Below are 137,095 nucleotides of genomic sequence, written 5' to 3' on the forward strand. Positions count from 1 at the left end.
GTGATTCTGTTTATTTACAGTAAGCTTAGATTTCCAGATTTACACTAAGGCTGGGTGCAGCAGCATTAGCATTAGCGAAAGAGCCAGCCCTTAGCAAGGTTAGCTCCAGCAGTGCTAGCTGAGGTTATCAACAGGCTACAGGCTGGTAATACTCCCCTCTGAACGGCGAAAGAGCTAGTGCTTAGCGGCTAATGCTAATACTGCTCCAGTCTGGGTGCTGGAGAACTAAACTGAAACTCCTGTATAACTCTGTACTTCAGCAGAGTGACTTTACTGCTCCTTAATACCTGACTGATAGAATTCATACATAAGGAGCACCGGATTATAAAGCCACTGTCGATATTAGTTTTCTTTTCAGTGCGTTACAGACAGAAAACAGGTGAAATAATATCTTCTCATGGATTCTCATACCACTGCTATGCTGATGACACTCAACTAATCCTTTCTTTTCCTCCTTCCGACACTCAGGTTTCATCCCGCATCTCAGCATGTCTCAATGATGTCTCGATGTGGATGAGTTCTCATCACCTAAAACTCAACCCCAGCAAGACTGACCTTCTGTTCATCCCAGGAACTACAAGCCCTCACAACAATCTCTCCATCTCTTTCGAGAACTCACTGGTCACTCCATCGGCAGAAGCAAGAAGCCTCGGTGTAGTAATGGATGACCAGTTATCGTTCTCGAGCCATATTGCAAATCTGACTCGGTCATGCAGATTTCTCCTGTACAACATCCGAAGAATCCGACCGTTTCTGTCTCAGGATGCCACTCAGGTGCTTGTGCAGTCTCTTGTCATCTCAAGACTTGACTACTGCAACTCTCTACTGGCTGGTCTTCCACTGCGAGCCATCAAACCACTACAGTTAATTCAGAACGCGGCAGCACGACTCGTCTTCAATCTTCCGAAGTTCAGTCATGTGACTCCTTTGATGCGTTCCCTCCACTGGCTTCCTGTTGCCGCCCGCATCCGATTCAAAACCCTGACGCTGGCCTACAAGGCAAAAAACGGACCAGCACCTTCATACCTGATGGCGATGGTCAAAGCCAGATCTGCACCAAGAGCTCTTAGAGCTTCCAGTACGGCTCGGCTCAAACCTCCATCACTAAAAACACACAGAAAACAGACATCCAGACTCTTCTCTGTGCTGGCACCAAGGTGGTGGAATGAACTTCCACTGGATGTCAGAACAGCAGAGTCACTCACGGTCTTCAAACGTCGACTGAAAACACATCTTTTCAAAGAGTTCCTAAACTAAAAAAAAAAAAAAAAAAAAAAAAAAAAAAAAAGGTTCCTAGGGTTCTTAACATGATTAAGTTCTATGTATCTCTTGATCCTAGTCTACAAACTAGCTTTGGATATCTTAAGTAACTTTGAAGCACTGTTGTAAGTCGCTCTGGATAAGGGCGTCTGCTAAATACCAAAAATGTAAATGTAAATGTAAAACAGCATTCTTACATTTTTTTCCCATTATTTGAGGTAAGTCATGTCTCTGAAAATGGCTTCTTTAAATAAAGTAAATTCAATTTATCCAGGCTTACAGTGCACAGTGTTCTCCTGTTTGAAAACCAAAATATAATCCCTCTAGATTATATCATTGTCTGTTCACGTTCCGCCGGAAGTTCTGTACATGATCTATGTGAAGCATCCAGGCAGCCTGACATTCCAGAGTCAATCCAGGAGAATTACCACCATCAGACCGGCGTATTACGACTCACACTAATAGTGACTCTCTCACACTGAGAGTGTAAACTCTGTTTAATCCAAAACCAGCCCCCTGTTCCCATTAAATCCCCCCTTTTCCACCGGCCTGCTGCTCCCACTGTCCTTCACTGAACACACCCATCCCTGGGTCATCTCTGACAGAGGGTCTGTGTGTGTGTGTGTGTGTGTGTCTATATTTACCACCCTGTGGTGGCTGGCGTGTGCTTTGTTCATGGGCTGCATTCTCCCTGAAGGACAATGTGTTGTCCAGGGGGTCATCTCACCCCCCCAATACCCCTCCCCCCCACCACCACCACACACACACATTCAGAAACACACACACATACTCAGAAACACACACTCACACACAGTGTGTGGTGGGACAGTGAGAGACAGACTAAGAGGCAGGCAGAAAGGTTTTGGTGAGAAAGAGAGAGAGAGAGAGGCAGAGGAAGTGATAGAGTGATAGAGTGATACAGAGTAAGGTCACTGAGGATAGAGTGAGGTAGAGAAGGTAGAGAGTCATAGAGAAATAGTGGGAGAGAGAGAGAGAGAGAGAGAAAGGGAGGCCCATTGTGGATCTAATAATCCGGTGAAGGTGCTCATCCCTGAAGACGAACGTGAGTGGCTTCCTAACTTCTTTCTCTGACCTTCCTCCAGAGCTCTACACAAACCTCTACAACTCTTCTATCTATCTGTCTATCTGTCTTTTTTCTATATGTATCCATCTGCTTGTCTCTTAAAGTTCATCTTGGCATCATGTTCTCCTCCAACAGTCTTACACCCTGCTTTTGGATAACTTTATGCTTTACACTCCTGGAGCAAAAAAAAAATGAAGCAGTTTAATTTTTTTTTTTAGTCTTCCTCTTGATTATATTCCAGAGGCTGGAATATCTGTCTATCTATCTATCTATCTATCTATCTATCTATCTATCTATCTATCTATCTATCTATCTATCTATCTATCTATCTATCTATGCTTTTCAACATCCAACTGTTCATCTGTCTTTCTGCCTATTTGTCTGTCTTTCTTTCCATCCATCTGTAATTTTGCCCATCTATCTATCTATCTATCTATCTATCTATCTATCTATCTATCTATCTATCTATCTATCTATCTATCTATATATCTATCTATCTATCTATCTATCTATCTATCTATCTATCTATCTAAGTTTTCATCCAACTGTTATGTCCACTTGTCTACCTCTCTGTCTGTCTGTCTTTCTGCCTATTTGTCTTTCTTTCCATCTATCTGTAATTTTGCCCACCCAGCTTTCAATCCATTTCTCTGTCTCTCTATTTGTGTATTTGTCTTTCTGTTTCTATCTATCTATCTATCTATCTATCTATCTATCTATCTATCTATCTATCTATCTATCTATCTATCTATCTATCTATCTATCTATCTATCTATTTCCCTGTCTATTTGTCTACTTGTCTACCTCTCTATGTAGCTTTCAGTCTATCTATCTGTCTCTATCTATGTGTGTGCCATTTTATTTGTCAAATCTATCTATCTGTCTGTCTGTCTGTATGTCTGCCTGTCTGCCTGCTGCCTGTCTGTCTGTCTGTCTGTCTGTCTAAAGTAGAGACAGTTACTTCAAAGCAGGAGAAACTCTTTTTAATACCCTTAATTTCAGAAGATGCACTTTTTTTTCTGACTATAGGACTAAGGAATGCTTTTACAAAATGTTACAAAAAAAGCAAAATTCAGCTAAAAATTATTATTTGTGTCCATGTAGTGCATCTCAAATTAATAAAACACTGTTTGTCCCCAAATTTACCGAGACATTCTTCACAGCTCTGGTCGTCTGTCCCCAAAACCCTGCAGCAGAAATGGTGTTTATTTTATTGAGCTTGTTTTGTGTCGTCGGTTTTACTGATGAAAGACGTTGAATTTGTGGCCCCAAAACACACCCTATCTCTCTCACACACACACACACACACACACACACACACAGCGTTTTGTAATGGATGTAATAGAACAGGTGTAATATATAGGTGTGCTCTGTGTTGATGATGTCATACAGGTGTTTTCTGCAGGTTGACCGTAAGTGAAGTAATCCTTCACCAGTGTCCCACTTCTGCTGGCCCACTCTGCCAGGGTGTGTTTATTTGTGTGTGTGTGTGTGTGTGTGTGTGTGTGTGTGTGTGTGTGTGTGTGTGTGTGTGTGTGTGTGTGATTAATGATCATGTGAGTGTACTGGGCAGCACTGTAGACCCTGCACTAAGGTCTCTTATCCTACTGTATTACATTATATTGGCCTGATAAATATGTACTGAATAATTCATAGTAGATGCTCATTGCTATCTTACACCCCGCCAACAGTCTATTTTCACACCTTCTCCCTGCATCGTTTAAATAGCAGCAGTGTTTCTGAATACATCTAAACGAGCAGATCAGTTTCCTCTGCTAACAAGGTAGCTGCGCCATTAAAATAGCAATCTGCCAAAGTCAGAGCTCACCTGGCTCTTAACAGGAATGATGAGCAAGTGATGCCCTGATTGGTTTATTCCACATTTTTTACGCCCAAAAGTAATCACACCCATGATTAATTAAGAGAATTAGTACATTACTTTTGCACATTTCGAGTCACGCAAGGTGTACTTTTCCCGTCGTTATGATAGCAAAGTGAATAGTCACAGCATATACCTTATAATTAATCTTTAATGAATAATTAACCATAAATACTAAATATTTATTGTGAATTCTGACTGAAGTATATCCCCTGTCTATCTCCGTTCTGACACATAGAGCACAGTTACAGCAGTTAAGCTGAAGTTATACTATAGAGTCAGCAGAGTTACAGCATTTACACTACTGTTAACACACAGTTATCCAACAGATACAGCACAGTTACAGCAATTAAGCTGAAGTTATACTATAGAGTCTGCAGAGTTACAGCAATTACACTACTGTTAACACACAGTTATCCCACAGATACAGCACAGTTAAAGAAGTAACGCCACACTTAAACCACTGTTATACTACAGATACAGCACAGTTACAGCAGTTCTGCCACAGTTAAGCCAGAGTTATACTTCAGATTCAGCCCAGTTACAGCTGTTTTGCCACAGTTAAGCCACAGTTATAATACAGATAAGGTACAGTTACAGTAACTACAGCACAGTTACAGGAGTTATGAAACTGTTATACTACAGATACAGCACAGTTGTAGCACAGTCACAGCACAGTTACAGCAATTACAGCACAGTTACATCAGTTATACCACACTTAAACCACTGTTATACTACAGATACAGCACAGTTACAGCAGTTCTGCCACAGTTAAGCCACAGTTATACTACAGATACGGCACAGTTACAGCAGTTCTGTTACAGTTAAGCCACAGTTATACTTCAGATAAGACACAGTTACAGCAATTCTGCTACAGTTAAGCCACAGTTATACTACAGATACGGCACAGTTACAGCAGTTCTGTTACAGTTAAGCCACAGTTATACTACAGATAAGGTACAGTTACAGCAGTTCTGTTACAGTTAAGCCACAGTTATACTTCAGATAAGACACAGTTACAGTAAGTACAGCACAGTTACAGGAGTTATGAAACTGTTATACTACAGATACAGCACAGTTGTAGCACAGTCACAGCACAGTTACAGCAATTACAGCACAGTTACATCAGTTATACCACACTTAAACCACTGTTATACTACAGATACAGCACAGTTACAGCAGTTCTGCCACAGTTAAGCCACAGTTATACTACAGATACGGCACAGTTACAGCAGTTCTGTTACAGTTAAGCCACAGTTATACTTCAGATAAGACACAGTTACAGCAATTCTGCTACAGTTAAGCCACAGTTATACTACAGATAAGGCACAGTTACAGTAAGTACAGCACAGTTACAGGAGTTATGAAACAGTTATACTGCAGATACAGCACAGCTGTAGCACAGTTACAGCACAGTTACAGCGATTACAGCACAGTTACATCAGTTATGCCACACTTAAACCACTGTTATACTACAGATGCAGCACAGTTACAGCAGTTCTGCTACAGTTAAGCCACAGTTATACTACAGATACGGCACAGTTACAGCAGTTCTGTTACAGTTAAGCCACAGTTATACTTCAGATAAGACACAGTTACAGCAATTCTGCTACAGTTAAGCCACAGTTATACTACAGATAAGGCACAGTTACAGTAAGTACAGCACAGATACAGGAGTTATGAAACAGTTATACTGCAGATACAGCACAGCTGTAGCACAGTTACAGCACAGTTACAGCGATTACAGCACAGTTACATCAGTTATGCCACACTTAAACCACTGTTATACTACAGATGCAGCACAGTTACAGCAGTTCTGCTACAGTTAAGCCACAGTTATACTACAGATACGGCACAGTTACAGCAGTTCTGTTACAGTTAAGCCACAGTTATACTTCAGATAAGACACAGTTACAGCAATTCTGCTACAGTTAAGCCACAGTTATAATACAGATAAGGCACAGTTACAGTAAGTACAGCACAGTTACAGGAGTTATGAAACAGTTATACTGCAGATACAGCACAGCTGTAGCACAGTTACAGCACAGTTACAGTGATTACAGCACAGTTACATCAGTTATGCCACACTTAAACCACTGTTATACTACAAATGCAGCACAGTTACAGCAGTTCTGCTACAGTTAAGCCACAGTTATACTACAGATACGGCACAGTTACAGCAGTTCTGTTACAGTTAAGCCACAGTTATACTTCAGATAAGACACAGTTACAGCAATTCTGCTACAGTTAAGCCACAGTTATACTACAGATAAGGCACAGTTACAGTAAGTACAGCACAGTTACAGGAGTTATGAAACAGTTATACTGCAGATACAGCACAGCTGTAGCACAGTTACAGCACAGTTACATCAGTTATGCCACACATAAACCACTGTTATACTACAGATGCAGCACAGTTACAGCTGTTTTGCCACAGTTAAGATACAATTATACTACAGATACAGCACAGTTATAGCACAGTAACAGCAAAGTTACAGCAATTACAGCACAGTTTCAGAGGACTATTTTCACACCTTCTCCCTGCATCGTTTAAATAGCAACAGTGCTTCTGAATACATCTGAACGAGCAGATCAGTTTCCTCTGCTGAAAAGCATTTTTTGGACATGTTCAGGTAGCTGCGCCATTAAAATAGCAATCCTCCAAAGTCAGAGCTCACCTGACTCTTAAAGGGAATGATGAGCAAAAGACACACTAATTGGAATAAAAATACTGAATATTTTATTGTGGATTCTGACTGAATTAAATGAATAATTCATTAGGAATAATTAATTGCAGACTATGTTTTCTATCTATCTATCTATCTATCTATCTATCTATCTATCTATCTATCTATCTATCTATCTATCTATCTATCTATCTATCTATCTATCTGTCTGTCCAGCTGTACCCCTGTGTTTTTGTACTGTATTTGTTCTCTCTATCTGTGTGTGTGTCGCTCTCTCTCTCTCTCTCTCTCTCTCTCTCTCTCTCTCTCTCTCTCTCTCCGTTCTGACAGCTGTGCTGTTCTGCTGTGCCGCAGGTGCTGGTCAGAAGTTCACCATGGCAACCAAAATAGTAAGATACCGGGTTCAGGAGGAGGAGGAGCATCAGCTGTCTCACAGCATGGCCCTGTCCTCTCAGATCAAGAAGAAGAAGTTCAAATCCAGGTACTCACACACACACACACACACACACATCCCAGACATATTCACACCCTGCGTCCCAGACACATCACACACACACTCTCACACACACTTATACTACAGATACAACACAGTTATAGCAGTTATGACACAGTTAGGCAACAGTTATACTACAGATACAGCACAGTTACAATAGTTATGACACAGTTAGACAACATTTATACTACAGATACGGCACAGTTACATGAGATATTACACACTTGTACTACAGACACAGCACAGTCATAGCAGTTATGACACAGTTATGCAACAGTTAAGCCACAGTTATACTACACCTAAGGTAAAGTAACAACAATTACAGCACAGTTACAGCACTTAAGCCACAGTTATACTTCAGATAAGGTACAGCAATTACAGGCAATAAAAGCACAGTTACAAAAGCTATGCCACAGTTATAGCACAGTTACAGCAATTACAACACAGTTACAGCATTTACAACACAGTGACAGCAATTGCAACACAGTTACAGGACTTAAGCCACAGTTATACAACAGATACAGCATAGTTACATCAATTACAGCAAAGTTACAACAATTACAACACAGTTACAGCAGTTAAGCCACAGTTATACTTCAGATAAGGTACAGCAATTACAGGCAATTAAAGCACAGTTACAAAAGCTATGCCACAGTTATAGCCCAGTTACAGCAATTAAAACACAGTTACAGCATTTACAACACAGTGACAGCAATTGCAACACAGTTACAGCAAATAAGCCACAGTTATACTTCAGATACATCGTAGTTACAGCAATTACAACACAGTTACATCAATTGCAACACAGTTACAGCACTTGAGCCACAGTTATACTACAGATACAGCACAGTTACATCAATTGCAGCATAGTTACAGCAATTACAACCCAGTTACAGTGATTAAAACACAGTTACATAACTTAAGCCACAGTTATACTACAGATACAACACAGTTACAGCAGTTATGCCGCAGTTATACTACAGATAAGGCATAGTTACAGCAATTACAGCATAGTTACAGGAGTTATGCAACACTTATATTACAGATAAAGCATTGTTGTATTACAGTTACAGCAATTACAGCACAGTTACAGCAGTTATGCTACAGTTAGCCACAGTTATACTACAGATACAGCACAGTTCCAGCTGTTTTGTCAGAGTTAAGCCATAGTTATACTATAGATACAGCACAGTATCAGCTGTTTTGTCACACCTAAGCCACAGTTATAAAACAGATGCAGCACAGCTACAGCAGTTATGCCACAGTTAAGCCATAGTTATACAACAGATACAGCACAGTTACATCAATTATGCCTCAGTTAAGCTTCAGTTTTACTACAGATACAGCACTGTTATAGCAATTATGCCACAGTTATAATACACATAAAGCACAGTTATAGCAATTACAGCACAGTTACAGTAGTTCTGCCGCAGTTAAGCCACAGTGAATGGAAGGTGTGTTTATACGTTTGACTGGTACTGTATATTTTGTATATTTTCATCCTTTTCATTGGTTTCTCTTATTCATTATTATAAACGCTATATAAACACTGTGAAAAGAAGTAACTGTGTTTGTTATTAATCCCATTTGAAGAGAAAGTAATATTCATTCGTTTTATATTCCTGAACTGGACGTCTTTAGGGAAATATTTAGAGATAAATAAGATAAATCAGAATTTTAAAAGTGAAGAAGTGATTGGGCTGTAGTTAAGCATGAGCTTTCATCATGTGAGGGATGGTCTGAAGATGTCCTGCGGGGTGGATGTTGCCCTCAGGCCAGTAGTTTGATGCTGTCTTGCTGCTTTAATTTAAATAAATATGAAATGAATCACAGCGCTGCTACTGTTTACAGACTGGAGACGTGTAAACAGAGTGCTGGTCTGTTTAGAATGTCCACCAGCAGTATATATATATATATATATATATATATATATATATATATATATATATATATATACACTCACCAACCACTTTATTAGGTACACCTGTCCAACTGCTCATTAATGCTAATGTCGAATCAGCCAATCACATGGCAGCAACTCAATGCATTTAGGCATGTAGACATGACCAAGACGATCTGCTTAGAGCTTAGATTGGGCCCAAAAAAATCCGACCCGACCCAGCCCGAGCCTGTGCACGTTCTGCCCGAGCCCGAGCCCAACCCGACCCATGAACTGTCATTATGAGCCCGAGCCCGACCCGGATGGGATTAGTATCTCAGGGGGGCGTCTGTGAAAAATATTTCACACTTCTACTCAGTAATAAACCTCCTGCATCCGGACTGCAATTGTAAAAACAGGAGGATCAGTACGTTTTTAGTCTTTTTTCTCGGTTAAATGACATCCAGTTCAGTAGCTCCTCCATTTCCACTCACTGTTGTGTTTTTAACGTGGATCTCCATGGAAACACGTGCCCGAAGTGTAATTACGGTGCGCGGCAGTGGACAAATAGCTTTTTTTTTTAAACATGAGTAGACGTGAGGAGATGTGGAACCGGACAGGACTAAAATTACTGGAGGACCACGGAGTTCAGAGAAAAACAGGAGATAATTCAGCCTGTAATTTTCTCAGAGGACGTCTGAGAAAGTCAGTCCTGATTTTCTTAGTGTAGATTTAGTAAACTAATCGTTCACTTCTCAGTGCTCACACCTCAAAACAAAGCTCCTCTAACTTCCCTTTTCCCTGTGATTTGCCCGCTGTCCTGTTCTCCACGTTCCTGTATTCAGCAGCAGGACTTCTCCTTTCCTGCCAGCCTGGTCACCCTGTTCCTCTGTGTTTATCAGGTCAGGGTGTGGATCCATTACTTCAGGCTAAACCAGCCTTTGTGTGAAACTGTTCCACTGTAACTAAACTCTATTGTTAAAGAGAAGGTGTTCCCCTGTCAGTGTGCTGAGAGCTGTTTACCTCTGAGGAACAAAGAGCCGCTATTGTTTCATTGCTCTTATTACCTGTTATTACTTTCATTTTTAATATAAGCACAAATATGTACTGTATGTAGTAGTAGTGCATCTCGAAAATCTTTAATCATTAATAGAATATCATTGAAAAGCTACTTTATTTATATATATATATATACATATATATATATATATATATATGTATATATATATATATATATATATATGTATATATATATATATATATTATATACATGTATTAAAACAAAGAGTGATCTATTTTAAGCGTTTATATATTTTATTGTTGATGATTATGGCTTACAGCCAATAAAAAAATAAATTTAAAAAATCTCAGAAAATCTTAATATTATAAAAGTTTTGGGCATAACGTAAAATAAACCAATCAGAGCGTGACTTGCTCTTCATTCCCTTTAAGAGTCAGGTGAGCTCTGACTATGGCAGATTGCTATTTTAACGGCGCAGCTACCTGGACCAAAGTGTCCAACGCAGCTCATTTACAGGAACAGTAATGTTATTTTATTTAGCATTCTGTTTATTGTTGATATAAACAGTTGGGTTTGTGCACTGCTACCAAGATAGCAATGAACGTCTGACTGTTGGCGTCTGTCTAGGTTTTATTCAGTCAGTGGAGCACCTGTGTTTTCTGTTGGAATAGCAAAACTCCAGAAATGTATCTGAACACACCTCACTTCCAGACCAACACACCCATCAGTGTAGATTTATTCAGAAACACTGTTGCTATTTAAACAATGCAGGAGGAAAGTGTGAAAATAGACTGTTGGTAGGGTGTAAGATAACAATGAGCAACATGACACACCTTGAGCAGAGGTAAGATAGGGCCCACTTAGCAACCACTTACCAACACCTTAGCAACACTTTTTCAACCACCTAGCAACATCCTAGCAACCACTTAGCATCACCGTACCAACCACCATGGAAACCATAGCAACCCAACCATAGCATAGGCAATCACCTAGCATCTGCTTAGCAATACCTTAGCAACTACCTAGGAACTGCTTAGCAACACCATAGCAACCCCCACAGATACCATGTCAACCACCTAGCAGCACCTTAGCAACCACTTCGCATCACCATAGCAACCACCACAGAATCTATAGATCTTTTTAACCACCTAGCAAGAACTTAGCAACCACCAAGCAACACCTTAGCAACCACCTAGCAACCACTTAGCAACACCATAGCAACTACCACGGATACCCTAGCAACATCATGTCAAAAACCTATTAACACCTTAGCAACCACCTAAAAACCACTTAGCATCACCATAGCAACCACCATGGATACCATAGCAACAGGTTTTGTAATGTTCATTGAGCTGTTGACACTGTTTTGTTTTTGGTATTTTTTAACAAGAACCTGCCTGTGGACTACATATAAAAACTCTGGTGTTTTTACATTGATGTAGAAACTGAAATGTTGATCAATGTGCATTGCCCATGTTGAATAAATTAATAATTAAATAAATAAACATTGTTAACCACCTAGCAGCACCTTAGCAACCACCTAGCAACCACTTAGCAACACCACAGCAACCACCACGGAAACCATAGTAACACCTTACTAACACCTTAGCAACACCTTTAGCAATACCTTAGCAACCGCTTAGCAACCAGCCATGAATCAGCATTGCAATCACACTCAGTTTCTGCAGGAAAAAATTATATTGTTATTGAATTGATATTAAACAATTGTTCCAATTTACTTACTTAATCAGAGCATTTACTGAATAAGGTTTAGTGGTTGTGATTACTGGAAAATAATACATCATAATTTCAACATAATAATAATAATAATAATAATAATAATAATAATAATAATACATAATAATCTGTAGTAGATACTAAATAATTCATATTGTTTCATATAGTAAATAATATATATATATACGTATATATATTTATATTTTTTTCAGTAAGTGAATAACACGCAGCTGTTACGTGCAGTAGTAGAGAGTGTGTTCTCCTGCAGGTGTGTTGTTGCGTGAGGAGCTGTGCTGGGCGTGGGACAGTGTAATCGGAGAGGTACAATAACCTGAGTGCTGTTAAAAGGTGTGGTCTGACAAGCGCACGTATAGAAATGACCTTTAATACCGTCACATGTACCTGCATGTGTATGACTGCCTGAGAATGAGTGGCTATATATATATATATATATATATATATATATATAAACTACATTTCTCCATAGTTTCTAATAAAAATATTGTCATTTAGAGCTTTATTTAGCTTTATTGCAGATTTATTTGCAGAAAATGAGAAATGGCTGAAATAAGAAAAAAGATGCAGACCTTTCAGACCTCAAATAATGCAAAGAAAACAAGTTTATATTCATAAAGTTCAGAAATCCATATTTGGTGGAATAATCCTGGCTTTTAATTACAGTTTTTATGCATCTTGGCATCATGTTCTCCTCCACCAGTCTTACACACTGCTTTTGTATAACTTTATGTTTTACACTCCTGGTGCAAAAATTTAAGCAGTTCAGTTTGATTTGTTGGTTTGTGATCATCCATCTTCTTCTTAATTTTATTCCAGAGGTTTTTAATTTGGTAAAATTTAAGAAACCCATCAATTTTAATTGTTCTTTTATTTTTTTCCATAGTTGTATATTATATAATAGTCTATATACTGTTAGTGCCTGGTCACAGTGTTGTAGGCTGTCAGAACAAGTTACCAGTGTCTGTATTGCCTGAAAAAGGTTAAAGTTATAGTATTTCAGAAAGTAGATGCAGTATTGTGAAGAAACGTAAGTTTAGTACAGAGGAGTTTTTGTTCTTATTTAACTTTTAATATGGTCTTGTTATAAATTCTGGTATACAGAAGGAATATATAATACTCAAGCAAACAGAGCGTTTCAGCCGAAGCCCCAAGTCCGACATTCAATCTCCCAGATTCTCCTCCCTCGGGCCAAATTGGGCCGGTTTCCTGTTTTTCCGTTACTGTTTAGCTTCCTGATTTACTAACGAAATTCAGAGAAAAGAGGGAACTGCTCCTCTGAGTGCGAGACACAAATTTAAATAGAGACAATGAGTCCAAGCAGCACTGATCCCTTTTAAATCCTCCCGGCTTCTGCTGGCCTACAGAAAGAGAGAGAGAGAAAGAGAGAGAGAAAAAAAAAGAGAGAGAGAGAGAGAGTGGTGGATCTCCGCCAGGCCGAGCCCCTAAATCACCTCAGGCTCTCACTCTAACCCCCCCTTCACTGCTACAACTCAGTATAACTAGAGCTGAATTACTGTGTTTCTGGTGTTGAAACTCGGGTGTGAATACAGAAGTCATAACTTAATATAGTGCATTATAGTGCTTTATATCAATACGTCATTAAAGTCGTCATTAAAAGCTGTGTAAAGTTCCTTACAGCAATTTTCCTGTTCTCAGTACTGGCTTAGTGGTAGCACGTCGCATCCCAGCACTGGGGTCTTGGGTTCAAGTCCCTATCTGGGTGGAGTTTCCATGTTCTCCCTGTGTCTGTGTGGGTTTCCTCCCACAGTCCAAAAACATGGAGATCAGGTAAATTGGATACTCTAAATTGATCTGGTTAATTGGATACTCTAAATTGATCTGGTTAATTGGATACTCTAAATTGATCTGGTTAATTGGATACTCTAAATTGATCTGGTTAATTGGATACTCTAAATTGATCCGGTGTGTATGTGTGAAGTGTGTGTATGACTGTGAGCCCAGATATGGATAGGCATTCTGTCCTGGGTAAATGCTGTAGTGCCGATGCAGTTCTTCATGTGGACGGTGGTTGTTTCTGGTTGAGAGTACGCTGTGCGCTATTGGCTGCCGTGTAATGTGCTTGTGTGTAAACCGTGTAAATTGTAAAGTGTTCTTGGGTTTCTAGAAAGGCGCTATATAAGTTGAACTTCATTCATAAATTGAACTTCATAAGTAACATAAACAGCTCTAGGAAAAAAATAAGAGAGCACTTAAAAATGATGAGTTTCTTTGATTTTACCAAATTGAAAACCTCTGGAATATAATCAAGAGGAAGATGGATGATCACAAGCCATTAAACCAAACTGAACTGCTTAAATTTCTGCACCAGGAGTGTAAAGCATAAAGTTATCCAAAAGCAGTGTGTAAGACTGGTGGAGGAGAACATGATGCCAAGATGCATGAAAACTGTGATTAAAAACCAGGGTTATTCCACCAAATATTGATTTCTGAACTCTTAAAACTCTTTATGAATATAAACTTGTTTTCTCTTTATTTGAGGTCTGAAAGCTCTGCATCTTTTTTTTTTGTTTTCTTGTATTATACTTGGCAACCAGGGTGTTGGCACAAATTGTGAGGCCTAGTACTCAACCAGGGTTTTAGCAGAAATGGTGAGGGCAGGTTCCTGTATTATACTTGGCAACCAGGGTTTCGGCAGAAATGGCAAGGGCAGTTCCCTGTATTATACTTGGCAACCAGGGTTTTTCGCAGAAAAGGCGAGGGCAGATTCCTGTATTATACTTGGCAACCAGGGTTTTGGCAGAAATGGCGAGGGCAGGTTCCTGTATTATACTTGGCAACCAGGGTTTTTCGCAGAAAAGGTGAGGATAGACTCCTGTATTATACTTGGAAACCAAAATGTTGGCACAAATGGTGAGGGCTAATACCCGTATTATACCTGGCAACCACAGTGTTGTCACAATAGTGAAGGCAGATTCCTGTATTATACCTGGCAACCATAGAAACAATAGTGAGGGCAGATTCCCATATTGTACTTGGCAACCGTGGGTCTTGGAACAATTTGTAAGGGCAGATTCCCATATTATACTTGGCAACCAGGGTTTTGGAACAAATTGTAAGGGCAGATTCCCATATTATACTTGGCAACCGGGGTCTTGGCACAAATTGTAAGGGCAGATTCCCATATTATACTTGGTGACTGGGGTGTTGGAACAAATTGTAAGGGCAGATTCCCATAGTATACTTGGCAACCAGGGTTTTGGAACAAATCATAAGGGCAGATTCCCATATTATACTTGACAACCGTGGTCTTGGTACAAATTGTAAGGGCAGATTTCCATATTATACTTGCCAACCAGGGTTTTGGAACAAATCGTAAGGGCAGATTCCCATATTATACTTGGCAACCGTGGTCTTGGCACAAATTGTAAGGGCAGATTCCCATATTATACTTGGTGACTGGGGTGTTGGAACAAATTGTAAGGGCAGATTCCCATAGTATACTTGGCAACCAGGGTTTTGGAACAAATCATAAGGGCAGATTCCCATATTATACTTGGCAACCGTGGTCTTGGTACAAATTGTAAGGGCAGATTTCCATATTATACTTGGCAACCAGGGTTTTGGAACAAATTGTAAGGGCAGATTCCCATATTATACTTGGCAACCGAGGTCTTGGTACAAATTGTAAGGGCAGATTTCCATATTATACTTGGCAACCAGGGTTTTGGAACAAATTGTAAGGGCAGATTCCCATATTATACTTGGCAACCGAGGTTTTGGAACAAATTGTAAGGGCAGATTCATATATTATACTTGGCAACCAGGGTTTTGGAACAAATTGTAAGGGCAGATTCATATATTATACTTGGCAACCAGGGTTTTGGAACAAATTGTAAGGGCAGATTACCATATTACCAGATTCCCATATTATACTTGGCAACCGGGGTCTTGGAACAAATTGTAAGGGCAGATTCCCATATTATACTTGGCAACCGTGGTCTTGGTACAAATTGTAAGGGCAGATTCCCATATTATACTTGGCAACCGAGGTTTTGGAACAAATTGTAAGGGCAGCTTCCCATATTGTACTTGACAACTGGGGTTTTGGAACAAATTGTAAGGGCAGATTCCCATAGTATTCTTGGCAACCAGGGTTTTGGAACAAATTGTAAGGGCAGATTCCCATATTATACTTGGTAACCAGGGTTTTGGAACAAATTGTAAGGGCAGATTCCCATATTATACTTGGCAACTGGGGTTTTGGAACAAATTGTAAGGGCAGATTCCCATAGTATTCTTGGCAACCAGGGTTTTGGAACAAATTGTAAGGGCAGATTCCCATATTATACTTGGCAACCAGGGTCTTGGAACAAATTGTAAGGCGTCCAGCCAGAGTAATTTTTGCTTTAAGAATAGTTAATCAGTTTCAGTTGCGACTCATTTAATAATGTTTAGACATTAAAAATCAATATCTATCGTTGATGAAACATGTTTGGAGTTAGTTCAAGTAAATCAAGTTGAGATAACTCAATCATGAACAAATTCACAGAGAATAGAGTAAAATAGAGTATTATAGTATTATGGGATGAAGTGTGTAGAGCGTGTGCATCTGCAGGATGAAGATGAATTACTGAATCAGTTACAGTAGCAGGAAAAGCCTCAGTGTTTCCAGAGCGAGTAACAGGTTTACACACCTTCACATTTCATTACAGAGCCAATGAGTCTCTCGCTCAACAGCACCATTTACACACAACATCTACTCCCCCCACTGACTCCAGACCAGCCCCAGACCACCAACCACAGATCACTAACACTGGATAATAAAGAGGCAGCACCCTCTACTGGTCAGTGACAGATTAGTGGATGACCAATACTCACAGAGAAATACAGCCTTTCTTACATTTTAGACATACTTCATGTTTTATCTACACAGCTTCATTTCATTTATTAACATAAACCCATTCCTGCTTTTTATGCAAGAATTTTAGCATAATTATCATAATATATAATCTACAAATTGTCCTTAAGGTAGACTAGGGCGACTGGGGGACACATCCACTATACAAATGGATTCCAAAAGCCAATAAATATATGCTTCCAATGGCAACAGACTAAAGTCATTTACAGTGGCGTGAAAAACTAGTTTTTGCTTTTTTGTTATACTGATATTTTCCTGATTATCTAACAAACTTTGATATTAGAAAAATAAAACCAAGATTTACAGATAACTGGTAACGAGTCTTTCTTATCTCTGTGGAGGAATTTAGTTCCAATCTTCTTTACAGAACAGTTTTAATTCAGAAACACTGGAGGATTTTCCAGCATAAAGATCATCTCAACCAATCAGACTCTAACTAGATCACTCCTCCAAAACCTTCATTTAGTTTATTTAATCCTTTCAGAGGTGAACATGTTTGTGTCCTCCTGGATGAGTTGTTCATGCCCTTTTGGAGTAATTTCTTTAGGTCGGTAAGCCGGTCACTCCTGGGAAGGTTCACCAGTGTTCCATTAGTGTTTTCTCCATTAGTGAATAATAATAGTGAATCACTGTGGTTCTCTGGAGTCCCAAAGCTTTAGAAATGACTTTATAACCTTTTCCAGACTGATAGATGATCAATAGCTTTGTTTTCCCATCTGTTGTTGAGTTTCTTCAGATTGGGGTATAATAATAATAATGTGCTGCTTTTTGAGATCTTTTATCTGCTTCATGTTGTCAGACAGGTTGTATTTAAGTGATTTCTTCATTCTACAGGTCTGATAGTAATCAGGTCTGGTTGTGGTTTGTAGTGAAATTAAACTGTTTGAGCTTTACTAAAAGTAAGACCAAAAACTTTTGATCAGTAGTGTATATAAAATGTATACTCTACACTCTGCCAAAGCTATCAGAGTAGAACATAAATGCAAGCAGAGGTGTTTAATAAGAGTGAGATTAGAGCTGATTAAAGTGCTGCAGGAGCATCAGGTTGTGTTGTGTTGTTGGTTCTGAGATTAGGATTCTGATACTGGTGTTTATTATTAAGGTGTGAACACAATAGATGAATTAAATATAACACAATACTGTATAATACAATGTATTTACTGATGACGAAAACGTGACGAATGTGAGCTCTGGCACAGACTGGATTTAGTTAATTATTAATCACAATATTCACATTATTTCTTCAGCTGCTTATAGTTACTACAATTGCTGACATTGACAATAAAAATCTAATATATTTACTGTATTTTTTGCACTATAAGGTGCATTAGATAAAGCTGATTATAAAGCGCATTAGAGATTAAGAGCTAGGGCTTAGTGCAGTTAGCGGATAATGCTAATAGTGCTCCAGCAGTGCTAGCCAGGGTTGGCAGCAGGCTACAGTCTGATATACTCACCTCTGAATGGCAAAAGAGGTAGCGCTTAGCACGGTTAGCGATAATGCTAACACTGCTCCAGCAGTGCTAGCCAGGGTTGGCAGCAGGCTACAGTCTGATATACTCACCACAGAATGGCAAAAGAGCTAGCGCTTAGCACGGTTAGCGATAATGCTAACACTGCTCCAGCAGTGCTAGCCAGGATTAGAAGCAAGCTACAGGCCAACAATACTCAATTCTGAACGGCAAAAGAGTTAGCGCTTAGCAAGGTTAGCGTCTATTGCCAATGGTGCTCCAGCAGTGCTTGCCAGGGTTAGCAGCAAGCTACAGGCCAACAATACTCAATTCTGAACGGCGAAAAAGCTAGCGCTTAGCGAGGTTAGCGTGTAATGCTAACAGTGCTCCAGCAGTGCTAGACAGGGTTAGCAGCAGGCTACAGTCAGACCTTCTGAAGTGCTCCAGCAGTGCTAGCAAGGGTTAGCATCAAGCTACAGGTCAATAATACTTAATTCTAAACGGTGAAAGAGCTAGCGCTTAGCGAGGTTAGCGTGTAATAGTAACAGTGCTCCAGCAGTGCTAGACAGGGTTAGCATCAAGCTACAGGTCAATAATACTTAATTCTAAACGGTGAAAGAGCTAGCGCTTAGCGAGGTTAGCGTGTAATGGTAACACTGCTCCAGCAGTGCTAGCCAGGGTTAGCAGCAGGCTACAGGCCAACAATACTCAATTCTTAACGGCGAAAAAGCTAGCGCTTAGCAAGGTTAGCGTGTAATGCTAACAATGCTCCAGCAGTGCTAGACAGGTTTAGCAGTAGGCTACAGTCAGACCTTCTGAAGTGCTCCAGCAGTGCTAGCAAGGGTTAGCAGCAAGCTACAGTCAGACCTTCTGAAGTGCTCCAGCAGTGCTAGCAAGGGTTAGCAGCAAGCTACAGGCCAATAATACTCAATTCTGAACGGTGAAAGAGCTAGCGCTTAGCACGGTTAGCGGTTAATGCTAATACTGCTCCAGCAGTGCTAGACAGGGTTAGCAGCAGGCTACAGTCAGACCTTCAACCAAGCCTCTAAAGGCTATTTGGTTTATGAAGGATTTAGTTTGTGATGTGTAATTTTTGTAAGTATTGTGAAATAAATTGTTAATCCCAAAAAGCAGAATAAACACTTTTTAATTTTTGTGTATTTGTGTGTTTTCTAGTGATGAAGAAGCCTCTCTCAGTGAGTACTATCCCATCATCCCCGGCGACGTGATGTCTGTGAAGGAACTTATGACCGACCCCAAGTTCCCACGCCATAGGACCTGGTAAAGTACCTCAAATATGATTTATTTTTCGATTTATTTATTTATTTATTTCCATTGGTTTATGCCTTAAAATCTAAAATCTCAATAAAATACATTTAAGTTTGTGGTTGGTAAGCAGGGTGACAATATACCAAAAAAACAACAAGGGGTATGAATACTTTTGCAAGCCACTGTACATAGAAGTGTAGAATATGTGTCTATAGTGTAAATTAAGCGAACCTTAATCAGATAGATAGATAGATAGATACTTTATTGATCCCCGGGGGGAAATTCTTGAAACGGAGCTACTGGAACAGGCAGCCACTCGCGTCGGCGCCGGAAGTAGAAAAAAAAAAAAAAGGTTAAGTAATGGGAAACTTTAGTTAGCTTAACTTTGAAACATCCAGTTATTACAACTAAAGGGAAAGTTGATTTAACTTTTATATATTCTTGTTATACTGTAAAACCGAGTAAGTTGAGTTTACTTCACTTTTTTAAGGCAGCCGGTTTGCTCTAATTTTTTTAAGTAATGGGGAATGAAAACTTGAGTTAGCATGAATTAAAACATCAATTTATTATAACTAAAAGGGAACTTGATTTAACTTTTTATTTTTGTTATATCAATTAATTAAGTAAAGTCTACTCAAATCATTTTAGGTAATTTGTCGCCTCAAATGAATCGAGGTTCATTTTTTTGTCATTTATAATACTGCATGGAGTTAACCAATCGTTCATTAAACCACAATAACTCGTAACTTTTTGAGTTAAAGTAACTGTTGCACAATCGCTCTATCTTACTTTTACTGTAGCAAAAAAATCCTAATTAAATGGGCACCGTTAATGCATTAGTTGACGTTACTACAAAATTGCATGGAAACCTGAAAACGAAGTATGTATTTTAATGTATTTTACATTTTAAATGTTAAAATCAAGTCAATACAATTTGTAGATTTGATTTCACTGTCTCTTTGATTTTATTTGAGCTTTTTTTAATACTCATAGTAGAGTAAAAGTAGATGAAAAAAGGAAATACTATAGAGTATATATACTAACAGTACTGAGAGCACAGCCAACCCAGAGTTCCTGCAGCTCAGAAAATGAAGCTTGTTCTTACAGCCTACAACAACATAGAGTTTACTTAAGGTAGCCCCAGGGGAAATACTGTACTACACACTGATGGTAAGTGTTAGTTAGAAACTGTTGGACACACCGAGTATGCAAATAGATTGTGACAGAAGCCAATGGAAAAGAAGCTGTTACACTGTAAGCCTGGATAAGTTAAATTTACTTAAAAATTTGAGGAAAACGATTACTTAAAAAAGGTTAAAAAACGGGGCATTGATGGTATAGTTACTTAAAAAAAAAGTAATCAGATTACTGATAACTCCTTTAAAAAGTAACTTAGTTACTTTATGGATTACTTGATTTTAAAAATAACTAATTTACTTTACAAGTTACTTTATTAGTTACTTTCAGCAGCTGCAGACACCACCTCCCGCCGCCTTAACATAAACATTATAACCAGTTTTACCAATACTCCCTTCATTGGAAAATACATTTTTAACAGCATCAATGTATCTCTAGACATTTAATATTGAACTATTTCCTGAAAAAATAAGGTTTTTTATAAAAAATAAAAAACTTACTCTTGATTTCACTTAACATAAATGCTTGTTTTTATAAAAATATATAAAATAAAGAAAGTCTTTCTTGACCTGAAATATTTAACTCTGTAAAACTGAACGTTGAACTTGTTGTTCTCTGCAGGGCAGCAAGGAGTGGTTTTATAAAACAGAACCGTGTATATGGTCTAGACCAGGGATCACATATATGCGGACTGCGGTCCGGGTCCGGACCCAGACGTTGTCCAATCCGGACCCATACCGGACCCAACTACTGAGAAGGATTTAATTCTGACAGTGTTTATTTAAAGCACCGGAACTTTTCTCATCTTTACGGTATTCGTGCTCTGCAGCACAGTAAACTCACAGACCAATCACGTGTGGTGTAAAATCTTCAAACGCTCTCCACGGCCAATCAGATCTGTGCAGGCCGCTGACCTGGCTTGTAAATTGGGACGCGGCCGGGAAAAAACGCCTTTATAAAGAGATAGGGAGCCCGAGAACTGGCGGAAAAACGAGAACGGGTGGAAACTAAAGACACGCCGAGCGCAAGAGAGAGAGAGTAACGCACAGTGACTTGGATAAGTAACTTTAATCTGATTACTGGATTGGAAATAGTAACGCGTTAGATTACTCGTTACTAAAAAAAGGGTCAGATTAGAATAACGCATTACTAAGTACTGCGTTACTGACATCACTGGTAATGGGTAATGAAAACTTATAATATCAAGTTATTACAACTAAAGGGGAAGTTGATTTAACTTTTTTTTATTTTTGTTTTACTGTAAGACCGGATAAGTTGAGTTTACTTAACGTTTTTAAGGCAGCCGGTTTGCTCATTTTTTTAAGTAATAAGAAATGAAAACTTGAGTTAGCATAAATTAAAACATCAAGTTATTACAACTAAAGGGAAAGTTGATTTATTTGTAAGGTAGCCCAGGGGGAATCACTACACACTGATGGTGAGTGTTAGTCAGAATCTGTTGGACACACCCAGTATGCAAATAGATTGTGACAGAAGCCAATGGAAAAGAAGCTGCTTATGGCAAAACAGACTAAACTCAGTTCTTATTTATAAGTTGGTTCAACTCAAAGATCTCAGTTTGAATAGTACAGTAGTATATGAGCTCACAAATGATCAACTAACTCAAAATAGTTGAGTATTGTTAAGAAATATCCAATTTTATGTAAAACAGACTTAAATCTTTTGAGTTTAAACAGCGTATGGGTTTACAGTGTGGCAGATCTGCTGAGGGACTCGCCTGGGTAACGCCTACAGAAACATCTGAGAGACGTCTGCTGTTGAATAGTTTATGTTCTGCTTTATCTCCGTCTTTTTAACCTTCTCAGGATGTTCTCCTGGCTTTACACCTGTCTGCCTGTGTAAGTCACCTGTTTATAAATACTTCAAAGCAGGGATGTCTGGGGCTTTTATCTCAGGGCACCTTGCCTTGGCTCTTGCGGTGCCCTCCTCATTTGCATATGTCTACGATTCTCACGCCCACGAGTCCAGACTCACCGTGACGGAGTTTCTGATACAACAGAGCAGAAAACAGAGCTGTGATTCAGCTGACAGATATATATCTGGCAGAATATCTGCTGACCAATTTATTAGAAACACCTTCTTATAGCTCGATCATGAGGGGAAGTGCAGAAAATATAATAGGCTAATGAATAGTGAAGTAGCATAGAATAGTGAAGAAGGGGCTAAGTTAGCTTAGCTAATGTTACTATCCTAGTCCTGTACAGCTCATATCATTCAGAGCTAGTAAATACTGAAAAACACTGTATGGTATATGAGTTGAACATAAAAATGAACTTAAACCTGCAGTTTATCGTCTCTCTGACATGCAGTCCAGTGTTTTTAACATACTATATGTGAGTAGAACTTGAAAATGAACTTAAACCTAACGTTTATAATCTCTCTGAAATACTGTCCAATGCATTTAACATACTATCTATGAGTAGAACTTAAAAATGAACTTAAACATGCTGTTTATCATCTCTCTCTGAAATACTGTTTAGGGCTCTTTATGCACTATATGCGAGTAGAACATAAAAATGAACTTAAACCTGCCGTTTATTATCTCTCTAAATTAAAGTCCTGGGCATTTTATGTACTATATGTGAGTCGAACTTAAAAATAAACTTAAACCTGCCGTTTATCATCTGTCTGAAATACAGTCCAGTGCACTTAATGTACTATATGTGAGTAGAAAATAAAAATGAACTTAAACCTGCAGTTTATCGTCACAGTAAAACACTGTTCAGTGCATTTACATTACATTACATTACATTACATTACATTTGGCAGACGCTTTTGTCCAAAGCGACTTACAATAGTCAAGTACAGAAGTAAAATAAGTTTAAAGGTAAAACATCTTTGGATAGGGATTAAAGGAGGTCAAAGGGAAATAATGGGATAGAGGAGTGAAAGAGGGGAAGAAGAAAATGAGGTTAGAAGTACTTAGTGTGTTAGAGGTGTTAAGGGAGTAAGAATAAGAGAGTAATGTACTATATGTGAGTCGAACTCAAAAATGAACTTAAACCTGCTGTTTATCGTCTGTCTGAAATACTGTCCAATATATTTAACATTCTATATATGAGTAGAACATAAAAATGAACTTAAACCTGCCGTTTATCATCTGTCTGAAATACAGTCCAGTGCATTTAACAAACTATCTATAAGTAAAACTTAAAAATGAACTTAAACCTGCCGTTTATCGTCTCTCTGAAACACTGTCCAGTATATTTAACATATTATCTATGAGTAGAACATAAAAACAAACTTAAACCTGCCGTTTATTGTCTTTCTCTGAAATACTGTCCAGTATATTTAACATTCTATATCTGAGTAGAACATAAAAATGAACTCAAACCTGCCGTTTATCGTCTCTCTAAAACACTGTCCAGTGAATTTAATGTACTATCTATGAGTAGAACTTAAAAATGAACTTAAACCTGCCGTTTATCGTCTCTCTGAAATACTGTCCAGTGCATTTAATGTACTATCTATGAGTAGAACATAAAAATGAACTTAAACCTGCCGTTTATCGTCTCTTTCTCTGAAATACTGTCCAGTGCATACAGTACAGAAGTGAATTTCAGACACCGTGCACGTCTCGGCTACAGTGTCGTCCTTTTGAAGGAGCCCCGCCTCTCCACGTCCTCCACCCTCTCCATCCTTCACACTTCAGGCTCTTATCCACAGCTCAGATCCACAGCTTTAGCTACTTCATTTAACTGGGCTGCTAATCCTCTTTAGGAAGGAAAACATTAGGAAGGTCGTCGTGCTGTGGACACTGTTTACCGCTGGGAGAATGAAGGGGGGGGGGGGGTATATGGAGTTGGTGAGCGTGATGAGGCACATCAAAGGCGGGAATAGATAGGGGTTCATCTTCACTCAGACACATCGACACTGTGGGATGATGAGGAGGATAATGTAAAGATGACCTCAAATTTTCACAGGCTTACCTTCATGGGATGTACAGTATAATAGCTTGGATAATACAGCTCTGGAAAAAATGAAGAGAGCGCTTCAGTTTCTGAATCAGTTTCTCTGATTTTGTTATTTATAGGTTTATGTTTGAGTAAAATGAACATTGTTGTTTGATTCTATAAACTACAGACATCATTTCTCCCAAATTCCAAATAAAAATATTGTTATTTAGAGCATTTATTTGCAGAAAATAATGAGAAATGGCTGAAATAACAAAAGAAAAAGATGCAGAGCTTTCAGACCTCAAATAATGCTAACAGAACAAGCTTACATTCATATTCAAATTTTAAGAGTTCATAAATCAATATTTGGTGGAATAACCCTGATTTTTAATCTTGGCATCATGTTCTCCTCCACCAGTCTTACACACTGCTTTTGGATAACTTTATGCTTTACACTCCTGGTGCAGAAATTTAAACAGTTCAGTTTGGTTTGATGGCTTGTGATCGTCCAATTTCTTCAAATCAAAGAAACCCATCATTTTTAAGTGCTCTCTTGTTGTTTTCTTCTAAGACACAAAGCTCACTCGGGTTGGCAAGTTGTGGAGGCTGAATCTACACAATCCATTGATATTTTTGACATACTAATCGCTGCCGAGGTATTAATCAGATGTGACAAGGCTACCCCTCCGTTTTTATTGATTGCAGTTCACTTTAGCATGTATAGCATGATTGTGTTAGCCAGCACAGTCCAAATCATTTTAGCTCACATTGCTAATCTATCTAGCATTAGCTCTCTCAGATACCCTCTGCCCTGTTATCCCAGCTGCACTCAGACCACTGATATAAATGTGAACACTCAATTTTTAAGTGAATTTAAACACCAGTCTCTAGTAAACTAATCTAGTGGATGTGATAAATGACCTGACTGAATTAGCTCTAGCCAGTTAGGTTACCTGTGCAGGAGCAAAGTAGCAGCTCTGGGTCGGTCTTGTAGTCTATTGAGCTTTTAGCAGCTGAGGTTTAACTGAACCAGCCCAGCTTTCTAGCTTCCATGCTGCAGCACCGCTTGTTCGCTTTACATGCTGATAATTTTATTATTTTGCATAGGATATATATTCCTTAATGGTCCTTTTAAGTATTTTTATTTACTTATTTACGTTGAGTAGTTGTTTCTTCTCATAACCTGGATTAGAACATTACCCAAATATTCACTATTCACTGTATACCTGTAACTCTACCTCTTCACTACTTTACTTTAACTGATGCTCTCAAACACTTTATTAAGAGACAAGAAATTCAAGCAATTAACTCTTGATGAGTTCAGCACAGCTGTTAACTGAAATTAGCCTGAGAGTTATTCACTCCTCGCTGGGTAGTGTTTTTGGTCAGTATATCCTATAGTTTTGTGTTTTTTGGCAATTTATCCACTGTAAAAATAGTTTAATTGGGGTAATTCCACCTAGTTTGTAGTTTTGGGGCAGTTTATACACTGTATAAATAGTTGAATTGGGTTATTTTTATCTAGCTTTGTAGTCTTGGGGCAGTTTATTTATTTTATAAATATTTTAATTGTGTTATTTTCACCTAGTTTGTAGTATTGGGGCAGTTTATTCACTGTAAAACATCATTTAATTGGGGTATTTCCACCTAGCTTGTATTTTTGGGGCAGTTTTTCTACTATAAATATAGTTTCATTAGGTTTTTTTCTTTATTTAGTTGAGTAGTTGTTGCTTCTCATAACCTGGATTAGAACATTACTCAAATATTCACTATTCACTGTATACCTGTAACTCTACCTCTTCACTACTTTACTTTAACTGATGCTCTCAAACACTTTATTAAGAGACAAGAAATTCAAGTAATTATCTCTTGATGAGTTCAGCACAGCTGTTAACTGAAATTAGCCTGAATTCCAGGTGACTCTACCTCATAAAGCTGACAGTTCAGTATAAATCTACAATGCAGAACATTTTAAAATAATGAAAAAACACAGAATTTAAGGTGTGTCCAAACTTTTGACTGGTACTGTATCGATGTGTGTGTGTGTGTGTGTGTGTGTGTGTGTGTGTGACACAGAGCGAGTGTACAGGTCTCTGCTGTGTGAGGATGAGGGAAGTATCAAAGTGAATATTCACTTAGATCAGCTTCAGCCTATCAGACACGGCCTGATCAAACGATTCCTCTCAGAGTCAAAGCCACACACACACACACACACACACACACACACACACACCTTCATCTCTACAGCCTTCACTTCCTTTCAAACGCACAACAACAACCTTGTAAATATCAAGAGTCTCCATCAAATTTGTAAAAAAAAACAGCAGGTTAATGATATATATATATATATATATATATATGCAGATATATATAGATATGCAGGACTTGTGCAAATCTCTCCATGCATTATGTTAAGGCAGGTACAGTATTTATTGAGGATCCCATTTTAGTGATCTGTTGTTCATTGGTAAATTGCGCTTTCCTCAGCTGGATTTAGGGCGTCTGTGTGTTTATGGTATCGTGAGGGCACAAAAAATACTCAAAACGAACAAAAGACATTTACCAATCCTCTTAATTAATCCTGGGTGTGGTTGATTTGCGATGTAATGTGCAATAAACCAATCAGTGTGTCACTTGCTCATCATTCCCTTTAAGAACCAAATGAGCTCTGACTTTGGCATGTTCATATTTTCCCAGTGCTACGCTTTCGTTTTTTTTGTTTTATTCTTTATTCTGTATACTTTGGATGTAGAAGCTAATATATGATGGGACAGCTGCTAATGACTGTTGTCAGGGTTTTAGTCAGTCAGTGGCGCATCTGTGTTTCCCACCGCCAAGTTAAAAACACTCCAGATATTTACCTGAACACACCTCACTTCCAGACCACCACACCTCATATTATCAGTGTAGATGTATTACTAAACTCCTAAAACACAGGGGTTGGACAATAAAAATGAAACGCCTGGTTTTAGAGCACAATGATTGATTGTGGTGACGGACAGTTCTGGTGGAAACAGGAGAGTTGAGGTGCACATTGAATTCTGTCGTGATTTGAGCAGCCGTGGTTTTATGTTTTTTTGGATACAATTCGGGTTAGCACCCGAGCATCCCTTTCAGACAGCTTCCTCTTACAGTGTCCACAGTTAATCCTGTTGGATGTGGATGGTCCTTCTTGGTGGTATGCTGACATTACCCTGGATACCGTGGCTCTTGATGCATCACAAAGACTTGCTGTCTTGGTCACAGATGCTCCAGCAAGACGTGCACCAACAATTTGTCCTCTTTTGAACTCTGGTATGTCACCCATAATGTTGTGTGCATTGCAATATTTAGAGCAGAACTGTGCTCTTACTCTGCTAATTGAACCTTCACACTCTGCTCTTACTGGTGCAATGTGCAATTAATGAAGATTGAACACCAGGCTGCTCCAATTTAGCCATGATGAAACCTCCCACACTAAAATGATGACAGGTGTTTCAGTTTCATTGTCCAACACCTGTAGACCCTATTTCAAAGGCATGGGGGCAAGACGTAAAATAGATTGTTATAAGCATCATGACATGCCTATTTTGTATTCAGACTAAAGGTAATTTTCACAACTTAAAACAAGTATACGTACATCGAATTTTAGCTTTTATACATTCAAACCAATTTAATTCAGTTTTTTTGTGTGCTAAAATAATGATATAAGTAATTTTATTTATATTTTTATATTAGAATTGAAGTTTATTTTAATACTACAGTCTGTGAGTCTGTGAGCTGCATCCACAGCACTTCCCACCTTGCTGCTACTAAAGACTCGAGGCTCGGTTTGGCCTTGTGTGAAATGTTTAGTGATGCAATGTTCATGCAAACCAAACAACCTGCTTTACACTCGGAGAGCTCAGACTGCCTTCACTTTCAGAGCCTCACACTGATACCAAACGCAGGGTCTATGTGAAGACGTGTCTCTTTCAACAGCACTTAATTCAACACTAATTCTGCGCTTATTAAAGTTCCTGATTCACTTATGTGTCTCACTTTGATGCTGCTGACAGGAAGGATGTCGAGCGTTCACTGAATCTCGCTGCTGGGTATTAGGCAAGTTTCAGTACAGTAGAGTAGTTTTATATAAAGACTAATTTATCACTGCACTCTAATATGTGGACTCCAACAACTTGGCATATGTTTTAAATAGATGTTATATTATACACCTGTTTATTTTCTTGTGTATGTATCGGAACAACCCAAAAAATAGAGGGAGAAAATGGGCAAATTTGACATAATTTCATGCAAAAACAAAATTGTGGGTAAATAACTTTGTTTCAAGCATGTGATGCTCATTTAACTCACCTGTATGATGTAACAGGTGTGTTCAAAGAGGAAGATGGATGATCACAAGCCATCAAACCTTCAAGCTGAACTGCTTGATTTTTTTGCACCAGGAGTGTAAAGCATAAAGTTATCCAAAAGCAGTGTGTAAGACTGGTGAAGGAGAACTAAATATCGATTTCTGAACTCTTTATTAAAACATTATGAATATTTTTCATGAATAATATTTCTTTGCATTATTTGAGGTCTGAAAGCTCTGCATCTTTTTTGTTATTTCAGCCATTTTTCATTATTTTCTGCAAATAAATGCTCTAAATGACTTTGAATTTTTTTTTGGGAGAAATGTTGTCTGTAGTTTATAGAATAAAACAACAATGTTCATTTTACTCAAACATAAACCTATAAATAGCAAAATCAGAGAAACTGATTCAGAAACTGATCTCTTCACTTCTTCCAGAGCTGTATATAAGTGTAACTTCATCATCATCATAATTTAAATCTCCCTAAATTCTAAATTCTGATTTTTCCCATTTTTCTCCCGATTTATATGGCCGATTGTCCCACCCATTCTGCTGCTACTCAGCTGTATATCTCGCCTATCACCAGTGATTCCCCTTAACACCAGGATGGTGAAGACTAGCACACGCCTCCTCCGATACATGTGAAGTCGTGAAGACTCGACCTCTTTTTAAACTAGCATCACAGCTGTTACAACCCGGTCTAGGGTCAGGCCGTAACAGAAAATGAGAGTGGGCTCTCTCCCCAGACCCTCTGCCAGAACAAACACCAGACACTGAAAATGGATTAAAACAGGATGACTGTATTGATAAAAATAAGGGAATGTGACTTCAGGAGTGAGCATAGGCTAAAATAACAAATAAACCAACTAACAAACAAAGAAAACTAACTGAACCTGCCAAAATAAAGAAACTAAATACATAAACTACCCTGACTCCCTGTCACCAAAACAGGAGAAAAAGGTAGCTAAAGAAAACGGCACTCTCCCCCTACTTTACCCAAAGACTAACGTATATTGAAGCAAAAACTAAAGCAACACGCAGAATACAAAATGGAGGTGCCGGGTTGGTCTGAGCAGGAAGTTGTTCCAGGTCAGGAAAGGGGAGGAGCCCTGAACGTCTCTCCCAGGTCAGGTTTCCTCCTGCCCTTTTATAGAGTGCACCCCCAGTGGCCAATCATGGTCCTACAACCAAAAACCAAACACAAACAGCACAGAGGGCACACAAAGATAGACCAATACGACCAGGGGTCGTAACACAGCGCTAACGCTCGGAGGAAAGCGCAGCAACTAGGTTCTGATACATCAGCTCACAGACGCAGCCTTGTGCTGATCCACATCACCCTAGGAGTGATGAGGGGAAAGAAAGAGCGCCATCTACTGTACCCTGTACCCACCCAGAGAGAGCAAGACCAACTGTGCTCTCTCATGAGCAAGCTGCGTGACTGGGATTCGAACCTGCGATCTCTTCCTGATCATAAACCATTTTTATGTTCTTAAAGAAGGAATACCAACCATCGCCACTTTGTAATTCAGTGTATATGGATTAATTCTGTACTGAACAGAAAACAAAGCGGTGCTGAAGATCCACCGGAGACAGATAACTAGCATTAGCACTAGCATAAGTGGAGATCAAGCACTTTGAACCGAGTGTGGTCGAGTGTTCCTCAGCTCCACTTCAGAGGGAAACATCCGAAGCCCTCTCCAGCAGGAGTGTTACTGCCATCCCTTCCCTCGTCCTCGTTTATTTATTTATTTATTTATTTGCTTCCTCTCGCTCTTTTTTATGTAAGACAGGCTCTGTCTGGGCGGTGAAGAGCGTATGCAGCCCCACGCGCCGGCTGACCTCCTCACAAGCACTTTAAAATGACGAGCAGTGAAATGTCACCGGGGATCTCCTCCACTCCCAGCACATTTCTGCAGACGCAAAAGTTCAAGCAGCTCAAATCAGCCCCCGGATGCTGTTAGTTTAAAACGTCCAGACAGGCAGTGGATGCTGGGCAGTACGGGCTCGAGCACGGGCTTGGGCTTCGTTTCTGAGAGTTTCTGTCTTTTCTCTGACTGCCTGAGTTGCCCCTTGACATCGTTTGCGTAATGCTTGAGAGTGATTTATTGTGGCAGATGATTAGAAAAAGGATTAATAATGTATTTGTATAAAAACGTCTTAAAAGGAACATATTGTGCCAAACTCCACTTGGGTCTCGACCAGTGATAGCATGGTTACTTTAAAAAAGTAATCTGATTACTGATTAACCCTTCCAAAAAAGTACAGTTTTCCCAAAACTAGCTTTATTTGAAGCTTTGCTCCCCCTTTGGCATCGTGTTTTTGAAGCACTAATTCTCCAGCACAGAGTGAACAACCAATCTTGATATTGATCATTATTAACTGATACAAACTCTGAGTAGTGTCTTTATTTCCAGCTAGAAAACACGTATCCCTCCTCGTTCCTCCAGTGTGTGTTCCGTTGCATGGTGTTACTTGCAGTGATGGTATAGTTACTTTGAAAAAGTAATCCGATTACTGATTACTGATTAATCCTTTAAAAAGTAACTTAGTTACTTTATGGATTAATTGTAATGTAACGTATGAATTAGAGTAATGCATTACTGACATCACATGTTTCGACTGCCCCTATAAATGATGTTATGTAATAACAAAAGTTTGGGAGAAGGACCACGCCCGAACCCTACGTTCTAACTCCACCCCGTATCAATCAACCGTCCTATAAATACCTCCCCTAACTAACTATCTCTCGTGACGAAAGTTTGCAACCCACCTCCTCCCCAACAACCCCCTTTTTCTACTCTTCCACTTCTCATTAAATAAAAAGGGGGGGATATAACTGCACGCTTCTTCAAGCACGCAGTTCAGAACTCCAGCCCAAATTTCCCTGAGTTCCCTCCCCTTTTTCCTTCTTCTTTCTCTACTTCTTTAGGCGTGGTCCGCACTTAGCAAAACACTCTATGCATTATATGCTTCTATATGTCATTTGGAAACTTCCTATAGTAGGCACAGTGTGTAAGCTACCTATAACCTATTATCAGCAGGAAAACTTTATGTCAGCATCAGCACAACACAAACACAACTGGCCAACGTCCAGTAAAACGGTGAGCAAAGTGGTGAGCAGACAGTACACAGCAGGATTAGCCAGCAGACTTCGTCTGAGAGAGGGATCTGTGACAAGTAAGAGTGGGTCCCTGGGTCATGGTGGAAAAGGTTACGTTGAACTTCAAACTAGCTCACCCAATCTTATATACTTTATAGAAAATGAGAAATTATTTTTCTTCTTTTTACTGGATTCATGTTTATCTGCATAGATTTGTAGTTTTTACTATATAAACTCTCTCATTCTCTCTCTCATCAGGGAGGTCCTGAAGGAAACCATGGCTGATGATGAGCTTCGTCAGAGGGATAAGTGGACTCTGTTTGGTAACGAGGCTGAAAAGGTGGAGATTGGTGTGATAAGGAATCAGCATGTGGTCCGTAAACGAGTGGACCGCATGGCTCTGCGTAGAGAGGTAAACCTTTATTATCTAAAACCCAAAATCTAGCAGTACTTTACATATGATATTTAGTATATTTTTTATATCATTTTTCTATTGTATTTTTCTATTATATTCTCCTTTCAATTCAAGTTAAGTGTCTTAAAAATAATTTGGAATTTAAAAAGTTGAAAGGTTTGTCCCCTTTTACATTACTCCTTTTTATGTTGGGAAGGAATTTGACCAATCAGAAAAGATTAGAAACTCCATACCCAGTTAACAGAGAAAGTTATAAGAATGTTTAGAAACCTTTTGAGAAGGTTGGAAGGTTAGCCTGTAACTTTACGGAAATAATATCCCAATGATCTTCTCGCATAACGTTCCCAAGTAGATGAACACTAACATTAGGGAAATGCTAAAAGTAGCTTTCCCAAAACAACCAAATTAAAACAATGAATTACCAGAATGTTTAAAATAAAAATAAATGTTAAATAAAAACGTTTTAAGAACATCCCGAAAACTTGAGAGATTTCCTATTTTGTGATCTGTAGGTCACTTGTGCATACTGCAGCTTGATTTAGGGCGTGTCAGTGTGTCTTTGCTATCATAACGATGGGAAAAGTACATCTTGCGCAGCTCGAAACAAGCAAAAGTCACGTACTAATTCTCTTAATTAATCATGGGTGTGCTTAATTTTGGGCGTAACGTGAAATAAACCAATCAGTGTGTCACTTGCTCATCATTCCCTTTAAGAGTCAGGTGAGCTCTGACTTTGGCGGATTGCTATTTTAACAGTGCAGCTACCTGGACGTGTTCAACCCTTCTTAAGGTATGCGTGCAGTACATTTACAGGAACAGCAATGTTACTTTATTCTGTATTCTGTTTATTGTTGATGTAAAAGTTGGGTTTGTGCACTGCTGCACCTGTGCTGCCAAGATAGCAATGAACGTCTGACTGTTGGCGTCTGTTTAGTTTGTATTCAGTCAGTGGAGCTCCTGTGTTTTCTGTTACCAAGATAAACAAGCAAAACTCCAGAAATGTAACTGAACACACTCCCATGAGTTTAGATACATTCAGAAGCACTGTTGCTATTTAAATGAGGCAGGTTAAAGCCATGAAAATAGATTGCTGGCAGGGTTTAAGATAGCAATGAGCATTGCAATGCAGTTTTGTTTAAAAATTGTTTTTAGCCAGGAATAAAGAAGTGAATAATACAGCTACAGCTGGGTTGACGGGATTAAAACAGCATTACGTTTCCTCAGAGCTGAGAGAATCTTCTCAGTCCGTCTGTCTGTCCATCAGCTGGACGTTCTGCTGGACTGTAGCTGAAGCTCTGTGATGAATTTTCCATGTGTTGCTGCAGGCGGAGAGGAAGTGCTCCCTGCAGCTGAAGTTTCTGGAGGATTTGAGCAGGAAGGAGCCGGACTTCCCCGTCCCCCTGCGTCCCCACACCGTGTGGGAGGGCATGGCCGTCAAGCTGTCCTGCACCGTGCAGGGCTGCCCCGCCCCACAGGTCACCTGGTGAGTCAGTTTTATCAGGTAGAGTCACCTGGAATTCAGGCTAATTTCAGTTAACAGCTGTGCTGAACTCATCAAGAGTTAATTACTTGAATTTCTTAATAAAGTGTTTGAGAGCATCAGTTAAAGTAAAGTAGTGAAGAGGTAGAGTTACAGGTATACAGTGAATAGAGAATATTTGAGTTATATTCCAATCCAGATTATGAGAAGCAAGAACTACTCAACTAAATAAAATGAAGGTCAGTCAATCTGAAATGAAGAATTTCAAGAACTTCCAAGAAAGTGTCCTCAAGTGTAGTCACAGCAAAGACCATCAAAAATTATATAATGATGGAAATGGCGCTCATCAGGAATGCCCAAGGCAAGGAGTAAGAGCAAGAGTTCCATTATCGCTGTTTATTGAAATATTTTGTGTTATAGAGGACGAGAAAATATGATCTGTTTGGTTAAAATAGTTCCATTGCTGCTCTGTTTTTAGCTGCACTGTTTGGCTTGTAAGCGCTGCATCGTTGCGTCGGAGTAGTACATGGAGAGCTTCGGTTATGGTGCATTACCGGCTGATAATGTCACTCATAGAACTCCTCTCAGCCAGTCACATTGCAAGGTTGAACTAACAGTGGTATAATTGATAATATATAGTAGGGGGTAAATCATTTATAATAGTTACTGAATAATCCATCAACGATGTGAATCAAAGATGACTCTTAAGACGTATTTTAGAAGATTAAAGTAGCATCACATAATACTTACATTCAAAGAAAATCTCATTCTAGATATTATTATAGGATTATTACATTATATGTAGTTATTTTAAATATTTGTGGCATTTTTTTTTTGTCATATTCAAGGTTAACATAAAAAAAGAAACACTATGGGCACTATATTAGCAATCTATAGCAAACAGGTTAATTGCGTAAATTGCAAATTGATTTAGGGGCGTGTCTCTGACTTTGGCAGATTCGTATCTTAACAGTGCGGCTCTCTTTTGTGCATCTCAGCAGAGACAGATACTGACCTGTGATTTCACATTGTGAAGATACACCAGCAGCTAATTTAAGGGAACAGCAGTGTTATTTTATTCTTTATTCTGTTTATTATTGATGTAAAAGATGTAATAGGAATAGGCGGCTGACTGTTGATTGTTGTCAGGGTTTTATTGAGTCAGTGGCACACCTGTATTTCCCGCCGCCAAGATAGAAACACAATTCCATACCACGACACCCATCAGTGTAGATTTATTCCTAAACACTGATGCTATTTTAACGGGGTCTAAGATAGCAGTGAGCATTCAAACAGCATCCAGGTCTTCACTAAAGTATTAAGGTGGTGTAGACTGGTAAACCTGTTTTTGAGCAGCCGAATTTCAGATTCCCCTGCAGATTCTGACTCCCCTTCATACTAACGAGACAAATGAACGCTAGATTACACCTTAAAAAGCTCCACTTTTCTTTCATCTCCTCACTCGTCCGCACGCTGTGTTGTTTTTCTCTGTCAGGTATAAGGACGGCGTTCCTCTGAGAGTTTCCTCACAGCCCTGGAATTACAAGCTGCTGCAGAAAATCGGCCTCAACACCCTGGAGATCAGAAGGTGATTAAACTCGGAAAATAAAGGCCTGGGTCAGATAAAAAGTTCAGCCTTCAGCTAATTGCATCTCCAACTTTTAAATCAAGTCAATAAAGATTGAGCCCCTCAGGTGCAGAACATTTTTAGGCGACTCTTCTTCACTGAACTCGATCATGAATCTAAAAACTCATTTTTTAGTTTAGAAGAGAAGCTACAGTCCTGTACTTTTTATCTGATTTAATATGAAAAAGCTGAGTAAGTTTAACACTAGAAGAAGCACAGCTGTTTCTAGTCTCAGTCTTAACATTACCGTAGTTTTCGCACTATAAAATTAACTTAAAATCCTTTTTAAAAAGAGTTTCAGTTTAGTTCTCCAGCACTGAGACTGAAGCAGTATTAGCATTAGATGCTAACTGCGCTAAGCGCTAGTCAGTGTTAATTTTGAAAGATGATTTTGATTTAAATGTATAATAGTTTTAGTCTTAGTCATTTTAATCTTTTGGTTAATATTAGTTTCAGTCTAAAAATAAACAACATTTTAGTCTAGTTTTAGTCTAATGAATTTTAGTTATATAAAAAGTATGTATTACATATTTTTTATTATTTTAGATTTTTTATTTGTGTTGCTGTTTTGAGATTATTTAGCTAATATCTAACTGGCTTTACCAGAACACTCAGGTTTCCTCAGTTTAGCACTGTCAGGCTACTGCTAGCGATTAGCTGCTAATGCTAATGCAGCTGCACCAAGCCTTAGTGGAAATCTGAAAATCTAAGCTTACTGTAAATAAACAAAAACGCTTTACTCACCAAAATACAAGAGAGATACAATAAAATAAAAGTTTTCAGGAGAGAAATCTGGAAATCTGTGTAGATTAACATCCAGCACTCGTCTTACTTTAAAATATATTATATAAAATATAAGAATTACAGTTTTGTTCATTTAACTTCACTCAACTGGAAATAAACATATACATTGCTGCAGAGGTTGAGCTTGATGAAGTTCTCATACCATATGCTGATACACTTGATACACTATATCAAATTGTTCTGAATGGCTGTTGTCCTTAAAGGCAGCCTCTTCTGAAGCTGATGCACAAAAAAGCCTGCAAACAGTTTGGACTTTTAGACAAGGACACTAAGAGCATTTGATTATTGGAACTGACTACAAACCATGTTTGTTATATATACCAAGAATGGAATAATTATGCTTTTAGTGGCATCTTTTAAAGTGGATTCCATGTCACTTAAAAGCTCTTTAACTCAAGGTTTAGATTTTTGAGTTATGACTAAATGACACTGGTGCTGAAACGCTGTGTACTGTGTGTATAAACGCTTCACTGTTACACAGATAGAGAAGCAGCAGTGAAGATCAGTGAGCGAAGGTGGTGATCTCTGTGTTTGATCTGCAGGTGTAGCGCCGCTGATGCTGGAGAATACAAAGCCGTGGCAAAAAGCTCCTTAGGCGAGGCGACCACCTTCGCCACCCTGGTGGTGAACTGTGAGTGACTTTCAGTTACTACTTTAACCCTGAAAGCATGCTGTCTTAGTTTGTTATATGATATTTGTTTCTATTAAATGTGTTTAGTGATACTTGGTATCTGTAGACCCATAAAACGTCTTAAGCTGATTATTTAACAGTAGAATGAACAAACTAGCAATTTATTTAAGGCAAAGGAAAAGACAGGCTGAAGCGCTACTAGGAGAATCTGAATTGTGAGTCTTTCCAACAGGTGCTCTATTGAACCCGAGCAAAAATTGAAATATCAAAAAGAATATAAGTCAAAGTTACTCTGTTAGAAAATGTGTCAATTAAAAAAAATGTATTAAGAAAAAAAGAAAGAAAAAATGTAATTTAAATAAAAATTTAAAATAAAATAAAGTAAAAATAAATACATTAATTAAAACAAATAAATAAATGAATTCAAAATAAATAAAAAAAAGTTAAGTATAAAATGGGTGAGTCACCATTACATGATTATCAAAAAAACAAAATAAAAATAATAATACATTTTGGAAAAAAAAACAAACAATAAAAAAAAATGGAAAAAAGGGAAAAATGTAATTTAAATAAAAAGAATTTAATGAAATAAAAAATAAATTAATGAATTAATTAAAACAAATAAATAAATAAATGAATTTAAAAGAAATAAAAAAAAATAAGTATAAAGTGGGTGGAGTCACCGTCACATGTCTGTAGTCAAATGATTATTAAAATAAAAGAAAAAAATAAAAGAAAATAAATAAGTGATTAAAAAAAATAAAAAAATAAATAAATAATGCATCAGCCTTTGTGTTTTAATATCTACTTGCCATGCCACATTAAGGCTTTTAGTCATTTTTCCTAACAGAGCGCCTTTGACTTATATTCTTTTTGATATTTAAATATAAGCATGAAGGTTATATAACCCCAGTTTTTGGACATTTTTTTTCTTCTTTTTTTTTCAAATCAAATCAAATTAAATGTATTTATATAGTGTTTTTTTTCAACTGTATTTGTCTCAAAGCAGCTATACAGAAATGTAATAGCTGGAAAGAGAATCAGACAAAACATTAAAAATACGATACAGAACCTCCAGTGAACGACAGATGCAAGAAAAAACTCCATCAGAGCTGGAGGAGGAAAACTTCCACTGGGAGGAACCAAGACTCACATATACCTTCTACTATCACATGTACTATTAAGGCTAACACTGTATAAAAGGGGGGACCGATCCTCCTTTGGTCAGACCATTCATAAATTAATATTAAAGTCATCTGGGCCATATATCAGGTCTCCAAAACATCCAGCAGGCTAAATGCTGCCACTATGATCCTGGGATCGCTGTTCGGTTTTCGAATCCCGGTCATGCAGCTTGCCGTCAGCTGCCGGAGCTCTGGGTGGGTACAGTAGATGACACTCTTTCTCCTCATGACATCAGGGTGATGAGGGGGATCAGCACAAGGCTGCGTCTGTGAGCTGATGTATCAGAACCGAGTCGCTGCGCTTTCCTCCGAGCGTTAGCGCTGTGATGCTACTCTGTAGCAGTTCAGAAAGAGGCGGAGTCTTCACGACTTCACATGTATCGGAGGAGGCATATGGTAGTCTTCACCCTTCTGGTGTTGGAGCATCACTAGTGATAGGCGGAGTCCTAATGAGCGAGTCTCTCTTTCTCTCTTTTTTCGTTTCAGCCTATCAAGGAGCTAAGGCGGGCCTGAAAATTACCAAGACTGTGGGTAAGTGTTTCTGCTCTCTTTCTCTCTCTCTCTCTTTCTCTCTCTCTCATCTCTGGTGAGACGGAGAGGTTGGGAACGCTTTGAAGAAAGATACGGCTTATTTTTTATCCACTCAGAATGACTGCAGGCAGGAAAGGAGGTCTTGGACATAATGGGTATATATATATATATATATATATATATATATATATATATATATATATATATATATATATATATATATATGTGTGTGTGTGTGTGTGTGTGAATGGATCACTGCAATTTCAGCCGTACGGTCATGTATATTTCATCACAGGACTGGGATTCATTTGCTCTTGCTGAAGGCTGTGCTCTCCTACATCTCTGTGCCACGTTCTCGCCCACAGAGAACCATCAGGAGAACGCCGTACCCTCCAACCGTGCTGCCCAGCACCAGTCACATGACCGTACACCCCCTACATCCCCTAACACTCCCCCCACACTGATTCAACAATTCAGCTTTAAACTCCCATCAGTAGCCTCTGGCTACAGCATTACAGCATGTGTTTTAAAGCAGCGGTCCTTAAAGAACTCTGGTGTAAAATGAACTTTTGTTGTAGTAAAACATGATCCAGAAATACAACATAGATATGTATATACATAGACTCCGCGTATTCTGCCTCCTGGCGTCGGCTGCTACGCTATGTGGAATCTATATATATAAATCTGTTGGACAATGAAACTGAAACACCTATCATCATTTCAGTGTGGGAGGTTTCATCATGGCTAAATTAGAGCAGCCTGGTGATCAATCTTCATTAATTGCACATTATTGCACCAGTAAGAGCAGTAAGAGTGTGAAGGTTCAATTAGCAGAGTAAGAGCACAGTTCTGCTCTAAATATTGCAATGCACACAACATTATGAGTGACATACCAGAGTTCAAAAGAGGACAAATTGTTGGTGCACGTCTTGCTGGAGCATCTGTGACCAAGACAGCAAGTCTTTGTGATGCATCAAGAGCCACAGTATCCAGGGTAATGTTAGCGAGATACCACCAAGAAGGACAAACCACATCCAACAGGATTAACTGTGGACGCTGTAAGAGGAAGCTGTCTGAAAGGGATGTTCGGGTTCTAACCCGGATTGTATCTAAAAAAAAACATAAAACCACGGCTGATCAAATCACGCAGAATTCAATGTGCACCTCAACTCTCCTGTTTCCACCAGAACTGTCCGTCACCACAATCAATTATTGTGCTCTAAAACCAGGTGTTTCAGTTTCATTGTCCAATCCCTATATATATCTACGTTATTATCAGCACAGTGATGGTGGCGCTCTGAGATGAAAGTTAGTGTTATAGGATGTAATTAGTGGTTTTAATAAGCTTCTTCTGCACTTTTTAAGTTATTAACGCCTCTTTTAAATGTCAGGGCTCTCCGGATTCTAGCAAGGAGGTGTGGAGCTACTTTGAGCTGGATAACAGTGTAAAAAGCGATTTTTCAGGGCAAGGTTTCGAGACGTGCAAGGTGTACTTTTCCTGTCGTTATGATAGCAAATATGCACTGACACTAGTGTTTCTTTGCTATCGATTTGCAAGTACTTCAGTATTTTACACCCTGTGCAAGGTGTGTTGTGATGTTTATTGCTATCTTACACCCTGCTAACAGTCTATTTTCATGCCTTCCACCTGCCTTGTTCAAATAGCAACAATGCTTCTGAAAATGGTGGTCTGGAAATGAGGTGTGTTCAGGTACATTTCTGATGAATTACTATCCTGACAACGAAAAAACACAGGTGCTCCACTGACTGAATAAAACCTAGACAGTAAATTACCTACTCAAACACCTTCACAGTGTGAATGAGCAGGTGAGTTTCCTCTACTGAGAAGCATTGGACACGCCCAGGTAGCTGCACCATTAAAATAGCAATCTGTCAAAGTCAGAGATCACCTGACTCGTAAAGGTAATGATAAGCAAGTGACACTCTTTCTTTCTTGATAATTAATGCATGCCTTTTGCATGTTTTGAGACGGTCAAGGTGTACTTTTCCCGTCATTACGATAGCAAAGACACACTGACACGCGCCCTTAAATCAAGCTGCATGGTGCACATGTAAGTCTTGGCTGTAAAGCAGCACCAGAAATAGGTTACGTTTGATAGCAGCCGTGCTTTTTGTAAAATGAGCAAACATCAGAATGAAGGCTTGAATTTCGTTCACCGTTATTTTTTTGTATCATGAAGCGTTTTTTCACTCGTCTGGTGCGCGATTGCCTTCTCTGTCAGTACAACAACAAATCTAACAAATCGCCTGTCAGGAATCGAGCGTTTCACCACCGCCGCCATCGCCGAGGCCCCGGTCCAGACGGCGTTCCATCTGCAGCGTTCCTCATTACCGTAATATTCCCTTGTTCTTTCCCTCCTCTATCTGTGAGAGGAGTGAAATTCCTCCGGAATGAAGGGAATGGTGTTTTTCCCGCTCCAGTGGGTTTAATGTTCCCAGGCTGCTCCTGCTAATTAAGCTCTTTCTGCCTTCCTTCATTTCCACACAGTGTGACGAGCAGAGTTCCTCCCTCTCACTTCAGATACATAATTACATCTCATTCTCATTCCTTTCTCTTCTCATCTCTTCTCTTTCATATTTTGTTCTTTCTTTGCTTCTCTCTTCTCTTTCCTTCTATCCTTTTCTGACCTTTCTTTTCTTCTCATCTCTTCAATGCTTTTCTTTTCTCTTCTCTTCTCTTATGTTCTATTCTATTCCCTTCTCATCTCATCTAGGCTCCTTTCTTCTCTTCTCTTCTGCTCTCCTTTCTTGCTTTTTATTCTCTTCCCTTCTCATATCATCTCATCTCTTTTATTTTATTTTCTTCTGTCCTCTTCTCCTCTCTTCTCTTCCTTTCTCATATCATCTCAACTCTTTCATTTTATTTTCTTCTATCCTCTACTTTTCTCTTCCCTTTTCTTATCTCATCTCATCTCATCCATGCTCTTCTCTTTTCATCCCTTCTATTCTCTTCTTTTCTCATCTCATCTATGCTCCTATTTTCTCTTCTTTGCCCTTCTCATCTCTTCTCTTCTATGCTCTTCTCCTCTTTTCTATTCTCTTTTCATTTAATCTCTTCTCTTCCATTCTCTTATATTCTCTTCTCCTATTCTTTATCTTCTCTTCTCTTCCCTTCTATGCTGTCCTCTTCTTTTATATTCTCTGTTTTTCTATCTCTTCTTTTCTCTTACATGCTCTTCTCTTCTCCACTCTTCTTTTCCATTCGTATCATTTCTATCCTATTTTTTTCTATTTTCTATTCTTCTCTTATCTTCCCTTCTCTTCTCATCTAATATTGTCTCTTTTCTTTTCCCCTCATTTCTCTTTTCTTGTATTTTCTTCTATCCTCCTCTTTTCTCTTTTTTTCTTCTATTCCCTTCACCTCTACTATCCTCTCTTCTTCTATCCTGTCTTCTCTTCTTTCTTTTCATTTCCTGTTTTCTTTCACATTTCTATTCTCCTCTTATCTATTCTCATCTTCTCTCTCCTCATTTCTCCTTTGCTCCTCTCATATCTTATTGTATCTTATTGTCTCATGTCTCTTTTCTCCTCTTTTCTCCTCTGCAGCTCCGCTGGTTGAGACGGAGGCGTTGTTTGACTCTACTTTTCCTCCGTCGTTTGTGAAAGAGGGAGAGACTCTGGTTCTGAGCTGTGGATTCACCTCTCCTCTGCTCCCATTTCAGCAGGACGTCTCCTGGTTCAGAGACGGTGAGACATAGAGACACAGTCCACCTTAAGAAGACCAGATCATAAACAGCTCATTTAATTTCTTTATTTCTTTCATTAGAATGTATTTTACATTATTATATTATACTTTAAGTATATGTATGTTTTTCACTACCCAGTATGAAAAAGTTCTGTTATAGATTATCTAATTATCCAATATTGACTATGCATTATTTAATATGCACTATGAAATATTTAGATTGCTTTGCAAAGTTCTGTAATTAATAAGTATACACTATCAATTACTTAGTATCTAGTATGCATCATTGAGCATCTACTATGTATTATTCACACTATAAATTTATGGTTATCTATTATGAAATGTTGATCATTGTGTTTCTTTGCTATAGATTTGCAAGTACTTCAGTATTTTACACCCTGTGCAAGGTGTGTTGTGATGTTTATTGCTATCTTACACCCTGCCAACAGTCTATTTTCATGCCTTCCACCTGCCTTGTTCAAATAGCAACAATGCTTCTGAAAATGGTGGTCTGGAAATGAGGTGTGTTCAGGTACATTTCTGGTGTATTACTATCTTGGCAACGGAAAACACAGGTGCTCCACTGACTGAATACAACCTAGACAGTAAATGACCTTTTCAAACATCTTCACAGTGTGAATGAGCATTTTATTTTATTTAATATACACTGTGAAATATTTAGATTGCTTTGCAAAGTTCTGTAATTAATAAGTATACACTATCAATTACTTAGTATCTAGTATGCATCATTGAGTATCTACTATGTATTATTCACACTATAAATTTATGGTCATCTATTATGAAATGTTGATCATTTACTTCAAATTTATCAATATCCATTGTGAATTATTCAGTATATGCTATATTGTATATTTATTAACTCCTCTCCTCGTATCTCTTCTATTAACATTTCCTTTCCTCTCCACTCTTCTCCTCTCCTCTCTAATCATCTTCTCTTCTTATCTCTTCACTTCCCTTCTCATCTACTCTCTTCTCTTCTCCTCTTTTCTCGTCTCGTCTCCTCTCCTGCCCTTGTCTCTTCTCTTAATTTCTCCTCTCTTCTATTCTATTTTCTTCTATTATCCTTTCCTTTTCTCTTTACTCATCTCATCTTCTCTCTTCCCTTCTCTTCTTTTTTCTTCTCTTCTCATCTCTTCTTTCCTTCTCTCCCCTTTTCTTTTCTTTTCCATACTGTCCTCACTTCTCTTCTCGTTTCTTCTCATCTTTTTTGTTCTCTTCTCTTCTTTTCTCCTCTCTTCTCTTCTTCTTTCTTTTCCTCTCCTGCTCTTTTCTCTTCTCTTCTCTTCTACTATGCTCTCCTTTTCTTTTCACTCTTTTCTTTTCATCTAATCTGTTTTCTTCGCTTTTCCTCTCTCCTCTTGTCCTCTCTTCTTTTTGCATCTGTTCAGTTATCTTCTCTTCTTTTCCTCTCCTCTCTTTTCATGTTCTCATTTCTTCTCTTCCCCTCTTTAATCTCCTCTCTTCTTGTTTCTGTATCCTCTGTGTATTATTGAGTGTATTCTGTGCTTTATTCAGTATCAACTGAAATTGATTAGTATCCACTATGTATTATTCAGTATTCTCAGTGAAGATCTGCAGTATTATTTATTATCTCTCAGTGCTGACGGTGTGTAATTTGATTGTATGTGTTTACCTGAGCAGGTGAGCCGCTCCGCCCGTCGGGTCGGGTGGAGGTGCAGACGGCGCTGCGCTCCAGTACCCTCACCCTAAGAGGAGCCCACAAGGAGCACGAGGGGTTTTACTCCACCCGCCTCCAAACCCGAGACGGTCCCCAGGAGCACTCCGCCTTCATCTACATCAGAGGTACAGCTGCTCCATCAGTGTGTAGGTGTTTCCAATAAAGTGGCCAGTGTGTAGGTGTTTCCAATAAAGTGGCCAGTGTGTAGGTGTTTCTAATAAAGTGGCCAGTGTGTAGGTGTTTCCAATAAAGTGGCCAGTGTGTTGGTGTTTCTAATAAAGTGGCCAGTGTGTAGGTGTTTCTAATAAAGTGGCCAGTGTGTAGGTGTTTCTAATAAAGTGGCCAGTGTGTAGGTGTTTCTAATAAAGTGGCCAGTGCGTAGGTGTTTCTAATAAAGTGGCCAGTGTGTAGGTGTTTCCAATAAAGTGGCCAGTGTGTTGGTGTTTCTAATAAAGTGGCCAGTGTGTAGGTGTTTCTAATAAAGTGGCCAGTGTGTAAGTGTTTCTAATAAAGTGGCCAGTGTGTAGGTGTTTCTAATAAAGTGGCCAGTGTGTAGGTGTTTCTAATAAAGTGGCCAGTGTTTAGGTGTATCTAATAAAGTGGCCAGTGTGTTGGTGTTTCTAATAAAGTGGCCAGTGTTTAGGTGTATCTAATAAAGTGGCCAGTGTGTTGGTGTTTCTAATAAAGTGGCCAGTGTGTTGGTGTTTCTAATAAAGTGGCCAGTGTTTAGGTGTATCTAATAAAGTGGCCAGTGTGTTGGTGTTTCTAATAAAGTGGCCAGTGTGTAGGTGTTTCTAATAAAGTGGCCAGTGTGTAGGTGTTTCTAATAAAGTGGCCAGTGTGTAGGTGTTTCTAATAAAGTGGCCAGTGTGTAGGTGTTCCTAATAAAGTGGCCAGTGTGTAGGTGTTTCTAATAAAGTGGCCAGTGTGTTGGTGTTTCTAATAAAGTGGCCAGTGTGTAGATGTTTCTAATAAAGTGACCAGTGTGTAGGTGTTTCTAATAAAGTGGCCAGTGTTGGCGGTATAAGGTGGGTGTTTCTAATAAAGTGGCCAGTGTTGGAGATATAAGGTGGGTGTTTCTAATATATTGGCCAGTGTTGGAGATATAAGGTGGGTGTTTCTAATATATTGGCCAGTGTTGGAGATATAAGGTGGGTGTTTCTAATAAAGTGGCCAATGTTGGAGATATAAGGTGGGTGTTTCTAAAAAAGTGGCCAGTGTTGGGGGAATGAGGTGGGTGTTTCCAGTATAGTGGCCAGTGTTAGAGCTATACGGTGGGTGTTTCTAATATATTGGCCAGTGTTGGCGGTATAAGGTGGGTGTTTCTAATAAAGTGGCCAGTGTTGGGGGAATGAGGTGGGTGTTTCCAGTATAATGGCCAGTGTTGGAGCTATACGGTGGGTGTTTCTAATATATTGGCCAGTGTTGGGGGAATGAGGTGGGTGTTTCCAGTATAGTGGCCAGTGTTGGAGGTAGTGGGTGTTTCTAATAAAGTGGCCAGTGTTGGAGGTATGAGGTGGGTGTTTCCAGTATAGTGGCCAGTGTTGGAGGTATGAGGTGGGTGTTTCCAGTATAGTGGCCAGTGTTGGAGGTATACGGTGGGTGTTTCTAATAAAGTGGCCAGTGTTGGAGATATAAGGTGGGCGTTTCTAATATTTTGGCCAGTGTTGGAGATATAAGGTGGGTGTTTCCAGTTTAGTGGCCAGTGTTGGAGAAATAAGGTGGGCGTTTCTAATATTTTGGCCATTGTTGGAGATATAAGGTGGGTGTTTCCAGTTTAGTGGCCACTGTTGAAGATACACGGTGGGTGTTTCTAATAAAGTGGCCAGTGTTGGAGCTATAAGGCAGGTGTTTCCAGTTTAGTGGCCGGTGTATAAGCGCGTGGATGGTTAGTGAATGCAGGCTGTTGGTGAGTTAGGGATCGGGGCTGTGTGATGTTGTGAGGTACAGATGGTACAGATGGCTGGTTTGTACAGGTATTATGGGAAAGGTACACAGTATTTGTTTTCCGGGGGAATTAATGTTCTCTGCAGGCTGTGAATTCTGTTTTGACGGTGCTGCTAATTGCGTGGCGAGGATGGAAGTTAGTTTTGAAAAAATGCCTCGAATCAATTGCGAAAAACTAACAGTGCAGAAAAGAGCTCAGTGTGAGATGCAAATGATCCTCTATAAGAGCTCATTCGGGAGTTGGTAAACCTATTTTCTGTTGCCGTGTGTTTGATTGCAGCTTCCCTGTGGCTTACTGCGCTAAACCCTATGGCTCAAGGAGTTAGCGCTAAATGCTAATTGATTTTTTTCAGCTAACAGTCTGTCTTTGTGAACAAAGAAACGCATTCAGAGAATAATAAAATATGGAAAGCATACAATTGATATACAATAGCATGCAAAGTCATTTAGTTTATGTTTTAACCCATAATGACATAAATTAGGCTGTTTCCTAACAACAGTCATTGCTAGGAAAAATTACAGGGTTTATCAGTTTATATCTAATACCAACAGGCTCCTTATCACTCTGAATGTTGTACGTTTTTACTTAGAGTCTGCACTTTATAGACCTTATTTTTTATGGTTAGATGACTTGGAAGTTTTTCAACCCACTTAACCATCAACAGCCAAGAGTTAGTCATGATCTGTTATTTTTAGCTTTAGAGTATCAAATAAAATAAAACACAATTATGTAGTCAGCTCACAGATGTAATGAGGGGAAAGAGCAAAAGAGCGCTATCTACTGTACACACCCAGAGAGAGCAAGGCCAATTGTGCTCTCTCAGGGCTCTGGCAGCTGACGGCAAGCTTCATGACCGGGATTCGAACCGAACAGCGATCTCCTGATCATTGTGGCAGTGCTTAGCCTGATGGACCACTCGGAGCCAAGGAACGCTATCTTTCTTAGCGTGCTGTTAAACATGGTGGTGGAAGGATTGTGCATTTTGTTCAGTTTGTATTATAGCCAGTTGCACAGGGAGAATTTCAATATAAAATAAGTTTAAATGAAGCCGGATGTGTGTAATGCTCAGTGCTCTCAGGTCCTCCTGATAAAGCCAGGTGATGTAGCAGCAGCAAGGTGACCTGTGGCTTGTCTGAGAGCCAGTTCTCATCATGGTCACCTCTGCTGATCAATACCTTGCTCTGCCGGCACTCTCAGATCCTCACGGTGATGATAGTGCAGACAGCATCGACGTTTCTGTCTGATTAGCCGTGCTAGCGCTGCCGCTCTGCTCCAGAGTAATTAGAGAGCTTCTCTCAGCCCCCTGAATCTGAAGCTCCAGCTGAATTAGTAGAATACAGTAATTATTTCACATTTTCACACAATTATCTGAACTTTCTACTGTTTACATTTTAATAAAAACAGCCTCGTTCCTCCTATTTCATTTCAGCTTCTCATCATTCAATAAAACCACTATCCAGATAAATCTCTCCATCCAGATAGAGTGAATCTGATTGTGATTGGATTTAGAGAAGTATAAACATATACCATTCCGACTCCCTATTGGTTTATACCAAAGACTGTAAAAAAGATGGACGCTGTGTCGCCGTTCCCATTCATTCAATGAAAATTAAGCCAAAATCTTCCTCCATGTTGGCGATCCTGAAACCCGAGTCTGTAGAGCGCAGTAGAGACCAGAGGAGGGAGAAAGACTGTGGAGAGACAGCCTACTCATTTAAATAACCCCGCCCCTAAGGGCTGCCTCGAGGTCACAGGCTGCAGAGCAGAGCGGAGCGGAGCTGACGGTCTGTTATTGGTCCCGCCCATAACCAGCCCTTTTACAATAACCACACATTTTTTGAATAGAGCTGAATAACATTTTAAGAAACAAATTCTGGGGAGATCTTAAAATTTAACAATATAAGCAGAGGTTACACTAGCTGCTGAATTTAAATAATGGAGGTAGAATTACAGTATATTAGAAAAAAAACGTGATTGAGAGTTGTCTGTTTTGCTATGGAAACCTATGGGGATGGGTGGGGTTACACAGCTTTCTGAAACAGAACAGCAGGGGGCGCCCGACCTGTGGTGGCTTCACTTTTGAGAGACGATGCTCTGTCCAGCTATACACAGTCTATGGTTTATACTGTGATCCATCACGAAGTAAAATTAAAATAATGGTCCAAATTACTTTTCAAATAAATGGATACGAATGTAAATCCCTCCAATAGAATTTAATAAAATTGTCCAAAACATGATGAATAAAATTTATTTTTTTCTTCTGCTGAAGCCATTCGGTTGTTGATTTATGTCTATGTTTTGGGTCGTTGTTCTGTTGCATCATCCATCCTCTGTTGAGCTTCAGTTGGAGGACAGATTGTCTTAAGTTTTTCTGCAAAATGTTTTAGTAAACTTGGGAATTCATTTTTCTGTTGATGATAGCAATCTGTCCAGATCCTGAGGCCTGAGCAAAGCAGCCCCAAACCATGATGCCCCCTCCACCATGTTTCACAGTTGGGATGAGGTTTTGATGATGGTGTGCTGTGCTTTTTTTTCTGCACACATAGCGTTAGTTATGTGTTCCTTCCAAACAACTCCACAGTATGTCCAAAGTATATTTAGCCAGTACTGCTGTGGAACATCCAGGTGCTCTTTTTTTTTTTGCAAACGTGCAGCCATGTGTTTTTTTTGGACAGCAGTGGCTTCCTCTGTGGTGTCCTCCCATTAACTCTCCCATTCATGTTTTCCCTATTGTAGATTGTAAAAAATATTAGCATGTGCCAAAGATTTCTGTAAGTCTTCAGCTGACACTCTAGGATTCTTCCTCACCTCATTGATCCTCATTCTGCGCTGTGCTCTTGCAGTCATGTTTACAGGACTTTAGCATGCCTAGAGAGAGTAGCAACAGTGCTGAACTTCTCTATTTGTAGAGCGTCTGTCTTACCGTGGATAAATTTACATCAAAGCTTTTGGAGATACTTTTGTAACCCTTTCCAGCTTCATGCAAGTCAACAATTCTTGAACGTAGGTCTTCTGAGAGCTTGATCTTTTATGCGAGGCATGATTCACATCAATCAATGCTTCTTAAGAACAGCAAACTCAAAACTGGTGTGTGTTTTTTTATAGGGCAGGGCAGCTCCAAAGTTTAAACTTACACATCCAATCTCATCACATCCGGACTCCAATTAGCTCTTTGAAAAGTCATTAGTCTAGATCAGGGGTGTCCAAACTTTTTTTGTTGGGGGCCAGAAGGAGAAATTTATTTGAAGTCACGGGCCACAGACTCTGTAATGAAACAAATAATGAAATATACCACTTTAAATAATACATTTTCCTGATTACTTCATTTACACGCCATTTTACTTGACTTACTATCTTTATCTTTGACAGTGTTGTGTAAACTAAGATTTTTCAAATTGATGTTTCATTTTATGATGTCTCATAATATTAAACTCCTTAATTACGGCAACTTTTAGACTCATTTGCCCTTTTTCTGCGCTAGAAATGCGCACTCTCTCCGCTTTAAGACTCTTTGGCCCATTTTCCTGCGCTATAAATGCGCTCTCTCTCCACTTTTAGACTCTTTGGCCCATTTTCCTGTGCTAGAAATGCGCACCCTCTCCGCTTTTAGACTCTTTCATCGTTTTTTTTGTGCTAGAAATGCGCACCCTCTTCGCTTTTAGACTCTTTCATCGTTTTTTTTGCGCTAGAAATGCGCACCCTCTCCGCTTTTAGACTCTTTGGCCCGTTTTTCTGCACTAGAAATGCGCACCCTCTCCGCTTTTAGACTCTTTGGTCCATTTTTCTGCGCTAGAAATGCGCAGAATCTCACATTATAAAATCCTGCTTAACAGCGGGCCAACTTTCATTCTATATCTAAAATACCTCGCGTGCCGCTCCAAAAAAGGAAAAGGGCTGCAAATGGCGCGCAGGCCATAGTTTGGACACCCCTGGTTTACGAGTTCACATACGTTTCCCCTGTGTTCAATAAAATCATGCAAACATGTAATGTTTTGTGTAAAATTAGGTTAAGCAGACTGTGTCTATTGTTGTGACGTAGATGAAGATCAGAACACATTTAATGACCAATTTATGCAGAAATCACACATTTTTTTGTGTTCATCTCTGTGTGTGTGTTTCAGACGGTGCTGCTGCGGTGGTGGGAGCGGCCGGGTCTCCTCTGCAGGTGGAGTGCTCTGATGTTAACAGGGATTACGTGTTCCTGAGCTGGAAGCCGCCCAGCGCGGACGGCGCGGCCCCGGTGCAGGGCTACTATATCGAGAGGTCAGTACAGGGGCAGCACTTCAGAGCGTAAACACACCTCTCACTCACAGCTCTGATAAACCAGATAAACCTGCTGGAAGCTTTACAGCAGAACCAGAGCCAGAGTGAGTCAGAACACCGGGTCAGAACCTCCCTCAACATTTACCCTGAACACACCGCCAGACTGGAGCTGTAGTTAAACCCCCTCACCACCGGGGGAGCCCTAACCCTCCCTCTATTACCACTCATTACTCTGTAGGTAGAGGTATAGATACTAGTGTTTATCAACTCAAGTATCAAGCTCTTTACTCTTTAAGTAAAAGTGTTTAAAAAAATACTTGTTTTAAAACTACTTAAAGTATAAAAGTAAAGTATTAAGCCAAAAGTATTAGCCATTAAGAACAAAAGCTTAGGCCACGCCCACAGAGTCCTACAGTGCACTACTCCCACCTCCCCAAAACACATTTTTCTAAAAGCCATATTGACTATAACGTTGGTTAATAGCAGGGGGGTTGCCTGGGTATGTAATGACCCGAGGCTCAGCCCAGGTAATTATATATATATGAAATAAGGCCAGTTACATATATACCCGGGCAACGCCCCTGCTATTCACCAACGTTATAGTCAATATGGCTTTTAGAAAAATGTGTTTTGGGGAGGTGGGAGTAGTGCACTGTAGGACTCTGTGGGCGTGGCCTAAGCTTTTGTTCTTAATGACTTTATTTTTTTCTCCTTACATTACTTTTACTTTTATACTGTAAAAGTATATATATATATATATATATATGTGTATATATGTCAGTAAGTATCCTGCTATATAATGTTTAGCACTATAATGTGTAGTTTATTAGCTGATCAGTTGAAGTTTATTAGCTGATCGGTGGAAAATATAAAATTTTAGGGCAGAGACCAGAGTTAATAAACTCATTTAAACGTAGTTTAAATGTATACTACTAAATGCTTCCCTATTAGCCGACCGCACTCCCAACCAGCAAGCTGATTGGCTGTTTCTCTTGAAAGGCGTAACTTTTTCCTTGAGCTGGCTCTGTGATTAGCGTTAAGAGGTGTTCCATTCACACAGTGGAGAGCGGCCTGTCTCCTCACTAATAATACAGCTGAGCCGAGTGAAACGATTCGGGGCTACTGAAAAATCATCCGGGGCTAAGCTCTGGAAGCCCAGGCCAGGAGAGAGAAACAGATAGAAACAGATAGAGAAAGAGATGGAGAGAGAGAGAGATAGGTGAGAGAGAAGGAAAGACGGAGAGAGAAGAAAAAAATAATATAGAGAGTAATAATAGGAGGGAGAATGCGAAGTAGAGGTAGTAATGAGAGGGAAAGAATGGTGGTAGAATGCCAGCTACCAGCAAGAGTTGGTCATGAGCTGTTACTTTTAGCAGAGTATCAAATAAAATAAAACACAATTATGGTAAGTAACTCATAAATATGTGACTAAGAACTCCTCTCCAACTGTTAAGCATGGTGGTGGAAGGATCATGCTTTGGGTTTGTGCTGCAGCCAGTGGCACAAACAAACTTTCATTGGATTCACCAAACTCTGGGAGCAAGATATCTCAACATTTATCGATGGACATTAAAGACATTATACTGAATGCTGGAACATTGCTGTGAGGAGGATTTGTTTGCAATAGTTTTGGATGATTAGTTTAATACAGTTCATTTTTATAATTTAATTTCTATTTTTTCCCATTTTCTCTCCAATTTACACAGCCAATTACCCAACCCACTAATTAAGACTGAGAGAGACAAAGGCAGAAAGAGATGGAGAGAGAGATAGATAGGTGAGAGAGAGGGAAAGAGGGAGAGAGAAGAAAAAAATAACATAGGGAGTAATATTAGGAGGGAGAATGTGAAGTAAAGAGATTAAGGAGAGAGAAAGAATGGTGGTAGAATGCAAAATGAGAGAGAGAATAACAGAAAATGACAAAATAAAGAAAGAGAGCATAATGTAAAGAGTCATTGGAAAGGGAGGTATGAAAACAGTGAAGAAGAGAAAAAGACTAAAGAGAGAAAGAGAGAGATGGGACAAAGGAAAGGGAGAAAAAAGAGAGAGCGTTTTATGGAATAAGAATGATGGAGAGAAGAGAAAAAAGGGAGAGAGTGGAACATTATTTTGAAATTTACATCTTAAATAGAGAGAATAATAGAGAGAGAGAGAGAGAGAGAGAGAGAGAGAGAGAAAGAATGAAAGAGAGATCAAGAACAAAGATGGAGGTGTACAAAGAGGGGAATGGAAAGGTGGGATGAGAAAGAGAAAGGGAAAGAAGAAATAGACAGAAAAACAGATATAAAAACAAACTGAAGTGGTGGAAAAGAGAAAGAGATAGAAAGAGAGAGAGAGAGATAGAGAGAGGAGGAAGTGTCGCTGGGAGACGGCGATCTTGTTTCCTAGCAACCGCTGTAAACCATGTGAGTTTGAGAGAGTATGGAGTTGTTTATCAGGTGATGCTGGAGCTCCGTTTCTCACTGACGTCTCACTCGTTTCTCTCTCTGATTCTCTGATATTAACTCTATACTAATAAACCTCCAGCTGAGAATAAATTATCCACCATTTAATTAATAATAATAATAATAATAATAGCTGATCTGTGGTGGTTTTATATCCTTGAGTTGAAGAACAGGGGGAGTAAGAAAGGAGGATAATGATAAAGTATACAGAGAAACAGATACAGAACTACATTATTATATATTGTATTATTATAGAATTATAAACTAATATAATTGTAATAAATGCTAAGGCTAAGTTAGCATAGCTAATGCTACTATGCTAACCCTTTAAAACTCTGTATATCTGTATCATACAGCTGGAAAACAAACTGTCAGTGAACTGATACATAACAGTGATGCTAAACACTTTATAGCATTGATGTGAGTGGAGTGTAAAAATGAACTTAAACTTGTCGTTTATACATAAACATACAATATACTTAAACATTTGGTACATAAACATACAATATACAGTATTGTGCAAATGTTTTAGGCACCTGTGGGAATTTTAGTAATGAAAAATCTTCTTATCTGGGCATTAAGTGTTTATTAGCTCAGTAAAACATTAGAATTACGATAAATACAAAGAGCAATTTTACAAAAAGCAACACTGTTTTCCATAAAACATCTCCTAATCTCTCCTCTTAATCTGAGTTTAATAGAGTTATTTCTAGTTCTCATCATAGTTCTCAACACCTGGTTTGGTAAATCATTGGTAAATGTGTTAAATCAGGTGGGCTGCTGACGGAACTGAACATAATATGCACATGCTGGCTGACAACAGGCAGCATTGTGAAAACAGTAATTCATTTTGTTTTTGCTTTTTTTTTTATCACACATACAATTTTCACATTAACAAACACATTTTAATATTAGACAGAGATAACCTGAGTAAATACAAAAAGCACTTTTTAAATTATAATGTTATTTATTAAAAGAAAAAAAAATATCCAAACCAATCTAGCCCTGTGTGAAACAGTGTTTACTCCCTAAATCTCTAAATCTAATAACTTGGTTGTGTCACTTTTGGCGGCAACAACTGCAATCAAGCTTTACTGATAACTGATAACGAGTCTTTCTCATCTCTGTGGAGAAATTTTGTTCCGCTCTTCTTTACAGAATTATTTTAATTCAGACTTTCCAGCATAAACGTCCTTGAAATCCTTTATTACGTTTTTTTTTTTTTTTAGCCATTTAGAGGTGAACTTGTTTGCGTGAACTGGGTCATTGTCCTGCTGCAGAACCCAAGTACACCTGAGCTTAAGCTCAAGAACTGATGGTCGGTTACTCTCCTTCAGTATTTTCTGGTAGAGGTAGCTTTTCCCCCTAATAAATGAAATAGAAATGAAAGGAGAAAGCGAGGATAAAAATGGATTGAAAAGGGATGGTAAGAAAACGAGAGGAAAGAGAAAGAGAATATAAGTGAGGGAGAAGAGTGAGCAGAAGAGAAAGAGAGAGATATATGGAGAGAGTGAAACATTTTTTTAAATATTGAATAACGAGAGGAAAAGAGAGAAAAAGAGAGAGAGAGTAATGAGGAAGAGAGGGCGAAAGAGACAGAAAGATAAAGAAAGAATTTAGAGAGTAACTTAGACAGAGTGACAAATATCGTCATGAAGGGAGAGAGGGGGAACGAAAAATAGAGTAATATAATACAGGAAATTGACAAATCCTGCACCTAACAGCTGGGGTTATGCATAGGGCTCAGCCCTAGGAGAATAAGAAATAGAGAGAGTAATGGGAAGAGAGAGAAATGGAGAGAGAGAGATGGAGAGGGGGAGAGAAAGAATGTTGAGAGTGATGGAGGAAGAGTACAAAATATTGAGAGTAATGAGTGTGTTATCGCTTTTTTATCATACTTACCATTTAAATATTAACAAACACATTTTAATATCAGACAAACATAACCTGTTTAAAACAAAAGCATTTATTAATTAATTATTTACTAATGGGAAAAAAAAATCTAAACCAATCTTGCCCTGTGTGAAAAAGTATTTGCCCCCTAAATCTAATAACGTGGATTTTCCAGCATAAACATCCTGTTTAAGATCATCCACAGCATCTCAATTAGACTTTAAGTAGATCCTCCAAAAGCTACATTTAGTTATATTAATCCATTCAGAGGTGAACTTGTTTGCATGAACTGGGTCATTGTCCTGCTGCAGAACCCAAGTACACCTGAGCAAAAGCTCAAGAACTGATGGTTGGTTACTCTTGTTTGGTATTTTCTGGTAGACGTAGCTTTTATTCCATTTATTAAATTATTTTTTTTTTAAAAAACTGCTTTTTATATTTGCTCAGGTTATATTTGTCTGATATAAAATGTGTAGTTTCATTTTCCTGTGATTTTCATCATTTTATCATTTCATCTCTCTCTCTCTCTCTCTCTCTCTCTCTCTCTCTGTGTGTAGGTGTGAGGTGGGCTTGTTGAAGTGGAGCCGCTGTAACGAGGTGGTACAGAAGGTGTGTTATTATCCAGTGATGGGTTTACAGGAGAACACCATGTACCAGTTCAGAGTGTGCGCCGTTAACCAGGCCGGTGTGGGGCGTCCATCCAAACCCACCGAGCCCATTCTCACCTCTGACCCCATGGAGCCCAGCAGGACTATGGGTAATGTAGTCATTTATAACATAACATAATAACATAACTAAATAAAATATTTATAGCATTAATATCCAGAATATACAGGTGTTGGACAATAAAACTGAAACACCTGTCATCATTTTTGTGTGGGAGGTTTCATCATGGCTAAACTGGAGCAGCCTGGTGTTCAATCTTCATTAATTTCACATTATTGCACCAGTAAGAGCAGTAAGAGTGTGAAGGTTCAATTAGCAGGGGAAGAGCACAGTTTTACTCTTCAAATATTGCAAATCACACAACATTATGGGAGACATACCAGAGTTCAAAAGAGGACAAATTGTTGGTGCACGTCTTGCTGGAGCATCTGTGACCAAGACAGCAAGTCTTTGTGATGCATCAAGAGCCACGGTATCCAGGGTAATGTCAGCATACCACCAAGAAGAACCAACCACATCCAACAGGATTAACTGTGGACGCTGTGAGAGGAAGCTGTCTGAAAGGGATGTTCGGGTGCTAACCCGGATTGTATCCAAAAAAACATAAAACCACGGCTTATCAAATCACGGCAGAATTCAATGTGCAACTCAACTCTCCTGTTTCCACCAGAACTGTCCGTCACCACAATCAATTATTGTGCTCTAAAACCAGGTGTTTCAGTTTCACTGTACAACCCCTGTAGAACATAATAGACTCCACTTATTTCAGTGCTGGTAACATTGAGTGTGATTATACGCAGTACACACTTACATAAACTTGGTTAAATAGATAATAGGACAACTCATGGTTTACTTGAGTCAGACAATAATCAGATTATTTTAAAAAATAGACAAAATTGAATGAATAAATTATGCTATTAAACATTTCAATTAGGTCGTCAACTTTAGGACATTAAAACATTAGATTGTTCTGGAATGCGGAATTTTTTTTTAATGCATTAATCACATTACGAAATTTGGCCCTAACTTCTTTCCATAGTTCACCATCTCTCTCTATTACACATACACAAACACATGTGGCTGCCTCTCATCTGTATTTGGTGGATTTCTTCGATGTGTTGTGTAAATCTGACCATTAGACACCCAGAAAATTACAGAAAAGGACACGCCCATCCTGTAAGAAACCCGTCAATAGTTTATAAGGAAAGCAGCAGTAGAGTCTGAGGGATTTTGATTAATTTGCATAATAAAGACTATATGAAAATAAAGGTTTAATTATACAATTATTACAGTTTACTTCCTTTCTTGGTCCTTCCTCTTCCTGTCTGTTTGTGTCTTTTTCCCAACCTGATTTTTTTTTATCTCCATACGCTTTTTAAGCACATGGCCCTGATTTGCTGCTGTCTGCGGTAGAACCAGAAAAACAAGGAATATCTGGGGAGGATAACAAGGGGGCGGGGTTACAAACTAAAGACCGGTGGGAACACTGAAGACAGGGCTGGGCTAGATCCATGTAAATTTATTATAAGATAAATATTTATATATTTGATTAGTTTATTATTTTTGTCTTTATTGTATTTTTCTATTTCTCTCTTGATGCAGCATTTTTGGCGAAGAACAGCGAAAATATTCCATTGTACAAGACAACAATAAAGTCTTTGAACTTGATCATTGTAACACTTTAGCTCTTTAGTCTTGTTTTCTTCCTTTCTTGGTCCTTTCCTGTTTTTATGCCTGTTGTTTCTGTTTTTTTTCCCCAGCCTGTTTTGTTTTAATCTCCATGTGCATCAGTGTTCCCTCCTGTGTTTAGTTATAGAACCAGAGAAACAAGAAACACCTGGGAAAGATAACAAGGGGGCGGGGTTACAAATGATCTGATCTGTATTTGTTGGATTTTGTCGATGCATCGTGTAAATCTGACCAATAGACATTTAGAAAATGACAGGAAAGGACACGCCCATCCTGTCAGAAACCCGTCAATAGTTTATAGCTGTTTGCTTTCGGAAAGCAACAGTAGAGCCTGAGGGTTTTTGATTAATTTTAATAAATAAAAATTAAGAAAATATGAAAATGAAGAATTAATTACACAATTGTTACTGTCGAAACCAGACAGGCATAAAACAAGACAGGAAGGAGGAAGAAAGGAAGGGAAAAAACGACAAAAGACAGATAGATAATGGTGTAACAGGGGAGTTCTGATGTAGTAGTGAGTAAAGCAGAGTGTTAGATATTAGAGAAACTCTTAAATCTCCTTTATTGGAGCCCCTCAGTCAGACGGGGGCTTATCTCAGAGACAGCACTCGTGATCACGTCCTGTTGCTGGACATCATATTTCAGAGCTGATGGTATCTCAGCTGGAGGAGAGGAATTCAGATGCGCTCCCCCCGCTGGGCTCTCTTGTTAAACGTCTGGCTGTTATTGCTGATATCTGCCTTTATCTCCTTCTGAATCCATTTCTTTTCTTCTGCCTGTCTTTCAGTGGTGAAGGTGGAGCGGGGGAGAGAGATAGTGATCACCAAGGACCAGCTGGAGAGTAAGAAATTCACCATAAACCACACTGCTGCTGTGATAACGGAATAACGGGAGAGGACTGGGTTTAGACACGTTTATTAACACATAAAATATATAAATATCAGTATCTCACTCTATACAGTATCATATCGCTTCAATCATATACATACTCTTGCTGATTTTGTAAGTTTGTCCACTGACAAAGGCATGAACAGTGTTTAAAAGCGGAGGAAATTGTTAATGATCTCAAGGTAGCTGGGATCACAGTCACCAAGTAAACCATTGGTAACACATTACGCCGAAATGGATTTAAATCCTGCAGTGGCTGGGTCTTCCAGCATGACAGTGACCCAAAAATGTACAGCGTGTCCTGTCTCCAGACTTTAATCCTATAGAAAACTTATGGAGGGAGCTAAAGCTCCGAGTTGCCAAGCAACAACCTCAAAATCTTAATGATTTTGAGAAGATCTGTAAAAAGAAGTGGACCCGAATTCCTTCAGACATGTGGGAAAACCTCATCATCCACTACAAAAAACCGTCTAACTGCTGTGCTTCCCAACAAGGGTTTTGCCACCAAGTGTTAAGTCTTGTTAAGGGATCATTAAGGGATCAAATACACATTTCTCTCTGCAAAATGCAAATATATATATATATATATATATATATATATATATAAACATTTAATGTGTTTTTTTTTCACTGTTAAAATTAACCTACCCTAAAATTAGAGACTGTTTATGTCTTTGTCAGTGGGTAAACTTACAAAATCAGCAAACAATATATTATATATTTTTTACTGTATAGGATAAAAAAGCAATATGATGCTGTATATTGTGGTGCTGATATATGGCATCAAGTATCGATATGCTTCCGAAGAATTATCCCTCAATCTGACTTACTAAAGTTACTGCTCCATTACTCCAAGTGGTGGCGCTATAAACAAATTAATCATCAGGGACCCTATTTTAGGAAACAATTAGTGGTGGTTCACATTGATTTAGTGCATATCAGTGTGTCTTTGCTATCGTAACAACGGGAAAAGTACACCCTGATTCAATACATCTTGATCTCTTAATTAATCATGGGTGTGGTTAATTTTGGGCGTAACGTGAAATAAACCAATCAGTGTGTCACTTGCTCATCATTCCCTTTAAGAGTCAGGTGAGCTCTGACTTTGGCAGATTGCTATTTTAACAGCGCTGCTACCTTGACGTTTCCAACCCTACTCAGCAGAGGAAACTGAAAGTTGATGTAAACGTTTGTATAGCTGCCAACAGGCCAATTCACTGCCAAGATAGCAATGAACGTCTGACTGTTGGCATCTGTCTAGGTTGTATTCAGTCAGTGGAGCTCCTGTGTTTTCTGTTGCCAAGATAAACAAGCAAAACTCCAGAAATTTACCTGGACACACCTCACTTCCAGACCACCACACCCATCAGTGTAGATATATTCAGAATCACTGCTGCTATTTAAACAATGCAGGAGGAAGATGTGCATATAGATCTGTTTACTGTCACTCTCATGCTCACTCTCTTCTTCTGACACTTTGATCTCTGACACTTTGATCTGTGTGTCTCTTTGATCTCTGGTGTTCCGCAGGTCAGATCCGTGTGCCGTTCCCGCCGACCGGTGTGAGTGTGTGTGAGCTGAGCGACTCCTACGCCGTCATCAGCTGGACTGAACCCGACCCACGCGGAAAAGAACCGCTCACGTACTTCGTAGAACGGGTGAGGGATGACCTGTGTGTGTATATATATATATATATATATATATATATATATATATATATATATATATATATATATGTAGCTCTGTAAAAAATAAGAGAGCACTTAAAAATAATGAGTTTCTTTGATTTTACCAAATTGAAAATATAATCAAGAGGAAGATGGATGATCACAAGCCATCAAACCACCAAACTGAACTGCTGCCTGAATATTTTGAACCAGGAGTGTAAAGGCATAAAGTTATCCAAGAGCAGTGTGTAAGACTGGTGGAGGAGAACATGATGCCAAGATGAAATGAAATGCATGAAAAAAACTGTGATTAAAAAACAGGATTATTCCACTAAATATTGATTTCTGAACTCTTAAAACTTTATGAATATGAACTGGTTTTTTTCTTTGCATTATTTGAGGTCTGAAAGCTCTGCATATTTTTTTTTAGGTTATATCAGACATTTCTCATTTTCTGTAAATAAATGCTATAACTGACTAAAAATGTTTTATTAGGAATTGGGGAGAAATGTTGTCTGTAGTTTATAGAATAAAACAACAATGTTCATTTTACTCAAACATAAACCTATAAATAGCAAAATCAGAGAAAATGATTCAGAAACTGAAGTGCTCTCTTAATTTTTTCCAGAGCTGAATATATAATGTCGCTGTCCAATGAAAAACAAGTATCTCCAAAAGAGCAACTTTACAGGAAAGAAAAAAAAAACGTCTAAACTTTCAATGGAAGTCGATGTAAAAAGAGTTTATTTCAGGTCATTTTGAAGAGTTTCTATTGGTCCATTCATCAAGAAATTTTGGCACAGTGTAAGGGACATGTAGAAAACTAAAAACTGACAAAAATGGAGATACTTGTTTTTCATTGGACGGCGACAAAATACAGTGGCGTGAAAAGTATTTGCAGATTTCTTTAGTTTACGCTTTTTTGTCATACTGATATATTTTCCGATTATCAAACAAACTTTAATATCAGACAAATGTAAGTAAATATAAAAGCACTTTCAAATAAAATAAATATTTTTATTTATTAAAGTAAAAAAACAAAAACTATCCAAACCAATCTTTTCCTGTATGAAATGTGTTTCCCACTAAATCTAATAACTTGGTTGTTAAATATAGTGAGAAGATTCTGTGTTCCAGTGTGTATATCTGTGCAGAGTGAATCTGCTTTTACACAGAACGCTAAAAAATTAGCCATTAAGCTTTTAAACACAGTGTTTTTTAATGGGATTTGCAGCACAGAAAAATAAAATGAAGTGTTTCAGCTGTGAGCAGTGAACACTGCACATACCGCGTGTTTAAACAGCATGGAGCAGCAAAGACAGCGTGTAACGAAGAGGAGGAGGCAGGATGCATAAAGTCTTCTTTATTATCCATATTTAAACAAAGAAAAGAACACTAGGGAACACCAGAGAATAAACTAAACAAAAAACAAACCTGGAACACTGAAGACAAAAAAACACAGCAGGTCTGAGACTAAACAAAACAGATAAACAAGTTCCAAAAAGAGGAACAGGACACAAACAAAAAGCACGACAGAGAACAAAGGAGCACATGGGGTATTTATACACAGGCACACACTAGGGACACCTGTGGAGGTAATGAGGGGGGCGGAGTTACAAATGAGACAGGAGGGGTTACAGATGACACGTTCTCACCACAAGCGAACTGCTCCCTGAAAAAAATATGTGCGCACTTATGATTCATGTTTATATATCGGTTGCGTTAACGCTTTAACCTTGACAGCCCTAATTTGTATGTATGTTTATGTCATTTTGCATTACTTTTACTGGCCAAAAGTAGAGGATTATCAATATTTTCAAGAATTTTACAGTTTGGAGCATATTCTTTTATTCTTTTACTTGGTTAAATAAATAAATAAATCATATTTTATTTAAACTTGTATTTTTAAGCTGGAATATTTGTACATTTTCTGAAGTTTTATTGAACTGCAGTATTTGTATTTGGCTTGTGTACGCCTGCCAGCTCTGAAGCTCTGTGAAAGTTCTCAGCGAGTTCTCAGCGAGCGCAGTGAACGCCGTTTCACCTCCAGCCGTGGAGGAAAAGCTGAAAGAATATCACCCCGTCTTCTGCTGTGGAAGTTCTGGTGGTCTTTCAGAGCCTCGCTCAGCTCTAAACTGCCAGCGGTGCTGCTTTTCATATCAGCAGCTTCCCAATATCATCCAGCAGGACCACGCCAGCAGCCTGCTGAGATCTTAATGAGCGAGGGAGAGCTGTGAAGTGCCACAGGACATGTGCTTTTATTGGAGTTTCTCTGTAATAAAACTGTCCGATCCATCAGGAGCCGGAGGAATGCAGAGTCTGTCCTCCTCCGCTCAGGACAATATAGAAAAGATTAACTTCCCTTTTTTATTTAAATGTAATTTATATTAAAAAACGAGACCAGGAACGTGATCAGAGAGGCAAGAGCGTACACTGATATTACTTCTCTTAATAATCATTTCTGCTGATTTATATTTCACACAGCTTTTCCAGGTTTAAATAGTCTAAATGAGAATAGAAACAGTATGTTTTGTCATTTTCAACGTTTTATGAATTTGGAAAACAATAAGAAGTTGGATGTATGGATGGATGAATGGATGGAAGGATGGATGGATGCGTAGCTAGGTAGGTATATAGGTAGGTAGATGGACAAGTGCATGGCTGGATAGATAGATGGATGGATGAGTAGGTAGGTAGGTATATAGGTAGGTAGATGGATAGGTGCATGGCTGGATGGCTGGATGGATGGATGTATAGATAGATAGATGGATGGATGGATGAGTAGGTCGGTAGGTACATAGGTAGGTAGGATAGATAGGTGGGTGAATTAGTGGAATGGATGAGTAGGTCGGTAGGTACATAGGTAGATAGGATGGATAGGTGGGTGGATGGATGGATGGATGGATGGATGAGTAGGTCGGTAGGTGGATAGGTGGGTGGATGGATGGATGGATGGATGGATGAGTAGGTCGGTAGGCACATAGGTAGATAGGATGGATAGGTGGGTGAATGGATGGATGGATGGATGGATGGATGGATGGATGGATGGATGAGTAGGTCGGTAGGTACATAGGTAGATAGGATAGATAGGTGGGTGGATGGATGGATGGCTGGATGGATGGATGGATGGATGGATGGATGGATGGGTAGGTAGATAGGTATATAGGTAGGTAGATGGACAGGTGCATGGCTGGATAGATAGATGGATGGATGAGTAGGTAGGCAGGTATATAGGTAGGTAGATGGATAGGTGCATGGCTGGATAGATGGATGGATGGATGGATGGATGGATGAGTAGGTAGGTAGGTATATAGGTCGGTAGGTGGATAGGTGGGTGGATGGATGGATGGATGGATGGATGGATGGATGGATGGATGGATGGATGAGTAGGTCGGTAGGCACATAGGTAGATAGGATGGATAGGTGGGTGAATGGATGGATGGATGGATGGATGGATGGATGGATGGATGGATGGATGGATGGATGAGTAGGTCGGTAGGTACATAGGTAGATAGGATAGATAGGTGGGTGGATGGATGGATGGCTGGATGGATGGATGGATGGATGGATGGATGGATGGATGGATGGGTAGGTAGATAGGTATATAGGTAGGTAGATGGACAGGTGCATGGCTGGATAGATAGATGGATGGATGAGTAGGTAGGCAGGTATATAGGTAGGTAGATGGATAGGTGCATGGCTGGATAGATGGATGGATGGATGGATGGATGGATGGATGAGTAGGTAGGTAGGTATATAGGTAGGTAGATGGATAGGTGCATGGCTGGATGGCTGGATGGATGGATGGATGTATAGATAGATAGATGGATGGATGGATGAGTAGGTTGGTAGGTACATAGGTAGGTAGGATAGATAGGTGGGTGAATGGATGGATGGATGAGTAGGTCGGTAGGTACATAGGTAGATAGGATGGATAGGTGGGTGGATGGATGGATGGATGGATGGATGAGTAGGTCGGTAGGTGGATAGGTGGGTGGATGGATGGATGGATGGATGGATGGGTAGGTAGATAGGTATATAGGTAGGTAGATGGACAGGTGCATGGCTGGATAGATAGATGGATGGATGAGTAGGTAGGCAGGTATATGGGTAGGTAGATGGATAGGTGCATGGCTGGATAGATGGATGGATGGATGAGTAGGTAGGTAGGTATATAGGTAGGTAGATGGATAGGTGCATGGCTGGATGGCTGGATGGATGGATGGATGTATAGATAGATAGATGGATGGATGGATGAGTAGGTTGGTAGGTACATAGGTAGGTAGGATAGATAGGTGGGTGAATGGATGGATGGATGAGTAGGTCGGTAGGTACATAGGTAGATAGGATGGATAGGTGGGTGGATGGATGGATGGATGGATGGATGAGTAGGTCGGTAGGTGGATAGGTGGGTGGATGGATGGATGGATGGATGGATGAGTAGGTCGGTAGGCACATAGGTAGATAGGATGGATAGGTGGGTGAATGGATGGATGGATGGATGGATGGATGGATGGATGGATGGATGAGTAGGTCGGTAGGTACATAGGTAGATAGGATAGATAGGTGGGTGGATGGATGGATGGCTGGATGGATGGATGGATGGATGGATGGGTAGGTAGATAGGTATATAGGTAGGTAGATGGACAGGTGCATGGCTGGATAGATAGATGGATGGATGAGTAGGTAGGCAGGTATATAGGTAGGTAGATGGATAGGTGCATGGCTGGATAGATGGATGGATGGATGGATGGATGGATGAGTAGGTAGGTAGGTATATAGGTCGGTAGGTGGATAGGTGGGTGGATGGATGGATGGATGGATGGATGGATGGATGGATGGATGGATGGATGGATGAGTAGGTCGGTAGGCACATAGGTAGATAGGATGGATAGGTGGGTGAATGGATGGATGGATGGATGGATGGATGGATGGATGGATGGATGGATGGATGAGTAGGTCGGTAGGTACATAGGTAGATAGGATAGATAGGTGGGTGGATGGATGGATGGCTGGATGGATGGATGGATGGATGGATGGATGGATGGATGGATGGATGGGTAGGTAGATAGGTATATAGGTAGGTAGATGGACAGGTGCATGGCTGGATAGATAGATGGATGGATGAGTAGGTAGGCAGGTATATAGGTAGGTAGATGGATAGGTGCATGGCTGGATAGATGGATGGATGGATGGATGGATGGATGGATGAGTAGGTAGGTAGGTATATAGGTAGGTAGATGGATAGGTGCATGGCTGGATGGCTGGATGGATGGATGGATGTATAGATAGATAGATGGATGGATGGATGAGTAGGTTGGTAGGTACATAGGTAGGTAGGATAGATAGGTGGGTGAATGGATGGATGGATGAGTAGGTCGGTAGGTACATAGGTAGATAGGATGGATAGGTGGGTGGATGGATGGATGGATGGATGGATGAGTAGGTCGGTAGGTGGATAGGTGGGTGGATGGATGGATGGATGGATGGATGGATGGGTAGGTAGATAGGTATATAGGTAGGTAGATGGACAGGTGCATGGCTGGATAGATAGATGGATGGATGAGTAGGTAGGCAGGTATATAGGTAGGTAGATGGATAGGTGCATGGCTGGATAGATGGATGGATGGATGAGTAGGTAGGTAGGTATATAGGTAGGTAGATGGATAGGTGCATGGCTGGATGGCTGGATGGATGGATGGATGTATAGATAGATAGATGGATGGATGGATGAGTAGGTTGGTAGGTACATAGGTAGGTAGGATAGATAGGTGGGTGAATGGATGGATGGATGAGTAGGTCGGTAGGTACATAGGTAGATAGGATGGATAGGTGGGTGGATGGATGGATGGATGGATGGATGAGTAGGTCGGTAGGTGGATAGGTGGGTGCATGGATGGATGGATGGATGGATGGATGAGTAGGTCGGTAGGCACATTGGTAGACAGGATAGATAGGTGGGTGAATGGATGGATGGATGAGTAGGTCGGTAGGTACATAGGTAGATAGGATGGATAGGTGGGTGAATGGATGGATGAATGGATGGATGGATGGATGAGTAGGTCGGTAGGTACATAGGTAGATAGGATAGATAGGTGGGTGGATGGATGGCTGGATGGATGGATGGATGGGTAGGTAGATAGGTATATAGGTAGGTAGATGGACAGGTGCATGGCTGGATAGATAGATGGATGGATGAGTAGGTAGGTAGGTATATAGGTAGGTAGATGGATAGGTGCATGGCTGGATAGATGGATGGATGGATGGATGGATGAGTAGGTAGGTAGGTATATAGGTAGGTAGATGGATAGGTGCATGGCTGGATGGCTGGATGGATGGATGTATAGATAGAAAGATGGATGGATGGATGAGTAGGTCGGTAGGTGGATAGGTGGGTGGATGGATGGATGGATGGATGGATGGATGGATGGATGAGTAGGTCGGTAGGCACATAGGTAGACAGGATAGATAGGTGGGTGAATGGATGGATGGATGAGTAGGTCGGTAGGTACATAGGATGGATAGGTGGGTGAATGGATGGATGAATGGATGGATTGATGAGTAGGTCGGTAGGTACATAGGTAGATAGGATAGATAGGTGGGTGGATGGATGGCTGGATGGATGGATGGATGGATGGATGGGTAGGTAGATAGGTATATAGGTAGGTAGATGGACAGGTGCATGGCTGGATAGATAGATGGATGGATGAGTAGGTAGGTAGGTATATAGGTAGGTAGATGGATAGGTGCATGGCTGGATAGATGGATGGATGGATGGATGGATGGATGGATGAGTAGGTAGGTAGGTATATAGGTAGGTAGATGGATAGGTGCATGGCTGGATGGATGGATGGATGGATGGATGGATGGATGGATGGATGGATGGGTAGGTAGATAGGTATATAGGTAGGTAGATGGACAGGTGCATGGCTGGATAGATAGATGGATGGATGAGTAGGTAGGCAGGTATATAGGTAGGTAGATGGATAGGTGCATGGCTGGATAGATGGATGGATGGATGGATGGATGGATGAGTAGGTAGGTAGGTATATAGGTCGGTAGGTGGATAGGTGGGTGGATGGATGGATGGATGGATGGATGGATGGATGGATGGATGAGTAGGTCGGTAGGCACATAGGTAGATAGGATGGATAGGTGGGTGAATGGATGGATGGATGGATGGATGGATGGATGGATGGATGGATGAGTAGGTCGGTAGGTACATAGGTAGATAGGATAGATAGGTGGGTGGATGGATGGATGGCTGGATGGATGGATGGATGGATGGATGGATGGATGGATGGATGGATGGGTAGGTAGATAGGTATATAGGTAGGTAGATGGACAGGTGCATGGCTGGATAGATAGATGGATGGATGAGTAGGTAGGCAGGTATATAGGTAGGTAGATGGATAGGTGCATGGCTGGATAGATGGATGGATGGATGGATGGATGGATGGATGGATGGATGGATGAGTAGGTAGGTAGGTATATAGGTAGGTAGATGGATAGGTGCATGGCTGGATGGCTGGATGGATGGATGGATGTATAGATAGATAGATGGATGGATGGATGAGTAGGTTGGTAGGTACATAGGTAGGTAGGATAGATAGGTGGGTGAATGGATGGATGGATGAGTAGGTCGGTAGGTACATAGGTAGATAGGATGGATAGGTGGGTGGATGGATGGATGGATGGATGGATGAGTAGGTCGGTAGGTGGATAGGTGGGTGGATGGATGGATGGATGGATGGATGAGTAGGTAGGTAGATAGGTATATAGGTAGGTAGATGGACAGGTGCATGGCTGGATAGATAGATGGATGGATGAGTAGGTAGGCAGGTATATAGGTAGGTAGATGGATAGGTGCATGGCTGGATAGATGGATGGATGGATGGATGGATGGATGGATGGATGGATGAGTAGGTAGGTAGGTATATAGGTAGGTAGATGGATAGGTGCATGGCTGGATGGCTGGATGGATGGATGTATAGATAGATAGATGGATGGATGGATGAGTAGGTTGGTAGGTACATAGGTAGGTAGGATAGATAGGTGGGTGAATGGATGGATGGATGAGTAGGTCGGTAGGTACATAGGTAGATAGGATGGATAGGTGGGTGGATGGATGGATGGATGGATGGATGAGTAGGTCGGTAGGTGGATAGGTGGGTGGATGGATGGATGGATGGATGGATGAGTAGGTCGGTAGGCACATTGGTAGACAGGATAGATAGGTGGGTGAATGGATGGATGGATGAGTAGGTCGGTAGGTACATAGGTAGATAGGATGGATAGGTGGGTGAATGGATGGATGAATGGATGGATGGATGGATGAGTAGTTCGGTAGGTACATAGGTAGATAGGATAGATAGGTGGGTGGATGGATGGCTGGATGGATGGATGGATGGGTAGGTAGATAGGTATATAGGTAGGTAGATGGACAGGTGCATGGCTGGATAGATAGATGGATGGATGAGTAGGTAGGTAGGTAGATGGATAGGTGCATGGCTGGATAGATGGATGGATGGATGGATGGATGAGTAGGTAGGTAGGTATATAGGTAGGTAGATGGATAGGTGCATGGCTGGATGGCTGGATGGATGGATGTATAGATAGAAAGATGGATGGATGGATGAGTAGGTCGGTAGGTGGATAGGTGGGTGGATGGATGGATGGATGGATGGATGGATGGATGGATGAGTAGGTCGGTAGGCACATAGGTAGACAGGATAGATAGGTGGGTGAATGGATGGATGGATGAGTAGGTCGGTAGGTACATAGGATGGATAGGTGGGTGAATGGATGGATGAATGGATGGATTGATGAGTAGGTCGGTAGGTACATAGGTAGATAGGATAGATAGGTGGGTGGATGGATGGCTGGATGGATGGATGGATGGGTAGGTAGATAGGTATATAGGTAGGTAGATGGACAGGTGCATGGCTGGATAGATAGATGGATGGATGAGTAGGTAGGTAGGTATATAGGTAGGTAGATGGATAGGTGCATGGCTGGATAGATGGATGGATGGATGGATGGATGGATGGATGGATGAGTAGGTAGGTAGGTATATAGGTAGGTAGATGGATAGGTGCATGGCTGGATGGATGGATGTATAGATAGATAGATGGATGGATGGATGAGTAGGTCGGTAGGTACATAGGTAGGTAGGATAGATAGGTGGGTGAATGGATGGATGGATGAGTAGGTCGGTAGGTACATAGGTAGATAGGATGGATAGGTGGGTGGATGGATGGATTCATGGATGAGTAGGTCGGTAGGTGGATAGGTGGGTGGATGGATGGATGGATGGATGGATGGATGAGTAGGTCGGTAGGCACATAGGTAGACAGGATAGATAGGTGGGTGAATGGATGGATGGATGAGTAGGTCGGTAGGTACATAGGTAGATAGGATGGATAGGTGGGTGAATGGATGGATGAATGGATGGATGGATGGATGAGTAGGTCGGTAGGTACATAGGTAGATAGGATAGATAGGTGGGTGGATGGATGGCTGGATGGATGGATGGATGGATGGATGGATGGATGGATGGGTAGGTAGATAGGTATATAGGTAGGTAGATGGATGGATGGATGGGTTGGTGGATAGGTATATAGGTAGGTAGGTAGATGGATAGAACGAGCAATGATTTATAAAAGGACAATCATGAAAATGATCATGGGTGCACAAAGGTTTTCATACCACTCTATGTGTGTGGTATTGCCAAGAACTTGCAACCAGCACTTAGACAGTTGTGCCACTTGGTAATCTCCATGTTTTTCACTATGCATGTTTAATTTCTCCTTTCTGTGCTTGTTTATTGGTTATCATGGGATGCATGGTGACTGTTTGTGATGTCCTGTTTTAAGTCCATAGCCGGGAAGAACAGTTGGCACCTTGCCAGCATGGACATGACAGTCCAATCCACGAGATTTGCCGCATTCGACCTGCAGAAGGGCAAGTCCTACTGCTTCCGGGTGAGATCCATCAACAAGTACGGCATCAGCGATCCCTCTGAGCCCAGCCAGCCAATCACACTGGGAGAACCACTGGGTGGGTGGAGTCAGAATTCTCTATGTATTCTTACCACAAGACACTTAGAGAACATTTGTCAGTCTTGAAGATCAGCAAAAAACGTTATGGTGAAACTGGCACTCATCAGGTCAAAGGCACCAGTTTAACATAAACGAATTATTTATTGTGTATCTTATTCGTAGGTGTACCTGCTGCCCCTCACTGTATTCAGGCCGTTGCAGACACAGATAGCTCTGCTGTTCTATTGTGGAAAGAGCCTAAGAACACAGAGGGCATTCTGGGATACTATCTGTACTGCAGCGAGGTGGGAACCTCCAATTGGAGAACCATAAACAACAAACCGGTCAACGGAACCAGGTCTGATACTCTTCAAACCCTACAGTCTTACAGAATGAGCGTGTGGATCATATGAACATTCTAGAGCATTATAGAGCGCCGCCTACACTTCCTGTAGTGTATTACAGTCTGTCAGAATGAGTGTGTGGATCATATTAACATTACAGAGCATTATAGAGCGCCCCCTAAACTTCCTGTAGTGTATTACAGTCTGTCAGAATGAGCGTGTGGATCATATGAACATTATAGAGCATTATAGAGCACCCCCTACACTTCCTGTAGTGTATTACAGTCGGTCAGAATGAGAGTGTGGATCATATGAACATTATAAAGCATTATAAAGCGCCCTCTATGCTTCCTGTAGTGTATTAAAGTCTGTCAGAATGAGTGTGTGGATCATATGAACATTATAGAGCACCCCTACACTTCCTGTAGTGTATTACAGTCTGTCAGAATGAGTGTGTGGATAATATGAACATTATAGAGCTTTATAGAGCGCCCCCTACATGACTTGTAGTGTATTACAGAATGTCAGAATGAGTGTGTGGATCATATGAACATTATAGAGCATTAAAGAGCGCCCCTACACTTCCTGTAGTGTATTACAGAATGTCAAAATGAGAGTGTGGATCATATGAACATTATAAAGCATTATAGAGCATCCCCTACACTTCCTGTAGTGTATTACAGTCTGTGAGAATGAGTGTGTATATCATATAAACATTATAAAGCATTATAGGACATTATACAGCACCCATATGCGTCCTGTAGTGTATTACAGTCTGTCAGAATGAGTGTGTGGATCATATAAACATTATAGAGCATTATAGAGCGCCCCTACACTTCCTGTAGTGTATTACAATCTGTCAGAATGAGAGTGTGGATCATTATAGATCATTATAGAGTGCCCCCTACGCTTCATGTAGTGTATTACAGTCTGTCAGAATGAGCATGTGGATCATATGAATGTTATAGACCATCATAGAGCATTATAGAAGGCCCCCTACACTTCATGTAGTGTATTACAGAATGTCAGAATAAGTGTGGGGATCATATGAACATTAAAAGGCATTATAGAGCGCCCCCTACGCTTCATGTACTATATTACAGTGTGTCAGAATGAGAGTGTGGATCATATGAACATTATAGAGCATTTTAGAGAGCGCCCCTACACTTCCTGTAGTGTATTACAGAATGTCAGAATGAGCATGTGTATCATATAAACATTATAGAGCATTATAGAGCGCCCCCTACTCTTCCTGTAGTGTATTACAGTCTGTCAGAATGAGTGTGTGGATCACATAAACATTACAGAGCATTATACAGCATTATAGAGAGCCCCTTAAACGTCCTGTAGTGTATTATTGTCTGTCAGAAAGAGTGTGTGGATCATATAAAAATTATAGAGCATTATAGACCACCCCCTATGCTTTCTTCTACTTTTAATATGTTTATGTTTGTTTATTTTGTTTCTAGTAAACATATAATATGACTCTGTGTTTTAGGTTCACAGTGCATGGACTGAATACCAACAAGGATTATGTTTTCCGGGTGAAATCTGTAGGCCGAGCAGGAAACAGCCACTATTCTGAAGAATCCCAGCCAGTTCGCATCAAAGCTGCCAAAGGTAAAACATCACTAAAGCAACACTATGCAGATAAACTACTTTTTAAATTATAATTTAATTTATTAAGGGGTAAAAATCAAGCTTTCATCTGCAATCAAGCTTTACTGATAACTGGTAACGAGTCTTTCTCATCTCTGTGGAGGAATTTAGTTCCGCTCTTCTTTACAGAATTGTTTTAATTCAGACACATTGGAGGATTTTCCAGCATAAACGTCCTGTTTAAGATCATCCACAGCATCTCAATCTCAAGACTTTAACTAGATCACTCCTCCAAAACCTTCATTTAGTTTTATTAATCCATTCAGAGGTGAACTTTGTGTTTGTGTGCTTTGGCTCATTGTCCTGCTGCAGAACCCAAGTGCTCCTGAGCTTGAGGTGATTAACAGATGCAAAGCAGCCCCAGACCGTCACACTACCACCACCATGTTTTACTACGTTCAGAATGATTTAGTTCTTTTGCTGAAATTATGTGTTTTATAGTTTTACTCTAGATGTAATGGGACACAAATTTTCCAAAAAGCTCCACTTTTGTCTTGTCAGTCCAAAGAATATTTACCCAAAGTTCTGAAGATCATCAAGATGTTAGTAGGTAAATGTGAGACGGGTGGTTGTGTTGTTTTTAGGTCGGCCGGTCACTCCTGGGAAGGTTCACCAGTGTTCTATTTGTGTTTTCTCCATTAGTGAATAATAATAGTGAATCAGTGTGGTTCTCTGGAGTCCCAAAGCTTTAGAAATGACTTTATAACCTTTTCCAGTCTGATAGATGATCAATGACTTTGATCTTTTATCTGCTTCATGTTGTCAGACAGGTTCTATTTAAGTGATTTCTTGATTCTACAGGTCTGGGAGTAATCAGGTCTGGTTGTGGTTAGTAGGGAAATGGTTAATTTAAAGGGGGGGGGGGACTTCTTTACACGGGGCTAGATTGGTTTGGATAGCTTTTTCCCCTTAATAAATGAAATTATAATTTAAAAAGTGCATTTTATATTTACTCAGGTTATCTTTGTCTGATTTTAAAGTTTGTTTGATAATCTAAAAATGTAAGTATGATAAAAATGACAAAAACAAGAAAAATCTGTAAAGGGGGCAAAATAATACTATAGATATACGTATTTAATATAGAGAGTTGGTGAGCCTGTTGGGAAAAAAAAGTCCTTTTTTTGGTCCCAGTCTGTCGCTGTCCAATGAATAACACTTATATATCCATTTTTGTGGATTTTTAGTTTACTGCATAATTTGAACAGACAAACTGTCCCTTACACTGTGCCAGAATTTCTTGATAAATGGACCAATAGAAACTGTTTAAAATGACCTGAAATAAACTATGTTTACATTGACTTCCATTGAAAGTTTACAAGGTTTTCTCTCTCTCCTGAAAAGTTGCTGTTTTGGATATGTGTTATTCATTGGACAGCGACGATATGCATTCATAAACGCTCAGATATTTAGGTATAAAGATATGAATTTTTGCTTTCAGGAGCACAAAAGAAATACCTGTACCTGTACACGGTCTGTTCCTCTCCTCCGGCAGTCCCGCTATAACAGCGGTGGATAAAGAGAGGCTTGTTGCTGCTGATTTCTGGGAATGGAACGGGCTGGTGTTTGGAACAGCTGTGACCTGTAATAGGCCGGTGGATAATGCGGCACCCTCGCCGCTACACGCTAATGGCTACTCATTTCTACTGTCACTCACGCTGATACGATTCACAAATACACCCGTGCTCGATCAGACAGAGATACGCCTGAAATTTCATCCCTCCATCCGGCGAATCTCTCAATCAATCGCTGGATAAATACTCAGCGGACGCTCTACATGCAGCTAGTGCTGTTTTTCCTTTATTCAGCTTCATTCAGAGTTATTTATCGTTTCATTTCCACCCCTCAGAGATTCATTAAAATACAGAACAGAGTGGAGGACCGAGGAGCGTTAGCCGTTTCGCTAACTCATCGCTAAGCTACGCTACTGACTCTGGCCTCATGATGCTCGTGTTAGCATAAGCATCACACACACACTCAATACACAGCATGCTTCATTACTCAGTGAATTCATTAGAGCTGGTATTTACATAAAAATGAAGATTTCACTGTAATACGTTCACCATTCTGACTAATTACACAGATTTACATTCGATTAAAGCAGTGTGTAAATCAAAGCACTGCTCATGATAAACTGACTGAAGCACGCTGGAGCTTTTATGAATGGCTAGCCAAGCTAGCATGATTATTAATTCTCGATTAATAGATTAATTGATTAATGAAGATTATTATTGAGTTCATCAAAACTATGAAGAATCTAATATGAAGTTATTAAGCAAACCAGAATATGTTTTACACTTAAGATTCTTCAACACAGCACTGATTCTCTCAGTCAGTCAATGAATGAATGAATGAATCAATAAATAAATCATTCAATTATTAAATCAATGAATCAATAAATCAATAAACGAATGATTCAATGAATCAATCAATAAATCAATAAATCAATAAATAATTAATGAATAAGTCAACCAGTAAATGAATAAATGAGTCATTTCATCAACTAATCAATCAATCTTTAGCTGACAGGGATTAAAACTGTATAGAAAGAGATGAATCATGTTAGATGTTAGAAAAAAACAACAGAGGAAAATAAGCATCTATTAAACATTTAATCTAGAAAAACATTTGAAATATTGAATAATAAATATTAAAATATTCCATAAAATATAGATAAACAAGAGGAAAAAACAGTACTGTTAAAAGTTACATGTTTGAAATAAATTAAAAAATAAAAGTAACAAAAAATGTAAGGTGAAATGACATCAGTGAATTGAGTTTTAGAGTTGTTAGAGTTAGAGTTGCAATGTTTTGGCTGATTGGTAAAAAGTTTGGACTTCTCATTTAATATTTTTTTCTTTATTTGTACACCGTTGTTGTCTGGAAATGAGGTGTGTTCAGGTACATTTCTAGCGTATTGCTATCTTGGCAACACAGACGAACCGCACACAGCAGTGCACAAACCCAACTTTAATATCAACAATAAACAGAATACTAAATAAAATAACATTACTGTTCCTGTATATGAGCTGCTGGAGCTCCTTCACAGTGTGAATGAACAGATTCACACAAGTCTCCTCTGCTGAGAAGCGTTTGTTTGTTGGACACGTGCAGGTAGCTGCAGCGTTAAAATAGCAATCCACCAAGGTCAGAGCTCACCTGAAGTTGTGCAAGGTGTACTTTTCCCATCGTTATGATAGCAAAGACACCCTAAATCAAGCTATAGATAGCTGAAATAGGGCCCCAAACCATTCTTGTTGTGAGATTTCCATTATATTCACTGACAAATGTCTGGCCAGGCTGTATTTCTACAGCAGAAATACTTTGCTCCAACCAAATTTCTCCAGCATCTCATTCCCTCCTGATATTCAGACAGCTACTGATCCAGCCAACAGCCGACTGGCACTAAACTGGCATCTCTTACCTGGATAAACAGCTCAGTGGGCTAAATGGCTTCATTGCTGTCAGCGGTGAGTCTGCAGGCATGGTTTCCAGCCCTGCTGCTTTATTCAGCTGTGGGTTTTACCTCACAAAATAAATCACACATTCAATTTATGAAGAGCCTATAAAAATATGCTGTTTTATAGTCAGTTTTAGAAATTAAAAAACAGTGAATTCTAAATTTTAAGAGTGAAAAAAGCCCTTAGTAGTTAAAGTAGCTTTTATGTTTAGTTTTTTTTGTCTGTAATTAAAGAACTACAAAGTGCTCCTACACAGTACAAGTGTGGACACAAAAAACTAGACACATCTTCTAATTTAGTGTTTTTATTTTTGTATTTTTTTTTTCCTACATAGAACAGTATTTTTTAGCTTATAAGGAGCACCGGATTATAAAGTGCATTATGAGACACTAGTAAGGAACAGGGGTATCGCCATGTTTTCCTTCTAATTCAGCAGATCTCACCACTGCGGGGTGGGAGGGTTGTTAATTAAGTTATGTAAAGCTAAGCTAAGTTAAGTAAACAAAATTGAAATTCTTAAAAAATTACTTTCTTTTAAAGTCAAACGAGTGCTGGATGTTAATCTACACAGATTTCTCTCCTGAAAACTGTTTATTTGGGTGAGTAAAGAGCTTAGATTCACACATTTCTCAAGCACTAAGGTTTGAGCATTAGCATAAGCGGCTAACTGCTAGCACTTAGCACAGATAGCCGCTAATGCTAATGCTGCTTCAGCAGTGCTAGCCAGGGTTTTCAGCAGGCTACAGTATGATATACTCACCACTGAATGGTGAAAGAGCTAGCGCTTAGCATGGTTAGCGGCTAATGCTAATACTGCTCTAGTCTGGGTGCTGGAGAACTAAACTGAAACTCCTGTATAACTCTGTACTTCAGCAGAGTGACTTTACTGCTCCTTAATACCTGACTGATAGAATTCATACATAAGGAGCACCAGATTATGAGGAGCACTGATGATTTTTGGGTAAATAAAAGGATTTTAAGTGCAGCTTATAGTGCAAAAAATACGGTAAATGAAAGTCATTCAAACTATGAAGGAACACATAAGGAATCATGTAGTAACTTAAAAGTCTTAAACAAACCAAAATACTCTGTTCTATAAGGCTGGTAACTCTGATTAACGTATCTTGCTTTTCCTTTCCTGGGGCAGTCCTGATGAGTGCCAGTTTCATCAGTATAATTGACTGACCTTTTTTTTTATTATTATTTTGTTTTCTCTACTTGGTTGAGTAGTTCTTGCTTCTCGAACATTATTAAAATAGTCACTATTCACTGTATACCTGTAACTCTACCTCTTCACTACTTTACTTTAACTGATGCTCTCAAACACTTTATTAAGAGACAAGAAATTCAAGTAATTAACTCTTGATGAGCTCAGCACAGCTGTTAACTGAAATTAGCCTGAATTCCAGGTCCAAAAATAAAAATCTTATAAAGCTATCGATGACTTTAGCAAAACATTATATAAACTATGTGATTCTCTTCTTATATATTACTGTAATATAAACTGACGCTGCCGCTCTCTTCCTCTACAGTTGTTCCGTCTCCTCCGTCTGGTGTCTGTCTGCTCCACTGCTCTGGCAGTGAGATGGTGATTGGCTGGAGAGCTCCGGCCAATCAGGGTGGAGAGGCGGTGAAGGGGTACTTCCTGGACCAGCGGGAGAAACCCCAGACTGTGTGGAGGGAGGTGGACCCCAAACCTGTTAAAGAGAGGGTTTATAAGGTGAGTTACCAGATTGTGGACAATAAAACTAAACATCGAAATACCAAATATACATGTATTTCTGTCACTCTGGTTGGTGATGAGGTCCATCTGCCTCTCCGCTGTGACTGGTAGCAGGTTGTAGCATTACTGCATTAACCAGCACTAGTCTGGATGACTTTACCTATCTCAAATATTTGCTGCCTCAATATCCAGTGATGGGAGTAATGGCGTTAAAATAAAAGGCATTACTAACCCCGTAACTTTTTTCAGTAAGGAGTAATATAACTACGGGGGCGAGTAACACAAAAGTAACGCAATAGTTACTTTTACTGGTAACTAATTACTTTTATAGTGGAGTAACTCAGTTAGTAACTCAGTTACTTTTTTGGAGAAGTAACTAGTAACTATAACTAAATACTTTTTCAAAGTCCTGTGCCCAACACTGCTAGTTATCCATCCTTAGCTGAAGCCTGCTGTTTTGTTCCATACCTGACAACCCGGGTGTGGAAATAAATCACAGAACAAAAACCTACTGGCTAAAGCTCTGCTATCAAGAGATGCCAGAGCTTAAACTTGTACCTAAATATGATTCACATAATTTTACTAATTAGTATTATAAACATGCTAAATATTGATTTATGACTGCATGAGTAGTGTTATCTACTGTATAAATGTAGACTGAAGTTCAGAAGTTCACGTTAGCATGTTGTAGCATGACTGCATTAGCTGGCAATAGTCTGGATGACTTTAACTTTAACTCAAACACTTGCTGCCTCAATAACCCACTTGCTAGTTATCCAACCTTAGCTGAAGCCCTCTGTGTTTGCCTGCTATTGTGTTTCATACCTGGCAACCCTCAGGTGAAAATAACAATTCACAGAAGAAACCTACTTGTAAAAACCCACAAGCAAAAAAAATACAAATAAATTACTGGTGCTTGGTAGATTGTTGATCAATTCATGGTCAAATTAATGTAAATATCAAAAATTGGTAACACTTCATAAAGGAACATGAGTTAACAGTACTTACGACGGAATTAGCTGAGACATTATTTTAGTGTGGGAGGTTTCATGGTTAAATTTGGAGCAGCCTGGTGTTCAATCTTCATTAATTGCACATTGCACCAGTAAGAGCAGAGTGTGAAGGTTCAATTAGTAGAATAAGAGCACAGTTCTGCTCTAAATATTGCAATGCACACAACATTATGGGTGACATACCAGAGTTCAAAAGAGGACGAATTGTTGGTGCACATCTTGCTGGAGCATCTGTGACCAAGACAGCAAGTCTTTGTGATGCATCAAGAGCCACGGTATCCAGGGTAATGTCAGCATACCACCAAGAAGGACCAACCACATCCAACAGGATTAACTGTGGACGCTGTAACGGTACGTGTCCACTGGCACTTTTCTTAAACGCAGGTCGCTGTGCCGGATCTCTTGGCTCGCCGCGTGTGGGCGTGTCCGTAACGTTTTTGAATTCAAATGAAGCAACAGATGTAGTCAATCATAAGTTTAATATTTTACCTTTTTAGTAAACTTCACTGTGATCTATAGTTGTATAAATCCATATTCCGCCATTTTAAGCCTCTCTTCTGTGTTTAAAAGGCGCCTGTTCTGTGTGTGTGAGGCTCGTCTGTGTGTGGTGTGGCAGCCTGCTGTTCCCTGATTGGCTGGACGCAGCGCGGCGGCCGGATTCATTTGAATAAAGTTGAGATCTGTTCAACTTTCCTGCCGGAGGGGGGGGCTGCGCTCAACGCAACGCAACCCAGTATGCACCGCGGCATGCGGCGGCTCTCTCCATTGAAATGAATGGGATGCGTCGGGGCTTAAGTGCCAGTGGACGCGTACCGTAAGAGGAAGCTGTCTGAAAGGGATGTTCGGGTGCTAACCCGGATTGTATCCAAAAAATATAAAATCACGGCAGATCAAATCACACAGAATTCAATGTGCACCTCAACTCTTCTGTTTCCACCACTACGAGACGTTCTGTATTTTACAGGACAGGTGGCAACCCTAATCACCACCCAGCGATGCCTCTTGCAGAATTACAAGGAAAACATGGCGACACCCCTGTTCCTTACTAGTTTAGCATAATGTGCCGTATAATCTGGTGCACCTTATAGTGCGAAAAATATTTATTATTACTGAAAAAATATATAAAGTACTTTAATCAGATCAGGAGAAGAAAATATTGGAATGAATTTGGTTGAAAACAGTTTAATTTGAGTTTTTTCCAAACGGCCTCTTCATGCCTGTCATCTGAAGCCAAGCAGCGTCTGCAGCGGCCTAATTAAAGCCTGAAATTAAAAGCCGCTTGTTTAATGGAGACTCTGTAATTAGAGTGAGGGTTGTGATGGTTCCCGTGGAGTTTGTCTGTTGGCGTTTTGACTGAGAGGCGTCTGGTTTCTGACAGTCGGGAGTCCTGAGCTCGGGGCGCCCTCTGCTGGCGGGAGGACGAGTGGCAGGACGCGGACGTGTCCTGTTATATTGACACATCCCGAGCCTAAAAAAACTTTCCGGGCTTTAATTTGCGGCGGCTGCTCATAGAGCCGCTCAGTGTGAATCAGGTTGATTAGGATACATCGATCCTGCCATGACTTAATACTGCAGCCACTCTGTTGTCACAGCTTGTGAAGGTGATGTTAACGATTTCCGCCAGGGATCGCCCCCTCATCAGGCAGTCAGGGCAGCATGCTGCCCATCCACTCTCGTTAAGCACTGTCTCTGACTTTGTGTGTGTGTGTGTGTGTTGGCAGAAAAAGCATTTTCCTGCAACATCCCTGTGTTCCCAATCATCTTCCAGATGGACTGTTGCCACCCAGTGGCTGTAAATTGGTCTAACAAAAGATCTGTGCAATACGGCTCTAAAATAATATCATATTTATATCATATGATATACAGTGCTGTGAAAAAGTATACAGGGTTTGGACAATGAAACTGAAACACCTGGTTTTAGAGCACAATAATTAATTTTAATTTTAATTCGGACAGTTCTGGTGGAAACAGGAGAGTTGAGGTGCACATTGAGTTTTATGTTTTTTGGATACAATCCGGGTTAGCACCCGAACATCCCTTTCAGACAGCTTCCTCTTACAGCGTCCACAGTTAATCCTGTTGGATGTGGTTGGTCCTTCTTGGTGGTATGCTGACATTACCCTGGATACCGTGACTCTTGATGCATTACAAAGACTTGCTGTCTTGGTCACAGATGCTCCAGCAAGACGTGCACCAACAATTTGTCCTCTTTTGAACTCTGGTATGTCACCCATAATGTTGTGTGCATTGCAATATTTAGAGCAAAACTGTGCTCTTACCCTGCTAATTGAACCTTCACACTCTGCTCTTACTGGTGCAATGTGCAATTAATGAAGATTGAACACCAGGCTGCTGCAATTTAACCATGAAACCTCCCACACTAAAATGACAGGTGTTTCAGTTTCATTGTCCAACCCCTGTAGATAACCTGAGTAAATATATTTTAAAAAATCACTTTTTAAATGATTGTCATTTATTAAGAGAAAAAAAAACAATCCCAACGAACGTGGCCCTGTGTAAAAAAAGTACAATTATTTTTACTACTAGCCACAACCAGGCCTGATACTGATTACTGCCAGACCTGTAGAATCAAAAAATCACTTAATAATAGAAACTGTCTGACAACACGAAGCAGATAAAAGATTTCAAAAACAACACATTATTATTATACCCCCATTTGAAGAATCATTTGAGTCATTGATCATCTATCAGTCTGGAAAAGGTTATAAAGTCAGACTCCAGAGAACCACAGTGATTCACTATTATTCACTAATGTAGAAAACACAAATGGAACACTGGTGAACCTTCCCAGGAGTGACCGGCTTACCGACCTAAAGAAATTACTCCAAAAGGGCATGAAGAACTCATCCAGGAGGTCCCAAAACAACCCAGAACAATATTTTAAAAACATGGTGGTGGTAGTGTGATTAGTGTGATTAGTGTGATAATCTGGAGCTGCTGGATAACTTGCTGTAATAGATGGAAGCAGGAATTCTGCTGTTTATCAGAAAATCCTGAAGGAAAATATCCGACCATCTGTTCCTTAGTGACCTCAAGCTCAGGAGTACTTGGGTTCTGCAGCAGGACAATGACCCAAAGCACACAAACAAGTTCACCTCTAAATGGATTAAGGTGCTGTGGATGAAACAGGTGGTACAGACTTTTATGTGTGTACTGCATTTTAATGCTAATCTTAGCCTCTTAGCTAAACCCTCTACATGCTGTTTATGATCCGTAATTGGCTTTTGTTTACTCCAGGCTTCTGTGGAGTGCTATAGATTGAGGCGTGTGCAGATGTGATCTGCTCTTTACAGGATAAGTGCTCCTCAACACAGCGATAAAGAGGAGAGATCAATGCTCTTAAACGCCCTTTAGATATTAGCGTCTCCGAGCGCCAGGGCTCTTCACTCGAGCGTTTTTATACAGAAGCCCAACAGTGAGATTCAGACTGATTAGGAGACATATAAATATAGACACAGTGGTTCCATTTCCAACCATTCTATAGAAAATAAAGCCAAAAATCTTGTCAAATTTGCAACCAGAATCCCCTGTTTCCTTTTTCTAGAACCAGTGTCTGAGACTGCCTTTATTGAATTTGTGGTTCAAACTAAACGACCAGAAGCGTTTTTATTACCAAACCATTTACTTTTCTATCAAATTACAGCTAATTACAGCTAATTACAGTAGCCTACCAGAGTTTAGCTCTGTTTACTCTGGGGGAAGCAGCTAAGTAAATAAAACTGTAATTCTTTAAAATATATATACATATATACATATAAGTCAAACAAGCACTAGAGGTTAATCTACAAAGAGAGTATAATGAAGTGAGTTAAGTACTTCTTTTTATAGCTTAGATTTTCTTTTTTTTGTCCAAGGGTGAGCGCTAGCCATGTTTAGCAGCACTAGCCAGCCTTAGTTAACAATGCTAGCCAGCCCTGGTTAGCAAAGCAAGCCAACTAAGGTTAGCAGCACTAGTCAGCCATGGTTAGCAGCGCTAGCTAGCCCTGGTTAGCACGCTAGCCAACCTCAGTTAGCAGCACTAGCCAGCTGAGGTAAGCAGCTCTACACAGCCCTGGTTAATTGTGCCTTAAAGTGTGAAAAATACGATAGACTTTAATATTAAATTTACAATGTAAAAAAATCTTAAAAAGAAAGAAAAGACATTGAATGAGAAAAGGGGGTCCAAACTTTTGACTTATACTGTATATTGAAAATACTTTTATAAAGGTAATTGTACAGTTGTTAAATATATATATTAAAATATGGAAAATACATGTATTTAAGAGCATATATTTTAATTTAATGGTCTATTGACGTGATTTGCTTGATTGTATACATTTGTGTGAACAGTGTAAATGTGTTTTTTTCTTTATGTTTTTACCTGTTTACAGGTATCTGCTCTACTGGAGGGTCACTATTACCAGTTCCGACTCTTTGCATCCAACATGATCGGCCTCAGCAAACCATCCCAACCCAGCGAAGCTTTCCTGTGTGAACCCTGGACCATGCCTGAACCTGGTGAGAAACAACACAGCATTCATCCTACAGCAGTTTAGCCCCACCTATTCATTCATCATACAGCAGTTTGCCCCACCTATCCATCATACAGCAGTTTAGCCCCACCTATTCATCATACAGCAGTTTAGCCCCACCTATTCATAATACAGCAGTTTAGCCCCACCCAATACTTCTACAGCAGTTTAGCCCCACCTATTCATCATACAGCAGTTTAGCCCCACCCATTCAGCCTACAGCAGTTTAGCCCCACCAATTCAGCCTACAGCAGTTTAAAACCATCCATTCATCATACAGCAGTTTAGCCCCACCTATTTATCATACAGCAGTTTAAAACCATACATTCATCATACAGAAGTTTAAAACCATCCATTCATCATACAGCAGTTTAAAACCATCCATTCATCATACAGCAGTTTAGCCCCACCTATTCATCTTACAGCAGTTTAGCTCCAACCTTTCCCAATATTTTAGATGTGAAAACCATCCATTCATCATACAGCAGTTTAGCCCCACCTATTTATGATACAGCAGTTTAAAACCATCCATTCACCATACAGCAGTTTAGCCCCACCTATTTATCATACAGCAGTTTAAAACCATCCATTCATCATACAGAAGTTTAAAACCATCCATTCATCATACAGAAGTTTAAAACCATCCATTCATCATACAGCAGTTTAAAACCATCCATTCATCATACAGCAGTTTAGCCCCACCTATTCATCTTACAGCAGTTTAGCTCCAACCTTTCCCAATATTTTAGATGTGAAAACCATCCATTCATCATAAAGCAGTTTAGCCCCACCTATTCATCATACAGCAGTTTAAAACCATCCATTCATCATACAGAAGTTTAAAACCATCCATTCATCATACAGAAGTTTAAAACCATCCATTCATCATACAGCAGTTTAGCCCCACCTATTTATCATACAGCAGTTTAAAACCATCCATTCATCATACAGAAGTTTAAAACCATCCATTCATCATACAGAAGTTTAAAACCATCCATTCATCATACTGCAGTTTAAAACCATCCATTCATCATACAGCAGTTTAGCCCCACCTATTCATCTTACAGCAGTTTAACTCCAACCTTTCCCAATATTTTAGATGTGAAAACCATCCATTCATCATAAAGCAGTTTAGCCCCACCTATTCATCATACAGCAGTTTAAAACCATCCATTCACTATAAAGAAGTTTAGCCTAAAGCAGTTTTGCCCCACTATTCATCCTGCAGCACTTTAGCCCCTCCCATTAATCCTATAGCAGTTTAACCCCACCTATTCATCATACAGCAGTTTAGCCCCGACTATTCATCATACAGCAGTTTAGCCACACCCATTCATCATACAGCAGTTCAGCCCCGCCCATTCATCATACAGCAGTTCAGCCCCACCCATTCATCATACAGCAGTTTAGCCCCACCTATTCATCATACAGCAGTTTAGCCACACCCATTCATCCTACAGCAGTTCAGCCCCACCTATTCATCATACAGCAGTTTAGCTCCAACCCTTCCCAATACTTTCGATGTGAAAATATGATTAAATGTATCAAAGAAACTAAACTAATAAAAGGATGGAACTTTCAATAGATCCACACTTTCTAATAGAGCTAAATAATAAAAATGATCTGTTTTATCCACATTCTGGGTGATTTCGGTGTACGCTTAACCGTTTGTTCCACATATTCGCATTTCAGCCTGAGTTCATTTTCTAACTCAATAAAAGGCAGCCAGTCAGAACAGAGTCCATTTACATATATATCAGCCTTAAAGGAACAGTAAATGTAACGGGCTGTTTAATTCTCGGGGATAAAGAGAGGCTGGAATACGAGGATGTAAAAATGAATTAGGACAGAAACATTACGAGGAGAATAGAGGAGTGGGGGAATAAAGTGGAGTAAAAATGTAGAATACGGCCCCTTTAAACCCCCATCTATAAACACAGAGGAGAACAGAGCCAATTAATGCAGTGTTACAGATTTATTTCCACCTTGGTGGGGAGAAGGACTCAGAAGGTTAGTGGTGTATATCGGGTTTTCTTAATGAAGGGACGGAGACAGGTGCAGGCTATTAATCCCGCAGAGCGGCCTCGGCCTCGGCCGTTAATAATATGAATGTGACTGGAGATTGTTAAGAGAATTAAGTGCAGGAAAAACAGGACGCTTGATTAGAGCAGAGTCCGAGCTTCACAGTACATAATTACTGTTTGTTATGGCGCGGCGGCCGCGGCGTCTGTATGAATGTTATTGTGAAAAGCCCCTGTAGGAAACAGATCGATACAGACTATTATTCTTCCTTTATTTCTCTGCGCTGACGCCGCACTGCCATTAAGAGGGTGTTTTTTTAAATCTGGCAGGTGATGAAGGTTCGTATACAACACACACCCGTCCACCGCCAGCGTACAGCACCGCCAAACACACGGCCAGCGATGCCCTGAATTATAATGTCTTTACCCTTTACTTTACTTTAACAACCAAGATATTTCAGCTGGATCAATGGATGGATGAGACAGATTGATAGATGGGCTAACTGACATGTGAATGGATGGATAAAATGGATAGAATAGAATGGATGGATAAAAACACTGATGGATAATTGAGATAAATGGAAGTGTTAACTGACACTCCGATGGATGGATGGATGGATGGATGGATGGATGGATGGATGGATGGAGGAGAGTTTGATAAAGTAGCATATTGATATAGAGATGAAAGTATTTATGGGTGGAATGATGAACGGATGATTGAGATGGATGGATGGGGTAACTGACACTTGAGTGGAGGAATCTGATCTATGTATATTTGGAGAGGTGAAACAGATGGATGGGCTAATATAGACTGACGGATGGATGGAAAGGTGGATGTGATTGGTTATTTAGGACTATCTGATTGGTCAGTGTTTTCTCCTGTGTTATGTACAGGCTGCCCGTATGACCTGGAGCTCAGAGAGGTGAGACGAGAGTCTCTGGTGGTGATGTGGGCGGAGCCTCTGTACCAGGGCCAATCACAGATCACTGGCTATGTGGTGGAGATCAGTCAGGGGGAGGAGTCAGAGGACTGGACAGAGGTGACTCAGGAATCAGTCACAGACAGACACCTGAAGGTGAGTGGGCCTTTACTTTTAAAAGTGAGGTCCAAATCATTTAATACAGAATTGTGGAGCTTCATGAAGGTTTTTGGAAATATATTAGAGCCCACAAATCAGCAGGAAAGAAGAAATGTTACAAAAAGCATAAAATAATGAAACTAATGAAGTTTCACGTCTTCCACCTGCATCGTTTAAATAGCAACAGTGATTCTAAATATATCTACACTGATAGAGGCTGTGGTGGTCTGGAAGTGAGTTTTGCTTGTTTATCTGGGCAACAGAAAACACAGATGCTCCACTGACTGAATACAACTTGGACTGACGCCAACAGTCAGACGATTATTGCTATCTTGGCAAAGCAGGCGTGACCCCAAGACATGTACACTCCCGCTTGTTACACATAGACACACAGCACTAGTGCTAACTGCATCTAGTGCTGCTGGTAACCACGGCTACTTCTGCTGCTGATCGGGGCTAGCGCTGCTGCTAACCCCGGCCAGCACCTCTGCTAATCACGGCTAGCGCTGCTGCTAACAGCATCTACTGCTGCTGTTAAGTGTGTCTAGCACTGCTGCTAACTGTGGCTAATTCTGCTGCACCCAGCCTTATTGGAAATCTGGAAATCTAAGCTTATGGTAAATAAAGAGAAGTGCTTTACTCACCCAAATAAACTGTTTTCAGGACAGAAATCTGTGTAGATTAACATCCAGCACTCTTTTGACTGTAAAAGAAAAGCTGTGAGACCTGATGAAATAAAAGGGAAAAATGGCGAAACCCCAGTTCCTTACTAGTGTCTCTTAAAATGCACCTTTTAATCCGATGCACCTTATAGTGTGAAAAATACAGTATATACCCAGTACATTAATATAGTACAGTTTGTTAGTTGTGCTGTTGTGACTTTGAAATTAAGAAAATAAATTATCACAATAAAATCATGTAAGAGAAATGGAGTTATATTTAGAATGTCTTGTGTTTGGAGTTAAAAACTGTGGATATTATTGGGTGTATTTATTTACTCCTGCAGCTGTGCTGTTTGGGGGAAATGCCAGGTCCTTATTATAATGAAAGCAGTACGAGCAGCAGAGCCACAAACAGCAGCAGAGCCAAACTCAACCCCGAAGATCCAAAACCTGTGCCATACAAACCCCGGAGAGATACCGCTCGCTGCCAGTGCAGAGAATACAGCACAGAGAATACTGCACAGAGAATACTGTGTTTGTAATGGAAATGAAGTGTCAGTACCATTTGTCTCAAATGGCTCCTGTTTATGTGCTGTTTTCTGTTCTGTTGTGTAACTGATAGGAAGCGTTTTTCTAAAAAATCCACAGTAAAAAAAAACATTGTGTGAATTATTTCTTAGTTTTTCCTTTAAATAAATGTATTTAGCCTATTTACAGGGATTATAATAATAACTAATAGACCTTTTTCATTATAAAAGAGCTGCCTGTAGCTGTTTGATCTTATTCCCCTCATTGAATAAAATGTGCAATACCATTTATATCCATAGGGTGTCAGTGTTATATAGTACCAGTCAAAAGTTTGATAAATGAATAGTGATAAATTAAAGTGATTCAGACTATGAAGAATCATATAAAGAATCATGTAGTAACTTAAAAGTGTTAAACAAACCAAAACCAACATACTGATGAACGTATCATGTGCAACAGAGCTGTCTCTCACGCTTTCTTTCCTGGGGAAACTCCTGATGAGTGCCAGTTTCACCATTTTTATCTTTTTGATGGTTTTTGCTGTGACTGCACTTAAGGATACTACCTCTTCACTACTTTACAACTAATGCTCTCAAACAAGAGCATTAAGAGACAAGAAATCTAAGAATTAACTCTTGACGAGTTCAGCACAGCTGTTAACTGAAAGCCTGAACTCCAGGAGACTCTACCTCATAAAACTGACTGAGAAAATGCAGCAAGAGATCTAAGCAAGACAAGCTACTTTGAAAAAAGTAAAATACAATATAAAACATATTCTGGTTTGTTTAACAGGTTTTTATTTAATAAATTATTCCAAATGTTTTTTCTTCATAGTTTGGATGAGTTTAGTATTAATCTACAATACATAAGATCTATATATAGATAAGATCTATATATATGTAGTTTATCCCATATTTAGTATTTCTTTTTCTAATTTTAAATTAATCGCCTGTAAATTTGTAGATTTTTTATTTATTTTGTTTAGATAACAGATGACACTTATCTTATCTTAAATAATGAAAAAACTCTAAATGTAAGGTGTGTCCAAACTTTTGACTGGTACTATATATACAGTGTGTTGTAATATTTGTTAGTTTATACCAAGAATTACCCAACTGTAAAAGTCAAACGGCTGGTAGAATTGTGTATCCGCTTCCTGAATGAATGAATACATTTTAAGCTAAATGCTAAATGAAGATCCAGGTGCATCATTTTACTATTAAATATGATTGTAAGTGGATTTCTTGGTGTGAATGAATGGTTTAAGGTGTTTGGGGAATTGTGGGTAATTTAATCTGATTGTGTTGTTGTTAGATATCCGGGCTGCGGGCCGGTCAGACGTATCGTCTACGTGTTTCTGCAGTGAACAGCGCTGGAGTGGGAAGACCATCACTGCCAACTGAACCAATCACAGCCCAGACCAAGCCAGGTTCGTTATTTTAAAGACATACCCTATATTTCGCACTATAAGGAGCACCAGATTATAAGGTGCATTAGGCGACACTAGTAAGGAACAGTGGTGTGGCCATGTTTCATTTCTAATACAACAGGTCTTAATGCTGGGTGGCGAGACCGGTAAAGCTATGCTAAGCTAAATAAACAAAACTGTAATTCTTAAGAAAAAAAACAACAATTTCTTTTAAAGTCAAACGAGTGCTGGATGTTAATCTACACAGATTCCTCTCCTTATTTGGGTGAGTAAAGCGCTTCTGTTTATTTACAGTGAGCTTAGATTTCCAGATTTTCACTAAGGCTAGGTGCAGCAGCATTAGCATTAGCAGCTAACTGCTAATGCAAATGCCGCCCGGTAGCACTACACTGAGGAACCCTGAGTGTTCCGGTAAGACAGGGTGATATAAGCTAACAACCAGGCTACAGTCCAACATACTCACCTCTGAACAGCGAAAAAGCTAGTTCTTTGTGCAGTTAGTGGCTAATGCTATTCCAGCAGTGCTAGCCAGGGTTAGCAGGAGGCTACAGGACAATAATACTCACCTCTGAACTGCAATAAAGCTAGCTCTTAGTGCGCTTAGCAGCTAATGTTAATGTTGCTCCAGCAGTGCTAGCCAGGGTTAGCAGCAGACTACATGCCAATAATACTCACCTCCAAACCATGAAGGAGCTAGCGTTTAGCGTGGATAGCAGCTAATGCAAATGCTGCTCCAGCAGTGCTAGCAGGGGTTAGCAGCAGACTACAGTTTGATATACTCACTTCAAGATTCAAGATTCAATGAGTTTATTGTCATGTGAGCGACAAAAGAGCTAGTTCTCAGTGCATTTAGCGGCTAATGCTAATGGTGCTCCAGCAGTGCTAGCTGGGGTTAGCAGCAGACTACATGCCAATAATACTTACTTCTGAACAATGAAAAAGCTAGCTTAGCATGGTTAGCAGCTAATGCTAACACTGCTCAGTTCAATGTGCTGGAGAACTGAACTGAAACTCCTGTATAACTCTGTACTACTTATATATATATATATATATATATATATATATATATATATATATATATATATATATATATATATATAGCAGTTTATGTTTATAGTTTATAAAGAATAAAACAATACAGTATTTTAGTATGAATTCAGTGTAATATATATATATATATATATATATATATATATATATATATATATATATATATATATATATATATATATATTAAATCTTCATTGTGGATTTTATTTATCATGTTTGGTTAAATCATCCGTTTTTCAGCGGTTTAAACATTAAATAGAAAGACATGTTTCTGACTCTCAGGAACGAAAGACATGGAGATCGGTGTGGATAACGACGGCTTCATCTTCCTGAGCTTCCAGGCGTCTGAGACGGCAGAGGACGGTCAGTTTAAATGGAATAAGAACTACAGAGAGGCTATTGATGCGGGACGAGCTCACCTGGAAACCAAACACAAAACGTAAGAAAAGTGTGATTTTTAATCAGAGGAGTTTAGGCTTATCAGTATAGTGCTGATTAAACAGGTGGAATCAGGTGAGCTGCTGAAAAAAGTGGCCATTAGGGACATACATGCAGTAAAAAAATTTATGAGTTTAATGTAAAAATTCATAAGTATGCAAATAAATAAGAAAATGGAAAGAGAAGCAGTCAAAGTGTGAAAACATTAGTAAAACAGATGTTAAACATGCAGTAGTAAATTTGAATAGGGAGGTAGTTAATGTGCAAGAGACCGTAGAACAAATTATTAAGGATGCGCTAGTAAAGCCGTAAAAAATAAAGTTGTAAAAACGAGTTGTAAAGGTGTACATTGTAAAGAGATGCAATCAAGGTATTGTTGTAAGTACAAGTAGTACCCATGTAAATATTCAGCAGTAAAACTTCAAAGAGTGTAGTAAAGGGATAAAATACCGTAACACAACTGTAAAGAGATGTTAATCTGTAAAGAGGAGTATTAAAATTGTAAAATGTGTTAGTAAAGGTAAAGTTATAAAGAATTAAAATTGTAAGCTTCACAGGAAAGTAGTAAAATGATGCTGTCGAGTTACAGAAATAAGTTTTAAAGTTGTAAAGAGAAGTAATCGTAAGTAAGGAGAAGTAGTAAACATGGAAATATTCTGTATTAAAACTTTAAAGAGTGTAGTAAAGGGATAAAATACAGTAACACAGCTGTAAAAATATGTAAAGTTGTAAGTAATATAATACAGGAAATTGACAAATCCTGCACCTAACAGCTGGGGTTATGCATAGGGCTCAGCCAGGATCTACTACTCACTCAACTAACAACAATAGCAAAACCACCACAATCTGATACTGGCTCGACAAGAATCCAGAAGCACAGCCTAACACTATGTTCATGGTCCATTGCCTCAACTACCAAGTAACAGACCTACCAAAAAATAACCTATGAACACACAGAATCCCTCCTTAATCTAAGCTCACTTCCTTTAACTATGGCAACAACACACTTACCTAAGCACAATCACACACAATAAATCACATTATAAGTTGCGTGAGCAGAACACAGCAACCACTACCATCTGATACTGGCTCGACAAGAATCCAGAAGCATAGCGAACTATGTTCATGGTCCATGTCTCAACTGCCAAGTACTCAGACGTCTACAAAAACTCATGAGACAAATTATTACAAGAGCAGGACCACACCAATCCCCTTCATCCAAACTCTAACACAAACTTCAGTGCAAGCTCTTCTCAGGGGTCATCAGGCAGGCACCTTCCTTCTTCAGTGTTTCGCTGAATTAGGCCCACAAAAGAAAAGTAGTAAAATTGTAAAGTGGGGTAGTTAAGGTAAAGTTATAAATAGAAGAGAAGAGAAGAAGGACAGGTGTAAAGGTGTCATAGTAATTGGTGACAAGTAGCTAAAGTGTAAAAATACAGTTATACATAAATAAAGAGAGGTATTTTGGTAAAGCTTTACAGAAAAAATAGTAAAGGTGAACACTTATGCCGTCAAGTTCTAAAAAAAAAAGTTTTAAAGGTGTAAAGATACAGTAGTAAAGTTGTAAAGAAAAGTTATCATGATAGTTGGTTAGCAGAAGACGTAAACCTGAATATTTAGTAGTAAAATTTCAAAGAGTGTAGTAAAGGGATAAAATACAGTAATACAGCTGTAAAGAGATGTAAAGTTGGTGGTACAATTGTAAAGAGAAGTATGCCAGGTGCAAAGCTATCATATGATAGTTGACAAGTAGCCAAAGTGTAAAAATATGGTTATACATGAATAAAGAGAAATATTTTGGTGAAGCTTTACAGAAAAGTAGTAAAGGTTAAGTTATAAAAATAGGTTTTAAAGGTATAAAGATACAGTAGTAAAGTGATAAAGATATGGTGGTAAAGTTGTAATGAGAAGTAATCATGATGCTTGGTAAGAAGAAGTAGTAAACATATACATATTCAGTATTAAACGGATAAAATACAGTAATACAGCTGTAAAGAGATGTAAAAATTCATAGTATGGTTGACAAGTAGTAAACGCTTAAAGATCCACTTTAAGGCAGTCAAGGCAATGTTGTGAAATCAAATATTCAATGTCTAACAGTAGTAAATTTGTAGAGGGAAAACGTTAAGGTGTGAAATGAGATTAACAAGAAAAAGTAAAGGTGTAAATATACGGTAGTAAAGTTATAAAGAATAGTAGTCAAGTTGGAAACATGTAGTTTTAAGGGCTTTAAAGAGGCAGTTAAGGTAATATTGTTGCAAAAAGCAATAAAGATATAATTATCCAGTAGTAGAATTAAAAACAGACGTAGTGCTATTTTGAGACAAGAAGTAGTCTAGGTGTAAAGATGCAGTAATACAGGTGTAAAGGTACAGTATTAAGTTGAGAATTAATGCATGTTTTTAAAGATGTTTAAAGACACAATAGTGAAGACGTAAAGAAATATAGTCAGTGTAAAGTTGTAAAGTAAAGTAGTAAATGCATGCATGAGTTTTAAGAGCGTTAAGTACTGAAGAGCACACTGTAAAATACAGGGGTCGGACAATGAAACTGAAACACCTGTCATCATTTTAGTGTGGGAGGTTTCATCATGGCTAAATTGGAGCAGCCTGGTGTTCAATCTTCATTAATTGCACATTATTGCACCAGTAAGAGCAGTAAGAGTGCGAAGGTTCAATTAGCAGGGTAAGAGCACAGTTCTGCTCAAAATATTGCAATGCGCACAACATTATGGGAGACATACCAGAGTTAAAAAGAGGACAAATTGTTGGTTCACGTCTTGCTGGAGCATCTGTGACCAAGACAGCAAGACTTTGTGATGCATCAAGAGCCACGGTATCCAGGGTAATGTCAGCATACCACCAAGAAGGACCAACCACATCCAACAGGATTAACTGTGGACGCTGTAAGAGGAAGCTGTCTGAAAGGGATGTTCGGGTGCTAACCCGGATTGTATCCAAAAAAACATAAAACCACGGCTGATCAAATCACGCAGAATTCAATGTGCACCTCAACTCTCCTGTTTCCACCAGAACTGTCCGTCACCACAATCAATTAGTGTGCTCTAAAACCAGTGTTTCAGTTTCATTGTCCAACCCCTGTACAATACTGCAGTAGAAAAGTAGAAGACCCGAAAAAGTAAGTAATTAGTGAGACAGAAGCTTCAGTAAAGCTGAAACCTGTACGTTCTTCTGTCCCAGATCCGTCCTAACCTTCACCGCTGCCTCGGAGGAGGACCTGGGCCTCTACACGGCAGAAATGATGGACAGTCCTGACGTCTCCTCCAGCTACAACTTCACCGCTGAGGGTAAGATCCACCGACTCTGCTGAAATGATAGAGCTGCTGCAGAGAGGAAGCTCAGCGTCTGCTGTAATAACAGAGTACACTGCTCTATTCTACTGTCTGAATGCAGAGCTGATGACTCCCTTTATCTGCTCTTTAAAAGCTCAGAGAGATACAATTATCATTTCCCAGCCAGTCTTTATTATACCACAGACAAAATAGTGGAAAACGGTTGTTTTTGAGTCATAAATAGGAATTATTCAACAAAAGACACAGTTAAATCTAGTTTAATAGGACGTGGTTTGACTCTGCTGCACTGTAGCTGTCAAAAATTCTGGTTTGCCTGCTGAGAAAGGCCTTTTTTATCACTGTTACTCAATTAAAAACAAGTATCTCCATTTTTGACAGTAAATTTATATGTATATAACTATCCCAAGTCTAAAAATCAGGGTTTCAGACCATTTTATTACTTGCTGTGAATCAATAATTAACATTTAAGGCCTTTAGTCCTGTTCTAGAAGAATTAACCAATAGGAGAGCTTGCTGATTGGTCAAATCTTTGGTATTAGATTTTAAATATATTTATTTTTATTAAAATATAATCAGTTATACCACATTTAGTTATGACCCTGTAATGTTATTGGCTGAGAGGCGTTCTATGAGTGTCGTTATCAGCTGGTAATGCACTGTAACCGAATCTCTCCATGTATTACTCCGCCACATACAGGTAGCCCAGCAACGATGCAGCGCTTACAAACCAAACAGCACAGCTACAAACAGCACAGCTATAAAACTTTGCCACTCTACAGCTATTTCGCTGCCTCGTGCCTGTAACCACAGCACAGCAGTGCCAATATAACATGTTTTAGCATTCCCACTGGTGTATAATTACTAAAATATACAGGTTTTGTTTGGAGTCCTGCAGCACATTGACCCACAGATGTTGCTACAGCTGGACCTGTAGATCCTGTAGCTCTACACTCGTAGGTTGCTGATAAATCTGATGACCAGCCAGACCAAGAACCAATAGAACAAAGGCAGAATTGATGTTTTCGTCTGTCAACAGGGTAAAAAAAGTCTTTGATTCCTATTTAACACCAGGTACAAGGCGTGTCACGATGCTCATTGCTATCTTATACCCCCCCAACAGTCTATTTTCACATTCTCCACCTGCCTCATTTAAATAGCAACAGTGCTTCTAAATATATCTATGCTGATTGCTATCTGCCGATTGCTACATTGACTGAATACAACCTAGACAGAGGTCAAAAGTCTGATGTTCATTGCTATCTTGGCAGTGAATTGTGAACACAGGCTCGTGCCCAACATGCATAGACACAAACACACACACACACACACACACACAGACCTATTGCATGCTACACCTAAAACACACCTGGGATTACTTTATAGAGAATAAAGGAATTTTAGAGACTAAAAACATACTACTTTTCCCGTCGTTACGATAGCAAAGACACACTGACACGCCCTAAATCAAGCTGTATGTTGAGGCTGCACTATCAATAAAATAGGGCCTTTTGGGTGCGTTGTAGAGGCATTTCTAGCAGTAAACAGTTAGCAGTTATCTCTCACAAAGAGGTACACTACCGAAAAGTAGTTTTGCAGAAATCTAGGGTGCATAAAGCTCAAAAACATGCATATAAAGACTTTAGTCTCATTCTTGAAGGACTGACCAATGGTAGAGCTTGCCCAGCTAGATCTGTCTAAATACCACAGTGATCTAAAATGCTAATTGGTTATATTTTATAGAGGTTTTAAAGCTATTCTATCCATGCAAAACCAAATAGAGTCAGATTATTACTGCAATAATGCTGTTTTACTTTATAACCACTGAAATTCAGCAGAGATTATATTAAATTAAACGTAATTAAAATTATATACATGTATTTTCAGCTCATTAGAGCTTTCTGACAGCGTTGTCGGAAGGTCCTGAGGGTTCTCTCTCTGATTCTTCACTGTATAAATTCCTCTCGGCTGCTGCTGTATGTTAATGGTGTTCTCTCAGACCCGCTGGATCCCAGCAGGCCGAGCGGCTGCTCAGATTTATTCTGAGCAGAACGGGCCGCGCTATTCCCGCTATTCCAGAGTGCATAACCTGTGGGAGATTGAATTTGACATTGCAATTGTGTCTCGTCTCACAGATCTGGAGAGGCTGACGGAGCTGAGCTGGCAGATCAGAAACCCGTGTAAGTGAAGGAATGAATAGCAGAAAGAGCTCCACCACACAATTACAGGCCTGTGCTAAATCCGGGGGGCTGTTTCTGTTATTATAGTTACATTACAGTACTGAGAACAGGTCTCGGGTACACCTACAATCATAAAAATCATTTATAGAGGCTGTGGATACTCATTAAAACACAATACAGCACTAGAATTAATTCAATTAAAGAGAAATCAATAATCAGTGCATGTTAATTTATTCTAATTTATTTTAATTAAGGATTGATTAGGAGATAAACCTATTTTTCGAACTATAAGGGACACCTGATTATTATATATATATATATATATATATATATATATATATATATATATATATATATTATTTTTTTCATTCTTGTTCTTAGTTCTATTATTCATTTAATCACTTCTTATCATTTTTAACATTTTACTTAACTTTTACTACTATCTTTTCACATATTTTATATTTTATATGTTTTTTACTTTTTATGTGTTCATTTTTTATGGTATTTTAGAATTTTCAGTTTTACATATATATTTTTATAAATATAAATTAAATGTTGATTTAAAATCATTACTTCTTTTATTTATTTATTATTTTTTACTACTTTATTCTTTATTATTTCTGAATTATTATTAAATGTGTTTAATCCCTTTGATGTTGTAAATGCTCGGCAACATTGTAAATGAGGGTCACCCTCAATGTTTTTCCCAAGTGAAAATAAAGGTTGATTGATTGATTGATTGATTGATTGATTGATTGATAAAGCACATTATGCGACACTAGTAAGGAACAGGGGTGTCGCCATGTTTCTTTTATTTATAATTCAGCAGGTCTCACTTCTGGGTGGTGAGACCTGTAAAGCTAAGCTAAGTTAAGTAAACAAAACTGTAATTCTTAAAAAAAAAAAACTTTCTTTTAAAGTCAAACGAGTGCTGGATGTTAATCTACACAGATTTCTCTTCTAAAACATTTCCAGATTTACTCTAAAGCTTGGTGCAGCAGCATTAGCATTAGCAGCTTACCGCTAGCACTGTACTGAGAAACCCTGAGTGTTCCGGTGAGCCAGGGTGATATTATCTAGCGGTTCGTCCCATGTAGCTTATTTTTTTACATGGTAAACCCACAGACTACAGTCTGATATACTCACCTCTAAACGGAAAAAGCGTTAGTGCATAGCATGGTTAGCGGGTAATGCTAATTCTGCTCTAGCAGTTCTAGCCAGGGTTCGTTTTTTTCATGTTTTTTTCATAAAAACATTCAGAAGAAAATACTTATGCCTTTATTATGTGTGTGTATTGTGTGTGTGTGTGTGTGTGTGTGTGTGTGTGTATGTGTGTGAGCAGTGATAGCTCTGAGGTCTGAAGGCTGGCAGGTGGAGGTCTCTGATCAGGGAGCAGTTCGGCTGTGGCTGCAGACGGAGCCTCTGTCCAGCTCTGCTGACCTGCGCATGATCCTCAACGACAGAGAGATAACCAGCACTCCGGTAATAAACACACACACACACACACAGAATACATAAAAATTACTGCTTTTTTCGCACTATAAGGAGCACCGCATTATAAGGCGCATTATGCGACACTAGTAAGGAACAGGGGTGTTGCCATGCTTTCCTTCTAATTCATCAGATCTCACCGCTGGGTGGGGGTAGGTTAATAAAAGCTAAGCTAAGCTACTTAAAAACTGTTTATTTGGGTGAGTAAAGCGCTTCGGTTTATTTACAGTAAGCTTAGATTTCCAGATTTCCACTATGGCTAGGTGCAGCAGCATTAGCATTACCGATTATTGCTAGTAAATGCTGCCCAACAACAGCGCTACACTGAGGAACCCTGTGTGTTTTGGTGAGCCAGGGTGATATTAGCAAGCGATTCATCCAACAAAGCTTATTTTCACACTGTAAATACACAGACTACAGTCCGATATTCTCACCTCTGAATGATAAAAGAGCTAGCACTTAGCGTAGTTAGCTTTTAGCTAATGCTAATACTGCTCCAGTCTGGGTGCTGGAGAACTAAACTGAAACTCCTGTATAACTCTGTACTTCAGCAGAGTGACTTTACTGCTCCTTAATACCTGACTGATAGAATTCATACATAAGGAGCACCGGATTATAAGGAGAACTGATGATTTTTGGGAAAATTAAAGGATATAAGTGCACTTTATAGTGCGAAAAATACGGTAATAATCAGGGAGGTAAATCAGGTGAGCTGCTGAAGGAATTCCACATGCTTTTTTCTACAGACTAGCTAACAGGACATTAAGTACTTTCTCCAGAATGAAAAAATTATCTTTATTTTTACTTTATTTTTGTTCTTCTGTTCTTATGGAATCTGCTGATACAGTATATTACAATGCTAATATATATATATATATATATATGTGTGTGTGTGTAAACTGTGCGGTTCAGTACCTGTAGTAATGATCTGTGGGCTGAGAGACAGTGTTATAATCCTGTGTGTCTGATCACAGGCCCGAAAGATCAACTTCGACAAGCCGAATGGTCTGGTGGAGATTTTGTTTGATCAGTTGTCCAAAGAGGACGAGGGGTCGTACACGGCACAGCTGAAGGACGGTCGAGCCAAGAACCAGTTCACCCTCGTACTGGTAGACGAGAGTAGGTCCTCCTAAACCTTCCTTCAGTGATCAGAGTTCATTATCTGTGATTTTCCTGAACGTCTTTCAAACATTTTCAGTCAATATCTAAAAACTGTTTGAGCCTTTAGAAGTTTAAAATCTTTTAATAAAAAAATCAAAAGACTACAGTCGAAAGAGCTAATACTTAATGCGGTTAGCGGCTAATGATAATACTTCTCCAGCAGTGCTAGCCGAGGGTTAGCAGCAGACTACAGTATGATATACTCACCTCTGAGCATTGAAATAGTTTACACTTAGCATGGTAAGTGGCTAATTCTAATGCTGCTCCAGCAGTGCTAGCCTGGGTTAGCCAAGACAATGATACTCACCCCTGAACATTGAAATAGTTTACACTTAGCATGGTTAATGGTTAATGCTAATGCTGCTCCAGCAGTGCTAGCCAGGGTTAGCAGCAGACTACAGTATGATATACTCACCTCTGAGCATTGAAATAGTTAGCACTTAGTACGGTTAGTGGCTAATGCTCATGCTGCTAATAATACTCACCTCTCAATGGCTAAAGAGGTAGCGCTTAGCTCGGCTAGACACACTGGAAATCAATAATTAACATGTAAGGCTTTCAGTCCAGCTCCTGAAGGACTAACCAATGGGAGAGCTTGCTGATTGTTAGATTTAACAATTTATTTAAACATATTTAACCAGTATGGTAATAAATCAATATGGTTCCTTTTAATAGCAGTACAAGTTCTCTCACCAGGAGGTGCACTACTCAAAAGTACCTTCCTTATCTTTACCATTATACTATTACTCCAGTGAGAAATGATTTCAATCACTTACAATCAACGGTTTATTTGATAGGAGCCTGATAATAGTTTGGCCATACCGACCATGTGCTCTAACCTACAGATAAAAAAAATGTTTTTTTCGAATGTTTTTGAGGCAACACAATATGTATTGTTAATAAAACTGAAAACAATGTGAGTTACGTGAACGATTGACTAAATTAATTTGAGTTAACTCAATTTCTTTAGTGTTTTAGGCTTTATAGCACTTTTACAGGGTTCCTGTATAGGTTTACAGGTAAGTATAGAGTTTTACAGGGTTTTTTCATGTAGAAGTGAATATGGTTTAAAGCGTATGAACTCTTCAAACCTCCTAGGATTGATGCGATATCAACCGTCTTGCTTAAATCACATATTAGCTACATGAAGTACAATACCAATCACCATGCATCACAATATCACCTGTCCATCAAGCGTTTAGCAACACTGTAGCAACCACCTTGGATATCAATGCCATAGTAACCGCTCAGCAACATCATAGCATCCTCCCAGGACAACCGTCTTTTAAATCTGAACCTTTAAATTTGGCCAGTTTCCAGTCTAGGTCTCATTCCATCATTTTTTCATTAATTTTAAAATGTCTAGTTGTGTTTTTAGTATGAATAAATGCCATGTGAGCTGCTCCGGTGATCCGGTGTAACACTGCTTTAGTCCGGTGGAGGAGTGGTCTGGAAAAAAATGATAGGATTTCTGCTCTTGCTCATTAATATATTTCTACATGCTAACATATCGCCTCTGATTGGCTAACAGCCCTGCGACACCAGGAGACGGCAAGACGGACAACAGTTAGAAACGTTTTAAAATAAAGGCATTTTTACACTAATAACAGTCTTTGCAATGTCATATGTTACTTTACAACATGTGTAATAATGCCCTGCAAAGTGCAGTTCAGCCTATACTGACCTAGTCTTAGAATCTCTATAAAACACCAAATCCACCGGAGATCCTATTTAAACCTATAGTTACTTACACACAGAGATGGGTAGTCCAGGTCCAGAAAGTAAAAATCCAAAAAAACCCTGGGGTGGATTTTTACTTTTAACTAGTGTAAACAGAATAATTCTAAACATAAACACCTACCTATCTCAATTGTACTTGGCTGGTGGTGTCCCTCCATAGACAAATTCTTCCTTAGCTCTGAATTACTGGGTAAATCATATAGACACTGGTGTGTTATTCGCACAAATAACACAGGAATGAACTGCATGCTGTTCCTAGCGCTGTTATTTAGCTCCTATCTGACGAGACGGCGTCGCTGCCCGGTTTCAGCTCTGACTGTGGGCCGTCCCGAGCCGAGGTGGGCGGGACCACAAATACTAATTAACGGGTTGATGTAGACACGGTACTTTTCCTGATCGACTCGCTTTTCTGAATATTTTCTTTTTCTAGCTACTGCAGAGAATGAGGAAGAGGTTGAGGAAGAGTTTCATCAGCAGTGCAGCATCATAAACAACTCAGAGGGACCTACTGAATTTCACAATACAAAAAAAAAGAAGGAAGGACACCTTTATCTAATTTCTAGTGGTTTATAAAAAGACAGAACTGAAAACTGGATTCAGGGTCCAGATTTGAAGAGTTAACTAAAAATACCTTCTGTAATCAATTACTCTACCATTTTAGGTGGCTTTTTTTTACAGTGCAGCACTGAAGGAAATGTACCGTCATTTATTTGTGTCCTACTGGACAGAACTCTTGATAATTTGAATTCAGTACAGTGTTTTTCCATGTGTGATCAAAGTTCACTCTGAATTACGACACTTACATTTGCACAGTTTCCCCAGATTTAGTCCTGACCTGCTCTTTTTCTTTTTGATCTGATCTTTTGGCAGAGTTCAAGCAAACCCTGGCCAAATCTCAGGCCAAGCGGCGGGACTGGAAGAGACGCTCAGGTGAGTGTCCAGGGGGTCGAGACCCAGAAACTACGGACAACATCTCTCCCAAATTCCTAATAAAAATATTGTCATTTAGAGCATTTATTAGCAGAAAATGAGAAATTGCTGGAATAACAAAAAAGATGCAGAGCTTTCAGACCTCAAATAATGCAAAGAAAACAAGTTCATATTCATAAAGTTTTAAGGTGGAATAACCCTGGTTTTTAATCACAGTTTTCATGCATCTTGGCATCATGTTCTCCTCCACCAGTCTTACACACTGCTTTTGGATAACTTTATGCTCTTTACACTCCAGGTGCAAAATATTTAGACAGCAGTTCAGTTTGGTGGTTTGATGGTTTGTGATCATCCATCTTCCTCTTGATTATATTCCAGAGGTTTTCAATTTCTAAAATCAAAGAAACTCATCATTTTTAGTAGTTTCTTATTTTTTCCAGAGCTGTATATACAGGATATCATTTTATTTATTATTATTATTATATATTTTTAAGTAATAAGGATAGTAAAACAAAGCATTATGTACCATTAAACTGCCATCATCTTTTGAATTTTTTATACAAAATACACATTTTTGGTCGCACTGCCCAGCGTCATATGTGTAAAACTTCCCAATCTGGCAACACTGAGAGAAGCCAAGTCTGCAGCCAGCGGAGTTAATATTCAGTTCAGGCCTGCAGAGGGTGTTTCTAAATGTATTCCATTAGAGATTAGCTGATTAAAGCTGTAATACAGTAATGTAGCAGATTACTCATCAGACTCACTCGTGTAATCGGGTCACATTTCATTAAATGTGAATTAGTTTCCACTGGAAGGCGGTGGATTCAGATTCACATCCACTGTTTTGGGGTTCCATCCAGTGAAAGGCTTTCTGTTAAGAGCTGTATTAATCTCTAAAAGTGTTATATTTTACTTGGAATGTACACATGTTTGTGGAAACCCCTTTTAATCAATGCGTTCAGCTACTTTAATAAGTTAAGCACACAGCTAGAGAAGTACTGCCAATAGAATAGGACCAATAGGACCAGTACAGATTTTGAAATTTCTCCAAAAGGGCATGAACAACTCATCCAGGAGGTCCCAAAAGAACCCAGAACAACATTTAAACAACTGCAGGATCTCACTTAAAGCCTCAGTTAAGATCAGTGTTAATGATTCAATAAAGAGAGTGGGTGAAAATGGTCTTAATGGGAGAATTCCAATTAAAAAAAGCTTTGCTACTTCAGGATCTGGGGACAGCTGGAGACCTCAAGCTCAGTATTAGAATAGTATACTGCAGTATTGTTTTCAAAGTATTGTGTGGTAAAAATGGCCAAAAGACAAAATGCTGAATGTTGTAATCTTCTCTGTTTTTTCTGAAGGACCCTATTTTGAGGAGTTTTTGTCCTGGACTGTGACGGAGGACTGCGAGATGATCATGAAATGCAAGGTCGCTACTGATTTCCTTTATGTGCATTTAACACACAGCCAATAATTTCTGAATATTCAGTGAAAATCTTGAAAAAAAACTGTATAAATATGAATCTGTTTTTATGGTTTACACTATGGATCGTGAACAAGGAAAAAACACACTATAAAAATGTTGCGATGCTGTCGATGTTCCATCAAATTTTTCTACCCATCAATATGTGCTTCATAGTCCAAGTTAAATTTTTTTTATTTGTTCTATTCCCAGCTTTACATTTTTAAATTATTCCAATTGTCGTTTTTTTTTTTTATTATTGCTCCGGTTCGCATTTTATCATTTGATCAAGCTTGATTTAGCTTTTTTTTTTTTTTATTTATGTTTATTAATACAATTGCATTGTTTGATTTTTAAATTGATCGAAAATGTGTTTTTTATTTTTTATATTAAACCAAGTCACTTTTTTTAATTTTTAAATTGATTTAAGGTGTGTTTTTATTTTTTGTATTGAACCAAGTCACTTTTTTAAATTTTAATTTTAATTTTAATTTTTAAATTGATCCAAGTTGTGTTATTATTTATTTTTTTGTCCAAGTAATTTTTTTTATTAATTCAATTTAACTTATTTATTTATTTTCATTTTTGAGTTAATCAAAGTTGTGTTTTTTTTTTGGTCAATGTCACTTATTTAATTGATCCAATTAGATTTTTTACTTTGTAAATTGATCCAAGTCCCATTTTTCCTTTTTTTATTAGTACAAATACCATTTTTATTGATGCAAGTCTCATTATTTTATTTGTCAATTGATCCAAGTTGCATTTTTATAGATCTTTTATTGATTTCATTGATTTTACAGTTCAGTACACATTTAGTACAACAGGGACAAAACAAAAACAGCTAAAAATAGTACAAACCCAGCTGTGGAGGTTATAGTGTGTTGTATCTAGTGCAGTATAGTGCCCACCTGGGGTAGTTAATACAGCCTTTAGTGTGTTAAGTAAGCAGTAAATTAGAATGCTAGCATGTTCAGTTTGTTTACACACACACACAAATATACATATATATATATGTATATATCGGGGGGAAATAATTAAATCCTGGACAGTAAGAACAGTAATAAGGAGTGGAGCAGGGGGGCAAACAAGACTACAGTTCCAATATTACCATACAAATCCAATGGCTTACTGCTTAAGTCAGGGGTGTCCAAACTTTTTTTGTTGGGGGCCAGAAGGAGAAATATATTTAAAGTCACGGGCCACACTCTGTAATAAAACAAATAATGAAATATACCACTTTAAATAATACTTTTTTCCTGATTATTTCATTTACACACCATTTTTCTTGACTTACTATCTTTATCTTTGACAGTGTTGTGTAAACTAAGATTTTTCAAATTGATGTTTCATGTTGTCTCTTAATATTAAACTCCTTAATTACAGCAACTTTTAGACTCTTTGGCCCGTTTTTCTGCGCTAGAAATGCGCACTCTCTCCGCTTTTAGACTCTTTGGCCCGTTTTTCTGCGCTAGAAATGCGCACTCTCTCCGCTTTTAGACTCTTTGGCCCGTTTTTCTGCGCTAGAAATGCGCACTCTCTCCGCTTTTAGACTCTTTGGCCCGTTTTTCTGCGCTAGAAATGCGCACTCTCTCCGCTTTTAGACTCTTTGGCCCGTTTAGAAATGCGCACCCTCTCCGCTTTTATACTCTTTGGCTCGTTTTTCTGTGCTAGAAATGCGCCCTCTCCCACTCTTTGGCCCGTTTCTGAAACCTAGCATTCAAACTTATAAAACTTTATAAATCTCACATTATAAAAACCTGCTTAACAGCGGGCCAACTTTCATTCTATTTCTAAAATACGGGCCGTAGTTTGGACACCCCTGGCCTAAGTGTTCGGGGTAGCCATACAGTATTTACATGAATAGAACATACTGTGTATTATCCAAACCATGGCCGTGACAGCTGAGTACAAATACACCTGTAGTGTTTAGTGTGGGTGTAAACTGTGCAGCAGTGGCCTTGTTCCCGATACAGTTCATATTCTAGTGATACTTGCTTAGTTTTCTTCCCTTCACAATCTCAGGTGACGAACATGAACAAGGACTCGAAGCTGAGGTGGTTTAAGGATGGAATGGAGTTCACCCAGGCTGTGATGGAGCCGTCTGGAGTCAGCACCTTTACTGTACCTCAGGTACCTTCTTCAAATAATAGCTTAGCTTAAAAAATCACTGTACTAATAATGAGTGAAGAGCTGGTGAGTAAATCCAATATTCTTACACAGGTCCTGCAGATTGTGAGGTAGGGGTGTTTGTAGGAGTGCTGATAGAGCGTCCAATAGCAGCACCCCACACAAATTTCAATCAGGGTTAGAATAGAAAGCATTGTATAGAAACACAATGCTAATATTGTTCTGTAATTCTGATGCTGGGTTCTGTTTTTCAGGTGACGAGGAAGGAGGCTGGAGTTTACAGGGCTGTGGTTTCTGACAGCAGAGGAGAGGATGAGAGTATACTGGAGCTCGTGGATACAGGTTAAACACCTTACACTCACTGGCCACTTTATTAGAAACACCTATTAATAACCACTTTATTAGAAACATCTACTTTGTACTTAATTAATTTCCACTTTATTAGAAACACCTACCTTGTACTTAATTAATAGCCACTTTAATAGAAACACCTATTTTGCACTTAATTAATTTCCACTTTATTAGAAACAACTAGTTTGAACTTAATTGTCCTAAACACCTACACTGGCCACTTTATTAGAAACACCTACATTACTCGTGTTTCAACTTACTGGTTACTGTATTAGAAACACATACAATGGTCACTTTATTAGAAACACCTACTTTATACTTAATTAATTTCCACTTTATTACAAACACCTACTTTGTGCTTAATTAATGGCCACTTTATTAGAAACACCTACTTTGTACTTACTGGCCAATTTACTAGAAACACCTACTTTGTTGTTAATTAATGGCCACTTTATTAGAAACACCTACATTGTAGTTAATTAATGGCCAATTTACTAGAAACACCTACTTTGTTGTTAATTAATGGCCACTTTATTAGAAACACCTACATTGTAGTTAAATAATGGCCACTTTATTAGAAACACCTACATTGTAGTTAATTAATGGCCAGTTTACTAGAAACACCTACATTGTAGTTAATTAATGGCCACTTTATTAGAAACACCTACTTTGTGCTTAATTAATGGCCACTTTATTAGAAACACCTACTTTGTACTTACTGGCCAATTTACTAGAAACACCTACTTTGTTGTTAATTATTGGCCACTTTATTAGAAACACCTACATTGTAGTTAATTAATGGCCATTTTATTAGAAACACCTACTTTGTTGTTCATTAATGGCCACTTTATTAGAAACAACTAGTTTGTACTTACTGGCAACTTTATTAGAAACACCCACATTACTTGTGTTTCAACTCACTGGCAACACTATATTTGAAACTCCTACACTGGACACTTTATTAGAAACACCTACTTTGTACTTACTGCCCAATTTACTAGAAACACCTACGTTGTTGTTAATTAATGGCCATTTTATTAGAAACACCTACTTTGTACTTAATTGATGGACACTTTATTAGAAACAACTAGTTTGTACTTACTGGACACTTTATTAGAAACAACTAGTTTGCACTTAGTTAATGGACACTTCATTAGAAATACCAACTTTGTACATACTGGCCACTTAATTAGAAACACCTACACTGGCCACTTTATTAGAAACACCTACACACTGGCCACTTTATTAGAAACACCTACACTGGCCACTTTATTAGAAACACCTAAACAGCACCAAATACATACATTTTCTGGCCACATTATTAGAAACACCTACTTTATATGTATTCTCTTTCCACAATATTAGGAACACCTAAGATTTCTTGTGCTTCCTCTTGGTTTATTAGAAACACTTATTTCTTACTTCTTTGGTATACTTTATTAGGAACATCCACTTTGTATTGACTCCTCTGTAGTAGAAACACATGCTTGCTTGTTTTATTAGGTACCCCAGCAGTGTGGAGCTATAAATGATGAGTCTCTGATATCAACAGTGTTTAATTTCTCTCTCATTAATTTCTCTTTAATTCTCTTTTCCAGAGTTTGAGAATCTCCTGCAGCATCTGAACAGACAGTGCGGTAGGTTCAGAGGACTCCGCTGAGTCGCTGAAATCGAACTGAACACCAGATTCATGTCTTTTATATAAAGCGATGGCAGTGGTTGAGCTCTGGTCCTGTGTCTGATCCACAGCTCTCTCAGCCAGCCCCCTGGGGATCCAGTGCACAGCGGCGGGCTTCAAACTCTACTGCTCTCTGAAGTACTATCTGAGCTACATGAAGACCAGCTGGTACTTCAAGTGAGTTCTTTTGTCCGGAGCTGCAGCTCGCGGCGCTGAGGGAGAGCAGAGCCGCTGGATTGTGTGACGGATTCCTGAAGTGTGCGTTTGATTACGAGGCCCAGAGCACTGAGGAACGATCCCTTAAAAAAGACGCAAATATAAACCACAGGCTGGGATTGGGTCATCCTCATTTAATTCCCTGTAGTGTGCTGAGAAAAATCGTACAACCAAAATTTAGGACAGCTTAAAAAAATAGATTTTTTAATTCAAATAACTACCCAAGATCAAACTTTAATTAGCTTATTATTTTACTGTATCTAAATAAACCTTATTCCCCAAACTCTATCTTTGCAACGCCAGAGATCACCTAAAAATTATGAGTTTATTTGATTTTGCCAAATTAAAAAAAACCTCTGGAATATAATCAAGAGGAAGATGGATGATCACAAGCCATCAAACCACCAGGAGTAAAGCAGCATAAAGTTATCCAAAAGCAGTGTGTAAGACTGTTGGAGGAGAACATGATGCCAAGATGCATGAAAAAAAAATGTGCTTAAAAACCAACCAGGTTTATTCCACCAAATACTGACTTTTTCTGAACTCTTAAATCTTTATGAATATGAATTTGTTTCTTCTTTGCATTATTTGAGATTATCTGAAATCTTTGCATCTTTTTTGTTATTTCAGTCATTTCTCATTTTTTTTTGCAAACAAATGCTCTAAATAACAATATTTATATTTGGAATTTGGGAGAAATGTTGTCTGTATTTTATAGAATAAAACAACAATGTTCATTTTACTCAAACATAAACCTATAAATAGCAAAATCAGAGAAACTGATTCAGAAACTGAAGTGCTCTCTTAATGTTTCTAGAGCTGTATATATTTTTAAATCACTGATAAGACCGTTTGTAAGGTGTTTTTAGCGTTTGGCTCAATAATGCACAAAAAATGAATCACCTAGTTTTGCACAGATCTCCACATCGATAGGAGGCTTCCCTAATAGCACACTGCTCCTCCTCCCTCACACTGGAAGCTGTTGAATGGCAGGATTTTTTATCTGTGAACAGACGCCATGTTGAGTGTTTAAAGGACTCCTACTCATATTTCATCCAATGTCTTGTCTAGCATCTGCATTGCTATTGAAGTATTCATTTTGCTACCATGTTGTATATATTGTGCCTAAAAAAAAATTTCCTAAATAAAGAGCATCACTATTGTTGGATTGCTATAGATAATTCAGGGCAGCCAATAAGAGCCTTGCCTGTTTATTCTTGTTTTGCATGAGTTCTGTTGATCATGCAGTTACAACATTAGTTCTCTAAAAAAATGATTTCTAAAAACAGTTTTTTTTGTGATTTTTCTTTCATTATTTTTTTATAAATTTAACAGAGAGAAGAAAATGGATCAGGACGAGAGGAACGCACCCGGCAGCAGCATGCAGAAAGTCTGGATTGAGATATTTAACCCCACTGAAAACGACAAAGGAAAGTATACTCTGGAGATGTTTGACGGCCAGGAGACACACAAACGCCATCTGGATCTGTCCGGCCAAGGTACAGCTTTCTGCCCTACATGCCCTATATATTTCAGTAATTCAGTTCAGAATGTGAAACTCATATATTATATAGATGTATTAAACACACACAGTGATCTATTTTAAGCTTTTATTTCTTTTATTATTGATTAATGATTATGGCTTACAGCTAATGAAAACCCAAAAATCAGTGTCTCAGAAAATTAGAATATTATTGAAGACCAATTGGTACTTTTGACAGTGTGGGCAGTGTGCCAAGTCCTGCTGGAAAATGAAATCCGCATCTCCATAAAAGTTGTCAGTAGCAGAGGGAAGCTGTAAGATATGAAGTGCTGTAAGATTTTGTGGGAAAACAAAACTGCACTGACTTTAGACTTGATAATAAAACACAGTGGATCAACACCAGCAGATGACAGACATGTTTCTCCAAACAAACCATCACTGATCATCAGTAGATTTTACATTTCATTTAAAGTAAATCAAGGGAGCAGAGTCTGGAGGAAGAGTGGAGAGACGCACAGTCCAAACTGCTCGAGGTCTAGTGTGAAGTTTCCACCAATCAGTGATGGTTTAGAGAGACATGTCTGTCATCTGCTGGTGTTGATCCACTGTGTTTTATCAAGTCTAAAATCTTACAGCACTTCATGCTTCCCTCTGCTGACAACTTTTATGGAGATGAGGATTTCATTTTCCAGCAGGACTTGGCACACTTCCCACACTGCCAAAAGTACCAATTGGTTTTATATAATATTCTAATTTTCTGAGACACTGATTTTTGGGTTTTCATTGGCTGTAAGCCATAATCATTAATCAACAATAAAATAAATAAAAGCGTAAAATAGACCACTCTGTGTGTTTAATACATCTATATAATATATGAGGATGCACTAGTATGTATCCCATATGGAAAAAAAAACACATCTAGATCATGTATATCGTTGCTGTCCAATGAAAAACAAGTATCTAATTTTTTGTAGATTTTTAGTTTACAAAATAAACTCTTTTTGCATTGACTTCCATTAAAAGTTTAGAAGGTTTTTTTTTCCTCTCCTTGTAAAGTTGCTGTTTTGAGATACTTGTTTTTGATTGGACAGCGACGATATACACCATAGTATAGACCAGGGGTCACCAACATGGTGCCCGCGGGCACCAGGTAGCCCGCAAGGACCTTATGAGTAGCCCGCAGGCCTGGTCTAAAAATAGCATTTTTGTTGCTATTCTTTTTTTTTTTAAATCACAGTTGCATTGATGTAATTTTAGATTATATTACATTAATATTAGCTTAGAGATAGCCTATAGTTTATATATTATTATACAATATAATGTAATATAATATGTAATATTATATTAAAATATAATATAAAATGTAAACACTTGCAGAGATTTATAATAATAGTGTTGCCTATTGATATCTGTGTCTTCACATAGATGAATGTCATTAATTATTAATAATAACATATAATTAAAGGTAAATTGAGAAAATTTGTAATTTCACGAGTGTGTATCAAACTGGTAGCCCTTCGCATTAATTGGTACCCAAGAAGTAGCTCTCAGGTTCAAAAAGGTTGGTGACCCCTGGTATAGACTAATTCAAATCTGATATATACACACCATACGACATTCAAACCCCAATATACACTATAGGACAAACACATATATATCATGCTCATGCTATAGAAAAAAAACATTACATTTACTTTAAATTTAGTGATGATATGAAATGAATTCAATGAAATCTATAAAAGTTATATAGCTACTATACATCAACATCATATGCATAGAAAACCCAGACACAACAGTAAAGTAGAATATATATATATATATATTTTTTATTTGTGTGATTTTTTTTTTATAGATGCCACACACATCACTGTCACTGTCTGCTGGATTATGTAAAAATGCATGGCTGTCATTGGCTGCAGCTCCATCTGCTGGACACAAAGCAGTATTAGGCATTCATCAAACACCTCTAACTAAAGATAAAATCCCCAAAGATATTTAGAACTGAATGTTCAGCAGTCTGATTTTACCTGCGAGTAAAATGCAGTGAGACAGTGTGTAATCAGCACAGTGGATTATTCCACAGTTTAGCGTAGCAGATTTAGATTAGTGTACCTGTGCTGAATCTGCTCCCAGTCTTTCATAAACGTCTCATCTCTCTGCTTTATCTTCTCTAAAGCTTTTGCAGATGCTCTGCTGGAATACCAGAGGCTGAAGTAAGTGAATATAATCTGTTATAACCAGATTTTATTCATAATTAGACTTTGAGATCTTTATACAAATTATGATTAAAGAATTTTTATATTTTTATAGTTTTATAGTACTGTGATCTAATTTTTTTAAATATCTTTTGTACTTTTTCCATTTTTTTCACAGGCAGGTGGCGATTGCTGAGAAAAGTATGTGCTGCTGACGCGATAGTGCAACATCAAATGCACAGAAAACATGTAGACACTATAAAATAACATAATTAATTGATTAAATATAGAAAAAAAAACATACAAATAGAGATATTCTGTAGAAAATTTAAGGACAAAGGATGAATTCCTAGTAACAGTACAGGTCACCACACCACAGGACAATTATAGAAATCTTAGCAACACCACAGGACTAAAACAGAACTATTTGTGACACCACAGGACACACGGGACAAAGTGACAATACAGGAAAAAAATTGTGGTCTTTGTACAACTTTGTGGCACTACAGGACAAAGAAACAAATCTTTGTGACACCACAGGACAAAGACAGAAAACTTTGTGGCACCACAGGAAACATAGGACACCGAGAGATAAAGAGAAAAAAAACAAAGTCTTTGTAACACCACAGGACAACAGCGGAAATCTCAGCAACACTCCAGGACAAAGAGACAAATCTCTGTGACAATACAGGACAAATACAGAAGTCTAAGTAATGCCACAAAAAAAAAACAGAAATCTTAGTTATACTACAAGGAATTGACATAAATCTAAGTAACACCACAGGATAATGACAGAAATCTTAGTGACACCACAGGACAGGACAAAGACACAATTTTTTGTGACACCACAGGACAAAGAGACAAATCTTAATGACACATAGGACAAAGAGACTAATCTTAGTGACATCACAGGACAAAAGACACAAATCTTAGTGACACCACAGGACAGTTATATAAATCTAAGTGACACCATAGGATATTGATCTGTCTTTGTCCTGTAGTGTCACTAAGATTTGTACACTACAGGACAAAGACAGGTCTTAGAGACACACCAAAACAGTAAAAGGCACAAATCTTATGACACCAGGACATGAAAGACAAATCTTAGTGACACCAGAGGACAAAGACACAAATCTTAGGGACACACCTGAATAGCACAAAAGACACAATTCTCAGTAACTACACAGGACAGAACTAAATACATAAATCTTAGTGACACCACAGGACAGGTCAAAGACACAAATCTTAGAAACATACCAGGACAGGACAAAAAACACAAATATTACAAACACTACTGTACAGGACAAAAGACACAAATCTTAGTGACACCACAGGACAGGACCAATGAGAGAAATCTTAGAGACACAGCAAGACAAGACAAAGACATAAATCTTAGAGACACACCAGGGCAAAGACACAGATCTTAGTGACATCACAAGACAAAGACACAAATCCTAGAGACACCACAGGACAAAGACACAGATCTTAGAGACACACCGAGACAAGACAAAGACATAAATCTTAGAGACACACCAGAGCAAAGACACAGACCTTAGTGACATCACAAGACACAAATCTTAGCGACACACCCCAATAGGACAAATGACACAAATCTCAGTGAATACACAGGACAGAACTAAATACATCAGTCTTAGTGACTACACAGGACAGGACAAAAGACACAAATGTTTGTGACACTACTGTACAGGACAAAGACACACTTTTTGTGACACCACAGGACAAAGAGACAAATCTTTGTGACAACACAAGACAAAGAGAGACATTTCAGTAACATCACAGGACAAAAAAAAAGAAATCTTAGAGATAATACAAGGCATTAATATAAATCTTAGTGACACCACTGGACAAAGACAGAAATCTAAGTGACACCACAGGACAAAGACAGAGACATTTCCTCTCTATAGAGTGTTGACCTTTATCAGCAGACTAAGCAAACACTTCTTTTCCAGTAGGGTCTGAAACAATGCTGAAATCAATGATTGAAAACAAAAGACTTCATTATTTTCTTATTATAATTATTGCATATTAAAAAGGCCAATGTTTTTTTCTAGATCGTGCCAAAGTCACAAAGGGGTTGCCAGATGTTGTGGCCATCATGGAAGGCAAGGTATGTTCCACCAGACAGATACAGAAAAGACTTTATGATGATCAGCTCTAATCTCTTTAGATAGAGTTCTATTAATAAAATAATACTGTATAAAATAGAATAATAACAAATTAGTAACAAATTAGTCTGGCATACAGCTGGTTTTGTTTTTAGATTAGTTAGTTAGATTTTAGTATTTTATATCTACTATCATTTAGTATTTTTACTTTTTCAAAGTTCAGTTCATCTTACTTTTAATCGGAATTCTACAGTCTTTTATTATTATAAACTGATTTTCAATTCGTTTTTTCATGCTAATGTTATAATTTGTATTACTTTATAATTTTATAGCCAAAAAAAAATGCTACGGCTAAGTTAGCTCGGCTCACGTTACTATCCTAGCCCTTTACAGCTGTACAGTATCTTTTGCTCTTTAGCAGATGTTTTATTCTGTTTTATTTGTTTTTTATGTACTCTGGATCTATTAATCCCCTTATGATTAGAAACTGGTGCAACAAGAATGTTATAATGCCAAAATGGCAGAAAAAAAATAATTTATGGAAAATGCAATATCCTGATTGGGGTTATAATAGGATGCTGCTCAGATGGTTGAAGGATTGAGAATGTTTAGTTTTGTGGTTTTGCTTTTTCATCTAATTCATAGACTGGAGTTAAAATAAGGTGTTTTTTTGTGTAATTAGTTTTGGGTTTATTTTGCTTCATAATTTGGTTTGTTATGAGACGTTTTCAATGAATCAGCTAAAAGAGTTTGGTGTCAGGAATCCTTTGCTTCTATGAGCCCCACCCACTAGATCTGTTGAAGAAAAAAACATATTAGTTTAGCTTGAGAACCTAAGACAGTACAAACAGCAGGATTAGCCAGCAGACTTCTTCTGAGGGAGGAATCTGTAACTACTGTCGGTGGCAAGTCAGCAGATTAGAGACATGAGCGCAGAACTTTCAAATAATGAGTTTTGTGCTTCTATCACAGTTAAGCATAAATTAACTAAGTTTATGTTTTGCCGTTTAGCACAAGGTAACGCTAATGTATGGTTTGTTGTGAGTCGTTTTCTGTGAATCAGCTAAAAGAGTTTGGTCAGGAATCATTTGCTTCCAAAAAACATATTAGTTTTGGTTGAGAACCTGAGAGCAGGATTAGCCATCAGACTTCTTCTGAGGGAGGAATCTGTAACTACTGTCTATGGCAAGTCAGCAGATGAGGGAGATGAAAGAAGAACTTTCAAATAATGAGTTTTGTGTTTCTGTAAGTGTTAAGCATGAACTAGCTAAGTTCGTGTTTTTGCCGTTTAGCACAAGCTATCGCTAAAGTGTGATGCACACTTAGCATAATCGTGGGGCACGGCAGACATTGTTACAGGATGACATAAATCTTTCTTTGTCTTTCTTTCTCTCTCTCAGTCTCTGTGTCTGACCTGTTTTGCCGACGGTGACCCCGCCCCCGAGATGTTCTGGCTGAAGAATGACCGAGAGATCACCTCCACCGGTCAGTACCACATCGCTCACGAGAACAAGTGCACCACCATCACCATCAGCTCCGTCACCATGGAGGACTCCGGGAACTACAGCATCTTCGTGAGGAACTCGTACGGCTCGCAGACGGTCCACGTGACGGTCAGCGTGTACAAACACGGAGAGAAACCGCGCGCCGGCGCCGTCGAGATGTAGGCAGAGAGGGGCGTGAGTGTGTTAGCAGTAGTGGTAAAGGCTAAGCTGATATCCCATAATGCCCTAGTTGGGAATCATTAAAATTCAGTGTAGATTTTTAAGTAGTAGTAAAGAGTGTGATGTGAGCATGCTCAGTAGAGTCACACCTTTACCATTGGCTTCTGGCACCATCTGTTTGTAACATCAGTGTGTAGTCACTCCCCTTCTGAATAACGTATTTTTTGCATTATCGCACTTAAAATCCTTTAATTTTCGCAAAAATTAACAATGCACCTTATAATCTGGTGCTCCTTATGTATGAATTCTATCAGTCAGGTATTAAGGAGCAGTAAAGTCACTCTGTTAAAGTACAGCATATTAACTTTATGCTAGCACTGCTGGAACAGCATTAGCTTTACCCGCTAACCACGCTAAACACTAGTGGTTAGCCGCTAATGCTAATGCTGCTGCACCCAGCCTTAGTGAAAATCTGGAAATCTAAGCTTACTGTAAATAAACTGAAGGGCTTTACCCAATGAAAGGAGGGTAAATCTGTGTAGATTAACATCCAGCGCTCGTTTGACTTATTATAATATTGTTGCAGTGCATTACAAAATAAAATTTATAAATACAATACACTCTAAGTTAATAAACTTGCTGCAATAAAAATTTACTGCTAGTAATTTAGAAGACATTGATATTTGTGTGGTTATCCCTCTATAGCAGGATTTTTATTCTGTTTTATTTGCTCATTTATTTACTGTTGATACAGCATATATCCCCTTATTATTAGAAACTGGTGCTACAGGAGGATTGATTGGGAGAAAAATGGCTGAAAGTTTGGTTTAAGGATGTTTAGTTCTGTGGTTTTGCTTTTTCAATGCTTATTTGTAGACTGGCGTTAAAATAAACTGGCTTTTTGTGTAATTAGTTTTGGATCTTGCTTCATTATTTGGTTTACAATAAGGGAGGATGCATACAACCACCCTGGCTCCTCCCCTCATCCATCAGCCCCCACCAGAGCACCACCCACTAGATCAGTTGAAGAAACTCAATTAGCGACATTGTTATTGAGAACCTCAACAACAGGCAGGATTAGCCAGCAGACTTCTTCTGAGGGAGGGATCTGTAACTACTGTCTGTGTCTAGTCAATAGATGAAGGAGATGTAAGAATGTTCAAATAATGAGTTTAGTGTTTCTATCGCAGTTAAACATACTTACTAGCTTGTAATGTGCGATTAGCATAAACATGGGGAGTGGCCAGCAACAGCTTATTTGCATAAAAGTGACAGAGCCCTTAAATGGCTCATTCTGAAAGGGACTGTAAGAGAGATGTAATGTGATTGTGCATAAATAACTTTATGAACATATTTAGTTTTATGTTTTATAGCTCATAGACCTACAGTATTCTTGTAACTTGTAAAAAAAGATGTTTAGTATGTCCCCTTTAATATATAATTGTTAAATCTGTTAAATGACTGTTTCACAGGAAAATGTATCAGTCAGTAATATATGTATGTAAAATAATTTTATTCCAAGTAGTTACGGAGCATTTCTATTGGTCCATTTGTCATAAAATCTAGCACTATATAAATACTATACATCTAATACAATATAAATAACAAAATTCCAAAATAGGGCGGAATTAGCAAAAAATAATCAAAAAAAGAACTTCATTGATATAAAATGTTTTTACATTAAATATATAGTACCAGTCAAAAGTTTGCACACACTTTAAATTCAGTGTTTTTTATTATTATTTTAAAATATTCTGCGCTGTGGTTTAATACTAAAGTCATCCAAACTATGAAGAAAAACATATAGAATTATTTAGTAAAGAAAAAATATTTTTTTCTCCTAGTGTAAAATTGACAGTTTGCATTTAACAAGAATTATTGTAGAGAACAACATACAGTTTTGCCCCACAGGTTTGATTCCTGCACAGCAGGAGAACAGCTAGATATTTATAATATTTCTTGTGTGCAACTTTGCAAATTCTTACAGTTTAATAACAAATTCTGGTCGATATTAATATTTACAGAATATATATATTTCTAAAACTGCAATTTACCATTTTTAGGTTGTTAATTTTGCTATTTAACAGTTTTTTACTATCAATTTATGATTCTTAGGTTGTCAATTTTGCTATTTAACAGTATTTTACTATAACCTTATCATCATTAGATTGTTAATTTTGTTATTTAACAGTATTTTACTATAAATTTACCATCATTAGATTGTTAATTTTGTTATTTAACAGTATTTTACTATAAATTTACCATCATTAGGTTGTTAATTTTGTTATTTAACAGTATTTTACTATACATTTACCATCATTAGGGTGTTAATTGTGCTATTTAACAGCAATTCATTATAATTTACCATCCTTAGGTTGTTAGTTTTGCTATTTAATAGTATTGTACTATAAATTTACCATCACTTGGTTGTTAATTCTGCTATTTTACAGTACTTTACTATAAATTCTTACTCCCTGACAGTTTTAACTATACACTGTAAAAAAAAATCCTATTTTTACAGAAAATAACTCTAAATGTTTACACTATTTATCCCTTTTCTTTTACTGCAGTCTAATTCTGTCAAATTACAGACATTTTCTGTTAATTACAAGCCCCTGTTCTAATTTTACATATTATGACATTAATGAGAGATTACGGTTAAAACTCTTATTTTTAGGGCTATATTGCTATATTATTTTTATGGTATTTTTAAGTTATATAGATATGTATGTAAAATTACTTATTATTATATGTAATTATATGTGTGTGTTATTATTTAAAGGTTTATTTCTTTCCCAAAATCTCAGTGTTTTTCTTCATAATTGTAAGGTTTATTTATTTATTTATTTTTTATTCATTGTTAAAAAAAAAATACAGAAAATAACCATAGAAATAAAACGTTTTTTTCTTTCTTTTATGTAAAAGAAAATATACCTAAAAAAAACAACTGTCTGTGGGGCGTGGCTATGTTAATTAGATGTTCAGTTTAGTGGATAGCAGTTTTATCCACCTGGCTGGGTTTTAGACTGTGCTAATATAAGTGGTTTCACTCTCTGAGTACTTTTTATTGCTTTAAATGAGCAGAGAGCCTGTTAATAAAGAAATTCTGAAAAGATCATACAGTTTGTCACTGAATGAGTCAAATACACATTCATTTGTGAATCATAAAGCTCACAACTTGAAAGACAATAAAGTTAGTTAAAAAAAAAGGTAAATTTTTTCCCTGCAGAACATTGATTGAAATCGCTTTATTGAAGAAATTGAATTGTAAATATGCTCTGAAAAACTGTAAAATACTGGTGTATGTATGTGAAACCTTTAATGAAAATGCATGTGAATCTACTGGTTTTGCACTTCATATGAATGAAAGTCTTTTACTTTAATTTTAGGGTTTTTGTTTGGCAGCCGCTGATGCCAGTAATTTGACCGTTTTTTTTACGGTTTTATTATCTGGGTTTATAATGAGATCTCTTCGCTGGACTGTGTGTGGATTTATAGATATTATATATTCATAGTGTTTCCTAACACTCTGGATACGCCTGCTTCATTAGGTAAGAACAGAAGAGCAAACAGTCCACAGGGTCGTCCACCTCCCGGTCAGTTCCAGCGCTGACCTCAGACTCAGGGTTACACTTCATTACAGCGCATCAGCGTTCCTAATGAAGGTGAAACACTGATTCACTATCTGGTGAACGAGTTCTTACATACAACCCTTTATAAATAAAATATGAATGCCATGAATTTAGAGATGTAGAGTTTGAATGTAGAAAAAATATATGAGGATATATTAGAGTGATTACACTGTTAGAGTGAAAAGATATTAAAGTTAGTTGTTCTTGTTCTTTTGTATTCTGAAATACAGTAGGGCTCTCTGAGTTGTTTATGATGCTACACAGGATAAAACTTTTCCTCAACCTCCATTGTCTGCAGCAGCTAGTAAAAGAAAATATTCAGAAAAACGAGTCGATCAGGAAAAGCACTGTGTCTACATCAACCTGTGAATTCATGGCCTTGCCCATGCTAGTTAGCGTTCTGCCACATCAACTATCTTGTGTAAGTAACTATAGGTTTAAATCGGATCTCCAGTGGATTCCGCATTTTACAGAGATCTTAAATATATACACTAAGGAAGCACAGATTTGACAAAGTAGCAAAACTCAACAGAACTCCGGTCAAAGCGGGTGCCGTTCGTGTTGGATTTTTTGATATAGAGCAGAGTCTGGGGGTTCAACTGCACATTTAAACACAGTGTTTTCAATGAGAAGTGCAGTGCGGATGTCTTGCTGCTTCATGCTTCATGCTGCTCGCAGCCATGTGACTCATATCACGCGTTGGGCAAGGGTGGGTGGGACAGATTATTGTGATCTTACACATAACCAACAGTCTATTTTCACTCTTTCCTCCTGCCTGGTTTAAATAGCAGCAGAGCTTCTGAATATATCTACACTGATTAAGGCTGTGTTGGTCTGGAAGTGAGGTGTGTTCAGGTAAATTTCTGGAGTTTTGCTTCTTTATCTTGGTAACAGAAAACACAGGTGCGCCACTGACTGAATACAACCTAGACAGACGCCAACAGTCAGACGTTCATTGCTATCTTGGTAACACATTGCTGTTCCCATTAATGAGCTGCTGGAGCTCCTTTACAGCATCAACCAGCAGCTCGGTTTCCTCTGCTGAGAAACATTGAACACGTCCAGGTAGCTGCACTGTTAAAATAGCAATCCGCCAAAGTCAGAGCTCACCTGACTCTTAAAGGCAATGATGAGCAAGTGACACTCTGATTTACGCCCAAAATTAAACACACCCATGATTAATTAAGAGAATTAGTACATGCCTTTTGTGCCTTTCAAGACGTTCAAGGTATACTGTTCTCGTCATTATGATAGCAAAGACACACTGACACACGGTGCACAGTTAGGCGCACTGATAATATGATAGTTGGTGCAGATGGATTTCTGAAGTTGTGTGTGTACAGTTCACTCCAGTTTCTGAATCAGTTTCTCTGACTTTGCTATAGGTTTATGTTTGAGTAAAATGAACATTGTTGTTTTATTCTATAAACTACAGACAGCATTTCTCCCAAATTCCAAAGAAAAAAATATTGTAATTTAAAGCATTTATTTGCAGAAAATGAAATGCAGAAACGGCTGAAATAACAAAAAAAAAAAAAGATGCAAAGCTTTCAGACCTCAAATAATGCAAAGAGAACAAGTATTTAGTTGAATAACTCTGTTTTTTAATCACAGTTTTTTTTCATGCATCTTGGCATCATGTTCTCCTCCACCAGTCTTACACACTGCTTTTGGATAACTTTATGCTTTACACTCTTGGTGCAAAGATTCAATCAGTTCAGCTTGGTTTGGTTTGATGGCTTGTGATCATCCATCTTCCTCATGATTATGTTCCTATGATAGAGTTCCTATGCTTCCATGAGACATGGCAAAAGTCATGGGACCCAATACCAGTTCCTCTAATGAGTTTCACTGTGTGCCAGCTGTGCTGTGGGGTCACCAAACTGCAGAAGTAAATGAACTCCAGGTTGTTTAAACAGGGCTCCACTATGAAGGGGTTAATGATTAGTGAAGCGGGGGGGGGGCTCTCAGGACCACTATAAGTACACGGGTGGTGGGCGAGTCCTCTCCACGCTGTGCGGATCTTCACGCTGGTGTCTGAGCTTTATCCTGTGGTGGTGAAGGAGAGACTTTCTGCAGAAATGGCCTTCAGCGGAACGTGGCAGGTTTACGCCCAGGAGAACTACGAGGAGTTCCTCAGGGCCATCTGTGAGTACACTTACATTTTTCAGATCATCAAACAAACATTAATATCAGACAAATATAACCTGAATACATATAAAAAAGCACTTTTTAAATAATAATGATTTATTTATTAGGGGGAAAAAAACTATCCAAACCAATCGAGCCCTGTGTGAAAAAGTGTTTGCCCCCCAATACATTAACTGTTCAATTTCACTACTAACCACAACCAGACCTGATTACTACCAGACCTGTAGAATCATCAAGAAATCACTTAAATAGAACCTGTCTGACAACATGAAGCAGATAAAAGATCTCAAAAAGCAGCACATTATTATTATTATACCCCCATCTGAAGAAATTCAAAAAAGTCACTGATCATCTATCAGAGTAGAAAAGGTTATAAAGTCATTTCTAAAGCTTTGGGACTCCAGAGAACCACAGTGATTCACTATTATTCACTAATGGAGAAAACACAAAAGGAACACTGGTGAACCTTCCCAGGAGTGACCGGCTTACCGACCTAAAGAAATTACTCCAAAAGGGCATGAAGAACTCATCCAGGAGATCCATAAAAAAGAATCCAGAACAGCTAAAGTATTTAAAGAACTGCAGGATCTCACTCACCTCAGTTAAGGATAACTTGCTGGATAACTTGCTGTAATTGATGGAAGCAGGAATTCTGCTGTTTATCAGAAAATCCTGAAGGAGAATCAGAATCTGTCCATCTGTTCCTTAGTGATCCTCAAGCTCAGGTGTACTTGGGTTCTGCAGCAGGACAATGACCCAAAGCTCACAAACACAAAGTTCACCTCTGAATGGATTAAAATAAACTAAATGAAGGTTTTGGAGGAGTGATCTACTTAAAGTCTGATTGATTGGGATGCTGTGGATGATCTTAAACAGGACTTTATGCTGGAAAATCCTCCAATGTGTCTGAATTAAAACAATTCTGTAAAAAAAAAATTAGCGCCTCTTTAAGTTCATGTTATCCTCTGTGGCTTTAATGTTGCTTAAATTAATGAATATCTACCCTGTCTAAATTAGCTAGCTAAGTAAAGGCTTACGATATACATTTTTCAATATACTTTGATTTATTTTTAATTCATTAATTTTTTAAAAACTCTTATGGTATAAAACACACCATATATATAAAACCTGGGTAAAAGAAAAGTTGATCCAATTTGAACAACACCAATCTTCACACATAATCTATTATTTATATATAAATACTGTGTTTGATAGAATGGATATTGTATTGTACTGTACATAAAATATCACTATACTGTGATATATCAGTATTTCTACACTCCCAGTACAGACTGGTTTAACTTTACTGGTATCTTCTCTTTCTCCAGCTCTGCCAGAAGACGTCATTAAAATGGCCAAAGATGTAAAACCCGTAACCGAGATCCAGCAGAGCGGCAACGACTTCACCATCACCTCCAAAACCCCCGGCAAATCCGTCACCAACTCCTTCACCATCGGCAAGGAGGCGGAGATCACCACCATGGACGGCAGGAAGCTCAAGGTACACAAACCAGCAGATCATTTCACTCTGTTTCAGTCATTATTTCTTATTTAACAATAAACATTTCTGATTTTCTTTCTTTAAAAAGTACAAAAAAGTACAATTATCTGCAGACAATTCTTTTTTTAAGTAAAACTCTGCTTTTCATAATCAAAATGAAACATAAACATCAACATGTCTGCATCTTTCTTATAGAAAATAAATAATAAAAGTATACAAAAGTAAATATTTGTAGTATATTTTTGTTAAATTAAAATAAATTATATACAGTATTTTTTGGAAATATTTATAAGTATGTTTGAGAAAAGCTACATTTCCTGCATTATTGTTTAAGAAATAAATAAAGTAAAAACCAATTATTCTTCATTTTCTATAATAAAAAATACATATTTCATTTCCTGCTTGAAATAAGTTAAATATTCTGTATTTTTTTATAAAAAAAAGTACAATTCTCTGACAAGTATTTTTTTAGATTCCTAAAAATGTAAGCATATAATTTTTTAAAATATTGTTTTTCTAATTATTGTACATTTATCTGAATTTTTGCTTGAGAAAAAGCAAAAATATCTGCATTTTCTCTTTTAAAAAAAATACATTTTAATGTTCAGCACCTTTCTTTTAAAAATGCATTCATCACAATATTACACAATTATCTCATCATCATGATGATGAAGATGCTGATGATAAAGATTATGATGATGATAATGATGATGATGATGATAGTGATAATGATGAAGATCATGACAATGATTAAGATAATGATGATGATGATGAAGATAAAAATGAAGATTATAATGATGATGATGATAATGATAATTATGAAGATTATGATGATGATGATGATGATAAAGATAACAATGGCATGATGATGATAATGATGCTGAAGATATTGATGATGATGATGATGATGATGATGATGAAGATAATGATAATGACGAAGATGATAATAATGATGATGATGATAATGAAGATTATGGAGATCATGATAAGGATGAAGATAATTATGATGATGATGATGATGATGTTGATGATGAAGATAATGATGATGATGAAGATGATAATTATGATGATGATGATGATGAAGATGAAAATTATGAAGATGATGATGATGTTAATGAAGATAATGATGATGATGATGATGACGATGATGATGATGATGATGATGATGATGATGATAATGATGATGGTGAAGATGATGATGATAATGGAGATGATAATGAAGATGATGATGATGAAGATGAAAATTATGAAGATGATGATGATGTTAATGAAGATAATGATGATGATGACGATGATGATGATGATGATGATGATGATAATGATGATGGTGAAGATGATGATGATAATGGAGATGATGATGATGATGAAGATGAAGATGATGATGATGATGATGAAGATAATGATGGTGATGATGTTGATGATGAGGATGATGATGATGATGAAGATAATGATGATGAAGATGTTGATGATGAAGATGATGAAGATGATGCTCAGTGATGTTGTGGTGTGTGTTTGTTTCAGTGCACTGTGAAGATGGAGGCAGGGAAGCTCATCTGTCAGACAGACAAGTTCTCACACATGCAGGAGATCAAAGGAGGAGAGATGGTCGAGGTGAGTATCACACACACACACACACTGCTCTCACTACACACACACTACACACGTTATAATGAGACACTGGTACTACTAGAAAACCTCTCAGCCAATCAGGTGGAGGGCTGAGTGGGGGGGGGGGGGTGGGGGGGTTGCGATGTGGTCCTGATGCTGCAGCAGATCACTGATCTCAGAGCTGGAATAATTAATCAGAGCTCAGAGCTCGTTAGCCAGATGCTATAAACACAGTGTTTTCATTCAGGAGGCTTTATAGAGTCTGAATGGACTCAGAGACGGTTCCGATCGCTCGGTTCTCTGCGTTCTAATGACTCTGCCAGACTCAATAAAGCAGATTTTATACGCCTAATACTCTCAGCCATCAAAATAAAACAGCATTAGAATTCAAACTGCTGGTTTAAACTCTCTGCAGCAGCTTTATTACTGATTACAGCAGCTTTCAGAACCACCTCAGACCCAAACACGCCTCCTACAGAGTTAAACACTAAACTAATCCAGATTTATTCACATTCATACAGCAGAACATCAGAAACTCCTACTGTAACACACTGATATTACACATATTCTCAACACCCAGTACTCAGTCATTATTCATATACTACACTTAACACAGTCAGTACTCAGTCAGTTCTTAGCCATTACTTATATACTCAGTACTCAATATGACTCATGTACTGAGTATTCAGTACTCAGTCAGTATTTATTGTACTTCTGATTCTCTTTCTCTCTCCTCGTCAGACCCTGACCGTAGGCGGGACCACCATGATCAGGAAGAGTAAGAAGATGTGAAGTCACTTGTTCAGCTGAAAGCGTCTGCAGCCTGAAACATCTCTGTAAATAAAAGTTGCCGTTTATCAAAATCATTGGTCTGTGTGTTTTTTGATCTATGATGGACAAGCTGACCGGTTATTCTCATTAGTTTATAGTTTAATAACATAAGTATAACTTACATATAAGATATTTCTTACATATTCTCTAGTTTTATTTAATGAATTACCCATACACAACATATCATTATTACTTTTTTATTTAATGCATTTCCCCCATAGCTTGCATGTCATAATTAATTATTATAATTAATTATTACCAGCTGAAATCACAGAAATCACAAGGTGCTCGTTGTATTTTTTATGACGTGGTCCCTTGAGCCCAACTTTCATAGCTAATTTGCAATTGCATACTAACATATTATTTAAGACACATTGGGTGTCACAAAACATTGTGTCATATATCATATCTAATTAGCTAGTGTAGAAAACCATTTTGCATTCCTAGGTGTCAAAGACAGATTACACTTAAAATAGATATCTTTAAAATAAAATAAGAAGATATTTTAACAATGCATCAATTTAGCTTGATTTGTATTTTTATTAGTTATTTAGTACTCTAAGCACCACTATTAGAGACTGTTTGTTTTTGTACTTTTGGTAAAGGTACATTGCTGGCATGTTAGCACGTTTTATATGGCTTAATTATTTATTTATTTTTAATTATATACTAATAATATTCATTGTTTAAGTGTTCAATTTAGATTTTCTTTCAGACAATTACACTATGTATATATGACGGGTTTGATGGTCTTTTGGGACTGCACTTGAGAATACTTACAGAAAATATTTTTTTCTTTAAATAACTAGAGTTTAAAAGCTTTAAATTATGTCTGCAGTACTGAAGCTTGATATTGATCAGTGCTGAGAAATTGAGTAACTTCAGTGTTCTAGTGCCCTCTAGTGGTTAAATATACTCTGAAGCGATTCTTTATTTGTTTTTGTATATTTGGCTTGATTAAAAAATATATATTTTTTAATTCTATATAAATTTTAAATTGTAGTACTTAGGACCATAATGTTGTTCCATCTGGTACTGCACCACCACTGTGAATATTTTTACACACTTTTTTGTTTTTATAGACAAAAATATATCGTTTTTAAAAATCCCCTTTTTACGTTTTAATATGCTCGTTTTCACACTATAAAACTACTAACAGTCAGATTAACGTCCCCACACATTTTTATGCTTTAAAATACTGTTTTTTTAGTATTTTAAAATAAGTGTTTTTTCAGGCTTAAAAACACTTGGAATTAGATAAAAGTGCCTACTATTTTTTTTTTTAATATAACCATTTAATTTTGTGATTATTGTGATTTAATACGTGTAATAGTTAGGATAAACGTTCACAATAGTTTTCCATGTTTTAATATGCTGTTTTTTAAGGTTAGATAAAAGTCCCCAATTTTTTATTGTTTAATATAAACGTTTTTTTATAGACAACAAAGTCCCCTCCCGTTAGATAAAAGTCCCCAAAAACTAAATAACAAAACAAAATATAAATAAAAATAATATTTTTGATGTGTTAATATGCTGTTTTAGGCTTATATAGTTAGATACAAAAATGTTAATAATATTTAACAATACTAGTTAAAAATCAAACTAGTTAAATTTGTTAAAAACAGATGAAATTAGATTTTTAACAGTCCCCTCTCGTTTATCATAACTCATTGTGATCTAATGTGGTTAGTAATTAGGATAAACGTCCACGTTCATTTTATTATGTTTTAATATGCTTTTTCAGATCAACAAATAAGATTAAACATATAATAAAAGTCCTCTCCGGTGCGCATGCGCGCTAGAGCCTTGACGACACGGCGCCAAATCGGCGGAAAAACCCGAAAGGCCGAAGCGGCTTCGCGCAAATATAAACACAATCGTAGAAATACTGAGATTAACTCGGGATTACTGAGTTATGGCGCGATATTTGAGACCCCCTAATACTTCTCTGTTCATCAGGAATATTTCAGATGAAAGCAGGTAGGTCTGCGCTGGATTTTACTGATAATTTTCTGTGTTTTTCCCCTTTTAACTATGCTAAGCTAATTTTACCTCAGGCTGCCGTTTAACTGAACGGGGTTTCTGAAAAATAGCTAAGCTAACGCTAGCGTTAACGTTTCTGTTTTAAAACGGATAAATGGATTAAAGAGTGGTATATTCTCTGTATTTCCCTGCTTTTATATTTATATATGTGGTTTTTAATATATAAACATTAATTTTAGTGTATTTGCTGCAAACCCTGCAGCGCTAATGACCAAATAAGGTAATGCTAACTCTGCTAGCTAAAAATACGACACGTAGGAAAGGTCACAGCGATTTTCATCCTTAAAATAACGTTTATTCCCTCTTTTAAATGTCTTAGTTAAATTACCCGACGTTAAATTGGTCTTTACAGTAAATTTAAACGTTTCTTAAATGTAATGTTCTCTATATTATGTTGGTTGAGCTGGGATTTTTACGTTCCACCTTAACGTTAAATGGCTATAGCAGCCTTATGCAGCTGCTGCACAATTTAAGGTGGAACAGATAAATTAATAAGAAGCTAAATCCTTGTCACCTGGCTGCACTGGAAATATAGCTCTGAGAAAATTAAAAGACCACTTTAGTTTCTAAATCAGTTTTTCTGATTTTGCTATTTATAGGTTTATGTTTGAGTAAAATTAACATTGTTGTTTTATTCTATAAACTACAGACAACATTTCTCCCAAATTCCTAATAAAAATATTGTTATTTAGAGCATTTATTTACAGAAAATGAGAAATGGCTGAAATAACAACAAAGATGCAGAGCTTTCAGACCTCAAATAATGCAAAGAAAACTCCATAGTTCATAATTATAAAGTTTTAAAAGTAAAAAAAAATCAATATTTGTTGGAATAACCCTGTTTTTTAATCACAGTTTTCATGCATCTTGGCATCATTTTCTCCTCCACCAGTCTTACACACTGCTTTTGAAATTCAAGCAGTTCAGTTTGGTTTAATGGCTTGTGATCATCTATCTTCCTCTTGATTATATTCCAGAGGTAAAATCAAAGAAACTCGTCATTTTAAGTGGTCTCATTTTTTTCCCAGAGCTGTATTTGTTATTAGTTTATAGGTATTTTTAAGCTTTCATTAATATCTGAAATGTAGCTAGCTAACTATTTTAATATTGAAATAATGATCAGAAATGTTATCAAATTATCTGCTTACTTTACGAAATTATGAAATGCATTAATTCCAGGTTCACCTTTTGGAATACAGTGCTATTGGGAATCATGAGACAAATAATGCTTAAAGAGACAAAAATCCTGCCTTAAGATTAAAAACGTAATAACCTAAATAATTTAGCTACTTATTTATTAACGTTTCTGGCAGTGTAATACAAATATTAATTGTTTAATGTAACATTTCTACCAGAAACTAGATCATACGTTACAAATGTACATTTATGCCAATGCCGATATACACATTTAAGAGTTACAGAGAGTATATAAAATAAAACAAGTAATGGCTTTCATCAATGAAGTAGCATGGTCAGTGTTGCAGTGTTGCCAGCATTGTTTGGACCTTTTCCTGCATACATTAAAAACATCAGCAAGAAACGGTTTGAAATGTCAGCTGAATGAGGCTAAAAAAAACTAATAAACTTTAACCTAAATGATTTACACATTTATTATTTTTTTCTGACAGTGTAATACAAGGTATTAATTGATTAATGTAATATTTCTACCTGTAACTAGATCAGCTTTGGATCTAGTCATTGTCATTGTGCATAGCCCAGGTGCTCATACTATAGGTCTGGTAATAAAGTTCAATTAGCAGCTGGCCAGAAGTGCAAAATCATAGCATTTTTTTTTTAATTATGTTATATGACAGCACAGTGCACATTACATAGAATTACATTATATTAATGCATACCCTTTTCAGTTTAGTTAACCTAATTATAGTTGTAAATAGTAAAATCGGTTAATTTCTACTACTTTTACATAACTTACTGTAACGATTAGGAATGCACCAATATGAGAATTGAAAAAAACACTTTCAGAAACCACAAAAAATAGCTTGTACCAAACCATAGATGTTTGTTTTCCCAAACTGCTGATGAGGCAAAAAGAAAACATAACCACAAGTATAAATTCTCAGGCAGCTCTTTCTCTTTGCATAATGCTACAGGAGCCATAATTTAAGTAATGTTTAATTAGTGTTTACATGTTTATCTGAGGTATTTTAAATGACGCTAACCCAGGTTGGAGATGTTCAGAGACCTAGTCTCTCGGTCAGACATGTCATGAGTGAACTATCATTTCATGGTGCTTTAGGCCAGAGGATTTGCGTCGTGAGTTTGGTCGTTATGGGCCTATTGTAGATGTCTACATTCCAGTTGACTTCTATTCTCGTCGACCAAGAGGATTTGCATACATTCAATATCCTTTGTACGCTAATGTAAGAAGAAGAGTAAGATGATGGTCACCTCCAAAAGACGGATGTACTCGAGTTAAAGGAGTGGTTCACGCAAAAATCTAATATACAGCGTTTCTCCAAACCGCAAAATAGTGTTAATTGGCCATTGATAAAGTTCGCTTCTTAAAATATTGGCTTGAATTAATAATGCTCTTGTTGCAAACTGTGAATGAAGGTAGTAGAAGGTAATAGACATTTTTTCCACGTTTCTTCAAATAAAGTTGATCAGCCAAGACAGACTTGCTTATTGGGTTTCTGGCATACTGTTGTCTATGAAAGCCAAAAAACACACCACATGACCCAGACTATGAAGGAACACATAAGGAATCATGTAGTGAAGTGTTAAACAAACCACATTTTGGTGGACAATATATCGTGCCAGAAATGATTGCCATAATCCATGTTATTGTCATTTTGAGACAATTTAATGCCTTTGATATAATGGTACTATTATAGCATAACAAAGCAATTATACTCTTTCAAAAACAACACAATTTAACTAATCATAGTTAAATGTTTTTTTTACCTACTGCAGTCCACACTGTCCACACATAGGGTCGCAGTTATTGAAGCATTGGTGTGGTATTGCATGACTGGCTAAGAACTTGTTACTGTTATATATGTGAACAAACATACAAATAAACACAATAGACGATATCACGATTATCAAATGTTATTGAAGTCATTAGGGGTGGGAATCTTTTACTATCTCACGATTCGATTCGATTCCGATTTTGGGGGCCACGATTCGATTCAAAATCGATTTTTGATTCAAAACGATTTGAATTATACAAATTTCTGCTTCTGGCTTATGAATCTTATTGAAAAAAGCCTCCATAATATACACTGGTCCTGGAGCAGGTAATGTGTTACAAAAACAATAAAATGTGCAGGAATGTGGGTCCTCAGTGACAGAGAAATCACTGGGATATCACAATGACGTTTGTCAATGAACAATAAATAAATAATAAATAACACTGCTTTATTACCAGGCTACTAGCGGTGGTGTGTAGGTGACGCTGATGTGATGATAGCATTGGAGCGCTAAAGTTCAGGAGCAGCTGCTGATTAACTAGTTAATTTAAGGTCGTTATATTTCTTCAGAAAGGGGGCAGGAGGTGGAGAAATTAATTCATATTGTCCATTCCTTAATTCCTCTGTGATGAGGAGCTGAAATTAGCTCTGATTAGCTTATTTTATTTTTCTGTTCCGCCTTAAATGCTGCAGCCCGCTGCCACCTGTTGCATTATTTAAGGTGGAACTGGAAAGTTAGCTAGTTAGCTAGCTAACAGTTACTGAAACTAACTACTAGCGATCTTTTTTATGCTTGTTATGAAGCATTCTGCCATAAAACATTAAAACTACACGTTAATCTAAGGTAATATAGTGCTTGTTCTGCCATCTTACCGGTAATTCTCATACACCTACGCTCTGTGTGGGTCTGGAAGATCTCTGTTTGAACAAGCCCTATCCTTTACCCGCCTTAGGGGTGATGGTACGTTTACACACTACGGCGGCGCAGCCAATCGCTTTCTCCGCCTCCCACTTGCCGCTTTGGGCAGTGGGAGGCGGAGCGAAAAACGCTTCGGTAGGGGTAGGGCCAAGGGAAGAAATGGGATTGGACCTTAGAATCGATTTTGGGACATTTTAAATCGATTCTGAATCGTAGTAAATGAGAATCAAGATTCTTATGTGAATCGATTTTTTGGCACACCTCTAGAAGTCATGTCCCTTTATTGTACGATTGGTCGATAATGTAATAAACGTGACAGACCTATTTAGGCGCTCTTATCTGGGGTGCTGTTAACTTGCGGTTTCTGAGGCTGGGGCAGTCCTGATGAGTGCCATTTTCATCATAACATAGCATCTACAAACAGTGCAGCAATGGATCTATTTTAACCTGTGGAGTTTTTATAACAAAACAGATAGTGCCAATATGAAGCGTTATAGCATGAACCTCGAATGTATTATTGCATAAGTAATTATGAACTCTTGATGAGTTCAGCACAACTGTTAACTGAAAGCCTGACTTCTAGGTGACTCCAAAAAAAATCCAGCCAATATATGCAAAACTGTCTAATCTAAACAAGAGGTGCTGCTTTAAAGAATCTAAAATATAAAATAAACCCATTCTGCTTTTTTAACCAAGTAATTCCTTATGTTTTTCATCATAGTTTAGATAACTGCACTACTAATCTACAATGCAGAACATTTTTTTTTCCAAGCCTCACACCCCAAGCATGTTTCGCCTAATTGATTGATTGACTTTTTGGTTTTGTCATGAAAGGAAAAAGAGGAAACTGTGTGAAGTGGGTTTTTTGCAGGATCCGCTCCTTTAAACGGGTTTTGATCATGACATTGTGAAATAATATCATTTGTCTGTGTTTTTTTTTGGGCGCTGTCTCCTAACTGCTATTTCTTCTGTTGTCTCAGAAAATGTAAAGACATACAGTTCTGGAGACCCTCCCTACAGAGAATATTTAAAAGTAAAGGCTGAAGTAGAGTAGATTGAAGCCAAAGGGACCGTAAGGATTCAGGCGGCAAGAAATAGAGGGGAGAGAGAAAGTTAAAGCTTGAAGATTCAAAGAGGGGACCAAAGTCAAGGCCACGGTATGTTCCAAACAGAGAGAGGAAAAGAGAAAAGATAATGAGGCAAAGACAAGCGGGAACCCCCCCCCCAAGCCCCTCTGGAAACGCTTAAAGAGAATAAAGCTCAAGGTCAAAGCTCAAGCATGTTAAAGGTAACCAGTATTAATTTTTGTATCCTACCTTTGCTGGAGTATCTGCATTCTTCCCTCTTTTTTGTTCATAATTTTAATAAAAGTCTTAAAGTTAGTTTTTGTAATCTCACAATTCTGTGTTAATGCCATTGTTGAATCGTTATTTCTACTCAGACTTGGTGATTCATGCTGATTTCCTAATTGTACATGCAGAAATTCCACCAATTAAGGTTAAAAAGAGGTTTTTAATTTTTAATTAGTATGAGTAATCCAGTAATGACGCCTCCCTTTTAAAAAAAAATCTTGATTTCTCCTGATGTTTCCACTTTGCTGTCTCTGCTGTGTTAAATTCTGTTGCACTGAATGAACCTGGTCCTGTCTGGTGAACGTTGGTGAACGTCAGTGAGGCTGTGGCAGTGTTTATTCACGTGTTTGTGAATGTTTGTGAATGTATAGTGTGTACTAGTGTGTGTTAAGATGCAAAACCTTAACAGCAGTAGCATGTTCGAGGATGTTCGAGACGCAGAGGACGCTCTACACAATCTGGACCGTAAATGGGTCTGCGGACGGCAGATTGAGATCCAGTTCGCACAAGGAGACAGGAAAAGTAAGTTTAACACACCTACAGTTGGCATTTTCAATATTTCTAAATGTTCAGAATTTGGTTTTAAGCTCCTTTTGGACCAGACCCAATTCAGGGGCTGCATCCTTCGAAGGCTTCTTTGAATGCAGCCAACAAATACGGGAACGAAGGATTCACCTGGTGTATCCTTCACAGCCCATGCTATCCCAAGATGCCTACTTATTCCAGCAAAGAAAATGGCGGTGTCAGCAGAGGAGTAGGCTGTATTATGTAGTGTGTATATGATTATTTTGGTAGTCGACTAATCTGATGATTATTTTTTTCAATTAGTCAATGATTAATTCTGCCATGTCCTCAATCTCTAAAAACGATAGAAACAGCTGAATATGAGATTTAAAAGGCATTTTAATGTCTGGATTTTGTTTAAACAAAGAAGGGTACTAATATTTTTGTATGTAATTAATGTATTTTCCGATATGTTTTGAAGGTAATAAATAAGCGTTTATCCTTTTTTTTTTTTTTTTTTTTTTTTTTACTTTTTTTTTACGGCCTTGTATTTGTTTATGTTCAGTTTCACCTGTTCACTTTTAAAACATTGAAGTAATTGCACAGTTAATTAACCTATACTTAATTAATTTGGTATTTTGTGGTCTCAAACTAAATGTGGAATCAAAATCTTTGGCTCCATCGTTTTTTCCGTTCTGCCCCGGTAGAGGCGAGTGGAATCTCAAACAGGACATATTCCGTAGGGTAGACTGTACCATTTCAGTACAGCTGGACACACCTTCATAGGCCACAGCCTTTGAAGGATGCAGCCCCTGAATTGTGACACACTTACAGTAAATAAAACTTGCTTCTAGTAGACTTCTGCCAGCAATGTTCTTTTGTAGAGCAGTTGCTTGAAAGGGGCCTTCAGTTGCTTAGAATTTACCCTGGGGTGCTTTGTGACCTCGCAGGCTATTACACGCCTTGCTGTTGGAGTGACCTTTGTTGGTCAACCACTTCTTCTTACTCCAGGGTAAAAATGGTTTTGAATTTATTCTATTTGTACACTGTAATCTGTCTGACTGTGGATTGGTGGATTCCAAACTCTTTAGACATTTGCTAACCTTTTCCAGCCAGATAAGCATCAACAACATAATAACAAGTAGAGCATTTATTGTACTCTTTCTCATACTCTTAAGCTCCAGGACAGATGAGGTCCAAAGAGAGGCGTTCCCCTCGCAGCTTCTCCAGATACGACGATTACGACCGCGACGGACGTCACCGACGCTCACGAAGCCGCAGCTACGACAGACGCCGGAGTCGTAGTCCGTCATACGAGCGGCGACCGCGACGCTCAGAGAGCCCCCGAGAGTGAGTGATCACATCTGCTACTTCTGTATTTTCTAAAACTTCCTTAATAATGGACTGGAATTTTTATTAATATCTTTATTTAAATGAACAGGTCTCGTAGACACAGGCGAAGCAGGAGTCACGAGAACGACAGGTGAGTAGAGGAAAAAATGTGCCACTTCAATACCTGGAGCCTCATTTAAAAAGAGTGTAAAAAACAGGCCTAAAATGCGATTGCGCAACATCTATCGCAAGAACTATGACTAAATATTTTACATACTGTACATTTTAGCAATGTTTAAAGCTTCTGTATTTCTTCAAAATTAGTTACATCTTCACACATTTTATTTTAGGGGTGTCCAAACTTGTTTTTGTTGGGAGCCAGAAGGAGAAATATATTTGAAGTCACGGGCCACAGACTCTGTAATAAAACAAATAATGAAATATACCACTTTAAACAATACTTTTTTCCTGATTACTTTCATTTACACATAATTTTACTTGACTATCTTTATCTTTGGCAGTGTTGTGTAAACTAAGATTTTTCAAATTGATGTTTCAATTCATGTCTCTCAATATTAAACTCCTTAATTACGGCAACTTTTAGACTCTTTGGCCCGTTTTTCTGCGCTAAAACTGCGCACTCTCTCCGCTTTTAGACTCTTTGCCCAGTTTTTCTGCGCTAGAAATGCGCACTCTCTCCGCTTTTAGACTCTTTAGCCCGTTTTTCTGCGCTAGAAATGCGCACTCTCTCCGCTTTTAGACTCTTTGGCCCGTTTTTCTGCACTAGAAATGCGCACTCTCTCCGCTTTTAGACTCTTTGGCCCGTTTTTCTGCGCTAGAAATGCGCACTCTCTCTGCTTTTAGACTCTTTGCCCAGTTTTTCTGCGCTAGAAATGCGCACTCTCTCCGCTTTTAGACTCTTTAGCCCGTTTTTCTGCGCTAGAAATGCACACTCTCTCCGCTTTTAGACTCTTTGGCCCGTTTTTCTGCACTAGAAATGCGCACTCTCTCCGCTTTTAGACTCTTTGGCCCGTTTTTCTGCGCTAGAAATGCGCACTCTCTCCGCTTTTAGACTCTTTGCCCAGTTTTTCTGCGCTAGAAATGCGCACTCTCTCCGCTTTTAGACTCTTTGCCCAGTTTTTCTGCGCTAGCAATGCGCACTCTCTCCGCTTTTAGACTCTTTGCCCAGTTTTTCTGCGCTAGCAATGCGCACTCTCTCCGCTTTTAGACTCTTTGGCCCGTTTCTGACACCTAGCGTTCAAACTTTGAATCTCACATTATAAAAACATGCTTAACAGCGGGCCAACTTTCATTCTATTTCTAAAATACCTCACGGGCCGCAAATGGCCCGCGGGCCGTAGTTTGGACACCCCTGTTTTAGTTCATAATGCATAAATCAAGATTAGGAACAGAATATTAAGGAGGATTAACCCTGAAAAATATGCCCAGGTGGAGCAGCCTTTTAATTTTAAGACGTTTTTTAACCCAAAAAGTTTGTGTCTCATGAAATTTTAATATTATGTAAGACCAATTAGTACTTTTGGCAGTGTGGGCAGTGTGCCAAATCCTGCTGGAAAATAAAATCTGCTTCACCATAAAAGTTGTTAGCAGAGCATGTAGATCAACACAAAGTAATACATTATAGTGAAGAAAATGGTTTTCAAAAATGTAATAAAATAAATAAAATAAGCAAATCTGTATCTCTCTTATTGTTTCTCTCCTATCTCTCTTTTTCTTGTATCTCTGTATCTGTATCTCTGTTACTCTTGTATCTCTCTGTATCTTTCACTCACTGTTTCCCTCGTATCTGTATCTCTCTCTCTCTCTCTTTCTTTATCTCTCTGTAGGTACAGGAATCCCCGGGATCACGGTCGGGGGCACCGCGGCGGTCCGTCTCGTAGCCGGTCCAGGTCCCGCTCCCCCGACTCCAGGTTCAAATCTAAAAGCCGTAAATCTCGCTCCCAGTCTCGGTCGCCCCGCCCCCCCGCCGAGGACCTGCCCCCTTCCATCAGCACCCGAGAGGAGCAGACCCACGCCCGCTCGCGCTCCTGCTCTCGCTCCGTCTCTCGCTCGCGGTCGCGCTCGCGCTCCTGGGCCGGGCGAAAATCCGGCGGCCACTAGGACTCTGAACAGCAGCGCCCCCTGCAGGTCACCCTGCCTCACAGAACGGTTGGGTTATTTACGGATTCGTCAAAGCTTTCTGGTGTATTGTTTATTTTTTGGGTTAAAATAACTCACGAACAGAAACAGGTTCAGTTACTTACTTACTTTTTTTTGTGTAAAATATACGTCTGAAGTACAGCCTTAGCTCTACTTTTTGTTATTACTTTATATTCAGGTTTTGTCGTTAAGGTTAATTAACATTTAAAATTCATATTCTCTTATTCAGACAGTCAGCAGTAGATAACGGACCAGAGGAAAAAGAAAACGTAAAATGTAGTTCAGTATTGTCTATTATAGACATTTTACATTGAGTTTTCATTCTTTTTTTTCCTTTCCTTTTTGTGGTTTGGCAGAACAAAGGCTGCTGTTACAATTTTGAGTTTTGTAACCAAAAGATGTTAAAACTGCGTAAAACGTTTAACGTATTTATTTTTCCTTTGATCAACATAGAAGCTGCTTTTCTTTATTTTTATGTTTAAAAGCGAACGCTTTGGCCGAGAGCAGTATTTTTCCTTTTCATTTTGATTTTCTCTTCAGGAAATAAAATTTCCTTGAACCTCCAGCAGCAGCAGATGGTCAGAATTCAGACTTGAGTTGTCTTCCAGAAGATTCTGACTGTCCTCAGTTGTGTTTTTTTGGTGGAAACTAAAAAAAGGTTTTAGTTTCCTGGATTATGATTTTTGGAAATTGTTTGTGGATAAAAATGTACATTTTGTTTTCCAATGTTTGGAATCTGTCCCTGATTATTTGTTTGTTTTACAAGATGTTATTTTTTGAAGGCTTAAAATATAAAGGTTCACATTTTAAAAGTTGTTTCTTTCTATATTTTTAGTAATGAAACCAATCTTCCATCCTGTGCATTGCTATCTTACACCCTGCCAAGAGTATATTTTTACATAATCCTCCTGCCTCGTTTAAATAGCAACAGTGTTTCTGAATACACTGATGGGCGTGGTGGTTTGGAAATTAGGTCTGTTCAGGTAAATGTCTGGTGCTTTGCTATCTTGTCAACAGAAAACACAGGTGCAACACTGACTGAATAAAACCTAGTCAGACATTCTTTGTTACCTTGGCAGTGAATTGTCAACAGGTGAATCCCCAACACCAGTACCCTCCTGTTTGTTACTCACACATGAACATGCAGCAGTGCACAAACCCAACTTTTACATCAGCAATAAGCAGCGTGAATAAGCAGGTCAGTTTTCTCTGCTTTACAGGTCCAGGTTGCTGCGCCGTTAAAATAGCAATCAAGTCAGAGCTCACCTGGTTCTTAAAGGGAATAATAAGCAAGTGACATGCTGATTGGTTTATTTTACGTTACACCCTTTTCTTGTCGTTACGATAGCAAAGACACACTGACGCCCTTAATCAAGCAGCACGGTGCACAGCTCACCTATAGATAAAGCTGTGACATTCCAGTTTATAAGCACTGGTGCACACCATACTATTTTAGATTTGTCTCGAAAACATAGAAAAACGCTTTTTTTTTCATGATTCTACATAAAATCTAAGCATCAAATTTGACATGAAAAATCATTTGAACCTACATTACCAGAAAAGCACACCTGGAAATCCAAGATGGCGGACATTTCTCAAAACAGCCACCATATTAAATGTGAAATAAATAGCTTCTGTGATTAAATTTAATAGCTAGACATATTGGGATGATCTGCACATTACGCTATGTGTAATGTGGCATGAAAAATTAATAAATACTGAAAAATAATCCAATACACCAGATATATGCGCAGCTATACCATTATCCGTATTAATAATATTATCTTAGTCACATTTGTCAGCATGCAACTACTTCTGCAGCTTTTGAGATGATAGCAACATTTCAACTACATATTGTTTGCTTTGAAGGTGTAATGTGTTTCATCTACACCAGGGGTGTCCAAACTTTTTTTGTTGGGGGCCAGAAGGAGAAATATATTTGAAGTCCCGGGCCACACTCTGTAATAAAACAAATAATGAAATATACCACTTTAAATAATACATTTTTCCTTATTATTTCATTTACACACGATTTTACTTGACTTACTATCTTTATCTTTGACAGTGTTGTGTAAACTAAGATTTTTCAAATTGATGTTTCATTACATGATGTCTCTTAATATTAAACTCCTTAATTACGGCCACTTTTAGACTTAGGGGTGTCAACCCGCGGGCCGTAGTTGACACCCCTGATCTACACTCTAATCTCAGGACAGGCCCCCTGACCAGAAATTCCCTTCTATTTTGTCTTGCACTCATTTAATTTGTCGTTTTATTTTCATGCCTCATTTCTACTATTGACTCCCATTCGTTCTCCTCCATGAGAAATCCCAGTTTTCCTTTTGTCCGACAGCCA

The 137,095-nt window shown here is 38.4% G+C and overlaps 3 protein-coding genes across 4 annotated transcripts; all 3 read left to right on the top strand.

The window, feature by feature from the left end:
- Nucleotides 1-2,069: 2,069 nt before the first annotated feature.
- myom3 (myomesin 3) lies at nucleotides 2,070-113,975 on the top strand. The gene is made up of 37 exons (XM_022666414.2): nucleotides 2,070-2,323; nucleotides 7,265-7,391; nucleotides 19,565-19,669; nucleotides 32,404-32,557; nucleotides 33,886-34,043; nucleotides 35,536-35,628; nucleotides 37,014-37,102; nucleotides 38,773-38,817; nucleotides 42,385-42,525; nucleotides 44,186-44,347; nucleotides 50,292-50,433; nucleotides 55,328-55,527; nucleotides 57,916-57,969; nucleotides 59,547-59,674; nucleotides 69,559-69,742; nucleotides 69,907-70,081; nucleotides 71,566-71,687; nucleotides 76,717-76,904; nucleotides 82,312-82,438; nucleotides 85,368-85,549; nucleotides 88,057-88,171; nucleotides 89,504-89,660; nucleotides 92,860-92,966; nucleotides 95,105-95,149; nucleotides 96,492-96,631; nucleotides 97,615-97,759; nucleotides 100,412-100,471; nucleotides 101,833-101,900; nucleotides 103,956-104,063; nucleotides 104,315-104,402; nucleotides 106,010-106,048; nucleotides 106,161-106,266; nucleotides 107,641-107,804; nucleotides 109,965-110,001; nucleotides 110,162-110,184; nucleotides 112,056-112,111; nucleotides 113,510-113,975. Exons 2-37 carry the CDS (start codon nucleotides 7,285-7,287, stop codon nucleotides 113,774-113,776), a joined length of 4,281 nt encoding a protein of 1,426 aa, XP_022522135.2. The 5' UTR covers nucleotides 2,070-2,323; nucleotides 7,265-7,284; the 3' UTR covers nucleotides 113,777-113,975.
- A 5,438-nt stretch (nucleotides 113,976-119,413) lies between these two features.
- On the top strand, nucleotides 119,414-123,528 carry fabp10a (fatty acid binding protein 10a, liver basic). The gene is made up of 4 exons (XM_007234770.4): nucleotides 119,414-119,553; nucleotides 120,885-121,057; nucleotides 122,579-122,668; nucleotides 123,407-123,528. The coding sequence occupies exons 1-4, from the start codon at nucleotides 119,487-119,489 to the stop codon at nucleotides 123,455-123,457; spliced, it is 381 nt and encodes a 126-aa protein (XP_007234832.1). The 5' UTR covers nucleotides 119,414-119,486; the 3' UTR covers nucleotides 123,458-123,528.
- Nucleotides 123,529-125,305: 1,777 nt separating this feature from the next.
- Nucleotides 125,306-135,434, top strand: srsf10a (serine and arginine rich splicing factor 10a). Of its 2 annotated transcripts, XM_007234768.4 has the most exons (6): nucleotides 125,306-125,476; nucleotides 127,797-127,901; nucleotides 131,162-131,265; nucleotides 132,426-132,597; nucleotides 132,689-132,730; nucleotides 134,427-135,434. In XM_007234768.4, the coding sequence occupies exons 1-6, from the start codon at nucleotides 125,412-125,414 to the stop codon at nucleotides 134,698-134,700; spliced, it is 762 nt and encodes a 253-aa protein (XP_007234830.2). In that variant the 5' UTR covers nucleotides 125,306-125,411; the 3' UTR covers nucleotides 134,701-135,434. The 2 variants fall into 2 exon arrangements, with proteins under 2 accessions (XP_007234830.2, XP_007234831.2); XM_007234769.4 differs by lacking the exon at nucleotides 127,797-127,901 and having other exon boundaries at nucleotides 125,315-125,476; nucleotides 130,372-131,265.
- The last annotated feature ends 1,661 nt before the right edge of the window (nucleotides 135,435-137,095 follow it).

This window comes from Astyanax mexicanus, chromosome 1 (genome assembly GCF_023375975.1).
Source record: "Astyanax mexicanus isolate ESR-SI-001 chromosome 1, AstMex3_surface, whole genome shotgun sequence".
Lineage (NCBI taxonomy): Eukaryota > Metazoa > Chordata > Actinopteri > Characiformes > Acestrorhamphidae > Astyanax > Astyanax mexicanus.

Excerpts from the sequence above, each read along its gene's own strand:
- myom3 (XM_022666414.2), top strand. The coding sequence starts at position 7,285 with ATGGCAACCAAAATAGTAAGATACCGGGTTCAGGAGGAGGAGGAGCAT. Across the intron at positions 19,670-32,403 it reads TTCCCACGCCATAGGACCTG|GGAGGTCCTGAAGGAAACCA; the intron begins GTAAAGTACCTC and ends CTCTCTCATCAG. Across the intron at positions 59,675-69,558 it reads TCACGTACTTCGTAGAACGG|TCCATAGCCGGGAAGAACAG; the intron begins GTGAGGGATGAC and ends TCCTGTTTTAAG.
- fabp10a (XM_007234770.4), top strand. The coding sequence starts at position 119,487 with ATGGCCTTCAGCGGAACGTGGCAGGTTTACGCCCAGGAGAACTACGAG. Across the intron at positions 121,058-122,578 it reads TGGACGGCAGGAAGCTCAAG|TGCACTGTGAAGATGGAGGC; the intron begins GTACACAAACCA and ends TGTTTGTTTCAG. Across the intron at positions 122,669-123,406 it reads AAGGAGGAGAGATGGTCGAG|ACCCTGACCGTAGGCGGGAC; the intron begins GTGAGTATCACA and ends TCTCCTCGTCAG.
- srsf10a (XM_007234768.4), top strand. The coding sequence starts at position 125,412 with ATGGCGCGATATTTGAGACCCCCTAATACTTCTCTGTTCATCAGGAAT. Across the intron at positions 132,598-132,688 it reads CGCTCAGAGAGCCCCCGAGA|GTCTCGTAGACACAGGCGAA; the intron begins GTGAGTGATCAC and ends TTAAATGAACAG. Across the intron at positions 132,731-134,426 it reads AGGAGTCACGAGAACGACAG|GTACAGGAATCCCCGGGATC; the intron begins GTGAGTAGAGGA and ends ATCTCTCTGTAG.